Raw genomic sequence first — 123,606 nt, 5'->3', positions numbered from 1 at the left:
CAAAAAACAGAGAGAAAAGTACCATAAGCCGAATTATCCGTGGAGTTCTCCTCCTCTCCAAAGCAAACAGACCGGGTGATTAAAACCAGTAAAAACACTGAATAAAGGAGTTTTGTGCTAGAAATCAGTGTTTCTCCTATGCTGTTTGGCACATAGCAGACGAACAGTTATCCCACCACCTGCTAATGTGTGCTCACCTGTTTTCTGACCCAGCTTTTATTTACAGAAGGATAGAAATAAAGCAAAAAGCACATAATAGCCTAAATAGATACATATACAACTATAATAACAATAGAAGTAAAAATAGAAACTACAAAAGAGCAATTAAAGACAAAATTACAATGTAATTAATAGCAGCAGAGTCTGCAAGTTTAGTATATGTAAACTGTACACTAGACACAATAGACTCAGTGGCCACTTTATTAGGTACACTCTGCAAGTGCCAGGTGGGACCCCTTTGCCTTCAGAACTGCCTTGATTCTTGGTGGCATAGAGTCAACAAGGTGCTGGAAACATTCCTCAGAGATTTTGGTCCATATTGACATGATAGCATCACACAGTTGCTGCAGATTTGTCGGCTGCACATCCATGATGTGAATCTCCCATTCCACCACATCCCAAAGGTGCTCTATAGGATTGAGATCTGGTGACTGTGGAGGCCATTGGAGTACAGTGAACTCATTGTCATGTTCAAGAAACCAGTTTGAGATGATTTGAGCTTTGTGACATGGTGCGTTATCCTGCTGGAAGTAGCCATCAGAAGATGGGTACACTGTGGTCATAAAGGGATGGACACGGTCAGCAACAATACTCAGGCAGGCTGTGGTGTTTAAACCATGCTCAGTTGGTACTAAGGGACCCAAAGTGTGCCAAGAAAATATCCCCCACACCATTACACCACCACCACCACCAGCCTGAACCGTTGATACAAGGTAGGATGGATCCATGCTTTCATGTTGTTTACACCAAATTCTGACCCTACCATCTGAATGTGTACCTAATAAAGTGGCCGATGAGTGTACAAAGCTATAATAACAATAGAAGTAAAACAGAAACTAAAAAAGAGCAATTAAAGACATAATTGCAAGGTGATTAATAGCAGCAGAGTCTGCAAGTTTAGTATATGTAAACCAGATTAATATGAATAATATGATTAAGTTTAAGTAATGATACTTATCCATCAATCAATTTATTTGTCACATAAAATCCTAATTCTAGTAAGAGTAATCCCATCAGTTCCTTCAGTTTGTACATTTAAATTAAAAAAGACTGTAATAGTAAATACATATGTATGATTGGGCAGTTTTAGGCAGTGTCTTCATGTAGGATCCTTAGTGATTGTGTCATTAACACTGTACAGAATATAGTATAGCAAGTATAGTAGAGTATGAATTGAGTATTTGTAATAAATATAGTATGAAATATAACAAAGTGTATAAATCAATCCAACAAGCATTACAATCTGAAGTAAATTTATAGAAGTATTATTAGCGAAGCCAGCAGTGGAAGGAGTACTCTGATGTTTTACTTCAGTAAATGAAGCAGCACCACAGTGTAGAAAAACAAGGTAAAAGTATTCTATTCAAAATCTCACATAATTAAAAATACACAAGCATTACCATTAAAATATACCTAAAGTACTAACTCAGTGTGCAGAGTGGCCCATTTCAAAATAATATTCTACCAAAAATTACTGATGCATTCATGTGTAGGCTGAAAAAGGTGGGACTTAATCTATAAAAATACACCATCTTTTATCTGTTGGTTATATTTTGTATTCATAATCTCACTCTGCAAATTAACTAGACACAAAGACTTTAAAGTAAATGTAGTGGCATAAAAAAAGGTATGATATTTGTCTCTAAAAACACTGAGTGGAGAAGAAGTATAAAGTGGCAGAAAATTGAATTATTTAAGTAAAGTACACGTACCTCAAAACTGTACTTAAGTACTTCTTAAGTACCACATCAGAGCAAGACTTATAAAGTATCAAAAGTAAAAGTAGGCCTTATGCAGAAAAATAGAGCTCATAATCACTGCTGTATATACTGTTGTGTGTCTCAACCAATGCCTCACATTTTGTAAGGTCATCATATGTATTGTATTTGCAAAGTAACTGGTGATCGCAGCCATCAGAAATATAGTGGAGTAAATACAGAAACATACATACCTTCTGTCCGTATATTTCAATTACTGTGATATACTGTACATGTGATGATGCCTATTGATGTTGTTATTGACTAATATAAATAATAAAACTCGACCATAAGACATTTAACCTGAAGCAGATGTTTCAGATATTCCCACAGTTCTTGAACGCAGCAGCAGCCTTAAGACATGAAGTTGGTAAAAAGCAGTAAGCATCACACACCTGTGGGGAAGCATTAATGTCTTATGTAGCAGTTGTGACAGCACATACTTAATCAGCCTGGGTGGAGATGTTACAAAATGTCCAATAAATAAACTAAAGTACCTGCATGACAAACAATATTTAAATTTAACCCAATATTTCAACCCCATAGTGAAAAGAATGACAAATGAAAACATACTTTTTAAAAGGTGAAGATCAGAGCACCAAACTCCATTCATAATTCTTACAATTTAAAAGTTTCTTGCTTTTTGGTGTATTATTCAAACCTGTTAAAACACAACTTAAGATGATATTTTAAACAACAGAGGCTGCTCTTAATTTCAGCTTAAATCCATCACACCAAACAACATTTGTTTCAGTAATATTTTAACTTTTTGCTTGCTATTACCACAATCGTCTTGCACCTAAACACACCATAGGGGCCCTTCGGCAGCTGAGCACTAGCTACCTTGACAACCAGAAACCGACTTAATACATAGCAGAATATAGTATTTAAATGTAACTAAATATTGACGTGATGAATGAAAAGTAAAAGACATAAAAAAATACAGGCCATCAAGTGTCGTTAAAGTGTGTTTCAAGATTTCGAGTCATCAGAAAAAACACGCAGCAAAGCAGGTTGAAGGCTTCAAGTGTAAAGATTTAATTCCTCAGAGTGTATTCCACAGTAACAGAAACCTTTGTTGGTTTAGGAATGTGTTATTGCCAATACAAAAAGACAGTCATGACGCACATGAACACACCATGCAGGCATCCCACCAGTTCACAGAAATGGCTCGAGGTACTGGCACCGCTCCCACTGTAACTTTCCCCTCTCGCTAAGTGTGAACTTGTGCTGTAATGTGCATTTATGTTCAGCTCACTCCAGTGCAACACACAGCAGGATAATCCAAAATGACAGTGATGAAAGCCGCATGTTTCGTCCTCATGCTCGTTTTCTCCCCCATTATTTTCATAACTTTCCTACTTAGCCCGGTGTTTCTTATCCTGATGATTACATCTTATTTCTAGGCTACATTTCAGCTTTAAGCTCGTACGGTTTTCCTGATTTTGACATGTTCTTAATTGATCTGAGCCGCTCACGCCTTTCAGAGCACAATCTCCCAAATGGTTGAGAAACAGAAAGATATAATTCAAGTCAAACTGAAACAAAACAGCCAAAACACCTGAGCATAAAAGATGGAGCTAGGTTGGTACACAGCAGTGAATGTGAGATGGGTCTTGTGAAACTTGCAGATGAGGCGCAGTTTTACACAGCTGATCGCTTCTCTGTGGTTGTGATATGTAAAGCTTGATATTATGCAGGTGTAGGTGATGTTACATTCAGGCAAACTTGGAGATTGTTGGTCCTTCTGATGTTTATCCAAGATAAATCGTTCTACTCATCTTAATATCTATGGCAGCTTAAAGTAGTCAAAATTAAACTAATAAAAATATTATGAAATAAATGATATGAACAAATCTGAAATTAGAACCATTTAATTGTTAAATAGCCTAAAATATTTTTAAAACTCAATTTATCAAATGTCAATTGATTTGGCGTCTTTTCAAAATAAGAGTGTTTAATACAGGTTATTCTACTTTTTTTTTTTTTCTCAAAATGTTCTTTTTTTGCCTGAACTCTTTTGTTAAATAATGCAAAATTTCCCCCAAACCATATTTCATCACAATTTTTTTGTAAATGAAGTCAAACCAGGCACTAAAAATTATGTCATTGGCTGTTGCTTTGGTCTGAATGAGTCCACAGCCAATCACGTAGCTGTATCCGTCATGTCAAATTATTTGTGATAAACAGTGTGGCATTTTGAAATAATATTATCACTTGGAAAAACTTCATTTTTGATTTTTATTTTTTCATTTTTTTATTTTTAATTTATGAAAAGGACACTTAGGAAAAAACAGCTGGATTTAAATTAAAATTACCTGAAGTGCTGTATTAATGTCTGTAAATATTTTTTTTGATCATCATCTTATTTTTGTTAACGATTTTCATGTTAAAAATGCAAAAAAAAGGAATTTTTTTTTTTCAAAAAAATACCTTAAATGTTAACATGAAAAAAAAAACAGAATTTATTGATCACTATTAAATGTACATATTGGACTATTTTATAACTTTATGTTTCTTTATGGTGTTCATATTAATTTATTCAATTTTGACCACTTTGAGCTTCCGTACAAAGCTCGGAGTGTTCGTCAATGACATTTTTGTTGAATTAAATACCAAAGAAGGACCTTTGCTGAAAACAAGACACAATAAAATGCCCGCCAGTGATGAGTTTTGACCATGGGAAAACACTACGCCTTATCTGCAAGTATCATTTGACCTACAGTACAGAACAAAGAGTGGCAAAATGAAAAATAAAAAAAAAACTAATAAAACTATAAATGCACATCTTGTGTCACAAGTACGACACCTAATTTAAGCTACAGGACAATTATTTAAACATTTTGGTTGTGTCGATTTGGTCCTGAGAAACATCACAAATTCATCTTTTGCATTTGGCACCAATCACCCTGTCATGATTTACACACTAACAAAAAGTGCACGAGAAATACATTCGCCATTTGCTCATCAACTGTTTCTTTACAAAAGGCATGTTTTGGAGTTGGTTTAGAAGACGAGAAAATTCATCATCGACCACGTGTAAAAAGATGGAATAAAAACTAACCTAGCAGATTGCAACGAGTACAAAAAGGTGCAAAAGTCTTTCTTGAAATGCGTCTGTCTGTGTAGTTTCTATCAAGGAATTGTATTTCCAAAAGCACTAGTCTTATAATGTCTTCTCAAAAAGTCCACAAGAGGTAGTAGAAATGGCTCGTGTAAACAATAACCGCCATTTGGTGACACATGGTGGACACACACTCTACCCACTGTCTGAGTGCTCCAATTCAAAATCTGAAGAAGTCTGTCAAAAATCTGACCAGTGTCTTTTCTGTGTGTCCTTTATCTGTACACTGATACCATCTAGAGAGGCATTTGGTTGTGATAGTTACCCCATACTGTAATTTCTCCCAAAAATTAACAAAAAAAACCCAAATTAACGTGTTACACAAATTGTTACATTCCTGACTTGTGCGTTTATAGTCTTAAAAGTGTATCAAAATGACATTTCAGACCTGTGGTTGATAAAAGAGCAGCGCCTGAGAAAGAGAGAAACACCATTTCTCCTTGTCGTCATCTGAAACTATGAAATATGGCCGTTAACTCAGCCCCTGAAAAACTAAAATATTTGTGACACTGTTTCATTTGGCACAGTGGAATCAAATGAAGTCGTATGCAGACATGCCAGCTGGGTCTGTGAGCGTACTGTTTGATCTAGTCTGTTTGGTCGTTATGTTGTCAATTCAGACACTGAGCCTTGCACATGAGGGAAGAGAACTGAAAACAGAAGCTCAGTGACAAGCCGGTATACTGCAGAAGCTCAGTGTTAGTCGCTAGATGGCCATCTGGTACAAACTCTGGCCTCAGTCCTGGAGCAGGACGATATCAACATTATCATGGACGCCCTGCAAGAGCAACTCGCCCTCAAATTTGATGATCTTCTTTTTCTTGGCTGCCCTCAGGGTGCCCACCAGCGCCTCGAAGATGTTGGCACAACGGTCGTCATTGAATAAGATGCCAAATTTCACGGTCATCTGACCATCGGCATCTGAAACAAGAACGCAAAGCAGATTGATTGAGTTATTTTCAGATAGGACAGATCATAATCATAAAAGGCCCCGACACATATGACATCCCAAATACCTGCCTTGTGATGTACCTCACAATATTTACCTTACAATATTTACATGACTAAAGTTTTACTTGCAGCGTGTAAGACAGCTATTACCAGGCACTGGCTCAAGGTAAACCCCCCAAAACGGGAACACTGGCTAGAAACTGTCCAAGAAATTTTAGTGATGGAAAAGTTGACATATGTTTTGAAAGTTAAAGAGAATACATTTAAAAAGAACCGGAGAAAATGGAACATCTATATGAGACAAGACGCCATCTAAAAGAATCCCTAACTTGAAGACACTTATTTAAATACTGAAACCGCCCCAGAAAAACAATTATTGCTACTCTGGTGTTTGTCCTGCATTGTTTTATTTTGTGTCATTGTGTTTGTACTGTTGATCCATCTGAGAAAACTCAATAAGAAATGCAAATGAAAAAAAAAGAAGGCCCTGACAGACCAAGCCGACAGTCGGCCGTTGATCAGTGTTAGGCCGTCTGTGAGCGTCTGTCGCCCTAGTCAGTGTGCCGTTTCCCACACAGTTGCCTCTCGTCAGCCCTCGTCTACTTTTTTTTTTTGCCAAATTCAGCATGTTGAATCAGCGTTGATGACGGCGGAGCCAATTGGTGAAGGAACTCACTCTGATTGGCAGTTCAGCTTAGCGCACAAGAAGAGAAATGAAAGTGAGGAAAGTAAACAAAGAGCTAAAGTCAAGAGGGAGTGAGACCAAAACAAACTTGTTACATAAGGTAAGATGATTTCTCTTTAGCCACAGAGCTCTATAGCAGGAAAGTCTGGTGATGGTTTGTGGTGTTGTTCGCTGGTGCACAGTTTATATGCTCAGTTCTTTTAAAATTGGAATGTGTTGATAATGTGCTGAGTGGCTAACTACCATCGAGTTGGTCTTCCGTTTCCCCTTTTTGAATGACAAATACAGACCACTGCCATCTGCTGGTGTGGAGACTTATTTCCTCTCACGTAGGCACAGAACGTACATGCTGGTTGGCTGTCGGCTGTAGCCTTTGCGGTGTGTTCATGTGCAACTTTTTGGCTGAGACCAAGGCAATGTGGGGCAAAGTAACACTCAGCTTTTGTTGCCCCTAGTTCTTTGATGTCAGTTTGGTGTGTCTGGGCCTACAAAGTAATAATGCCTGGAGTGTTAAAGCATTATTTTACAACGTTCCCCCAGTGTTGACCTTTAAGTCACACCAGATAAGAGAGAATGAGAATTAAATCAAAATTAGCTGTTGTTGTTGTGTTACTTTGTTAAAGTGGTTTATTAACAGGTGAAACCAAATACATACAGTGTACAGCTCATTTTTAAATCTGCTTAACAGACTGAATTAGTGTTGATATTGGATTTTATTTTGGTGTAACCACTCGTAAACGTGGCTTTGGGACTTCTTACAACTAATTCATTCACCATTTAGACTACAAAATGTCGGAAAACAAAGGAAAAGGGTAATAACAATGTCCCGGCGCCCATGTTGATGTTTTCAAATTGCTTGTTTTGTCAGCTATGCCAAAATACTTGAAGATCAAACACACACAGAATCAAAGCATGGACTCACTTGGACTGCCAAGACGCTTGATCTCCTCCACCAGCAACTCGACTTCATGAGAGATATTCATTGTTGCTGGAAAAGAAAACACAATGAAAGCAAACATATTAAATATATTAACAAAAATTGACATCTTAACTTGAAATAAGTCTGCTTATTTTCTTTAAGGAACTGTGTGTAGCATTAAGTAGCACAGCATCTAGCAGTGAGGATGCAGATAGCAATGAGCTAAAACATCTCCCAGCTAAAATTCCTTCAGTGTTTATTGTTCAGGAGGTTTTTAATTGGAGCCAAATTATCCGCAGAGGTCTCTACCTCTCCAAAACAAACAGACCAGGTAATAAAAACCAGTAAAAACACAGAATAAAGCAGTTTAATGTGACAAATCAGTGCTTCACTGATGCTGTTTGGCTAGTCACTGAGCTAGCCCACAACCTTTTAAATGTGCTCACCTTTTTTCTCTGATAACTTCAGATCCAGACATTCAAGAGGTTTTTACCAGGAGCCGAATTATCCACAGTAGTCTCTTCCTCTCAAAAACAAACACACTTGGTGGTTTAAACCACTAACAACACTGAATAAATCGGTTTCATGCTTAAAATCCATGTTTTTCCAATGTTGTTTGGCTCGTCTCAGAGGAGCTGCTAACTAAGGTGGCTGACTGGAAAACACATAAGAGCCAGAGTTTGATGTGTTGGTTTTGACCTACTGTAGAAAGATAGCAATGTACCATGGTGGACTTTGTGGACGAGAACCCGCTCTCTATCCCTATGCAGATATAAACAGCTCATTCTGGGGTAATATAACATGTTAATTCTAATGTTCAGGTGATTATACACTCAAGAAAACATACTTATTATATTATATATCCTATCTGCCAATATATCCACACTAGACCTCTAAAGCATCAAACACACTGTGTGAGAGGGGAGCAATTATCCCTTTTACACGCCATTCTCTTGCAGGGAGAGCCCACCCAGCCAAAGTCCGTTCAAAATTATCATATTTTCATGTTCTGATGCTTCTAGGGAAAAGTTTATGCCTTTTAAACATATGATCTTTTCAATACAGGCCCATACTTTAATTCGGCATACACCTAATCCAGGAAGTAGCGTTTGTTTTTAATAAATCTTCAAGTTTTTTAACTGAAATGGGAACCTTGGACCAACAATGATTATGTGAATTTTTTTTTAATCACTAAAGTTAGTGCTGCTTGGTGATTTAATGCACGCCGAATTTTAAAGAAGAAAGTAGAAATTCAGAGAAAAATATTAACTTTTCTTTTGTCCCCCTTATTTGATTATCAGCAAGGCAATTTCATTTTTTTCCCTGAATAGTTTAATTGAGTTTGGGACTGGGATTTTTCTTTTGCAAGAAAACGGGTGATATGGCCATTAAGTGAATATAAATGCAATTTTAAGTTGTCAAAAATACACAAAAACTATTTTTAAAAAATGGTTTAACAGAAGAACTGAGTGCAGCACTGAGATTAACGTAACAAGCCTCAACACGAGCAGGGCGGACTGTGATCAATGCGGAAATGGGTGGATTAGCACTCCCAGCTAGCCATCACAGAGCGCAAACCCCGATTACTATTATTCATTTATACAGATATGCAGTCATTCTTGAGTGCGGGTTAATATTCACAACTCAAATATATCTTACACAACTTCAGACACAACAGGAAGTAATAAAATAAGCAGCAGATACGAGCTCGCCGGTAACGTTAGCTTCTAACGTTCAACAAATGATCCGTCAATGAGGAGGATGGAGGCGTTTCAGACTGCTACACGGATGCAATATGTAGCGGCAAGACGATGTAACAAAAGTCAACTCAAAACATTTTAAATATTAAGTTAAAGTGTGTATACTTACCGGTTTATTCGTCTTGAGTCTAATAAAATGATGGACGACTTTATGCTCAGCCTGCTCCGGTGGATAATGACGACGCGTTCATTGTCTGCTCGGACACTTCCATTGTGCTCTTGCTGCATCTAATTAGACTAGTTGTATCTAGTATGACGCGGAAAGCAAATTCATTGATGAATTACATGAGATGTGATGTGAGTCCAATAAGTGACCGTCTGCCAAAGCGAGGCATCACAAGGTGTCAAAACTTAGGATTTATTGTATAACTGCCACGGGTTATATTAGAAATCGAATTTCCTATGACCCCTAAAGGCACCGTTAAAGCTCATCTGACTTCGTCGTGACACAATGCATTACTTTCACGGCTCCTTATATGGCATGGAGGAGAGATGCCTGTCTCTAACCACTTACCTTTTCTAGTCCTCCTGAATGACAGAGGAAAGAGCCCACATGCAACTACAAAATAAAAACAGCTTTTTGTTATATTTCCTTCACACACCAGCTCCATCTATCACAGCTGTAAACATGCAGTCCAGGGCAGCTGGACAAAGCTGTGTATTTACTGTAGGGAAGCTGTCTTAAGACAAAATAAAACTCAAACATGTAGGAATTAATGGTATGTCTGTGCACAGGCCACAACAGCCCTTTTTATCTTCATCTCCATATTTATCATCTTCCTCTCCCACACCTCTTCCTTTCCATTCCCTCTCTTGCATCCCTTATCCACCTTTCTCCCACCTTCCTGTCATTTCCCTGTCTCCCTACACCACCTGCATGGCATTCCTGATTTAGTATCAGTGTCAAGTGGCATGATGAAGACCTTACGGCAGGACAAGGCAGCTTTATCACCTTAACATGCTATAGGGTCTGAGTGGTTTCAAGGCCTTGTCTTGAAGAGGATCCCTGTGTCACAAATGTAGTTTCAAGACCTTTTAGTTTCAGTTTTCTGCCTATATTGTGCATGTTCCAAAATGAATGCATTTAAAACCTCACCACACTGGAAAAATGTGCCAGGCAGTATTTTAATAAAGATAAACTCTTTGCTCAGAAGAAGGGAGGAACAGGGGTTAAAAGGGACCCAACAGCTCATGATTTTGTTGTATTTTTGTTATAGCTAAGTGTAAGTGATGAGTGTGTATGCTCTTTGTATGTGAAAACTGATAAATGACACACAATTTATGTTTTATTATCATATTATTTATCCCTGAAAAAGGAGAAAGCACTTGAGAGAGACAGAAAACACTCTGAAAGTCTAACCTCCTCTTTCCTGTCCTTATTCTCACTACAGTAAATTGTCCCGTCTGTATCATGGTATCAGTACAGCTTTTATTTTGAAATCACTAATCCGGGTCTCCGCAGGCCAAGCAAGCTCGCGCTGACTCGGACCGTAGCCCAGTGACGTCGCGAGACCGTCAAGCTAGCTCCGAGAAATAGGAGGAAAGACCGGAAGATTTTCACGTTTATTTTCAGAACAAAAGCGTAACGTGTGTGTTGGTTTTTGGAGAGTTTAGTATTTGTTGGATTTATGCCAGAGGATTTTGTGTCAAGGTTCTCTCAGGGGCTGCTGCAGAAATGTATTTAAAACCTTATACTGCAGGGAATTACATTTACTTTCGTGTTTATCTCCATTCAGGCCCATTTATACTATTCATAGTAAATATAATTAATCAGTTAAAGTTGTACATTTTGATGCTGTAATTCGTTGCTCTATTCAGTCTTGAACACATTAAAAACTCTCACGTGAAAGCTCAACATGAGATGTGCAGTTATTAGTATTTTGTGTATTCAGACAGACAAAGATTCTGACCTTCATTTTGGGCTATCCATTAATGTCAATGCAATCATGGCCAGATTAACCCCTCCAGAGAGTCCTGCATGGGGATCACATCTGATGTGGGTCCAGATTGACTCCCTGCGTGTGGTTCCCTCTACAAGACAGGTAGACAAGGCAGGTGAAAATGCATCACCTGTGAAAGAGACACAGGTAGACATGGTACACATTATAACATACTTCCAAATGATCAAATCAGCACATGCAACTTGCATAATGGATGTGGGGCATTTGGGGGCCCTAATAGTCTGGGCCCAGAGGCAATTGCCCACTTTGCCTACTTACACTCAAGCTGTGGAAAAAGAAATGCTTTGAAAATGTTGGTGCCGAGTAGTGATGGAATTACCATGTATTTCTTTGCCTGCTTGTATTTGTTTACAGAAACACTTGACTTATGTATAGACATATACATTACGTCATATATATTTACTGTAGTAGAAAACACGTTTACCTTTGTCGTCCCTGTTTTTAGCTGTTTGTCTTTTAAATCTCTGTTTCTACTGAAATCATTTATACTATTGAAACAGACGAAAACTGTTGTGAGATTTTTTTTGTATGTGTACACAGTGACAGACTCATACTGTCTGAGAGGCAGGGGTGAAACAATTAAAAGGGCAGCTACATGCAGTGGGGCACCAGTGTGCAGGAAGGCAGGGCAGCATATATGGCACTGCATCACATTTTTTGTTAGGTTTAAGGTCGCCCTAAAGGGCACTTCTTTATGTTTTCTCCACTGAGAGGGCATCCAAGAGAGCATTCCATCAAATTTTCTTAAAAAGGAAAGGCACCCTTGAGGGAACTTAATCATGTTTTCTATACTGCAAGGGCATCCCAGAAGGCACTTCATGATGTTTTTTCCACTGGAAAGACACCCTTAAGGGCACATCATCATGTTTTCTCCACTGGAGGGGCACCCAAAAGGGCAATTCATCACATTTTCTCTGCTAGAAGACACCCCAGAGGGCACTTCTTTACGTTTTCTCCACTGGAAGGGCACCCTAGGGGGAACTTCATCATATTTTTTCCACTGCTGGGCACCCAAGAGGGCACTTCATCACATTTTCTCTACTAGAAGAGCACCCTTGAAAGCACTTCATCACATTTTCTCTACTAGAAGGCACCCTGGAGGGCACCTCTTTACATTTTCTGCGCTGGAAGGACATCCTAGGGGGAACCTCATCATATTTTTTTCCACTGGATGGGCACCCAAGACGGTACGTCATCACATTTTCTCTACTAGAAGGCACCCTAGAGGGCACTTCTTTACGTTTTCTCCACTGGAGGGGCACCCTAAAGGATACTTTATGATGTTTTCTCAACTGGAAAGGCACCCTAGAGGGCACGTCATCACATTTTCTCTACTAGAAGGGCACCCTAAAGGGTACTTCATCATGTTTTCTTTACTAGAGGGGCATCATAGAAGGCACTTCATGACATTTTCCCCACTTGAAGGGCACCCTAGATGGCACTTCATCATATTCTTTCCACTGGATGGGCACCCAAGAGGGCACTCTATCACATTTTCTCTACTAGAGGGGCACCCTTGAAAGTACCCTAGGGGTGCATCACCATGTTTTCTCTACTACAAGAACACCCCAGAGGACAATCACGTTTTCTCTTTTAGAAAGGCACCTTAGAGGGAACCTCATCTTCTTTTCTCCACAAGAGGGACACCCTACAGGGCACTTAATGAGGTTTTCTCTACTAGAGGGGCACCCTAGAGGGCAATTCATTACATTTCTCCACTGGAAGGGCACCCAAGATGGCACTTTATCATGTTTTCTCTACTGGAAGGCATCCCGGAGGACTCTAGGCATCCTAGAAGGGACGTCATGACGTTTTCTCCACTGGAAAGGATCCCTTCGCGTTTTCCCCACTAGAAGGGCATCCTAGAGGGCACTTAATTATGCTTTCTCCACTGAAAGGGCACCCAAGTTCACCTGCTGGGACAATAAAAATGATTCTGATTCTGAAATGAACGTCAACGGGTGTTTTAATCTGAAAGTCCCACCGGAAGTGTTACTTGTACTCCGAGCTACTTGACACTGGTGGCAGGAATGGCGGCTAAGATTACTAGAGGAAGGAACCCAAAGACCATGAAACTTTACTTCTAACGGCCCCGCTGAGGAATTTGTCTCCAGCGAAACGCAGAAACACCACCCCATAACGGATATAACGGAGGAGAAGTGCTCCAACGCGAGATTATCGCGGCACACGTCCAGGCTGAGGAGGTGGACGCACTTTGCGACTTGCTAGTTAGCTTAACGTTAGAGCCACTGACTTTGATTCAAGGTAGCTGTTAGCTCGCTGTTGGCTACTTGGCTTGGCTGGCCCAACAAGTTAACTAAGTGATTAACTGTATGAAAGCATTTCTCATTTGAATATCCGAGTGGCGATCAGCCGTGTGTGTCCCCAGATAGTATTAGGGGTTTCCCACAGAGCGTGGGATCAGGCGACAACAAGTCGACACAGCGCGTTGAGAACATTATTCCTGCTAACCTAGCTAGTGCAGCAACGCTAGCTAAGTTGGGATCCTGAAGTCTCGCCCATTTTTTGGATCCTGCCCCAGCCATTGGCTAAAGGCTAATCAACAGCCAAGTCGTCTGGTTTTCAGGGTCGACTGGTACTACGATGGAAAGTCTAACGCTGACTGATGTCGAGCAGAAATATTACTCGGATTTGTTCGTTTACTGCGACACGGACAACACCAAAAAAGTGGCTTCCAATGGGAGAGTTCTTGACCTTTTCCGGGCGGCCCAGCTACCCAGCGAAGTTGTCCTGCAGGTAAGCTAGCCCTAGCCAGTGCCAGCTTTTGAACTGTTATCACCACACCGGGAGGGCGGCCATGACATGTAGCATTAATTATGGATATTTTACAAACTTGACTGGCTGTCAGAGCTGACCTGGCGTCCAGGTAGAGCTATAGTTAGCCTTGGTGGTTAGCAATGCTGCGCAGCAAAGGAGACACACCTTCTTCTGGCTAATGTTAGCCTTAGCCAAAGAGAGAGAGTGGGCTGCTAAGTCACCTAGTTTTTTTGACAATATATTCAGTAGTTTTCACTTTTACAACAAGTAGAAGGGGGGTACATTATAGAATTCACATGAGAGACAAACTACACCAGACTAAACAACAATAACAAACCCAAAACACTAGCTCAGCTTCAATCTCAGAGGTTACAATGATAATGTGCATTAAGAACAATCAAGAAAATGTCTGCAGCATAATGGCAGAGACACCAGACTCTGTGTAGCTCAGGTAGGCTTCCCACACTTGATAGAAATAGTCTGTTATTGTATGTTGTATACATGTAAGGTACTCTAATGACTAAAACAAACACCACTCTCTGCCAGCCTTAAACAGCTGGTACTTTATCATTAATCCACTTAATCCACATTCATTTTATTTCACCTTTATGTTATTTTCTAGCACCATAAGTAAGAATACAGTGCATATATTTTTGGTAAGCCCAGGATGTGAGACACAAGATCCATGGCCAGCTCCAAACCCAGTAGTTTTCCTTTTTCAGATAGCACATTGCACATTCTAATACACATTTGCAGCTTGCAGCATGACCTAACAAAATGAGTACCAACTTCTTCTTTGCATTTAAAGCACATGAGTGATAGAGCAGGGCTTAAATGATGGGGAACATATACATTCTGAGTAGTGTATTGCTTTGGTACGATTGCAGACTGAAAATGATGTAGCTGCTCCAGGCCAGTCACATAGCTAACCTTAGCTGAAGATTGTGGCTCAAATGAGCGTCTTATACATAAAACAGATGTTTATATGTGTGCTCTCCAAGTATCTTTCTGTGGGCATGTGTTGAACAGCACCCAGAGTAAATTATGTCCTCATCAGCCCTTTGCCTCAGATCACTGCTCACTCTTTCCTGTCTTCTCACTGCATTTAAATCTGTTATTTAGCTCGCCACTGGGTTGAGCTGACATGATGGAAATGCAGACTCAATGTCACAGTGGCTACTTGGTTTATAAAAGTTGTTACCTGACCTAAATATATATATATATATATATATATATCTGAGGAATCGTTCAAGCAGCCTTTGCACAGATGTTGTAAATAACCCACACATACATTTACTACTTGTCAGACTATCATTGTCACATTATGGTCACACCGAGCATGATGCCATCCACGCTGTCCCTGCTCTGTCTAACTGAGTTACAAGCAGCCAGCTCAACTGCAGCAGCTCCATTTTGTTGTGACTCCAGGTCTCAGTCGGCAGGCCAATATTTGCAGTTTGTGAGTCAGAATCCTTTTTCAAGGTCAACAAGGGGAGCTGTGTGGTGGAAGAATTAGGCAGTGTTGTAATCCTCCACTTTCAAAATGCACACTGTGGCGGCCAATGAGACACATGCGGCTACAGTGTCATGTTGTAACAGGCGGAGAAAAGTGACTGGTGCTTTGTATCCAGACATACTCAGAATATGTCCTTTGTCAGCAAGAAAGGGATCAGTCAGCTGTGGCGGGCTGTCGGTGTTGTTGCTCCCGGCACTGAGGGACTCAGCCTAATGTTATGAAGTTTAACTCCCCGGGTGTTAATCGCCCACAGGTTGCTGGTGTCCACAATTAATCACGTGACCACATTCATCATACTGCAGGCTCGCACAAAAAATGCATCTGTGACATTTTGTAGTTTCTTGCTATGAGCCCAAGCTACCATTCTGGACAAATCCTGCTCAGCATGACGTCAAGTTCAACAAAATATGTGATAATCAGGCTTATTAGTGGCGAGACCCTCTGAACATCTGCCAATGAGCTGATTAAAGGAGACTGTTGCTTGGGTTGTTTTTAGTGACAAAAGCAGGTAAACTACATCACATTAAAGGAGCAGTGTGTAGAATTTAGTAGCATCTAGTGATGAGGATTGCAGTTTGCAACCAGCTGAAACCTCTCCCGTGTGCCAGGCATGAACTCCAAGCTAGGATTCCTTCAGTGTTTTTTGGTTGCAGGGTTTTTACTGGGAGTCAAATTATCCACAGAGGTCTCTTCCTCTCCAAAACAAACAGATTAGGGGATTTAAACCGGTAATAACACTGAATGAAGTAGTTTCACGTTACAAATCAGGTATTTTCTTATGCTGTTTGTCTTGTGGCAGATGGGCTCCTAGCCCAGCACCTGCTAATGTGTGCTCACATTTTTCTCTGATAAATTAAGATCCAGACATTCAGCGGGTCGTTACCAGGAGCCGAATTATCCGCAGAGGTCTCTTCCTCTCCAAAACAAATGGACCTTGTGATTGAAACTGGTATAATCACTGAATAAAGCAGTTTTCCGTTACAAATCAGTGTTTTTCTGATGCTGTTTGGCTTCTTGTGGAGCGGCTGCTAACTATGGTGACTCATGAGAAAATGCGAATGGCCCTGTCTGTGGCCAGTGTTAAGTTTGTCCATTGTGGGCTATTGTAGAAACAGCGGTGCAGCATGGCGGACTCCATGGATGAGAACCGGCTCCCAATGTAGATATAAACAGCTCATTTTAAGGAAACGAAAACCCAATGATTGTAATTTTCAGGTAATTATACACATACTTATTATATTATAGCCCCCTAAATCCTACACACTGGACCCTTAGGTCATTATTTCGTACAATATATCAAGTGTCCACGGTGTTGCTTTTATTTTCCTGTTTAACTTCCATATCAGATTTTGTAAATTGTAACTTGTCAGAGGGAAGTCTTCTCTTCTTTCTAACGGTCAATATCAGAGTTTCTTATGAATACATTATTGTTAAGTGTTCCTTCTCGTCTTTGTGTGTGTGGGGGGGTTTAGATCACAGAGCTGTGTGGAGCCACTCGGCTGGGTCACTTCGGGCGGAGCCAGTTCTACATCGCTCTGAAGCTCATCGCCATCGCCCAGTCGGGTCTGCCGCTGAGGGTGGAAAGCCTCAACTCTGGTGAGTGTACCATTGTGTTTAACCATTGATCTTGCTTCAGAACCTCCCTTCACACAAAGAAGAACAGATTCCCATTCAGCACTGTCATGTGAAACATACAAGGTTCTCAGACAAGCGCCACTGGACTCAAAGCTTTGTGTGTATCTAGTTTGATCAAAGTCTTGTTATCAGTTTAGATGTAATGAATTTGAGGAGTTCATGGGGCAGGAAGTAAGGAGCAGTAGGGAAGACTTTAGAGTCCTGAAGAATGCAGTCTGTGTTTCTAACTGTGCAGATGATGGGTTTAATATAAAAAAGAAAAAGCTTTTTTTCCCATGGGTTTCTGTGTCAGCCATTATTGTTGATGGTTTGATTCCAGCCTCCTTCTGTCCACATGTCAAAGTGTCCTTGAGCAGAACACTGAACCCCAAACTGCTCATTATGTGTGTGGGGGGACAAAAATGTAATATAATTATGTATAAATGTAATATTAGCAATGATTTCATTCATTCTGCACTGTTGGTGGCAGTAGCACAATGTTTGTGTCATCAGATGCTTGACAACAAGATGCTGTTTCTCCTGGCTTTCTATTTATCTTTACTAAATAGAGTCTGTAGCCTAAGCCCCTGAGGGTTCAACTGCAAAATTGCTTTTGTCTGTTTGTCTTTGGCGTGACTCCTCTAACAAAAAAAAAAAAAAAAAACACAAGGGAAGATGTCACAGTCACCCGCCGCATGAAGCTACTCGTCTGACCTGAAATATTGCAACATGAAGTTGCTGAAATGATTTCATAATTTTATATAAATATAAGGAAGCACAGGGGCCACTTCCTCATAGCGAAATGGATGCAATGCACAGCATGATGCTTATTACATTTGGGGATTTTTGGACTTGGGAAACCTTTCTCTCTTATAAATAAGGCTGGCCGCCTGTCTCAGGAGGAGATGCAGTGAATCATGGATAGGATTTGCTGTGTGCTTGCTATAAGGCAGTCCATAGCACATATTGGTCCTGTGTTTTCTGCTACATGCATTCAGGCTTGTTGGGCAGCAACACATTAGATCTTTCAATTCAGTTGAAAGTCACAGCCTACAGTAAATTGTTTTGTCAGACCAACTGTCTAAAACCTAAAGACATTTGTTTTACTGTCACATGTGACAAAGACAAGCAGTAAATCCTCGTGTTTGAGGTGTTTGAACCAGCAAATATTTGAATGACTGAAATGGGTAATCAATTACCAGAACAGTTGGCAGTCAGTTTTTATTTTGATATCGGTTTTGGCATTCAAAATCTGGCACTGCAATGCTACACTTCCACTTGTTTATGGCTAATTTTGACAATCAAAGTATCTATTTGCACAATGCAGTGTATGACGTATATCTGTTTTACAAACTTCATGTTTGTTTACTTCCTGTCAGCACTACAGTAACGTAACCTTTGCTGTGACCTCAGTGATCACCGTGCTTTTTCATCCTTAAGTTAGTTACTTCTTTTCCGTTAGCTTTGTACATGTATGTACTGTTCGTTTTTGTATATAGCGTTATTGATCATTGTGATAATCACCTCAGTCTTTAAATAGTGAGGTTAGCCCGTTAGCTAGCCTAGCTGGCTACTAAATTGAAGCAAAGCACCATCAAGTTTAAGAAGAGGGTGGTCAGCTCTATGGAGCTTTACTGCTGGCTTTCGCAAGAAGGTGTATGTTAGTTTGGGCAGCTCTTCCAAGCACCATAGCGCCATAGTGACCTCACTATACTATACTAACACGAGCTGCGCTAGCTAGTCATTCAGTGTAGCACCCATGTTAGACCATTGCTTGTCCACCGTAGTAGGCACAGATAACACAGTGCAATCCACTGTGTGACGTCAAGTTGGCATTTTCCATACCAGTGGTTCCCAACTGGTCCAGTCCCAGGATCCAGATTTCTTTTTTAGTCACTACTTCAAGGTCCAAACAGTTTGACACATTCAGCGTCATACTTGTGTTTGGCCATATCGGCGAGCTAGTTTTTCTGTCTCTGTCACATAAATGTCTGTTAGTCACTCACTCTACAGCAGGAAACGGCACTTTGAAATGAAAGCTCTGAGCTGGAAATTTTTTACAAACTTGACATGGTTGCCAGTCACCTGCGGTCCATTCAGGATGAATCTGCAACCCACTTTTGGACTGTGACCCACCAGCTGGGAACCACTGCTCTTTACAACACATACCTCTTTTGTTACTCTCCCTGCTCAGTATGGCATAGTGAGGTTTTGGGGTACAGAGGCTGCTGCCAGAGAAGAGTTTTTGCCAAAGCACCTTGCGTTTCTGAGTCCGTGCTGCTATTTTGATATTGTTTTTTTGTTTTGTTTTGTTTTCATGCCTGTTTTATTAATTTCTGCTTGCTTATTTCATTCTTGTAAAGACTCATGAGAAGTGCTCAGCAAGGTAGAGGTAAATTGCATGCAATACAATACACAGTAATTGTCTCAGACAGTACGCATATTAACATTCAATGCATGTGTTATGTTGAGGAAGCAGCCCGACTCTTTCTGAAGTCGATACTCTCATACTGTTGTTGTCATTATACTGTTGTCACCCTCTTCACAAACACCAACAAACCACAGATGATTGCAAAAAGCTCATGCTTCTCCTCTAGGCATTCTGGGACATGTAGGGTTTCAGTAAGTGAAGCAGAATCAGATGAGGCAGGATGAAACAGATGAAATCCACAAAACATGACAGACTAATGATATCTGACAATTTCAGTCCGATGGAGAGTGTCTTCTCTCCTCAAGTTTAGTGCATTAAAGTGCTTGACAAATCAATATGAAACTAATCCCTCCCTCTAATCCTGTGAATGGATTCCTGTCTCACCAGTCAAAGACCTGCCGCTGCCCAGGTTCGTGGTGGGGAAGAATGAGGCAGAGGCGAGGCACGCAGCCCTGTACCAGGACACGGACAGCCAGGGGCTGTACCAAACCTCTGCCACCGCAGTAATGCCCAGACCTCCAGGCAGGGGGCTCCAGAACAAGAAGGGTCCGCCATCGTCCACTTCACTTCCTGCCCACGAGGTCATCCAGCCCCTGGCACCCAGCATAGAACCACAGGTCAGTAAATGTACTTATAATGACCTATCCCATGATATAAAAAGACATGTATGTGCATTGACAATAGATTTATAACTGTGTTAAAAATGGGCTTTATTGTTATTTATCTTGGAAACACACACATTTGTATTTCCTCCCCTGCAGTCACTAGAGATATGCCACTGGAATACTGTTGTCCTTTCCTGTGTCTTCTTCCTGTGCATGTTTGAGTAGTTCCAGCTCAAATTACTGCGTGACGTTTCCTGCTGCTGCCTGTGTGTTGGCTGTAACCAGCTGTGTGTAGCGTGTCAGTTACAGAGACCTCTAATCTAGTTGCAGCTATTGTGAAATGTTCATTCGCCGGTTGGTTGAACATCTTATATCTGTGAGCAGATAAAAAGCTCTGAAGCAGTCTTTATGGGCTCAGATGTGGCTCATGTGTTCATCTTGTGTTATACGAGATGGTATCTGCTGAAAGTTAATACCCATAACATTTGAAACCATGATAAGGCAGTAGTGACTGCACTTCTGCACACTTCGCTTCTGTTTCCTTGTTGTGTGTTTTTTTTCTACAGTTGTTAAAATGTTGACTGAATCTCTTTTTTTTTATCTCCACATCCATATTTCATGCCTGTGATTGTATTTGTATCTGTTACCAGCCTGAGCCAACGTCCCCGGTGGTCTCCCCTCACCAGTCCCCTCCCACCTCCCCTCACTCGTGGAGGAAACACAAGAGGCAGCCCAGTGGAGGGAACGCAGACAGGCAGCCGGTGGTGGCTCCAACTACAGCTGTGTGGACGCAGTTTAGAGAACCACAAGCAGGTAACATCCCATAACCCATTGCTGCTGAGGAGAAGTTTCTTTAACATGTGCCGTTTGTAGTAGAGCTTCAGTGATTAGTCGATCGGCAGCATGTTAAAGTATTTCACTGCTGGAAAGATCTTTTAATAAAACTGGGCTGTCCTTGCAGCAGAAAGACACAAGTACTTTTGAAATTGGTGCAACATGACCAGAGAAAATAAAGAAAAAGGGCTGTGGCATTTGCCTTTGCTTAAGAGGTATAGAACCTACAACCTGCGTCTCACTGGACCAATAAATACTCTTGCTAGTGGGTGAATTAATGCAAGTTCGAAAACAATATGGCTGCCAGCTGCTAACAAACACTTAGCTAAAATATGTTTCTGGAAACATTTGAGATAGGCAAAGCAGTAACAGAATCTTGGTTTATACTTTATCACTACTGCTTAGTTTTTTCAGGCTCGGAAACAGTTTGGCACCCACCTCCTGTTCACAAATTCTTGAATTACAGCTAAACAGGGCACTAAAATATTTTTCCTAGCACATTTTAGGTGAGAAATAGACAATGCAGTAACAGAATCTTGGTTTATATTTGATCAGCGCTGCTTAGTTTTACTGTTTGAACTGAGTTTGGTCTGAGATGTGTTGCTTTACTCTGTGGTGCAGACGTACAATCTGTAGTTCAAACAACAGCCTAAGAACCTGCGAAAAGAAGTTCGTTGTTAAACAAGCATAGGGATCTGGGTGCTGGTAAGATGGAGGGAAGTTTATCAAAGTTCATTCACACATACTTCCCACAGTATTATAATACAGAGCTGGTTGAAAATCAGGGAAGTATCTCTTTAATTTGCAAATATTCTGAGGTTGAATTTGAAATTAATTAATTTTAAAAATGCCAAGATACTCTGCTGTCAGTTTCTCAGATTTCATGCTTTTGTCTGTTTGATATCGTTGTGAACTGATGTTTGGGTTTTAGATTGTTGGTTAGACAAAACATAATATATGAAGAAGTCACCTTGGACTCTGAGAAACAGAGATGGACACTTTTCTGTATGTCCTGATCAATCATGAAAATAATCTGTAGATTAACTGATACTGAAAATAATTGACGGTAGTCGTAAATTAAAGTCAATAGGAAGAGGCCACAGGGTGAATGATAATGGCTTCTTTTTCTGGTGTATTTTCTAAAGCTAAAGTAGAAGTAATATTTTTATAGGAGAACCCAAAACAAGGTGGGGTGTCCTAATAGCTCATTTGGCCCTACATAGACTGAAACCTAGCAGCGGCTGAGGTTCAAGTCCGATCTGCAGCCCTTTGCCACACATCTTCCCCTCCTTCCTATCAAATAATAGGCCAAAAATCCAAAAAGATAATGTTTAAAAAAAGAACGCTTTCCAGCTATCATATTTGCTGACTGTAGCAAAGAGGGGCAGAGTTTCACTCTTTGTGGTCCACTGATGGTGACAACACCAAAGAAAATGTGACAGACTTGGCAGAAACTCTGGCTTTGGTCAGGACGAGTCAGTACGGAGCATATTGGTTGTGTTACTTCCTGATGTTTGCAGCTTGAACATAAATGGTGTTTGCTGAGAGCGGCAGTTACAGCAGTTAGTCATTAGAGGAACAAAGGAGACATCATGTGCTTCCATCAGCACAATATGTGGTGGAGATGTAGTTGAAAAGAATGGTATGAAAACGATCCTTTGTAGAGCTGCAAACTTTGATCACTTAGTCAATAGTTGCAGCCTTAAATGTTTCCTAAAAACATTTGCAGTATATTTATTTGTGTAGCATGGGATATGACTGAATGTTTTCTCTTCTCCTCCTCCCTGCAGGCCCAGTGCCCAGTGAAGGCATGTGGCCGTCCCACTCTCCCCCGCCTCCAGGTCAGGAAAGCTGGGTCAGTTTCACAGCAGACACCCCACCATCCAGCGCCATCCCAGGAATGCATCCCTCGTCAGTCCAGGTAGGGCAGTGCTACACATCGTCTCTGTCCCAATACGGGGGCTGGTCAGACGTACTCATTTTACCCTGATGAAGTATTATTTATTTATTTATTATTCTCTCTTTCTGGCCCTTATGCTATTTTTTTTTATTAAACAAAAAAGACAACCCCAACTTTTACATCACAGTAAAAATGGGGTCTGTGGTAATAAAGAAATCACAAAGACAGTCTCACATCTTGTTGAGGCAGGAGGCAATATATTAAATCATCAATATAAATTATTAGAATGACCAAAGAAACACAGTGACAGGCTGTGTTAATCAGGATGGTAAACTTCATCAACCTCTTTCATCAGATGAAAAGGCGCCACCAGACACTGCAAACATAACACGTAAGATATCTTTCTAACCACACTGGTGCGTCAAACATGAGCCAGCATTTTATATCAGTGCTTTATCTGCCTGCAACGCTCGAGTAAAACTCTGCAAGCAACTTGTGTGACATTGCTCGGGCAAAGAAAAAAACTTCAAAGGCCTCTGTACCCAGTGATTGTAGACAAACGTCATGCTGATATGTTTCATGTGTTTCTGTTAATGTTCCCTGTGGCTTCCTGTAGGAGAGCACAACGATACGAACGGTGGCCTCAGCAGCAATGACCAATGAGATCCAACGACAGTCCAGTGGCTACGATGATCCGTGGAAGATCACGGATGAGCAGAGACAGTATTATATTAACCAGTTCAAAACCATCCAGCCAGACCTCACTGGCTTCATACCTGGTAGGTTAAGCAGACACATATACACACACAAGACAGGACTTCCATTAGATAAAAAAATGTTTTAATCATCTGTTTTTTTTGTGTGTGTGTGTGTGTGTTCCAGGTTCAGCCGCAAAAGAATTCTTCACCAAATCAAAACTACCAATTTTAGAGTTGTCACATATTTGGTGAGTCGTCAGTATTCTGCTAATCACTTTCTCTGCTGTGTCATTGAATATTGTTGTGTGTAATGACCGATGTCTAATTTGTGTTCTGAAGGGAGCTGTCAGACTTCGATAAAGACGGGGCGCTGACCCTGGATGAGTTCTGCGCTGCCTTCCACCTGGTGGTGGCCAGGAAGAATGGCTACGACCTGCCTGAAAAGCTGCCTGAGAGCCTGATGCCAAAGCTGATTGACCTGGATGACTCAGCAGGTACGCAGCCTCTCTCTCTCTCTCTCTCTCGCTCTCTGTGTTGCTCCCTCTCCTAATTTCTCACCCTCAGGCCTCATGACAGCTGTGAGGTTACAGCACTGCAGTGGGCAATCACAGGAGTTGTAGTTCATTCATAGATTTAGTGGGGCAGTGTGTTTGTGCTGACAACAACAATCCACGTGTTTATTTAGCGTTACTTATTTAGCAAACAACTTGTTTATACATGTTGGATTCTGTCAGAACAGCAAAGAGACTAAATGCTTTGCAATCAGCATCATTGTTTTCTGTATTGTAAGATAATTGTGTTTTGAGTAGCAAGGCATTAGGCGGAATTGTTCATCTCTCTTGGGGTTTCAGATTCCATGTAAATCTTTTTAGCCATTGTTTTTCCTTATGCTAGGGTGAGGGTATACAATGACTATGCACAATATATTGATATATTTTCAAGCAAGATATAAATATAGACAACACCATTCATATCGATATAGGGTCAAGTTGCGTTACATAACGCATACCAGTGAGCATCTCCTCTCTCACACTCTCCGCACAGCTCCTCCCTACTCATTCACTCACAAGTTCTCCAGCAACACATTGTGCTGCTACTGTGTTTAATCTCTCTGTTAATTAGTCTACAGTGTGACATCGGTCTATATGTTGCAAGTGCTACGCTAAATCACGCTGTGAGATGAAGTTAGCGCAGTACACGTGCAACCCAGCACTGTAGATCATCGCGCGTTGCTGTTCTTCTTGGTTGCTGTAGTCTATTTTGTGACATGGAGACAGCGACAGATGTGTTTTTTTAATGCAGTGACAACACAGACGTGTCATTTACAAGATGTATATAAAGTGGACAAGGTGTCTCTTCCCTCCCTTGGCCTCTCTGTTGATGTTCTGTGCATAAATCAGATTAATAGCCTAAATAAATAAAAAGATTTAAATCATTTCCCAGCACTAGATTGATTTGAAAGGCCAACAGATGGAAAATGAGTTTTTAATTCCCCCCAGAAAGATTTTTAATTGTTTCAAACTACAGTATATTTAGGCCTACTTGATACTTCAATACTCATGTTATAGTTTTGTGTCCTGAGCTGCAAACCTTTAAACCTCTGTAGCTCCAGTGCTGCATATTTTCAAACAGGAATAAAATCCCTGTGTTTGCATTTTATTTTGATCGGTCTGTTTTTATAAAAGTGCTTTTGACATCTGAAAACATGTAGTCCATTTCATAGAAAATACAGAGATATATATATCGTGTATCGCCAGTCAGCCTATAAATACTGAGATATGAAATTTTGTCCATATTGCCCAGGAGGTAGTGGAACAGCAGCAAAAATGGATATGAATCATAATGTCAGCAAACTGACTGTCAGTTACACAGCAGCATCTGTCTTAACTTTGCTAATTAGGTAGCATTAGCCACGTTAAGCTAACAGTCATCAGTCACACCAGACCAATTTTAGCTTTTGCTGCAAACCACTGAGTGGACTGATTTGAGCATTTCGTCTCCTGGAAGTCACACACTTTAAAAATCCATACCAGATTTTTGGTCGATAATGTTTCCTCCCCCAAGTATAGTCATGAAATATTCAGAGTATTTTCTGTAGCTCTCTGAAGGAAGAAGCCAGTGTCCAGAATTAACTTTTTGACTTATTTTTTACCGGTCAAAATCATAAATTGCTGTTTTTTGTATGACATATAGCCTAAATTCATTTCAGTACATTTCATGGCAGTAATAAAGGTATTATGTTGAATTTAAACTCAAAGAAGAGGCCAGAGCAAGTTTTGGAGTAAAGCTATTTTAATATTTTGATCAATAGTTAATCAGTTCAAGCCTCAGTACAAATCAAGAGGTACTGATCTCAGAAGTTTACCAAAGTATTTGCTATTAAGTGTCGTTCAGGGTCAAAACATCAGAGTAAATTTTAAGGTTTTGTCGGACGTTTTATCATTTTAATCAACTTGAACCTGCTCATCATGCTCCTTAATCTCCATTGACATGTGGAAAAACACATCTGGTTGTATATATGTACACTTTGCTTATAAATGACATCAAAAGGCAGTTGAGACTCTGAGCGCAGTTTACATGGTTATTTTGGTACAAACACTTACCCACCAGCGTGGCGAATAGCCTTCTGAGAATTTCTCGTCACATGAAAACCTACCCACATCTCGCACTTGGCTGGTGTTAATTTCAAACCCTGAAAGAAACTTAAAGACACAATTCTCAAGATCATATTTTGCATTTTGTTGACCATCTGGACTCCTATTTGTGCCCATGGTTGTTGTTAAGGAGCCTGGCTAACCTGTGTCTAATATTGTTGTACTCAGAGGTCCCAGAGCAGACTGCTGATGTTGGATACTCGGGCTCCCCGGTGGAGGTCACCCCCAGCAAGTCTCCCTCCATGCCTTCACTCAACCAGGCCTGGCCAGAGATGAACCAGAGCAATGAGGTTCACAACACACACACACACACACACACACACAACACACACACGGCTACTTGGTGTATCTCCACACATACTGTGAGCTCCATGTCTGTTTGCTTCTGCTGTGTTTGCATTTGTACCATCATAATTAATTGCTCAGGGTTAATTAGGTGCTTTTTATTTTCTTCATCCATCCGTCATGATTTGATTGCCACTTCATTCTCTTCGTCATCAATCATAATTACTGATAATTCAGCACCTCTTCTCTCACTCTCCCGGACTGTGGTGGTAGCCTGCAGCCGCTCTGTACCAAAGTCTTGTTTTGTTTCCATGCCCGCCGACGATGTCACATCGCCACGTTGTCTGCCGATGGCTGATGGTGTCACGTGACGGTCGAGGCTGATGATGTAAATGTGTGATGTCACTGCACTGGCTGACTGACATGTTTTTTCTCACTGTCTGTCTGTCTCCTGCAGCAGTGGGAGACGTTTAGCGAGCGCTCCTCCAGCTCACAAACTCTGACCCAATTTGACTCTAACATTGCACCAGCTGACCCTGTAAGTCAATCACTTAGTATGCATGGTTTCACCATTAATGGACAGACATTAACCCTCTCTGGATCTCCATGAATTCTCTCTCAGTCTCAGCCTCTCTCTTTAAGTCTCCATTTCTCTGTCACTCTCTCTGTCACTCAGTCTTACTCTCTCTCTACATCTCTCCCTCCTCTCACACACTCTCTGTCTTTGCATGATGTTCTTTCAAAGTGCAGTCTGCTGCATCAGCAGTGGCCTGTGTGTGTGTGTGTGTGTGTGTGTGTGTGTTGTAATTTGGCTGGCTTAGCTTTTATTGGACATCACCTTTTTTTCTACAGTGACATCCACCTAGTGCATTTGCACATTGTGACAAATACATTTTTCCATATATGGTCATATGCTGTAAGTACTGTGTTGCCTTGTCATTTACTGTACAAGTATCCAGGTCGTTTTTTTTGCCCCTCTGGCAGATTTTTTTTTTTTTTACAGCAATAATTGGCTCACAAATGGCTCTGCACAATTAATCTGGTGTAAAGTGCACTATTGACTACCACAATATGCTGTATTGCAAGAGTGTGCATCTTTTTTAGATTGCTTTTGGGGGCTCTGAAATTCTGGGGAGAAATCCGAGCAAAGATTCACTGAGCAGAACCTGAACAATGATGTAAAACGTCTCGCTTAAATCGTTGGAACGGCAAATAAATGAGCTGTTTTACTGAAATATGACAGGTAGATGTTTTACTAAGAGGATGGAACATGCACAGAGATTCACACAGTCCTTTATATAACTTAAGTTTTTTACTTCATAATAAAATACTACTTTACAGCTTAAAGTCCTGCATTGAAAATGATGCTTGATTATAAGATAAGTTAAAACTTTCTTGATCCCACACTGGGGAAATTCATGGTTACAGCAGCTCAAATAGCACAGACAGAAAAGCAAGTTGAATGTCAATAAAGATATATATATAAGAATTAGAAAAATAAAAAGTACTAGATTCAGACACTTTACACTCAACACTTTTAACACTTGAAGTATTTATACTTGACGTATCAAAAGTAAAAACTGACATAATGCAGAAAAAAAAGCTCCTGCAAATCTGCAAATTGTTGTCATATGTTAATATCAGCTGCTGTCAACCTGTGGGTCATGACCCACTGGTGGGCCTCAGAGCCCCATCTAGTGGTCAGCGGAGGTACTGCCAAATGGTTAGACAATTAAAAATAGAACAAAAAGGGTCATTTACAAAGCTATTTTTTTTATTTCTCTAAACATGCTCAAGAATTCACACACATAAAAACCGTCAAATTAGATTGTGTAATATCAGTAACTGGTTATTTGAATATCACCACATGCTAATCACAACACATCATCAGATAGAGACAAACATGCGCTGCAGCTGTTAGCTAGCAAATGTCCCCTTAGTTTTGAAACAAACAAGTGACGTGGGAGACGACCCAGAGCCAGTGAAAGCTCCAAATGTGACCCTGAATACATTAAATTTGGATTCATAACAGCAAGCAGTGATGCTGAGCGAAAGCACAGTGTGTTGAATTTGGTGAAATACTGTCAAATGCGGAGCTAAAAAAAATTCTCATTTAATTGGGAAGGTGGTAGTTGGAATTTTTTAACAATCAAAAGTGGGCCTTAAGTTACAAAAGGTTGAAAATCCTTGTGTTATATCATTGGAGTATGATTACTGGTGCAAATGTTGCTGTTAGTTAGATAGTTGGGTAGTTCAGTCTATAATAATGCATCATATTTGTCTAAGATCATCGTAGGTTTTCCATTTAAAATCATAATCAGCTAAGTAAATAGCAACTTTAGAAAATTGTTGTAGAGTAAAGGTATGAAGTAGCATAAAATGGAAATACTCAAGTAAAGTACAGGTACCTCAAATGTGTATTAAAGTACAGTTTAAGTAAAGGGTAAATGTACAGTTACTTCATTACCATAGTCAATTTAATGAGAATATTCAGAAGAAAAAAAAATGAAAAATCAATATCATACATGTCTTTCATTGAAACAATGACAGTTGAAGCTGTTAGAAAGTCGAATTTTCAGTTTCTTTGGATTTGATACACAAAGCTGTTACGTCTCAAACCAGGTCCACTGACAGATGGATGCAAAGCCTGACAAAGTAAACTGACAACAAAGTGTTATAACGTGTCTCCTTCTGTGAAAGATGTCTGTCTCTCTCATTATATATCTATCTGTCTCACCTCCTGTCTCTTTTATCTGTCCCTCAGGACACGGCCATTGTCCACCCAGTCCCCATCCGGATGACACCCAGTAAGATCCACATGCAGGAGATGGAGCTGAAGAGGACTGGCAGTGGTGAGAAAACCTCTGGCCTCATGGCTGCATCATAGATTACAGCTGTATAAATATACATACAATCAGTTTGTGTCATTGTGTGTATGCAGAACCAAAAGTGCTGATATGTAAAATAAAATAAACCTGCATTAGAAGCTAACTAGCACATTTTGGAGATGTAAAGACACAAAGATGTGAATGGTTTTCACATGGTCGGCTCAGTAACGTCCTGTTGGCACATTCAGAACATGTCTACCACCCCAGAACATTGTGTCCCTCGCTAATTTTCCAGGGAGGGAAACCAAAGAGGCTGCCGTTTGTTATGAGTAAACAGAAACCAACGTCATTAAACATAATCAGTCTGGATTTTAGTCATAAACATACAGTGGAATTTTTCTATGGTCAGGCTTATTAGTTTTCCCCAAAACTGCCACTGCAGATATTTTGGGATGAAATTAGACCGTTAACTGTTTTCAGTTATTGTCGTCACCCTGTGTAATTGATGCAACACTTTTGCCCTTCCTGTTATTTCTCAAACTTTTAGACCACAACCACCCAACCAGTCCGCTGCTGGCTAAACCTCCCGAACTGTCTGAAGAAGCCAAATTACCTCCCTCCATGAAGTTTGTAGCCGCCAACACTGTAGGTGAGTAGCTGCTGTGTCAGAGGGTCCATGTTTAACAGAGAACTACACTGATTTATCATTGAATGCATTGTTGGCAGATTGGCGATGGAGAGTTTAAGAGAAAAACAGAGATATAGATGCAACTCAGCCACCGATAGTTGGGTCTAAGGTTCAGTTGTGTTGTGGTAGTTGGGACTAATGTAAGCTCAGGCAGAGATAATGATATGATAATATAACGACTATGTACTGAGTAAAATGTCTGTTAATTAGTCTACGGTGTGACATCGGTCTTTATGTTGCATGTGCTACGCTAAATCAGCCTGTGAGATGAATGAAATTACCGCAGTAGCACATGTGCAATCCATTGCTGCGCTGCCAGTTTGTGTGTGAGGTGGATCATAGCACGTTGCCGTTCTTCTTGGTAGTTAGGGCTGGCCGGTATGACAAAATTTTCATATCACTTTTTTTTTTTTTTTTTTTTTATCATAGAGGTTTCACGGTATTTGACGGTATTTTGCTCGGGTTCGGCCCACTTGACATGCTGCTGTGTTGTGCTATGGCCTATTCAAGTGCTGGAATTTGTTATTTACGTGACAACGCCTGAATGCAACACAGGCTCCACTCCATTAGTGCCGTACTCGGTTATAATTGTCTTGGACTCGGGTCGGTTTCAGTCAGGAAAATGTGTCCCAACCTGCATTCTAGTGCGCTCACCTGTGTGTGCAGGCACATGTGTCTGTGTCTGTGTCTGTGTCTGTGTCTGTGTGTGTGTGTGTGTGTGTGTGCGTGCATGCGTATCGGGGCGAAACTACGCCGTGCGCGATACAGAACTGTAAACACGCGACCATGTAGAGACAGAAATGACATGCCGTCATGTAAATAACATAAATAGCATAAGGCTATTTAGTTTGTTTCATAAAAGGACAAGGTATAGACCTGTTCTATAGGACTGGATATGAAGCGTCCGTAGCAGCAAATAATATAACCGTAGTTTATAAAGAGCTAAGACGAAAGAAAAAAAAAATCAGCAGCGGCGGTGATGAATATCATTTTTCATTTACATGTTGTGCAGCTGTATATTTTAAAACGGGGAATAAAATCCCTGTCTTTACATTTTATTTAGATCACAGTCTGTTTTTATAAAAGTGCTTGTGACATCTCAAATGTGGCTTTGACTTGCAACTAAATATATAGTCCATTTTGTAGAGAATTGCGAGGTATATTTGGTGTAGTCAGCCTGTAAATACTGAGATATGAATTTTCGTCTATATCGCCCAGTCCTAAAACTTCAAGTATTCATCTCCAACCAGTGCTGACTCAAGTGATATAAGTTGAATCAGTTGAACTCATGAGGTTTTGCTCAGCTCCCTCTGCAGCCATAAAAGGCCTAATATAACATTTTAACCATATGCAGGAGGTCTCCCCAAGACCTGTAAAACAGACTTTGATGTGTAAAATCAGTGGAAATCCCTTAAAGTTAGGCTCTATGCTATAATATGTAAGAAAAACTCTAAATATTTTTATCAGTTTGGCCAAAGTGATTAAATGTATTTATTTGCTGATCTTTTTGTGAACACATGGTAATTTGGATTTTTTTGCATTATAGGTCAGTAGGTTGATCAGATGTTTATGGGATACTTTTTTGTTTTGTTTTGTCTGTCATGAAGGTGATGGTTACAGCAGTTCAGACTCCTTCACCTCAGACCAGGAGCCAATCACAAGACAAAGGTCAGTGGCTTATTGACCTGTGATTTAATTTTGTATATGTTCTTTATTGTTGGGGGTTTTTGTCTTTTGTATCTATGTGTTTCTGTATCGTTGACCATCTTTCCTCTTGGATTAAGATCTGCTCTGATAAACTGCACTGTAGATAGATGGAGTATGAGTTAGTATCCTGAGAAGCATCAGTGTTTGTTGTTTTGTTCAGGTCTCAGTCGGGAACATCTCCCGAGGCTCTGAAGGTGGTAGCCCCCCCTCCACCTCCGCCTCGTCCCCACCCCTCTCACTCTCGATCCTCGTCTCTGGACATGAACCGCACCTTCGCTGCCGCAACTGCTGCAGGACAACCACAATCCTCTACAATAGCTTACCCGCCCGCTGTGCCTCCCCGACCGCTACCCACACAGGTACGACTGACTAACTCTCTAACTGCATCACAGCATCATAAATCCTGCAATAAGTTTGTTCTGACTATATAAACGCCTTCACCCTACTCCTCCATCTTCTCCCTCAGACGTCAGCACCACACACAGGGCATCGTGCGGAGGCAGAGGGTGTACCAGGAGGCGGCGCGGTGCTCACCGCCACCTCCCCCCAACAGATTCCCCAGCAACCCAATTTCGCTGACTTCAGTCAGTTTCAGGCCTTCGCTGCGTCTGAACAGCCTTCCAGCCTGCCAGAGGTCGACATGCACAGTGAGCCCGGACAGGTAGGTTGTTTTCTGGAGTGTTTGTGTCTCTGTTTCGAGAATTTCTTTTTTGTATCACATTTTAAATGTCTTTTTGGTCATGATCATCTTTTATGCATGAGAAAAATTACCAACAGGTGAAAGTTGTTAAGCAAAGATTCTCCTTCTGTCTGGTGTTCTGTTTCGGGTTCAGAGTTTGGCGTGTCATGTTTCTGACCATGTGAACTTTTTTGTGTTTACAGGTGGAGAAGACATCAGAGGGAGCCGGCCCTTTAAGAACAGTCAAAAGTGACGGCCAAGCAGATGAGAGAGTCACAGCTACTGTCAACTCTGTGAGTCAACACAGCGGAGTTATATCTGAAAAATGTAATGAAGGATCATGTCACTTTGTGTCCTTGGTGATTATTACTTATATATTTATACAATAAAAAAAAAAAAAATGCTGATCAGTTTCCAAGATCAAAATTTGACAACTGCTTGTTTAGTTGAAACCTAAAGATATTCAATATACTACCAGATAAAGTTAAGATAAGAGCAGTGGCTAGCATTGTCTACATCTACTAGATTTTAAGATGTATGGCATTTTTTCTGTCATGGCCAAATGCCCTGTCTCACAATGTTATCTAAGGTGAAAAGTGACATAAATTGTAACTATTTTTTTATGCCACTGATTGAATCAATGTTTTTGTTGGTTTTATTTTCCCATCAGGCCAAAGGTTCTGGGTCCGGTCCGCTAGCGCCTCCCCCAAAACCTGTGCGCCGAAGGTTGAAATCTGAAGACGAACTACGACCGGAGGACGAGCAACACGGCCCGCAGAAATCAAACGTCATAGCTGCTGTCCTGGCCACTCAGCCCTCCATCCCCAGGTAGGACACTCATGGGTTGTTAGGAGCTCTTGTTTAATCTGAAATGTAATTTTTCTTAACACATTTGAGTACAAATGTGCATGCTTGTGTGTTTCCAGGTCAGTAGGAAAGGACAAAAAGGCGATTCAAGCCTCAATCAGAAGAAACAAGGAGACGAACACAGTGTTGGCACGACTTAACAGTGAACTGCAGCAACAGCTGAAGGTACGCACGATTAAAATGTTTTCTCTCTGACTCTCTTTATCTCTGGCAAAACAAAAAGTCACTCCTAACTTCTCAACATTTCCCAGGACCTGCTTGAAGAGAGGATATCCCTGGAAGTCCAGCTGGAGCAGCTCAGACCTTTCTCTCATCTTTAACCAACATGAGGAGGAAAAACTCGGCTGTAGTTCATGCGAAGCAAAGCTGTGGTCCTCAGTGTGACTCCCCCTTCCCTCCATCCCTCCTTTCCTCCCTCCCTCCTCCTTCCACCATCTCAGCTTTCCCTGGAGGCTCTGACCTGCCGCAGGGTGCTCCGTTAAAACTCTTACGCTCGATCTCACACTTATTAATCATAAACCCAGAAGGACCTGAGAGCACAGTCTTACCAAGAGGAGGAGGTGACAGGAGCGTGCACCCGTGTGTGTGCGTGTGCGGGGGGTTTACAAACTGGCACTTTTCAATTTTCTCTGAAGAGAGGTGAGGATGACAGCGAACTGAGAAACGGTTAGGCGTGGCGGACGAGATTTTTTCCAACGACGAATGCCGTCTGAAGACAAACTGCTGGTGTCTGATTACTCTCGGAATGACTGAAGAAGAAAGGCGGAGTGTGTTTGTTATGTGTGTGTGACTGTTTATGTATTTGTGTTCCTGTTAAGTGACTCAACTTGAGGCAAGCACCGATAAGTTTATTCTGTCTGAGGGTACAGACTGTGCCGCACCAAACTCCTGTTAAAAAAAAGGCGAATTTAAATGAGCAGCTCAGTATTTTTTGGGGAAATAAGCTCCTTCACTTTCTTTGTTTGAGTTAGATGAGAAGCTCTACTTGACGTCCCTTAAGTAAAGAGATGGAGTCTGTGATTAGCTTAGCTTAGCATAATGAATGGAAGCGGGGGGAACAGTTAGCCTGGCTCTGTCCACGGTTCAAAATTTGTCTCGTTTGTTTTATCCATGCAAAAATGAAACAGTGAAACATCAATTTGTGATTAAGGGGGGAAGTTATATACTAAACTACTTCATCTAACTCTGAAGAAGAAAGTGTTCAGATGTATTTCCCTAAAAGTTTAACTATTCCTTTAATTGTCTGCTCACATCTTGGTGTACCGTCTTCTCTACTGCCTTCAAAACTGGACAACTGTGGAAGCTTTTCTGCTTTAAAGTCTTTCTACTGAACATTTGCCTCCTGAATGTCACCATTTCAAATATCTACATGAAAAACTAAGTCACAGAGACATGCTACTACACGATACAGGAACCAGTAATCTACGTCTGAGCGTAAAATTTGCCTTTTTTCAACTGGGGTTTGGTGTGGTCGGTCTCTCTGTAAAACATACTGTGCTATATCTGGACAGGACTTTGCTGTGTGTTTCTGTGAGGCCTTTAACGGCTAAATCATCACGGTGAAGGCTTTTATTTTTTTTTTTGACTCATCCTGTGACATGAATTCGGCCCACCTCTCTCTTCTAACTGCCCCTTGAAGTCTACACATATATATATGTGTGTGTGGTTGATGGCATGATGTGATGAATGAATGTCTTTTTCTTTATGTTACACAGTGTTTGGGGTTTGATGTGACTGAATGGTTTAACTTAATGCCAAATGACTGAACTATCACCGCTCTCTCACCTCTACTTGGGCTGTGTTTATTCTCAAGCGTAGCTGTGTGTCAGCATCTCAGCTTTCTTTGTCAGCGTCCTGTTCTCGGTTGCTGCGGTTATTTTGCGTCTGGACGGGACGCCGTTGAATCAAAAGCGGCATTCACTTCAAGGGTTTGGGATGTTCCAGCTGCTTGACTGCAGGAGGCGGCATTTATGAAGAATTGCGATCGGGGAGAAGTTTTCCTGTGATTTTTCCGATCGGCGTGCACAGATCCAAACTCACGGTGCAAATAGAGCAGGTTCAGATTCAGCTGTTTTCCAATCGGGCAGTCGGCACTATGCAAGTACGGGCGATACATCCTCACAGACCAACTATACTTAGCTGTTTGTACTATGATAGTAGCAACTGTGTGAACAGTATACTCTGGTTTTTGTATCGTAGATCTTCCAGAACACCATCTACTGTATGTTTGTGATTCATTTTGCCTTTATTTTTTTCTGGAGCTTCCCCCGCCCTGCTCCCTCCGGCTCCAGAGGGAAGTCCAGATCAGTGTTCTATCAGGGCACTTTCGCCCTAAATCTGCAAGATGCAACCCTTGCTGGGCGTAGATGAAGCTTAACAGGACTACAGATGGAGACCAGTCAACAGAATGGGAGACCTGAATGACCCAACTGCACTTTGAACTCAACCCCCACCCCACCGCAATCCACCTCCTTCTCTGTATTTCTTTTTGTATTTTTATTTGTTACATCCCTCGTTGCTTTCTTTTAACGTTGCATGTTCTTGTCTGTCACATGTATTTAAAAAAAAGAAGATGCTTTAAGAAGAAAGAAAAATAATGAACCACTCGAGTTTTATTTCTTCAGTACAACCTTGGAAACTGTAAGGGTGTTTTTTGTGCCAGTACCCTAAAATAATCCCGTCTTGTTTGGTTAGTTATTTTTTTATTTTTATGAATGTTTTGTCCCCGGAGCTTCCTGTGTGTGTTTCGCGAAGAATCTCTCTTCTTCTAAAGCCTTACTCCCCCTTCCCCGACTGGCGTTCAGGTTTCCATGGTGGCTGACTGACCTCTCTTCCTTGTCGTATCAAGGCTCGCCTTCTTTTTTCTGCTGTTGAGGACGATGATGTACTCGGTGTGTGTATGTGTGCGTGTGCGTGCGTGTGTGTGTGTTATATTGTCTCCAGGCCTGGAACTAATACCATTTAAAAGCCTATTAAAAACCTTGATGTGGGATTGATTTATGTTTGCTAGCACAATAGCTCCCCCGTTCATCCTGAAACCCAAAAGGCAATCCAGGCAGGCAGAAGCAATCACGAAAGTCTTTGATGGGATTTTGAATGCTATTTGCTCCCAGATCTGTGTTGTATATTGTATATGATACACACTTTTGGACTCATATGTAAATTTGCATTAATTGCTGACTAACAGCGAAAGAATATTCTATTTAATTCCTTCTCTCTTGGCTGTGGGATCCTAGATGTTTAACTGCATGGATGTACTGTATCTCTGCAGAGTCAACTAGCAGCTGTGTGATTTTTACACAAAAATAAAAACGGCACAATATTTTAAATGTGTGCTCCTTTACTGACTTCTTTATTGTTTGTTAAAAGGCCTTGAAAACAGGTTTTCGTACTTCCTTTAATAAGCGATGAAGTCCATCATGAACACAAGGACGTAGGTTTTAACAGTGGGATGGGAAGAAGGGGTTTGTGAATCCTCTTTATGTGCATCAAACACTTAATTTCCTGCATTCTGGTGGATGTTTCCGCAGCAGTTTGTGCCTTTTATGCATCCGTTTATGGTATAAGTGCCTTTAATTTTGACAAAACAAGTCGTCTGCTACCTAAATGTTTTTATTGTAGGGGATATGTCCCCTGCGTCCACCCTGAAATCTACACCTACACATGAACTCCATCTTGTGCGAAAGTCAGAACAATTTTTTAGATGTTTTACACAAGAGATTTCTTTGTGTGCTGTTCTGTCCCACTTATTTAAAGTGGACTGAATTATGTTGGAAAAAAGCAATATTTAATCAACAGTCATGATGAGGCAGATATGCTGAGGTTTTTTGCCTAGTTAGTCATTCATATTTAATGTAATGTAGAGATACTTAAAGGTAGGAGAAATAGCCAGACACTGGTTCTTTTTCAAGAAAATTCCAAAACATATTCTTGGTTTTTCTCCATGATATTTTACGAGCCTTTGGGGCTAAAAGAATTTTTTTTCAATACGTTAGTTTTGTTGGTGTGAAATATTTTAATATCTCCATTGTTTCTGTAACTGCTTATCCTGTAAGAGGTCGTGGGGGGGCTGGAGCCTATCCCAGCTGACACTTGGTGAGAGGTGGGGTACACCCTGGACAGGTCACCAGACTATCACAGGGCTGACACATAGAGACAGACAACCATTCACACCTATGGCCAATTTAGAGTCACCAATTAACCTGCATGTGTTTGGACTGTGGGAGGAAGCTGGAGTACCCTGAGAAAACCCACGCTGACACGGGGATAACATGTAAACGCGTCACAAAAGGGCTCCCCCACCCTGGGGACAGTGCTAACCACTGCACCACCGTGCTGCCTTTAATATCGCCAATAGAAAGTAATTGCTAAAATAAGAACAATCTGATATGTTTGTGTTATAAAATTACAGATTAATTGTGAAAAAAATTGATTGTGAAATAGCTAAAATTGAAACCAACAGTAGATCAAACCAGATCAAGGAAGAATACACCTTTTTCTCAGATAACATTTTGATATGTCAAAGTAGGAAAAGCACAGTAAATAATGAAGTTAATGATGGCTGAATTCCATTTAGCTGCTTTGAGTTCAGGTTCCTGGTATGTGCATATACATGCTCACTGTCACTCTCACTCAAACAGAGCAGAGCCATCGTTAGTGCTATTAGTCACAAATGTTGTTTTCCTACTATGATGCATCAAAATGTCTGCTGTGAAAAAGGTCTACAGGCATGAAAGGAAAGTGCTAAGAAACTAGCAGCAGCTGCAAATCATTCACTAAAACTTGTCTGATTATTATTAATCGAGTTCTAGAGAAATCTAAAGGAATCAAACAGGATGCACCTGAGCTCAGTCTGCAAAGATTTCAGGTTTTGATAACAAAAAACAAACTTAAAACCATGTTTTTGCCTTGTCATTATGGGTAATTGTGTGTGAATGAAAGTGAAAATAAAATACATCTCATATCACATCTATAATGCACAATAAAGTGTGTAAAAAGTCAAGGGATTTGAACACTTTCCAAGTCAATCCACATTTTGTCTCAGAAGTTATGTTTCGCCTGTTTCTATACTGACACCATCTGAGACCTCCCGAGCTCTCCCAAACTTAAAAGTATTTCTAAGTCACAAAAACTTTGTCAAATGTCTTTTCTTACTAAGATCACCATGGGAAAATTGCAAACTTTTACTTTTAAGAGTCCAAAATTTAAATTTCAGGCACACAGACATATTTTGATTCCACAAAAGGAAAAAAGTCCTCGTTTGACAAAGCAGCTGATATCTCTGAAATGCATAAATCAGCTTATGCCGCGCTTACACCAACTACTTTTCAAGAAATTTCACTGTTGTAGACACATTTTAATGTCATTTTTTAATGTCATACTTGTGTTGTGGAAAAGGAGAAGAAAGTTGTGGAGGGAACAAGAGTTGGTTTTTAATTGAGTGTGTGTCTGATTCACCAACCACAGCTTTTTATAGTGAAAGTCTTACTTTTTAAAATGGTTCATCTTCACATTCCTTTTCTCCCACTAAAATGTCACAGCTAACCAATGGAGGCTGGTATAGCAAGCTGAGGTGACAAAATCTATGAAAAAACAAAATGATATTGATGCCTAATTGACAAGAAGACTGTCGACATGTAACATATTTTATCTTGTGTTTCTAGAGTTATGTGTTATTGCAGACACCTAAGGAATTGTTAATATGTCATATTTCTCAAAGGGAGTTTGGCGTAATATCTTCCATCAGAAGCAGGATAGGAAATAATCTCAAAAGGAATCTAGTTGTCATCTCGCAAATAGTGACCCTGCATGATTCTGTGACTAAAAACTCACTTTGAATCCCACATTCAGACAAGCTGTCCCCAGACAAGCTGCTCACAATAGTCGTTTCTTTGTCTCATCAGAAATAAATCAGCTTCTTCTGATCTGTTTCGCCTACATCAGCAGAGTTCGTGCTGTGCTCAGAGGCTTCTCACAGGTGCCTCAACTCAGAGAACAGATAAAGTACGCAGGGTTAAGACATGAATTTGATCACTAAAATCAATTTCTTTTTTAAGAATTTTTTTGGCAGTTTGTGTTTATTGGACAGGACACATCCAAAGTGGGGGGGGGGAGCCTTTGTACATGGGGCATCTGCTCCAATAGTTGAGCTGATGGGTGCCCCACTAAAACCAGTTTCTGAAACTGTGAAGGTTAATTTATAAGCCAATCAAGTTTTCTTTCATATCGTACCGTTATCTCAAGAGCTGATTACATCAGACAAATAAAGATTTACTGCAGTGGGAGAGCATTTTAAGATCTTAGCTTAGGATCGGGCTGAGACAAGAGGAAGACTATTTCTTAGAAGCTGATTTCTCATATTGATGTTATTCTGAGCTCCGGAATGTTTAGGAGATAAAGGCTGGACAAATTAGAGATCGTATTATAACCTTTGCTTTCCTTTGGATCAACAGAAACACAAAGACACTGAGTGGGTTTGAGCAGGTTTTTATTGGATCTCTAAGTATTGCTTCATGGCTAGGCTGTTGTACAGAGGGGCCCAAAGCAATCCTGAACATAATCAATTCCTATTTCTCAACTTCAATCTCTCCAATCAGTGAGTTTAACACCAGCAAATCAACCACTTCAACCAACTCAGATAAGAGCTATCAGAGATCTGCAGAAGAGTGAATCGGGTCTTTAAAGTCACTGAAACAGCCTCAATTAACTCGCTCTAAACTTTTGTTTTCTACAAATCTTTAAACAAACCAGTTCTTTATTTCATTACACTGTGATGGAGGAAGTATCAGGTTTTATCTTCATGTGTTAAAAAAGCAGGGAAATAATAGTCAGTTACAACCATTCCGGCTTTTAATGGAAACTCAAGCGTAAATCATGTAAGTACAATGGCCCTTGACGTACGGCCGTAAATGTTGAAGGTACTATAGACACATGGAGGCCTGTTATCTACATCTACTGAGTATCTTCTCTCACAGCAGGACAAAGAGCTCTAATGTAACAATATAAATCTCTGAGCTTAAACTGAGTCGTTTGCAAAAGCAGGACTTAAAGAGGATTTACAACAGAATCAGTGTGTTGGCTTCAGGTTGTTTTTTTCCCCCAGGTTTGTTTATCATTGGGGTTTCGTCGGGTGAGTCCAGAACATTCACTTGTCAGCAGACAGAGCAGATGGGGACTTTGGGACTTTATTTGACCACACTGGAAAAACAAAGAGAAGGAGATCAGTGATTGTCAGTGATTATTCTAAATTCTATCATCCTTAGAAAGTTAATTTTCATTACATTCAATCCATCTACTGTTCCCTGTAAACTGAAGACAGAGAGGACAGCAGAGGACCAAAGAGCCCTGACAAGACAAGAGCTGAATATATCTTTGAAACGCTGCTGTTGTTCAGTGTTACAGTTCATTATTGACCTTGGAAACAATAGTTTAACCAAAAAAAGAACTCAAAGTGCAGTGACCTCTGTATCTGTATATATCTGTATCTCTATAGTGACAAAATCATTGTTTTAAGATGATCCGCTGTGGAAGACCACAAGTTGTGAAAAAAGTGATGGGTAAATCTAGTACGTTAACCTTAAATCATAACTTTGAAATCCCTGAAACTATTTCAAAAAAAGTGTCGAGGAAAATCCTGGCAGTTTCTTTATTTTCTTTGTGAGATTTCAGATCCTAAATTCAGGTCAAAGTTAACTAATAATTTACTTAATAAAAGCACAAGGCAAGGAGGAGGACTATAAAGTGGTGCAGGAATGAGTCAGCATTTTAGCACCACCGGTTGGTTCGTCTCAAAGTCAGTAGGTTTTCTTTAACGTGCAATTACATACCTGAAATGAGATCTGCCGTTAACACAAGCTTAAGAGACATTCACGTTTTGTTCTACGACATAAGATATGTCAGTAAACACCCCACATGTGAATTTTGAAGCTTTAAAGTGTCTTAAGAGGCAGTTGCTAACAAGTGGCTAAATGATATTACAGAACATCATAATGCCGAACTGCGCCGAACTCAGTGCTATAACCTTGTTGTGTTGAAGACGTTAAGTCATGCGACCATGGTGGAGTTGTTTTATAACCTAACATTAGTTTTTTTTTTACTTGTGGCGATTGCATTTAGGCATCAAAAATCATAAAAGTGGTGTTTACTTGTCAAGATTATTTTGCTAAACAAAATATGTAAGTATCATAAATGTTTGTTTGCTACAGAGCTTATTTTGCAAATATCCAAAATCCAATGGGAAAATCCCATAGGCTTTTGACGAGGGAACCAGAGTGATACTAACTTCCAGGCTGGCCCACAAATGCACATCATCCCTTCACCACTCTATTTGCCTTGGTCCAGACATTTTAACCAACTAAGTTCGAGTTGGCCGAAGATAAAGTGCAACGAGTTGACAATTCTGTCTGATATCAGGCAACCACTCTATTACCTTACATGTAAAAAAAATACTGAATTCAGAATTTGATTAGTCACTACATTGATCATAAAATCAAGTAAACTGTACAATGTTTCCCTCTGAAATGTTGTGGGGTAAAAGCAGAATCTAAAAGGGAATACTCAAGTAACGAACCATTACCTCATATATGTACTAATGACTGTACGTACTGTATAGTAACTCTGCTCGGTTACTTTTGTCCAATGTCATTATAGTTATCTAGAAAATGAGAAATGCCAGCAGCTCTGCAACTAAATTGTAGGTAACCTTAAGGGCATGTGGCAAGAACATACAAATGCTTAAAGAAATTGTTTCACCTTCTGAAAAATATAAGTTACGCGTGTGGTAAATAAGTGGCTACAGCCAGTAAGGTTAATTTATATTATATTAATTTAAATGGGGTTGTGTTTCCTGTGTTCACGAGAAAACACCGTATGAACGCCCTGCTCTTGTGCCATTCATGATATCATAAGAGGGAATACGAGCTCCTAGTTCTCAAGTTGTGACGTGTTTGCTGGCGTTTTCTGAAATGGAGGAGGCCATGAACGTAAGTTTTTCATGTATGGTAAGATAATGTAATTTTAGTTTAGAGTTTTTATTTGTAATTTTACAATGTGTGCAAGGAAAATGTCGATATTTCCAATGGCCTCATCTTTTTCCTGTCACTATGACTTTATAGTCCCTTACGTTAGCTTCTTAGCTTGCTAGATTGTTAGCCTCAGTGGCTTCTAGACAACGACAGTAACATCCATGTTGTCGCTGTCTAGCAGTGGTGCTCTCACGACAACCACTTTAACGTCAAGCATATGTACAGTGATTCGCATGTGGTTACCACAAGCTCACAATTTACGTTACATGTGAAGGCAGCGTTAGCATAAATACTGGAAACAAGGGAAACAGCTAGCCTGCATCTGTCTAATGGTAACATGCACTACGAGCCATTGCCAGGCAACCAGCGAGGATTCAAGAATGTTCGAACCCCCCGTAAAACAGCTAATTATTATTTTAACACTTAACCTTTTTATACGACTGAATTTTGTTAGCCATGGCCAGAACCAGGCTAGCTGTTTCACAGTTTCCAGTCTTTATGCTAAGCTAAGCTAAACTAAGCTAAGCTAAGCTAACTAGCTGCTGGCTGTAGCTTTATGCTAACCATACAGACATCAGAGTGGTATCAATCTTTTTATCTAACTCTTAGAAAGAAGAATACACATATATCCCCAAACTTCTCCCCTAAATTTGGTTAATATTTCCTCTTGCTCGACACTCACACACTGGTCTCCTTGTAGCGGTCCAGAGCCTCCTGGGCCACCACCTCAGAGAACTTGGGGTCAGTCCAGGGGATGTCGCCTGACACGGTGAAGTTCATGGCTGGACCATCAAAGAGCTGCACAGACACGTTTGTTTCTCCAGGCTTCTTCTCCTCACCTGGCTTCTCCTCAGTGTCCTTGCAGTTCACCTGCAGATCCGGGACAGTTGTAGTTTATTTTTTAGTTACATTACAAAGCCTATTCCTACAGCCCAACAGCACATGCTGTTGTATTACTTAACCCATTTTCTGTAGCAGCTTGATAGAAAGTCATATTACTAACATGAAATAAAAAAGCCCAGTCACCAGAAGAAAATAATGGCATTGAACGTTTCTGCAAACCGTGAGTATGTTACATTCGTTTCATACATATCAATGTTTCTAAAGCGTCTTTATCATCAGGAGGTGCAGGGGGATGGTGGATGGTATGTCACCTAGGTGAGATGCCTGCTAAGCTGCAGGCCACAGGTCGAAACCAACAAATAACAAAACTGTTATTTTTTTAACATAGCATTGCTGTGTTGCTTTTTTGGCTCCACATGTTAGTGTTTTGTAGCGACCTGTCTGTTTTTCTAGCAGGATAGTGCCACGAAAAGCAGTTGTTTTTTGCCAAGACATCGTTGCCTGTCCTGCCAGGATTGTGCCCCCAAAACTGGGTGGTTTAAGCCAAAATATGATCTTTGGTTTGAGTGGTTTGGATATTGTTCCCAAACCTAACCACACTTTAATGACAGTGTTGTTAAAACATAAAGATTAAATGTATCTGCTACATAATAAAGCCTTGTTTCCCCAGTGTTTTGGTTTTTGTCCATTTTTCTGCTTAGTATATAAAGTATGCCCCCTAGTGTTCAACGCCAGGAAATGCATCTCTTTATGGAAGGCTAGAAAAAGTTTTTCGCCATTAAATCTTTGTGAATAGATTGCGTGGAGCGGCACAGAGTGAATTTTGCACTTGAAAAAAATCTATAAACAGAGCTGTATTACATTCATCAGTCTATTAGCTAATTCATGTTTATGCTAACTCACTGTGACACAGTCTGCCACAAAGTTAATTTTTTTTCTTTTTTTCAAGGGGTTTCGCAAACACATTGTAGATCTCAGAGGTTCTCACTGGAATGAATGGACTTCCGGTTGACTTGCATACAATCATAGCTATGTGGAAACAAGGTGTGACGTCCACTGTATCTCTAAGCGCACAACGCCAACATTTTTTTCTGGTGTTTGGGTTTAATAAAAGCAGGCACTGGTAAAAGAACAATGTCACAAATTATAACGACTTATTGATATTGGCTACAAACTGGCCCCCCAGGTCTACGTACCATCTGAACCCGGAAGACGTCGCCCCTGGTGTTGTTCACCAGAGATGACACCCAGCCGAACTCTCTGTTGAGCATGTCCACGATGGAGGATGTGTTGAACATCTGCTCTTCGAACCTTTTCAGGAGGTTGTTGTACTGCTGAGTGAAGCGCTCTGCTATCGCCAGCGCGTCCTCCAGCTCCTTCTTCAGCGGGCCCTCCAGAGGTCTCTTCCCAGAGCAGTCTAATGGAGAAAGCATCATGGAGCTCCAGTAATGTTAGAGAAAGCACTTTAATAATCACGCTGGGATTATTTTCATTAGCAGAAGACGTATCTCATTCATTGCATGATTTTTTTATATTGAAGCAAAGATTTTAGGCTACAATGTTTATATCAACCGGCTGAAGCATCCCTTTGAATGTGAAGTCTCTGTATTTCCCAAACATCTCAGTACCTCACATGCAGATGATACGTTTATGATGTCAGAGGAACAAAACATCATCAACACAAAGGAAGAGATGACATGATTAAATCATCCTCATTTGAAGCTCTTCCTGTTTCCAGCATTATCATAAATCCTAATTGTGTTGCTCTAATAAAAACATCTGTGGTCCATCATTCAGGTCTCAACCTCCGGTTTCCTGCAGGAGGAGGCGGCATGAAAGGACACAGCTGGACCTCACTCCATCCACATAACCTTCTGAACCTTTTATTAGTTGTTTTATGACATTTAAACAGTTTATTTAATTATCAAGGATGTTATTGGTGTTCTATTTTTATTCAACATATGCAGCGTTGCTTATTATTTGTTTATTTTTGCAGCCTCTATGTTACACATCTTACACAGTCTATATCATGATGTCTATGATCATACCTTTCAGAATAAAATACTTCCTGAGGGTTATCTTACCAATATGCTGGATATCTTTGCATTTCTGACACTCGTCGCGGAACTTGAGGCAGCCAGCTGAGTTGCGACGAATCTCTCTGCAGGTCATCCTGCCGTTGCCAAAGGGTTTGGTGATGACCACGTCCTCGTTCACACTGCCGTCTGCAACCAGACACAAACGTGAAAATGTTTTTTGTAAATTCACAACCTCATATTCTTTGTAAGTTTAGATGTATGGTTTGAAACTTACTGAGGAACCATGAAAGATCGACTTGTTTGAACTCAAACTTTCATAATTTCTTATGATTTTATAGCCAGTCACATGACATTATACACATATGTATATATGTTTGAGGAGCCTGTTGCAGATGAGGGGAACTGATAGAGCAACAATATATCACTGTTTTTGATATTCTCTTAAAGCAGTGGTTCCCAACTGGTGGTTTGGGGTCCAAAAGTGGGTCACCAGTCCATTCTGAATAGACCCCTGACTCATGCCTCGCCTTTGAAAAACAGGTCAAGACACTAGTTCAAGCTTGTTTCTTGCAATTAAGAAGCATCTCTAAAATGAAATCTGTTATGTCCTTCTGTGATACAGAGAAGGTCATATGTGATGATTCTGTTTTAGTTTTGGTGTGTTCTCCCTTCTCCCATCCCTTTCTCTTTCTGGTCCTGTCAGGCTTGTGTGTGGAAGGGGGCGTGGCTAGCTCTTCCCACTGCAGCTGACGATGCACACCTGTTTCTACTCAGCTCATCAACCTGCCTACATATATCCGGTCCTCACTTCACCACTCTGCTAGATAATTCTGTCTGTGTTGGCAAGTGTACTCTTTTCCAGTGTTGCTTCTGTAGTGATTTCTTCCTTGTTTTTTTTTTTGTGTGCCCCGTGCGTTTTTGTGCTCACATGTTCTTTGTTGCCCTGTTTTCCATGTGCTCAGCCCTCGAGTCATCTCCTGAGATCTGATTTTACCATATATGACTGATTCTTATACTGGTGTTGATTTAGTTACTTAACTCGTTTTTCATGAAGTGTTTGAGATATTTTGTTAAAAAAGGATCTTTTAGACTCAATAAAAAACCACCTGCAAACCCTACAAAAGCTGAGACTGAGCAACAGTAAACAGGGCATCTGTAGTTTAGATTGAAGCAGAATAGGCACCCTCATTAGGACCTGCGTCTGGGTCGATGTCCATCATGGAGCCCATGGAGCCCATGGAGCTGAAGAAGTTCCTGCCCATGCCCATCATCGGGGAGAACATACTCTGGAAGTTGTGGAATGGATCGTGGAAGAGAGAGCGGATGCTTCTGCTGTGGCGGGTGTACGGCCCCAGGAAGCTGGGAAAGTAGAACGCTGGAGGGTTGTGGTGCACGTGATCGGCCACCTGAGACACACCGACAACACAGAGACACAGCCTGTTCGCTACTTTGTTCCTCAGTGAGTGTGCTGTTGTATCTATATCTGTGTATAATGAGTCAATAATATATTACTCTGAATTTAGAACATGTGATTGCGGTATGTGTTTTTCAGTGTATTCTACAGTGGCTGACTAAGGCAAGCGCGCTGCAAATAGACACACCATAAGCAAATAAAGAAACATCTCCACCAACTTGATGACACATTCGCAGCATTTATCAAAAAGGGCTGCAAGAAACTCTCAACACAAGGTTAACTGTTTCCTGAGGGCACTACGTAGTGATGCACACATTTATTGCTGCCATGGCTTTTGGCTTATGAAGTTGTTAAAGGTGGCTATCATCATCAGTGGTGTTGGTGTTAAAGTGGCTAACTTTAATATTATGATCCTGATTCACATATTATTACAGATCTTTTGTTAACCTAGCGTTAGCCTTTTGCTCATTATTAAATTGTCAGTTCAAATAATCTGATGAAAAACACACCACCAATTATGTAACACTGTAATAGGGGTTGGGCTACATAAAGTACTGGTAGGTTTTGCTAACATGGCTAATAAAACAAAATCACTTTGCCTAATTCACCTATCAGCAAACAATTACGTAACGATAGCTGGTCATCCTTAAATGACCTTATCTCCAATTGGAGGATACTAACACTAGTTCAATAACTTTGCCTGTGGTGCTATAAATTTGTTTTGTATTGGCAGGCTAAAGGCTAACTCCAGGTTAGCACAAGCAGCTACCTCCAGAGATGAAAGTACATACAAGTACACATAACTGCAGCAGCTACGTGACCCACCCTCTAGCTACGTGACCCGCCCACCTTAACCTACACATCAGCCCCCCTTACTCCTTAGCCCTAAAGTGGAAGTCCCAAAGAAATTGCCAAGCTATGACGTATTACGTTAAAAGAGAGGTGGTTAAGGGTAGGGTAAGGGTAGAGCCCTGTCTATTCTATGGCTCTAGGTAATGGGAAGGCTACATCCCGTAGCTAATGCTAAGTTAGCAATTAGCTAGCTATGAAGTATTACGTTAAAACAGAGGTGGTTAAGGTTATGATAAGGCTAAGGGTAAGAGTTACATCTTGTTACATATAAAGGGAACCACGTCTCCATGTATCATGAATTATAATGTGGATTATTGTGACATCTAGTCTCATACAGTGTAGTATTGTAGCACACTTCAGATAGCTGTCGCATTGGTGGGTTCGTTTTGTACTAGTGGTGGGCGCGGTTAATAGGGGCGTGTTGTGTACGCTACAGTCGGAATGTGTCTGCATCTGTACATGTCTCAAAAATAAAGTCAACACGAGATGCCAAAAAGCTGCAGTTCCTCTAATGGCCACTGGAGGCTGACTCCAGAAGCCAGTCAATCACCATAGATAGATCCCATGTTAAGATGCCCAACTTTACAGCACAACATGTTTACAGTTTTGGGCTCTGTGGCTAATTTACCCCTTCATAACAACTGTGCGAGGCGTGAATTTTTAAATAACTCACCCATTCACATTCTATTAAAGCTTAAAGTTACGCATTTGTTAGGGCAAAGCCTTTGAGTGACAGGCTGCGGTAGCTACAGCAGCTACATCCATTTCTTTGTACAATTTATGGGTTAACAGCAGTTGTATAATATCTGAATGGGGATCACAATGTTAGGCCAAAAAGACATATATTTTAGGTGACTGATAGCCAACTTCAGTAATTAATAAGCCAAAAACTATGGCAACAACAAGCCTGTCCCAGCTGTGTGCATCACTTTTTGGTGTCCCCTGGAAACAGTGTCCACTGTGTTGTTAACCTCTTGGACATCATCAGCAGGTACAGTACTACCTCCATACACTATATAGGCCTATGTATATATGAAGATATGTATCTCTGTGTCCAGTGTTTCCATCTGTGGTACCTTCATGCTGTCTGAAAATATGGTGTCCACACCGTCGGCCATCTCTGTGTATTTTTCCTCCAGGTTCTTGAACTCTTTGTTCTGACGCTGTCCCTCCTGCATCAGGTCGTCTATCTTCTCCCCGTTGATCCAGATGGAGAAGGGAGACGTCCTGTTTAGCATCTCCTCAAGCTGCATGTCAAAGGAGAACTTTTGATTTAAAATCAAATTGTACATAGCATATTTATATTTTGTTAGCCTTGTGTATATAATCTGGTATGAGTACATGTATGTAAATATGTGATAGTCTGACCTGACGTCCCACCATTCCGGATCCACTGCTGCATGTTCGGGAGTAATATTTAACACAGGTGTTCTTCAGACACGGCTTACACTCCTCCCACAGAGCCTTCATGGTCTCGTTGCAAACCTCCTCCTCCTGCTCCAGCTTGGACTCCATCTCCTGAGCAACACGCATCGCTTCCTGTCATGAAACAGAAACAAAGATTTCAAGAGACAAGCTCTTATTTTGGTGGGATCCATTGTGGTCACTGCGAGTTATTATTGTTGCATCATGCTTCTGAGGGATCAGATATCAGTAAGTGTGAGCATCTGTAGGTCAAAGTAAAATGATTATCAACAGGAAATTCTATAAAGTCTATAAAGATACATCTCATTCTGTCATCAGCGCTGATATCGGAGACGAATCATCAGATGTCTCTACCTCTTTCTTCTCCTTGGTTTTCTCCAGGTCGTCCAAAAACTTCTGGTGGTCCTCTGAAGACTTCTGCATCACGCTCTTCATCTCCTTCACTCCGTTAACGGCATTTTCGATCTGTTCATCCAGATACTTTTCTCCCTGGAGTGAGATCGCTGTAAAATAAAGAAACGTATCATATATTTACTGCAGGTGTGGATTTCTGTGACAGGCTCCTGAGAGTCTACACTCTTTGACCAAACTGAGGATTTAAGTAGATAGAAATATATGTGGGATATTTTTGTTCAATGCTTTTTTGTTTCATTTAATATTCTTTATAAGAAAAATCCTTTTATTTCTGTCTGCACCCTGTGATACTGCCACATCTCCTAATATCTATTTTAGACATTTTAACTGAAACATGAAGCAAATAACAAACATTTTAGAGCACTTAAGGGTAATTTATAGGGTACTTTTTAAATTTCAAATAAGCGTAAGTTATTTTCAGCAGGCTGAGTTGGTTTAAAGGACCAGTTCGCCAAAAAAATCATAATAAATTTTCCTTCTCATGTGATATTTAGTCATCCAAACACTGCAACTTAAGTTTTTAGTTTTGATATTTGTCACTGCGATTTCTGCTGCCACCGTGATGTAATGTAGACAAATGGTATTTCATTTGTGGTGTTTAAAGCATTAACAAAATACGTAGGAGCACATTTGCCAACCTTGAGACCTCAAAAATAGGGAGGATTTGGAAACCTAAGTCTAGTCAGAGACTTTGTTTCCTTCATTCTAGGGACTTTTAAAGATTCAAAATAAAATAATGAGCAAACAGCATCTGGATTTTTATGTTAAATACTTTTGATTTGGTTTACATTTTGGTTCATGACCATGGTTCTCCACCAGAGTACTGAGAGGAGAGGGTCCCACAGCCAGCTGTCCTCTCTGGCCCACTCACTCCTGAGTCCTGGTTGCCTAGACGAGGTGGAAAGGGAGGCTTGTGGTCTCTGGAAGACAACTGAGCACCCTGCCACGGTGGAAAAGGGCAAACCAGTTCCCCCGCAACCCTTGAGACACTCCTCAAACCCATTGATGGATTACAGAACGGGCCTACCAGGCTCGGGTCCAGGAGCCTGAAAGTTTGGGTGGGGCTCCTACGCCAGAACTTCTGCTTTAAGTCCCTGTTAACTTTGCATTTTCTTGTTGCATTATTAAAGGGCGTAGTTATTCATGTCAATGCTCCAAAAGTTCTACTGAAAAATGTTAAGAACAGCCTAAACATTCACTTTAAAGATGAACATAAGAAGTCATCTTGAAACATTTTAAGGACTGGATATATACTTCACATAATCAGCTGGCTGCACCATAAACAAAATTGTTCACGTCAGTGCCTCTGTGGCGTGATGACTGTTGTCTCATAATCTACCCTTCTTGGGTGTCCCATTGGACTTATGCACACGTGTCCAAGTACATGTCTCCATTTCCATGCCTCCCATTCATTAGTTGTGCAATGCATTTTCGTAGCACTGCATTGCATTTCAAGAGTTGGGGCATCCGCCTCTCATTTACATGAAGTTGAATCTAGCAACTTAATGCAAACCAGGGGCACCTGGTGCAACTCACTGCTTCTGAATACACCTGATAACCTTTTACACAAACTGATGTCGATCTAAAATGAAGACCAATTCAACAAATGCAAGGCTTTTTTCTGAGAGCCTGTGGTCATGTACCATAACACAGCTCAGAAGGTATTTACAGACAGCCCAACTTAGGTCGGCCGGGCATCCTGCTCCGCCCCTGGAAGGTCGGAGGTAGGAAACAGTAGATTTTTAAATTGTAGGGCTTATAGTGCCAGAAAGGTTGAGATAGCGAAAAGGAAAAAATGGTGTGAACATTTGTCATAAATCAGGAGAAATACAGGAGAACTGTGACCCTGGGATGACACCAGGAAAGGGCAATGAAAAATGGGAATCTCCTGGGAAAAAGGGGAAGATTGGCAAGGGCGCTTGTGAGTCCCAGTCACTTTATACTGTTTTTTACTAGAAAATAAAACAAAAACAAAAATGACAAATACACACAGTAAAAGTTAGTTTTGGATTTTGGGTGAACTGACCCTTTAAAGTTTTCTAATGCAGTGCAAAGAAACATACCGTTCAGATCGTCTTTTGATGGAGGAACAATGCAGTTGGCTGTAGCCAGAAAAAGAGCTACCATCGCCAGACACTTGGACCCCTTCTTCTTCATCATCATCATCATCATTAACATCCTCTCTGACTCTCACAGGGCCAGCAGGCAATGATGAAAAAAATCTGGGGGACAGAAAAAAAAAAACATCAGACATGAATGTACAGATTCAGTCTTGACTCCTGTCTGTCATGATGTTGTTGTAATGTCCCTGCATCTCCACTGGAGGGTGACATGAGCTGTACAGAACACAGACAGAGACCTACGCAGTAGAAAATAACAATCATTGCTCAGCAGTTTTGCACCCTTACACAGCAAAACATAAAAATAATACCACTGATCGACACTAATAAATAATTCAGATGCACGCCTGCTGAAAGGATCATTGTTCTCCTCTCTTGTTTCATTCACTAAAACCAGCAAGGGCATTATCACCAAACTGACCTCAGATCAGTGTTTCCTGTGACTTTGACAAACTGTGCATTATATAAAGGGAACAGCAGGCCCTTTCTCTGTTTACCCATTTTTTTCTTCTGACGTGTGCTTGGTCAGCTGCCTGCATATTCAACAATGACAGCTCCAACAGAGAGTGTCTGTAGCTCCTGATTTAGTTTTTTTTTTTCAGTTTTTATTCCCGTAACACACAAGAAAAACACAGAGGGCCAAAGTCATCAGACAGATGGACTGGCCCTCTCTCCTCTCTGTGCAGCTTTCCCCTGGCAGTATTCATATCTCTATGTGACGCCGCTGTGTTGATTATTTCTGCAGCCGGACATAATCCTCCCTTTTCCTGTAAATACACAGCGCAGCAGTCTAAATGCACCGATCTATCTGCCATTGTTGAACAAAGTAATGACATTATGTGAAGTTAGCTAGCCAGAGTGGGGAATGACCAACACTTAGCATAGGCTACATTGTACATTACACCCCATATGTGATTGTTAAATGTCTCATTCCAAAATCACGCTGCTAGTAATACCCTCTAGAATTTTCCAGATATAGAAACCTGGCTGCAGGGATTTGTTCCCATATAGCCACCAGAGCATTACAGAGGTCGGGCTCTGATGTTAGTCTGGCTCGCAGTCAGCTTTCCATTTCATCCCAAAGGTGTTGAATGGGGTTGAGGTCAGAGCTCTGTGCAGGACAGTCAAGGTCTTCTCAGGAAACCACTTCTTTTCAGACCTCACTCTGTCCACAGGGACACAAGGTGGGCTTAAAGGGTGGTGTTTTTAAAAAGCTAGACCCAATTTTCTGATGTTTTTGTGTCTAAGTGATTAATGGAGTCAACCATTTTTGAAACTGGTCCAGTGTTGAGTGAGACTACAATTGTAGGCAATTGTGCAACAACATCTTACGTCCATTAAAAGTGCTTGTTTTTGCCACTGACAGGCTCAAAAATTACACAAAGAATCCTACAGAGAATTGAAACATTTTGCTTTACCTTTACTTGTTTGTTATTGTGACAAAGTCTTGCTCAAGGAGAAGTCTCACAGGAGGTGACTTGCAGAAAGACAACAGTGGAAACATTAGTGGGAGATGGAGGGAGGAGTGCTGGGAAGAGATTGCTGCGTTGGAGTAAAGTGTAGCTCAGTGTTATCTAAAAGATTTTCAACGTCATGGCTGAATATGTAGCTGATTTTGTCAGTGTGGAAAAGAGATTTCACAGCAAGACTTCTCCTTGAGCGAGACTTGGTTACACATACTGACAACACACATCAGTTAAAGGTTAGGAAAAGGTTTAATTTCTCTGCAGGGTTCTTTCTGTAATGTTTTTGCCACTGACTGAGCCTGTCAGTGGCAAAAACAAACACATTGGGGTACCTAGCACACAGATCTGGTACTAAAAGGTGGGGCTGTGAACACTGCAGTCTGATTGGTCAATAGAGGACGGTCACTCTGCTCAGGGCTGAGTTGTGGCTGGTTTTGAGGCTCATGTAACCACTGTTCATACTGTGGAGAGTTTTATTAGTAGACTGTAACTATATATATTACTATATCTAATTCATCGGGCTGACTGCTCGTGACTTTTAAGGTGGAATGTTAACTTAATGTTACTAAGTGCATAAGTTGATGACGTGAATTCATCAACACACCTTATATTTCAATGTGACAACTCTGACCATTACTTAGTTTTCTCTCTTGGATGACATACACTTTTAGTAATGCGTGGATCCTCAAGAGTTTATGTATAGTGATTGAGATTTTTGATTAGATGAGACAAAAAGAAAAACATGAGAAAATAGGGTCCGGGTTTAAAAATAACAAGTTTCTCTTTAGCTGACTTTTTTAAGGCAAACCATCTCTAAACACATCACTGACATTGTATAAAGTTAAGTTGATATGGTGAACTTGTTAGCAAACAGCTAACAAGGCATCACCCGTCCTACCCTGCCTTACTCCAATTGGTTTACCCTGACATTCATACCCTAACTAATTTTACTCCTCCTGTTTAAACCAAACCAATTCAACCAATGAAGGCAACGAGTACTAGCCAATCACAGAGAGAGCAGGGTGTGCCATGCCTTCACTATCCTAGGAAAGGCAAATTCGCACCTCAGTAGCCTACACTGTAAAAAGAAATCATTTGTTTTAACCTAAAAAAGTTAGTGTCTAGGCTGCCTTAAATTTTTAAATTGACTGAATTTGAGAAGACACATTGAATTGTTACAAAATAGCCTCAACTTGTCTTCACAAATGCAGTAAACTTAAAAGTTTTCTGAGTTAAGTAAATAATTTTTTTTTTTTTAATTTACATTGTACACAGTGATTATCTGAGCCTTGAGACTGAACCAAAAAAACTTGTGGCCTGGAAAACAGAAACAATGAGCCGTAAGATGCTAAAACACTCTGTGGAGCTGAGGGGAACTGCAGTCAGGTGAGACTGTCTACACGAGCGACACCTTCCACACCACACAGCCATTTAATCAGTATAAAAACACTGATAATAGCAACTTAAAGTACAAATGGACCGTATAAGTGAAGTTATGGTAGGTCATTATATTCTCCAAGCTAAGAGGGCAATAAAAGCAGTAAAAGGTTGTTTGTTTACTATCTGAACTGTGTTTCTAAAAATACTATAAAAACATGAAATGTCCTGAAACCAAAATATCTTATGTAACTTGTTTTTTTCCGATTCATCTCCCTGCTCCGGGATGTGTGTGCAGTCACCTGCTCGCCCACCATCTCCTGTTCCTATGGAAACAAGTAGAGTACAGCGTGTTGTTTTTGCATCATATTTGGTCTAAAGCTGTCCATTAAACACTAAAAAGGTTTACAACTTTTTACATTAATGTTATACTTGGCCTCTTGACACACAATTTACCCACTTTTTCCCATGTTATCCCACACTATCTGACTATATCACGCATACAGTAGATTCAGTATCATCTTATTCAAACTTTCATTGAGGCTCTAAAATGTTTGTACATAGAGAGTCTGTGTTTTTAGGCTGCACCATCAAATACTGAACAATGGATTTTCTTACCTCTCAGATAAATCTAGTTGTATCTGTTATGAGTATTACACTGAGGATATATTCAGTGTACTGTGGTATAACCTTTTCGAATTTCTGAGCTTTAAATCTGCAGTGAAAAACAGAAAAAAAAAAAGAACTGGACGCCCACCTGGCAGCTAAAAAAAAAACGTCCCACTTTCTCCTCTCTATATGAGCTCATGAGTTTAACACATACAGTGCGGCAAACTGCAGCCACTAACACAATGAGGTCATTATCCATGTGACAATAAGCCTCTCGCTTTAATTACAGCACACCGCTTACTGGAAGGTTTGTAAACAGGGGCTGACTCTGACCACTGAGACCTTTTTTTTAATGAGAAAATATAAAAACATAATGAGTAAGGCTTGACGTACAGAGAGAGAGAGGAAAGAATGAGCAATGCTTTTAAAAAAACAGAGCCCGAGAGAGTAAGGTTTACAGAGAGAAAGTTAAAAAAATAAAAAAGGAAAAGGAGGAGAGAAAGGGGAAATAATTTACACGGCAGAGGTCGAGCTACGTTATTTGCTGAGTAGCAGCTGCAGGGATCCTGGTTACACAACTGAAAGAATGCAAAGCGACCAACCGTGCAGATGTTGCCTGTGAGGCCTTCTAGAGAGTTCAGCTACAGCTCCATGAAGTGAAATACACATTCATTTATATTGTTATATGGTAAATCATGGCCTTGTCTCCTATTGTTATACAGTATACATTTCTTAGCATTGTATTGGTACTGTATTGTGTGTGTATATCATACACACCGCACATATATATCCTCCTGAGACCCTGTGTCCTCATATAAGGACTTTACATTTTGGGTTTACTTGACCTTATACTTCATCCTACTTAACTTAGACCAGTTGTCCTCGTTCGTGAACACTTTTTTGACTCATCTAGCAGCCCTGGTGGAGCACTTAGAGGACAATAAAACTTGAATATCTAAAGAAGTAAAAGTCATAACAAGGTTTTCGTCTGTAAACATGCAGAAGTATAATTCGCACAATACACTAATCTATGTGAAAACAAGATGGCAGCCATCTCTGCCAAGTCAGTCTGCAGCCGATCCCGACACAAAAGTGGACAAGGTTCAAAACCTTTATGGTTGAAACTTGTTTATGTATGATTAATAAGCTTTGTAGTTTGATAAAGAACACAAATGTGACTAATTAAAGCAACAGTAACAAGCTGACACTGAGAAGTACTCGTTTGAGGACATTGGGACTTAATTATCATTGACAATGTTTAGTGTTTTATACGTTTTGGGTCCTACTGATCCCAAATAGCTAGGAGAAACTGAAAATGCATACCAAACAAAAGTTCGGGTCTCAGAAGGATATAACACTATGTACTTTCATATGAAGCTGAAATGGTTCGTTGATTACTTGCTAAAAATTGCAAAGATTTTGATAATCGGTTTATCCTTTTTAAGCCAAACTGCAAAAATGTCACCGGCTCCGGCTTCTGTTCCAGTTCCAGATATGAACGCTTGCCTGTTTTCTTGATAGTTTAACAATAATAAATGTAGTATCTTTGGGTCTGGGACTGTTGGTCGAACAAAACAAGCAATTTGAAGACACAACTCTGACCTCAGGAAACTTTACTCTAATAATTTACATTTTACAGACCAAACGATTAATCGGTTAATTGTGAAAATAATTGGCAGATTGATAACTGTTAGTTAACCACACATTAACATATTATTAAGAGTGTTATATTTCTTATTCATGCTTATCAGTTCATGCATAGTGTACTTGCATGACTGGATTTCTTGGCACAAATATTTGCAAACTAACTGATGTAGTCAGGTGTACTTCAATGTATGTATTGTTCTGTATATCGCCTTTTAATTGTAATTTCTCTTATTTTTTAAATTTGATTGAACGGTTATTTATGTTTTCTTACCTCTTGGCTCATGTCTGTGCTGCTGTAACATATAATTTTCCCTCCTGGTTGAGGTGAGCTGACATGTCTAAAACATCTGGTGCGGTAACATTACACATCAGCTGATAACTGCACATCACTGCTCCTGCTGATGCCTGTTATTATCACTATTCGGTAATTCCCCTCCTTGTGTCTCATTCTCTCTTTCAGAAGCTCAAACCTGCACAAACGACTTTCCCAATGCCCAAAAAACAGGGACCAACTAATCTGGATCATCTCGGCTCCATTTACAACAAATGGGACACTGTCACACACGGCCCTATTCTGGCCTCATTTCTGGTGTTTGGGGATTTCTGCACCCAGAGGATTCACCTGTCATGTGGCTATGGAGAAATTAGGGTCATCTCAAAGAAGAATATGTACAAAATTTTAAGAACTGTCAATGCTGTGAATAGCTATTTGTCAAAAATATGTAAATTTTGAACATTATAATATTTGAAATGCCAGAATTTTCTTTTAAAATCCTCTGTACCTGTGCTCAACTCTGCCAACAGCTCCTGGTCAAATAGCATGTCATAGCCTTTTTCTGTTTTACAGATAGTAGCCTGCTGTTACTGGGTGTGTCCAGTTTAAACCACATGATGTCATCTACCCTAATCCAGTTGTTTTGATCCAAAGATGGAGGTCACACCCATGAGTAAGCAATACAAACAACAGTCACCTTGTCAGCCACATAGTCTGCATAAAGAAAAACAACTGAAGGGACCAGATTTTAGAGACAAAATCAAGACACATTAAACAGCTGCATTAAAGTTAGATATGATGTCATTTTATAAGCAAAACCGGGAAAATGCAGTGCACCCTATTCTGTTCTAACTGATCATAATAACCCTAAAATTACAGCTTGCACATGAAGAGCCCGTTTTCCTCTGAGCATCACCGAGCTGCAGACTCTGCAAGAGAAAAAAACAAAACACAAAGGTCCCTGTGACTCACCTCTGTTTGTTTCTTGGGACTCCAGACCGTCTGAAGCTGCTCCAGTCTCTCTGCTGCTCGGTTTTATACCAGCGGATAACGGGGACGGTGCAGACATGTGATTCATTCTCCCCGCCGCTACCGTCAGGCTGCAGCAAAACAAAACTCAGCTTCCTGTTTTACCCTTCAAAATAAGTTGCTTGATATGAGGACGAAATATTCAGTTCCATAGAATACCAGCCTGTAAAAAAGCCTATTCTATTACAAGTAAAAGTCCTGCACTGAAATGTTATTTATGCCTTCATAAAAGTATTTAAGTGGAAAATTGGACTTGAATGGCGCCTGTGACTGATATCTCATGCTGCTAAATTATTTCTTCTTATATATTAATGTAAAGTCATTTGCTTCCATTTGAGTTGTAGTGATAAACTATTCTGTATTAAAAAGCAACTAATGATTATTTTCATCATGGATTCATCTGCTGATAATTTGCTACATGAAATGATTGATTGTTTGGTTTATAAAAATTCAGAAAATAACCTAATAAATGCCCAAAGTGACACCTTCACAAGTCTTTTTTTCCTCCAACAAATAATACAAACCTCAAAAGTAAAAAAAAAAACATAATTAGCAAATCCTCACATTTCAGATGCTAAAACTGTAAAATGATTGCCATTTTTACATGAAAAGTTGCTAAAGGATTATAAAAATAACTGCGTATTATAAATAAAATAAATTAAATGAATAAATGAAAAAGATTTCCCATAACACAAATATTAATTAAGGCTACAATAATAAAACACACCCCCATCTAAGTGATACGACTGAAATAACTGTTGAACTGCAAAAAAAGTTGCCAGTATTTATTATTCAATTGATCACATCATTGAAAAAGGGTATTTTAGTGATACCAAGAAATTCTGGATTAATGCATGGCATAAAAAAATCCTCGGTTGCTTTTGTTATTTGCCCTTATTTTACAATTTATGGTCAGTGACTGATAAAATAGTTTTAAAATGGTGTTCTAAAATGGCGCTCGGTCTGAGAGGCCTCTCAACGTCAAGTGCCGCTAGTGTGGGGAAAACACCATTGCACATGCGCGTGGTTTACAGCCGTTGGTGCGTCTTTAAAGAAGATACCACTCAATTATATGGATTATTTTCTACAGCAATACATCTTATAAATCTGTCTTTCGAAGAAAAACCGTGGTTTAAACCCCCCAGTGTCCTCCAGCGACGGAATATTGTTACAAACCAGACCGCTGGTAAAAATAATCGGATTTCAAAATGGCTAACGTTAATTGCTAACGTTAACGTTAGCTTGCCAGAGAAGATGCGGTGTCTGCGACGCCTGTGTGAATTGTTCAGACGTAGGCCTACATGGTAAAGAACAGACTCTCAGGATGTAAAACATGTTTCTGAGAGGATTACTGAAAATGGAAGCAGAAGGACGCCATGATTAAAATGGACAAACATACATGAACTGACAGTGTACAGTGTCGAGCTGTTTGAAAGCTTACAGAGGAGTACAGGTAAGTGATGAGTCAGATTATCACCTGAATTTAACTGTGTGAGAAATGTGAAATAACGTAATATGTGAAATAGTGACACTTTCTGTTTTCACAGCTGTTCAAAGTAACATGTTACCCACCTTTTTTTTCCACGTGAAAACACCACTGCACAAACTATTCTTGTCTTTGGATAGCCTACGTTTTCTGCCTGACTTTCACTGAGGCTGCATATCTTATATTTATAATTTTTGACTGCCATCCTTAATATAACACCAGTAATTTCCCAATGACTAATCGTTTTTTATGTGTACCACTCCTGAAGAACTTCTTATTTTACTCGGTGGGCTTTTATTTTGGCGTCTTCCTGTCATCACGGTGTGTGGCTGTATCTGACTTGACGCTCCTGAGCCTGAGGAATTTCCAGAAGTTTTGTAATTTATTGGCAGCAGCACTCCGAGCTGCAGAGCAGGGAGACAAACATTTGATTCACCCTCACTATGACTCAACATTTACTAATACCTTCACTTTCATGCTTCTTTATCTGCTTAATACCAAATCAGATCTTAGGTTTATGGACTGCTTAACACACAAATATGTAATATGGGCTTATAAAACAAGTTACTGGAAGAATTCATTAAATGTATCACAACATAGTTCCTATATTGACACCATCTATCTGGCAAAGCCTTAAGAATAGCAATAATAGTAATATTTAATTTACCTTTATGCCAGACTGTGCATGTGCATACATTTTAAAATATAGTGAAAATGATATTCAGACTGAATTCTTTACAAAATCCTAGGCCAAAAATAATGAAAAACCTGAAAAACTATACTATAATTTCAACCATTTAAAGCTCTGGTAGGCATATTTTTTTGTTTTGATTTGCTTTGTGTGTTTCATTTGTCAAAAATCCCATAATAACCTTGCAGGATGTTGTTATTGAGGTGGTCGGAGGACAAAGGACTTATGCACCCCTTCTTAGCTCTGTTTTCAGGCTTCAGAAAAAATAGGCCATGATGGGAGATTGTGTCCTATCACAGGTTATTTTAGGGAGAGGGTGTTCCTATTGGCTGTTCTCCAAATACAGATGCAAAAGCAGGTCCCTTTAGACAGTGAAAGCCTTATTCAATGGTGGGAAAAGGTGATTTTCTGGCACTGGCAACTACTGGGTACACTGCAAAGCAACCCCATTTTTGCATTTTTGAGGTGAGAGAAAATGTTGTAGTTAGTTAGTTCATTCTTCTGCTAACTGGAGCCAAAGGTTCACAGCTGCAGCTAATTCAAGTTTATGTAGCTAGCTAGTGCATTGAATCACAGAATGTCCTCTATAAGGGCTGTACTGACACCTTCAGTGAGCATGTGTAGCAACTCAAAGCCAGAGCAAACCTCAGCGCTGGGGGTCTGATCCCGGACTGCCCCAACTCCCCACCGGATCAGCAAACTTTCTGTTGCTGCCGTTACACAGGTTAGACCTGGCCCTGCTGCAGGCCATCGGCCTGCTGTGACCCCTTGGCACTGGGGTTTGTGCTGTTTGAATTACAGTCTCTACAGCTGTGAAAGGGCCATCACTGGAACTGCAGTCCGTAGCAGCTTGGGGTGAGGCAGAGGCACCCTGTGGTGGGCTAGCTAGCTGATTCTTGTCTCATTTGTGGTCAGCTAAAGTGAAAAAGTGCGTGGCAAGGAGGGGCTGAGAGAATGTACTACATACAGCTCTATAATGAAATAAGATTTTGCCCATTTTAAATGGTTATAAGAAAGGAAAATCAATAATCGGCGGTTGCTGTTGATATTATGACAGGGTGCCACAATAATCAATGTACGGGAAGCACTGATAACTGTTCCTGAATGAGGTGTGTGCACATGCCTGTGCTCATCTGGATGAAGGGGCTGAAGATGGAGAGAGCTACAGGAGAAAGGTGTGTATTGATATTCTGCCAACCAGAGCTCTGTTCCCTTCATCCTTTCTTGTGTCTGGACACACAGTCAGACATTCAGGATTTTTTAAAATTAACATTTTAACATGTTAACATTTTCATTTCAGCATTTGTATTTGAGAGGTTTTAGAGACTCCAGAGACCTTTTTTCACAGAACACGTCATACCACTAAAAGCACAGTTGTTATTATAAACGAAGGCTCTTAGTGTCCCAGTAAACCGGCGTCAATTAGTCATGCACACCACCAGAACCCTGGAACTGGGACGCCTAAATCTTTATCTTTAGCAAGCTTTATTGTTATTAATTATACCTGTGCTTTTCCTACTTTTACAAGTCAAAATCACTGCAAAAAACATTTGTTTCTGTAGTAAAACTGCACACCAGTGTGAACAGAAGTGTGTGGGAGTTACTGCAGAACTGTCTTGGGAGTCATTATCTACTTTTATTGTTCCCCTAAAAAAACCTTCAACAAAGCAAAGCGTCAGTGTTTAGTTAATTAAACCTCATCTCAGATTGTTTTCACTGATAATCTGCGTGCACTAACATGAACTGTAATTTTCCGTAAGTGTGAGGAGGCTGTTGGGAATTCATAATGGCAAACGGAGGTGCACAAAGAGGTCAAAACATAGACATGCACACAAAAACACACAACAGATGAGGAGTGTGTCATCTGAGGGATGGATATTCCAGTAAATCACACACGTTTATACACTCATACGCATTCCTTAGGTCTGTGTCAACACATGTTTGGACAAACGCTCTGGTATGTGCATTATATTATATGGTGGTACTTTAATGACTTAGACTTTTAAACTCACATTTTTAATAGTGTCAGGCTTTTGCGAGATTAAAAAAAAAGATAACAGACAGCAAGTTTTGGCTGCTTTGTGCAGATTAAATTTTTTTGTTAAAGTCTACTGTTTTGAACCACCAAGGAGAACTTTATTCTTAGCCTCATAGCTTGGAGGGTAGACAAACAGTAAAATTATAATGTCATATACAAACAAATCATACTTGATTTCTAAAGTAATGACCAAATATTACAGGTGGAGTTATTATAAGCTTCAGTAATTCCAATCACAACAGCTCCTTTTATAAGCGTCAGACAGTTTAATGTGCATAGAGTTCTTCCTGAGACAAAAATATACACCAGATTACATGTAATATTCATTTACATGCAGCACCCTGCACTTAGAGCACATACAGCATCCCAAATATGCCCTCCAGGGAAGATTAAAGTGGAATTGATCATCCACATTTTCAAAAATCAAATAAAGGAGCTCAGTCTGTGAATCTGGCTGAAGCCTTGTTCTTTGCTGCCTGCAGCTGAAACATGTCCACACAGACTTAATCAATTACTAACTTCTGAGTCAGCTAGAGTGTTTCTTTTTTTGTTTTCTTTTTTAGTGAGGGATGTGGCTCTTGTACCTAAGTGCAAAAGCCAAATGTGACACTAGGTGGCAGGAGCTCCATGCTTTTGCAGTGAATTCTCCTCCATATCCTAACACTGCATATATTACATATTTTACTGGTTGTTTTCAACTACATGTTCAGTATTTATTTTCCTACCCTGCACTTTTATTTGCTTTTAATTCTCTGGAAAGAATTCAGTCCAAATATAACTATGTGTAAATATTCTACTAATGTCGTTTTTCCTTGCTGTTGACAACATGTCTGTGTTGTTCCTCAGCCACAAGTCACTTAGAGTCTGTTTACAGCGTCTCACTGCATTTAAATAAATCATCCAAAGTGACCAAAACATCTGTGTAAAGATACTGAGGATGGAGAGAACACTGGAATTATAAATGTCAGTGACACACTTTGAAAAAATGTCCTCCATGGTCCAATATGGACCCCACTAGGGCTGCACGATTAATCATAACAAAATTGTGATCTCGATTCATATGCATATGCGATCTAATTTTTCAATGACGACGATTCTGACGGCCCCACCCATGCCAGGAGTCGGGACATCATCTGCATGAAAACAAGCACTCCCAACGACGCAACGTTATACTAAGTGATGCAGAGCGACAGCCAGCCGGCAGTTTGGAAAGCAGGCAGACGGGGGGAAACACACTGCTAACTGTAGCCTCAGTCTGTGCCTCATACAGATCTGCTGGTAAAGTTAACTTAGCGTTAGCAAGCGTGATAAAAGACGGCAGAGAGGTTACTGCTATGCTAAAGCTTTACAAGCTATTCAGGGCTGCTGACAATAACGTTAACATGACAAACAGCAAGGCTACGGCTAACACGTTAATGTACTGACGCTCCTCAGACAGACAGACACACACACACACACACCCACACACACACATCCCAGACAGCCTCTCAGTCCTTAGCCGCTAACGTTAGCTCATGTACAACACAGGTACCACACAAAAACTTTTACAAAGGGTCATAATGTGCTTCTAGTGACTGTCAAATCGCCAGCGAAAGATGTTTACACTGCGGACAAAGAGAACAGCTGCCTGCTCTCATGGGACAAAGATCCTCTGAGAAGAAAGACGGTTCACTCTGCTCTGCCGCCAGGAACAAAGTGGGAGGCAAAGATCCTCTCTGAGGAAGAGGGCTCACTTTGCTGCAGGGTTCACCAAAACATTTTTTTTTTCTTTTAATAAATTGAACACACATTAAAGAACATACAAGCCCTATAGAGAATTAATGCATATAATACAATACAATAAACATTATCAAATTAAATGAAGGAAGAGGATTTTTTTAAAGGCAAATAAAATATTGGGGATTTATGTAAAAATATACATAGAGACATATAAATAATTATATAATTAAAGATATATAGGCTATGTTCGGTGAATACTCCTGTCAAATGCATGGTGTTGAAACGTTTAATTTTGACTTAATTCCAGGCCTGGAATACCTACCTCAGAAAAATGTTGTTCAACATTGATATTATTGTTAAAATTGTTCAAAAGCTGTAAGAGAAGACAAGAGACTAAAGTTTATTGTTTTTACGGTCAGTGTCAGGCTGTCAGCTGCATTTAAGCTAAAACAGGAGTGTTCCCTCTCTGCTGACCAGAGTTTATGTGACTTGTGTCTCTTGTATCAGGCACAATCATAGGTTTTGTTATTTAATGATATTTTTTTATTATTTATTTATAATTTTTGTTACTTTTCCTTTTGTATCAGGAAATAAGCACAATATATCTTTATGTTGAAAAAAATCGTGAGAGAATCATGATCTCAATTATAAGCCAAAAAATCGTGATTCTCATTTTTTCCAGAATCGTGCAGCCCTAGACCCCACGTGTGAAATTCCAGCCAGCCATCCCTCATTTAACAGCAGCTTGATTGTTGGCATAACAACAGCTTTAATCTAGATAATCTATTAAACAAAGTTCCTCTCCATTCAAAACACCGCATGGAAATGTAACAGCATTTGAATCACAATGACCGTGTGGTGAGGAGTGACAAGAGCCAGATGTTCATTTCAAGTGTTCCTATCACATTACATCGTTTTATTTGTTCCTGTTTTGCCTCTCTTACTGTCTTGGGTTCTGGAGATTGATTTGCTTCACAACATACTCCGGATGGAGCTTCATCAAACCAAGATGGACATTGTTGCAAAAGAGTAAATTGCTGTCAGACAGCCTTGCGGAAGATGGTATTCTTAGAGCATCTTGCAGTGTTTATCCTTTATGTTGATTTATAGCCACGCTGAACTCACTCTTGCACTCTCAGCTGGAAGATTCCTGAAAGACGCTCCTCGTCACAGACATGCAAAACATTTTTTTTTTTTTTTTTGCTAATTTTGAGACATTGGTACTGTATAGTAACTGGTATCAATTACCAAGACAAGAATGTAGCTACAGGATATTTCTGATAAACAGTTCTGGACAAAACATGTAAGATTTTTTTCTTTTTAGTCAGCAGATTAGATGATGACTGAGCAAGAGCCTCGCCTGGATCAACATACTGAAGAAATAAAATGTTTGTGGCATTTGTTTTCAAGGCAACTGTGGAATAATGGGTCCACTGTTGGGTATGGTGCGGCATTGTGGTGCAGTAATTGCTAATGTTGTTGTCTCACAACAATAGGGTTCTAGGTTCGAATCCGCAGGCCAGCTTGGGCCATTCTGTGTGGAGTTTGTTCTCCCTGTCTTAGCGTGGGTCTTCCATCTACCTCTCCCAGTTCAAAGATATGCACGTTAGGTTAATTGGTGATTTTGAATTGCTCGTAGGTGTGAGCGTGATTGGCTTTCTGTCCCTATGGCCCTGTTTATACCTGGTATTGACATGCCTCTTGGGTGATCCAGTCACAAGTGGACAGTGATAAATGCAAGTGTAAACGACCACCAAGGTGCATTATGATCCGATCAGTCAGCATTCATTTGACCACGTATCTTTTGGAGTGTACATGCTAATGCATCATGATGCGTCCCCAGCGTGATAGTTGTTTTAGTGACAGCGTGTTCATACTCTTTAACTCATCCATTTTACTTTGAGTTTGATGACGCGTTGCAGTACCCTCCATCGTTTTGCCACGTTGAAGGAGACGCATTAAATTCTGTTGAGACTGTTATCTCCATGTGTACCGACAAAACTGCCAACATGGCTTGTGAGCAAGCTAGTGACCATGTTAGCGAGCAGCCAGCAAGAGTGCGGACTAGGGGTGGGAATCTTTGGGCACCTCACGATTCGATTACGATTACGATTCAGGGGCTACGATTCAATTATAAATTGATTATTGATGCATCTTTAATTTATGTATATTGATGCACTTTTTCACAACACGCATTTCTTTTTGTCTCACTGAATAAGCATTCAACACTTGCAATTTTTAAAAACAGTGCATTTGTAATAAGAAAGAGTTGAATTCATTTCCATTATATTTTATTAAACATATAAATGGAAATGCTTGCAAACTGGAAAGTTACAACTTCGTTGTACGGAACCAAAGGTAACAACAGGTATCTTAAATCACAAGATAAAATGTGCAGTTAGAGTAACAAATGATTCGGAGGCAACAGACGTCCACGCATCACATGTAACTGCGTTCCTACCTGCCTTCAACAGTGAGGCCATGACTTCTGTTTTGGTTTGATGGTAGAGTGTCGGGATGGCTGTGTCGGTAAAATAGCATCGGGATGGGATGGTGTATCTGGGCTCCAGTGTATGCAGCAGTGCTCGAAATCCCTGATTTTCCACGATAGAATAAGGACGCAAATCCTTGGCAATAAATGCCGCGATGGCCTTCGTAATTCGCTTCGCCTTTTCCGATGAGGGTGGCAGCTTTCTAATTGCTTCCTCGATTGTTCTCTGGTCGGTAGCGCCACTAGTTGCCGCAGCAACAACAGCCTGCCGTCTCCCTGACTCCTCGGTCAGGTGGAATCGAGTTACATGGCTTCTCATGTTTGTTGTGTTGCCAAAGTATTTTATTTTAGCACGACACAGCTTACATATAACGTGGCTCTTGTCCAGTTCGCTTCCGCCGTCAACGTTGTAGAAGTCGAAGTATTTCCACACATCTGCTTTTAAATTAGAAGAAGCTGTTCAGCTCTCACGGCGAGGTGGGTAGCGGTCAGCCATGTTTGTTTTCCTCTGTGCGCATGTCGGCGTGTCTGCTCCAGGTGCGCATCCCAAAGTGTCCCGGAGATGACACGTACCGTGCTTCTTAGTTCCGCATTATTTAGAACCTTCTGTATTACTCTAATTAACAGATTTAAATAATCGAAATTTGGACGTTTGTGAATCGATTCAGATTTGTTCACGTCCGAATCGCAATGCGTCTAAGAATCGGAAATTTCCCCCACCCCTAGTGCAGATGTAGGCTAGTAACTGTGCACGGGGCCCTTAAACCTTCTTGTGTAAGTGAAGTAGGCAGTAACAACATCTGAACACAAGTGGTCACCTGGGGATACAGACAAAGTTGTGAACGGCGATGTGTCTCGGCTGTCCACTTGTGTTAGGGTCACCGAAATGCATGTTAATAGCAGGTGTAATAAGGCTCTCTGTGTCAGCCCTATGTTAGTCTGGCAACTTGCTACTTACCAGACGTAAGCTGGGATTGGCTCCAGCCCCCCTTGACTCTGTAAAGGATAAGTGGTTATGGGTAGATTGATGTTAAGATGGTCAGTTTCTTCTGATGTTAGTGGTGATGTTAACTAGTATAACTAGATAAAGTCACTGCACTTTTTAATCAGCAGGTAAAGGTTATCTATGTGCTTGCATGGTGCAGCTTTGTGTTTCTGAGATGTTCTTTTTCAATTAAATTTTTGTACACCAGATGTTAAAACAAAATATACTTTATACATACCAAGTTTTCCCCTTGTACTTTCTGGCATTTTTCTTGAAGTGTTTGCCCTTCACTTGCATTGCCTAAAGTTGCTGATCTGGAAATATTCCCCAACATGTTCCAAAGAGAAAATATTTAACCAGAGAAACAGCACACTTGGAAGAAGGAGCATCAAATAGCTTTTTTTTCTTTTTGAGAAATGTGGTCCTAATTTGAAGAAACAGTACAAAAAAAAAAAAATCAAGTCACAAGTCCTCAAAAGCCAGCTGCAAGTCTCACTGACTATTAAAACTACACAATCTGTGAGCTGTGTAGCAGATGTATTTTGTGGCTAAGTGTAAATGGGGTCTCTGTTGCTGTCTTTACTCTTTGTCTTTTACTCTTCTGGTATTTTACTGGGTCAGAACTTGAGATTTGAATGTTTTTGCTTTTATAAGAGTCCACTGATTTAGCATTGCACTCCAACACTGTTGGCTCCATGAACCAGAGATATAGTCTCTTTTATTCCACACAATTTTCTTTCATGTCAAAACCTGGCGCCAATATTACCCACAATGCAACTCAACTAAGATTTGAGTGTGTTATGCTAGTAGAAGCTAATGTTGCCTTGCTAGCCTCAAGCAGAGCTGAGGAGTGGGCTACAGAGATCTGGTAAGCTCATTCTTTCTAACTTCTCTCTAACTCTAAATTTTAGTGACAGTGCACATGTTTGGGAAGTGCTGAGCAGACAAATGGGTACATGACACTTGGAAACTGATGTTTTGGTAAACACTCACCAGCCACTTTATTAGGTACACCTTGCTAGTACTCGGTTGGACGCATTTGCCTTCGGGACTGCCTTGATTCTTGGTGGCATAGATTCAACAAGGTGCTAGAAACATTCCTCAGAGATGTTGGTCCATATTGACATGATAGCATCACACAGTTGCTGCAGATTGTCCTATAATGCGAATCTCCCATTCCACCACATCCCAAAGGTGCTCTATTGGATTCAGATCTGGTGACTGTGGAGGCCATTGGAGGCCATTGGAGTACATTGAACTCTGTCATGTTCAGGAAACCAGTTTGAGATGATTTGAGCTTTGTGACATGGTGCGTTATCCTGCTGGAAGTAGCCATCAGAAGATGGGTACACTGTGGTCATAAAGGGATGGACACGGTCAGCAACAATACTCAGGTAGGCTGTGGTGTTTGAACCATGCTCAGTTGGTACTAAGGGACCCAAAGTGTGCCAAGAATCCCCTACACCATTACACCACCAGCACCACCAGCCTGAACCGTTGATATAAGGTAGGATGGATCCATGCTTTCATGTTGTTTACACCAAACTCTGACCCTACCATCTGAATGTTGCAGCAGAAATCCAGACTCATCAGACCAGGCAATGTTTTTCTAATCTTCTATTGTCCAGTTTTGGTGAGCCTGTGTGAAGTGTAGCCTCAGTTTCCTGTTGTTAGCTGACAGGAGTGGTACCCGATGTGGTCTTCTGCTGCTGTAGCCCATCTGCTTCAAGGTTCCACGTGTTGTTGGTTCAGAGATGGTCTTCTGCATACCTTGGATGTAACGAGTGGTTATTTGAGTTACTGTTGCCTTTCTGTCATCTTGAACCAGTCTGGCCATTCTCCTCTGACCTCTGGCATCAACAAGGCATTTTCACACCCAGAGAACTGCTGCTCACTGGATATTTTCTTTATCTCGGACCATCCTCTGTAAACCCTAGAGATGGTTGTGTGTGAAAATCCCAGTGGATCAGCAGTTTCTGATCCGTCTGGTTCTAACAATGATGCCATGTTCAAAATCACCTAAATCCCCATTCTGAAGCTCGGTTTGAACTTCAGCAGGTTGTCTTGACCATGTCTACATGCCTAAATGCGTTAACGAGCAGTTGAACAGGTGTATCTAATAAAATGGCCAGTGAGTGAAGTCTGCTATTGTGAAATGCAGCACCTTTTGCTCAGATTCATCAAGAATTTCCCCTGGTTTTGGATTTGTTGTCATGTGGGGGCATGTAAGAAAAACAACGTTTTGAAACTGAAATACGAATGATCTTTTTTATGGGTGAAGTATTCCTTTAATTCTCCACAGGTCTTAAGCTCTGGCTCTGGCAGTACCACTTATGAGAGATAAAGGGAACCAACCATGGACTAGTATTTCCTTTGTTTCCGTAGTTACCAGTCAGCAGCTTATGTAAGTTGAGTTTTATCATCACACAGGCCAACAGTGCGCATGTGGAGCTAAAGCATTCTGGCCTCGAGGATTGTTCAGTTTGTGTTGCTCGATGTTGACAGTTCACCAGCCGCAGATCCAGTGTGACTAAACTAATTATCTGTTACGTGATCCATTGCAAACTTGTGTTTTGCTCCACCTTGTCAGTGTGTGTGTGTGTGGGTGCATCCCATGCCAAGCTGCTCCAGTGTTAAATTGGCCAACTAAGGAATAGAAACCATGTAGCTTTCCGGGTAATCCTCAACCAGTGGCAAGGATTTCAACATTTCAACGCACGCATGCAGAGAGAGAGAGCTTTGACTGAGCTGCTCCACTGGCTTCTAACACAAAACATAATTATCACCAGGCTTAATTGGTCTCACTGGTGGTACCGAACAACTCGTGGCTGACAGGCCGCAGATGAACTTCAAACATGTGGACGATTCTGGTATCAATTTAGGGGAAATTGGGTTTCTGTGTGCATGCGTGAGTATGAGTGTGTCGGAATGTGCATGAACCGAGCTGATTAAGACACTTAACGCTCTAATCAAAGGCTGCTGGCTTCGTAATCAAAATCCAGCTGACTGATGTTGGTCATTAAATTACCTCATGGAATCTTAATTTTTTACAAACTGTAGCATTTTAAGCAAACTAAAAGATGGGAAAGCGAGGCATGTGACTTCAAAGCCATTCAGGGATGTAGAAGTAATCAGCAAAAAGGCATTATTCACGCTGATTACAGCTGAGATGGAGACATAACGCAGAACAAGCTGGCAGTGCGGAAATCTCATGATAAGTGCATCTACAGTAATTATCAGTGCAAGGAATGTCCTTTTGTGGCTATGAAGTGTTTATCTAAATAGTTGCTCTTGATTAGTTGACCATTTGTTGCCCTTATCCTGCCCTTTGTCATGTTGGCCATTTGCCTGATGAACACCGAGTAGGACTGGAAGTTGCAGAAGCCAAATGTAAAGCTATTAATATTAACTCCACCTTTAACAGCTGCAACATCAAAATGATAACATTACAATAAGGTCTCACTGATTACAATCCAATAATGTAATAAATATTATTCTTTGAAAGGCCCTTCTCCATAGTAAGTACTTTTACTTTGGCACTTTAGGTATATTTTGATGTTAATACCTTTGTACTTCTTCCACCACTGCTTAAAGCTGGGGTAGGCAAACATCTGGAAAAAGTAGAAATACAGAGTAGGCAGCAGCTTAAGAGATGGACCTTCGGTTGTAGCATCTTAAAATCAGCCAGCACAAACCCTCCCAGTGGGACCTGTACTTGCTACTGCTGGCCACCAGCTTGTATACAATGTTAATACCGTATTTTTCCAAATAGTAGCCTGGGCGTTTATTTCACAAAATCGATTTTGACCCCAGGCGTTTAAAAGAACCAGGCGGCTATTTGCTCAAGGCCTTTATTTCTTTTTGCAGCGACCTGCACCAGGCCATTATTTGGTTACAGTTCCTGTCCAGTATGTTTTTTAGTGCAAAAATACTGTATAATGTAGGGGTGAGTTCGTGTACAAAAATCTCTAAACATTAAGAGTGGGTCATTTTTTTCGTGTACACGTGTACGCAAGTTTCACCGCTGGGTGGTGCTATTGTATTATACAAGTAAAGCCCCAGTTATCCGAATACCAACCAAACGGGCCATTTAACCAACAGTTACAGGCCGCCACACCGAAATACCGCCATTCCGATGGTGCAGGTCAAGGCGATCACGGATATTTGATGTGGGAAAGATGTAGCCAGATGTATTACCTGTTTTAGATATGTGGCTGTCTGTCCGTCCGTCCGTCCGTCCGTCGCACGAGTCATGTGCACCACTTCACCACCGACCCGTGCGTAAAAGCGCAAACAGTCCCTCAAGGAGGGACAGCCATGAGGCAATGAATGAGGAAATAATCGCCCGGGCGTTTAATCGGACCGGCGTTTAATACGCAAAATGGGGTCAAACCCCCGGCGACTATTAGGTGCCCGGCGGCTATTTGCCACCGGGCGACTATTTGGAAATATATGGTAGTTCAACAAAATAAAATGATCACAAATTACACATTTAAATAGCTCCCAAATAAGGCTGCCACATTATCGACTAATCTGTCGATTATTTCTTCGATTAGTCGACTAATCATTTCATCGAAAAATGTGTTCAAATGTTGAAAAATGTCGGTCTGTCTTGCCCAAACCCCAAAATTATGTCATCTAATGTCTTGTTTCATACTCACGCCAAAGGGTTTTAGTTCACTGTCACGGGAGAGTGTGTAAAGCTGCCAATATCTGAACGTAAGAAGCTGCAGTAAGAGTATTTTGGGGCACTTTTATAGTACTTTTCTATGAAAAATGACTCAAACCGATTAGTCGACTACTAAAATAGTCACCGATTATTTTAATAGTCGATTAGTCTTCAAAATAGCCACCCTTTGCTCTGATTACTGCTTTGCACACTCTTGGCATTCTCTCGATGAGCTTCAAGAGGTAGTCACCTGAAATGGTTTCCACTTCACAGGTGTGCCTTATCAGGGTTAATTAGTGGAATTTCTTGCTTTATCAATGGGGTTGGGACCATCAGTTGTATTGTGCAGAAGTCAGGTTAATACACAGCCGACAGCCCTATTGGACAACTGTTAAAATTCATATTATGGCAAGAACCAATCAGCTAACTAAAGAAAAACGAGTGGCCATCATTACTTTAAGAAATGAAGGTCAGTCAGTCCGGAAAATTGCAAAAACTTTAAATGTTTCCCCAAGTGGAGTCGCAAAAACCATCAAGCGCTACAACGAAACTGGCACACATGAGGACCGACCCAGGAAAGGAAGACCAAGAGTCACCTCTGCTTCTGAGGATAAGTTCATCCGAGTCACCAGCCTCAGAAATCGCAAGTTAACAGCAGCTCAGATCAGAGACCAGATGAATGCCACACAGAGTTCTAGCAGCAGACCCATCTCTAGAACAACTGTTAAGAGGAGACTACGCGAATCAGGCCTTCATGGTCAAATAGCTGCTAGGAAACCACTGCTAAGGAGAGGCAACAAGCAGAAGAGATTTGTTTGGGCCAAGAAACACAAGGAATGGACATTAGATCAGTGGAAATCTGTGCTTTGGTCTGATGAGTCCAAATTTGAGATCTTTGGTTCCAACCGCCGTGTCTTTGTGAGACGCAGAAAAGGTGAACGGATGGATTCCACATGCCTGGTTCCCACTGTGAAGCATGGAGGAGGAGGTGTGATGGTGTGGGGGTGTTTTGCTGGTGACACTGTTGGGGATTTATTCAAAATTGAAGGCACACTGAACCAGCATGGCTACCACAGCATCCTGCAGTGACATGCCATCCCATCCGGTTTGCGTTTAGTTGGACGATCATTTATTTTTCAACAGGACAATGACCCCAAACACACCTCCAGGCTGTGTAAGGGCTATTTGACCAAGAAGGAGAGTGATGGAGTGCTGCGGCAGATGACCTGGCCTCCACAGTCACCGGACCTGAACCCAATCGAGATGGTTTGGGGTGAGCTGGACCGCAGAGTGAAGGCAAAGGGGCCAACAAGTGCTAAACACCTCTGGGAACTCCTTCAAGACTGTTGGAAAACCATTTCAGGTGACTACCTCTTGAAGCTTATTGAGAGAATGCCAAGAGTGTGCAAAGCAGTAATCAGAGCAAAGGGTGGCTATTTTGAAGAAACTAGAATATAAAACATGTTTTCAGTTATTTCACCTTTTTTTGTTAAGTACATAACTCCACATGTGTTCATTCATAGTTTTAATGCCTTCAGTGAGAATCTACAATGTAAATAGTCATGAAAATAAAGAAAACGCATTGAATGAGAAGGTGTGTCCAAACATTTGGCCTGTACTGTATATATAAACCAACAGTTGTTTTCCTTCTTTTTTAGCAAAATCCTAAATGATTGAGTTGGTTTTTTTCCACCAGGATCTTTATGCTCCACCATTTCTCATGAAGCATGTAGGTTTATATCACAAAAGATTTACAAAAGGTTTAATCACTTGATGACTCCCATGTGTGCACAGCAAGACTGCTGCCAGAGGAGCCGCTGAACGAGTTTCCTCTGCAGAGAGAATAACTAGCTAAAAGAGTGAGAAGACCGGGCCTGTTCATACATTTTGGAAGCTGAGGTCAAATCAATAATAATTTTGCTTTCCATGCTTGTTGTTGCCATGGGTAACAGTATGACGTCAATATGTCAACAAGCTAAAAAAAAAATTGTAGTTTTTTGATGATGATATTAAAAAATATACCGGTATCATAATGAATGCGATGATATGGCACAGCCCTAGAGGGGAGTCGAGGCTGTCCGGTTCCCCGGAGCTGGGGTTTGTGCTGGCTGGATTTGGGTTGCTGCTGCTGCTGACTGGGAGTCCCTGTCTCTCATCTCCTCCTGGTGAGGTGGTCTTTAGCGGTGGGTTGTGAGGCAGAGGACGCGCTGTGATTCGAGGCTCTAGATAAGTTTAGGTTCATAAACTTGTGGCTGCAGCTGTGAGCTTCGGTTACCAGAATGCTAACTATTATCACCATTTTTGTCCAATCCTTGAAACCCTTCACTGATATTGACACATTTTATTTCGTTTATTGTCAGACTCTCATTTAAACTCTCTTTGTTGTAAGTCTGTGTTCCTTTTTCTGGGTTGCTTTACAGTGTAGACAAGTAAGTTGCTGGTGCTGGAATAGCAACTTTCTTTGCAGGATTCTCTGCCATTAAATCAGTCTTTCGAGGAAAGGACGTCAAAAAGCTTCTGAATTTGTGCAACAGCCAATAGGAACGCCCTCTCTGGAATAACCTATGATTGGCCAAAGTGTCCTGTCACAGGCAGTTTTTCTGAAGCCTGAAAACAGAGCGGAGAAGAAGTCCAGAAGTCCAGTGTTTCCTCTGTCCACTTCAAAAGCAACATGCTGAAAGTTTATAATGGGATTTTTGCCCGGTGATTCCAAAATGAAAAAGCTCACCCTATTTTTAAGTCTCTGAAAATACACAGCGCCAGAGTTGTGTTCACATTCAGCCCATCTTCCTACTTTGCAGTATATGTATTTAAGTTCCATAGTGAGTACAGGAGAGGAAAGAAAGGAGCTGAAAGTCCACAGTGCCAGACAGTCACTGGGAGCTGCCCAGTCAGCTGGATGGCCGGATGTGTGTGTTGGTGAGAGAAATACACCTGCTGTTTAGCCATAGACACTGGTAGTCGAGGTTAGCGGGAGCAAGCTGAGAGCTGCTGCCAGATAGGGATTATAGCTTTGACATGTGTGTGAGTGTGTGTGTGTGTGTGTGTGTGTGTGTGTGTGTGAGAGAGTGTGTAGGTGTGTGTTCACAGAAACTATTTTCCTGTCACGCAGGCCAAGGCCACAGATATTCAAGGTGCTCATACCACAATGTTCAAACATTTGTTAGCAATTAGCCTCGGCCACAAAACTGACTTTCAACAAAACACATGGACCCTCCCTCTCCCTCCCTTTTTATTTTTTTTTTCATCCTGTCCCTTTCCCAGTCCCTCCCTCATTTTCCAGTTTCTTTGTTCCCCTCCCATCTCTCTCTCTCTCTCTCTCTCTCTCTCTCTCCCTGTCTTTCTTACCACCCTTGTCCTTTCTCTTCATCCCCTTTTGCTCCATTTCCTCCCTCCCTCTCTGAAGTTGCACATGGTTTCTGTCTGAGAAGGTTTAGTTTCCTCAGGCCCTGGATGGGAGAGGGATGATGCCAGAGAGCTTCAAGCAAACACACATGTTCCAAAATTAAGATGAGCCTTGACCCGTTTCCTTCAGCATTGAAAGACTTGCAAGAATATCTGAGATAATCTAGAAATCAGACAGTTTTTTAGATTGAAAAGGTGCCTTTTTCTTGCTCAAATGGAATAACATCCAGTGTGGCTGAATCCGAAAGTGCTTGCTTGTTGTTCATCAAGTTTTTAAATATGTGGAAGTAAGACTTTTTGGGACTTTTGGGCTTGATCTGTCTTTGGAAAACTGGGAAATGTTTCACGAATGAGCTTGCTGGCACCTCAAAGGTACATTGCTGACTGGCTTTGTTATTCCTGGACTCTTGCTTTGTGGGGAAAAAAAGGTGAAGAGGATTGCAATATCACCACCATCAAGTTGGGCATCAGCAAACTAGACCACAAGTTGTTTGTGAAGGATTCTCAGAGGGAGGAATCATGAAAGGTAATGTCTCAGAATTCTTCCGTGTTGTTATAATGTGTTAATGAAGCACCTATACAGTCTCCTACTACATCACTCTGTAGTCATGGAAAGAAAACATTCTTTACTGATGCCTGGGTGCATTTGCTAGTGTGAAAAACACTTAAAAATGTAAACAGGAACAGTATCTGTCATTGTGGCATACAGGCAGGCACCTGCACAGGGCACCAGCGACCACATATGCTTCTCATCTGCTGTGAAACTTGGCAGTGTGGATCCTGAGAAAGTGCCGGTTTGTTGTTGTTGGACATGAGACTTTGATCAGTCAGCTTTAAATCTCTATATGTGTGTGTGGGTGTGTGTGTGTGCGCGCGCACCACAGTCCTGTTTCATAAAACATAAAATGTTCCCTGGCCCTGCCAATCTGCTGCAGATTGACTTAATATCCCCCTTTAGAAGAGGGCGAGTGAAAGCATAACATCTGAATTTGAGCTTTTTCACAACATGCCATGAAAGGAGAGCTGCCACCGTCTTTGAAGAGGGCTGGGGCTTTTACATGGTTCCCAGACATACAGTATGAGAAGTGAGAGGCTGACAGAGATGGAAGGATACAGTGGGAAAGAGGAGATAAGAGAGGGGGAGTGAGAGGGGGCAGGAATGAAACCCACATGTGGGATAGCAGCTTGAAAAATGATGTTGAGTGTTGACATATTCATTACCGACAGTAATTGGCATATGATGGACTTGTTCCTGTATTTATTGTTGTTGTTAACTGAAATCTATCTGTATTCTTTCCTCTTTTAAAACTTGGCGTCTCTTACCTTGGACTTTGTTTTGATGGCGTTTCGGTATCAGTGGTGGTGCTGTTTCATTGACCACTTGCGATAAAATCCTCATCCAAACATTATAGCTTAGCAACCGTACCTTTTGGTTAGTTTACACTCCAATAACTCCAGTTCAGCCGACGTTAGCATTTCAATTGTTTAGTCATCATCCTAGGCGCCATTTCTCTTTCATTACAAACCTTTTACATTAATGTAAAAGGTTTGTAATGAAATAACATTCTGGTCTTATATTTTTTCTTATTGTAATTATATAGTTATTGGCTCTATACTGCAATAAAAGAACTGCTGTTCTTCTAGGTAATGTTGGCTGACATGGATCAGCAACTGGTGAGGTTGCTTAGCCTCAGATGATAATTAAGATCCCTTTTGCATGGTACTCATTTTAAAATAAGTCAGCTGACAACAAAAAAGTCAGCTAAAGACTGTTTTCTAACTAATGCAAAGAGTTAGGTACGTTAGATGGATTAGCTAGCTAGGTACAGCCAAAACAATTTCCCAGCAACGGTTGTCATTTTAGCCAGGAGAGTAGACGGTTACCAACTGGAAATGAGAAGCTGCTTTTGGCTTCCTCTACTGGAAATCAAGGAAAAAGTACTCCAGTGAATTGGTGCCATGCCATTGTTCCGATGGCCCAAAATTTTAAAGCTCAATTAGTCCGGAAATTGCCCCATTAGACCAAAAGCCCAATTCTCTGACACCCCATTATCTCCAAAACAAATGGCTATGCTCCAAAGAGACATTTCTCCGAAAATACACACTCCCTGCAGTCAGTGTTAGTTTGCCAGCTGTGTTTGAGACTCTGAAATAATGTACAAATGTAACATATCCGTAGTTTACAGAAACAGACAATGCTTCTTTGGTTTGATTTTTCTTATTGCAGGGAGTGGGTATTCGTAGAAACTGGACTAGCGTTTGTTTTTGGAATGATAGGCTGTCAGAGAAATGGTCTTTCCATTCAATAGAACATTTTCAGGACTTCGGATTTCACTGCACATAGCAACTTCTCAGATTATCCACTGTTTTTTGTTTTTATGTTTTTTTAATTTTCAATCTTCTGCTGGAAGAAAAACAATATACAGCCACCTAGTGGTATCATAAGTAGGACACTGCATTTCATGAAGGCCCTGCAGTGTGGTTTTGGAAGCAAAAAGTGAGAACACCACACTCAGAGCTCCTGGTGTGCTGTGGGTGTTTCATTGAGGTTAATTAGTTAATTACTTTCAGGTTAGTGCAGTGACATACTGTCTTGGTCTTGATTATATATAATGAAAACCAGGTATTACAAAGTAAAGGTTTTTACAAAGTGAAGCTGTTTGTAATTGTTTTATTCCAGTCTGTGGTACAAAATTGCAAAACATGTATCCAGGTGCCAGTTATTGCATTAGTTATCAGTGTACAAAAATTCAATTGCTCAATATGGTTTTAGTTTTTTTGTGTGATGTGGGGTCTAAGTTTTTAGTGTCACGTTTTTTCCCTTAGAGCTGGGAGTGTGTATAGAGTGGTGCAGGGATGATGTTTATTTGTTGGCTAACCAGGAAGTTAGCGTCATCCTGGTTCCCTTGACAAACAGCTAAAGGGATTTTTCCATTGGATTTTAGATTATTGCAGAAATGCAACTCTGTGGCAAACAAAAGTTTATGATACTTGCATGTTTTGTTCAGCAAGATCATCTTCACAAATTAACACCACTTTTATGACTTCTGAAGTGCAAATGCAATCGCCGGAAGTAAAAAAAACAAACAAACAAACTAATAATAGGCTATAAACGAACTACACCACGGTTACATGACTTCAGCCTCTCCATCACAACAAAACATGTAAAAGCTTAAAAATTAATCAATGGAGGGTATTAACTGATTTATGTTGTAGAGCAAAAAGTGAAAGTCTCTGAAGCTTGTGTTAACCACAGACCTTATTTTAGGCAGCTAAAAAAAAAAAAAAAAAAAAACATTCAAAACACCCACTGACTTCGAGACAAGGGATCTGGGAGTGCTAAAATGCTGACTCATTTTTAGAACTCGTGCCTGCACCACTGTATCATAGTAGGATTTTAATTTTTCACGAGTGCCTGAAGGAAATCAAGAAAAGCGTACAAGTAAAGACAAAAGAAATTAAATCAAACTAAAATTCAAGTAAGCACACTGTGTCCACTCCTGTCGAGTCTCGAGAAAAGAAGCTACCATGAAGTACAAGACGATACAGCACATTAACTCCTGAGAACATATACAGTACTCTGCACAGCCAAACAGCACAGGAGGTCTGTTAATGTGGTTTCCAGTCTTGCTGAGAGTAGGTCCAACCCTGCCCGACCAGAACCAAACATGCTGCCTCATACATTCCTAACAGGGCTGGAGGGGAGGGGGGGAGTCAGAGGAGGTGAGGCAGGTGTATGGCTGGCAAAGGAGAAGGAAAGAGTGAGGGAAGGGGAGAAAAGAAAGGGGGTACAGAAAGAGAGATTTTCTTGTTTTCAATTCCATTTTTGTTGTGGCAGCGTTATGAATTTACAGTCAAAGCATCTTGAATTTGGTTTGAAAGGAGAACAAGGAAAAAGTCATATTGACTTGTTCTTTCTGTAGCCAGTTTGCCCTTTTTCATTTATTTTTGCTTGCTTTGATTAATTGTCTGAAATGTTTCTGCTGGACTTATTCCTGTTTTTACACCAACACTAGTAGCAGACACATAAACATATTGAATATACAGCAACTGGATACTTAATTAGGAAGGCAGTGGTGTTGGTTAGTAGTAACAGCTGTTAATTTATTCTAGTTAACTTACTTTTATTCACAGGCAATGCTGTTTATGTAACTTTTATACTGATAAGGCCAAAGGTATGGAAAGTCCTGTTCATATATCTCTGTGTACTTTTGGTTTGGTTTCTCTTAATTCCAGTTAAGCTGAAGTGTTGATGCTACAGCATACAATGGTTTCTCAGAAAATTTTCTGCTTCTAACTTTGTGTTAACAGTTTTTCTGTCAACAAAACAAATACCCCACACACAAACACCATGATATGGCCAGTAGTAATTTGTAAATTCATTGCTAACTTTGAAGTGATTTACCAGATCAGGTTGCACCATGAAAACTTTAGTTTTGATACAGTTGGTATTTGTAGGAATGCCCAAAAATATCAAGTCCTTTTACAACAATGGGGAAAGTAAAGCATTTGCTACCATGCTGAAGAGTAAGAGTTACTGTGTGGCTTTTTTGCATGTCAAACAAACTTAAAACCCCAGAGTTAGAGGGTATTTTTTAATCCGGACTCTATTTTCCTATGTTTTTGTGTCTATGTGACTGATTAGATCAACATGTTTTAAATTGGTCCAGTATAGAGCAGGGGCAGAAGCCAGGCTGCAACAAAAACACCCAGGGCATGTTTGTACCATCAATTAAAAGTGCTTATTTTTGCCACTGAGAGGCTCCAATTGTTTATTTAGGTGTCTGACAACACCGTTGAAAGGTTCCCTACAGAGATAGACCTTTCTTGTAAAAGAGTAGGATCTTTTTTGTCAAACAGCCCCAAAATTGCTTTCGTCAAACCCACCAAATTCCATTTAAATAAACAGTAATTTTATCATCATTAAGCACTCTTCATTCAGAGTTGACAGACACTAAATAAGACTCACAAAAAACTTCTTGGTTAGTCTTTCCACTTTTCTACCAATTACCAATTGTGGTTTGGTTGTAATAAACCCCTTAATTCACCCAGTAGGATGTAAGAATATGCGGGCTCTATACAAGCTTAAATTACACTTTATTTAAATGGAGTTTGGTAGGGCTTGGCGATGGCAATTTCAGGGCTGTTTCAGGTTAAACAGAAAGGATGTAACCCTCTATCCAAACAGTGTTAGATTGTTAGCCACTGGTAGTTTTTTAGGTTCCAAATCTCAGTGTTGAGTAAAGTTAGTGCTACTATAGTGTCTCCAAATGAGCATGGTATTCTGATGGTAGGGTAAGTTTAATCAACCATATCTATGATAAATATAGTAGTTAGGGGTGTAACAGTACACAGAAATCTCAGTTCGGTACGTACCTCGGTACACAAGTCACGGTTCGGTTTTTTTCGGTACAGTGATGAAAAAAATAGACAACTATTAAATATCTTTTACCTATTGGTAACCTTATTAAAACATACCACCACAGCAGTTAACTCTTTTTACACAATTTTTGAATGAAACAAATATATATAAAATCCTGCTTTTTCACATTATTTGAATGAAAATAGAAATATAAAAGTGAAAAATAAAATCCTGCTGTTTTTTTAACTCATTTTTTGAATGAAAAATATAAATATACATTTTTGCTTTAACAGTTTTACTCAATTAAAATTAAAAGTATAGTGCGGCTGATCAGCCTAAAAGCCTGCTCAGATTCAGTTTTACTAGGAACTTACTTAGCTTCCCCACTTTGTTAAAGTGCAGTAAACAAAACATGCTTATATCTAAAGTGCAGCTTAAACAATTTTACTCAACTCCAATGGCGTTGATTATTTCTTTAGCGCGATGGTCAGGGAAACGCTCTTTCTTTTTAAACGACGACGATATCGTAGTTTGCACCAGATTGCTTTTTCTAGTCGTGCCGGTTAATGTTCAAACTCGGGTGGTGTCGCTTTAGATGTGTTAGCATGTTAGACGTGTTTCCAAGTACATAGCCGACCGCTGTTCTGCAGTGTCGGCACACTGCTTTTGTCTTGTCCACTTGTTTCCATCTTCGTATTTTACCCTGAAACCAAAGTGTTCCCAAACGGAGGACTTAAGGTTTGCGGGTGGGTCTCCAGGTTTGTCAGGCTCACTTGCCATGTTGTCAAAATGCGAGAATGCGCTGCGCAAAGTGAAAGCGGAGATTTACTGCACTCAAATTCAAAATACTGCCGCGAGTCATGTCCGCCCCCCCCCCCCCCCTCCCCTACAGATTCGAGGTTGCTGGACAGTGGCCCGTGAGATCAGTATGTTATATGAACATTATTCCTTAGTCTCTGTGACATATTAGGAGGATTTTATGACTATTTGCTTTAGATTTCTTACATATAGCTCCTTTAAGATTCATTTGTGAAAATTTTCCCGGATTACATAAATAAGCAGAATTTTCACCCATTACCTCGTTAGTTTAAACAGGTAATATATATTAGATAGCTAGCTAACGTTTGTTTTTTAGGTTGGTTCTGTTTGCTAATAGTTATACATGGCAGTTAGCGGGTGTACATTTGTAGTGACAGTCAGTTACAACTAACTTAACATAGTTTGTGTGGTGCAGCCACTTTTGATTCACCCATGTAAATATACAACCCAATCAACAGAGAAAAGGTTGGCCTGGTACATTCCTGCAAACCAAGGATACGTTACATTTATATGTTATTATGTAGCAGATACACTGAAACTTTCAGCAACATTGTGGTTAAGGCATGGTTAGGTATGAGCACAAAACTGCTTTGTCATGGTCAGGAAAAGATCATATTTGGGCTTAAAATACCCAGTTTTGGTGGCACAATCACTGCTGTAGAAGCCGCTGATGTCTTGGTAAAAATCAATCACCTTTCGAGACACTATCCTGGTAAGAAGCACAGTGATTTCATGATTAAATAAAAACAAACAAAAAAACAAACAACTTGTCATAGCACTATCCCCAATGGATGAAAAACACCCATGTTTAATGGCTAAAAAGTGGCTTGAAACACAGCATTGACTCACTATAACAACCAGCTTTGTTGTTTGTTGGTCTCAGTCGTATGCAGCTTGGCAGGCATCTCACCTCAGTGTCACAGCATCCCCTGCTCCTCCCAATGACAAAGTCAGCTCATTAGTCACTTTAGAAACACTGATATGGTACGTATGAAACACACAAATATAACCTATTTGTGATCTGCACAAGCATACAATGCCAACATTTTCTTCTGGTGACTAAGCTGAGATATCCCTATTAGTAAACACTAATGTTATAACTAGACGAAATTTGAATTTGCCAACAGCTGAGGCAGCTGGCTTGAGGTCTGTCCAAATTGGATTGAGCAAGAACTTGATCGTTAACCACAATCTCAACTCAGGTGTCTTTACTTTATTTTGGAAAGCTTTTCTTATTCTAATCTTCATTATATCTCTGGAAAATTCCTGTAAGTGATCATGTGAAATTTGAGGGCAAGTAAGAAAATGGAGAAAGGCCCGCAAATAAACCATTAGGAAAATATTGTACACGCCCTTTGGCCTTGAAGCCCTGTAAACCTAACCAGGCTTGTCTCCGTGTCTCAGCCTGGCTGTCCAAAGTGGTTTTACTCCTGAGAAAACATGATGCATTTATGGGATCGTGACTCTGAAAATCTCCCGTTTCACTGGCAAACCACAATAAAAGAACATTTCCTTGTAATGGCTCGTCCATAACTTGAGCGTTGCAGTCTGCAGCAACACATACCAGGCGTTTATAGTTTTGCGAGGAGACCACACATTCCAGTCAGAGGGCACCTAAATGGCTTGGATGTCAACAGAGGTTTGGAGAGGGACTCATTTGGCTTTATGAGTTGTGGTCAAGACCTCCGCTCTGATCTGGAACAGGGCCCATCTCGGGACTCCTGGTTCCACTTAAGGCTGGGACTTGCTGAGGTTCTTGAGGGGGATTTTCTGGTCAAAGTAACTTAAATGAATTAATGAAAGAAAGGAACTTCAAAAAGCATGGCATGTTGAATCTGTGCAACTTTATGTATAGAGGGCATGCCCATTTGCATGTTAAATCGGATCAGGGAGTGATGTGGTGAGGTTAAAGGACATTCAGGGCATGTAACTCACCAAGGATAACATTTTGCACAATCTCCTGGCACAATTTAAATCCAGAGGGGGAATGAGGTGAGGGACAGGGTGGGGAAGGGGTTTGGAAAGTCCAGAACCCCCTGAGAAGAACCACCACAGAGGAACCACAAACACGAAGTAGTTCGGATGGTTAGCTGACTCAAGTACAGGCCTGGCGCTGCGTTCGCAAACACCAAAGGTCCTATGGTGAAAGAGGACGGAGGAAGGAGGGCGGACTGACTCCATGTGGGTGAAGAACAACATCCTGATATTTTCATTTTGATGTTTTTTTTTTAAACTTCATCAGGCTTATCTTTTAGTCCTGCTTTCACTTGCAACCCTGTGGGTAAATCTGTACTTGATACTGTACATGTATCTATATGGAACTGATTAGAAACTATCCTAAATGTTTAGAAAAGCTCTGTAAACCTGTAAAATTTTCATTGGTGTGGTGGCTGGTTTACCATACACCATCTGAACCAGCAACATAGAGTCTGTATCCTGACTGAAACTACAACAAGCTCCTACCGTAATATTTTCTTCAGGCATTTCGAGCTTTCGTCTGTGAGCTGATCATCTTTTTGTGGAGCTGTCAGGCCTCATGCAATAACATTTTTGTATTCACTGTAACTTCTTTAATTCTGTAAGTTTTGCTCACACAAGGGTTGTCTAATTCATTGAACTCTTTTAACTGCATAAACTTATCAGAAATTACAAGTTTCAGTCTGATGAATGCCACCTGCTCAGATGTGCATTCGGGAGATGCGCATTCCCAGGATTTTATCATTAACACAATTGACAGCCCTGAAATTGCCAAATAAGGCTACCTGCTACACTCATGGCAACATTACGAGGAAGGACAATAGATGCTGTCTTCCATTTACCTTCAAAGTGGGAGCTGGTAATGGCGTAACACCCAAGCTGATCGTATTCCAGTACAACAAGATGAAAAACCAAGATGACCACCACCAGGAAAATCTATGTTGTCATGCCAAACCGACATCAAAGAACTAGTAGCAAAAAAAGGCTGACCGCTGCACAAAAATTTGTGCTTCACATAGGTTGTTTGTTTGCTTTCCCCACTTCTGTTTCTCTTCTCATGCGTTGAGCTGAACTAACCAATCCAGCACTAATTCAGCATGCATGATCGGTTTAAAAAGAGCCAACTAGTGTGACAGACGCGCACCAATGGCCCAACATTGACAGTGGGCCAACCATCAGCTTGGTGTGTTAGGGCCCTTAGCCATTGTTAGCAATGTCAGTTAATAGCAATGCATTACGCTGTATTTTTGCATGCAAACACTGTGGCAACATGTCCACAGCTAGAAGTTGGACAGTATTGTATATATGACAGATTTAATGAGACACAGCTAAGGAAGCAGTAATAAGTAATAACATATTGCTACAGATTTCACTTACTGCTGATGGGCAGAGCAGCCATCTTTTTGGCTAGCCATTTTGAGGTCAGGGTTGGTGAGGTTCTTTTGATTTTAAGTCAGAAATGTAACTTCAGGGAGAGTCCCAGCTGAAATTTCCCACTGGGAAATTCTAAATTCCCAGTTCAAATGGAGCGCAGAGAGTCTGAGTGAACTCTCAAACATGCAGTGATACATGATCTGAGTGATGGATGACGTGTTTGTGTCTTGTTCTGCTTTGTGACCTTGATTTGATAGTGCTGAAATGATCTCTGTGAGACCAAAACGTTGCTCTGTTAAATTAAAAATAAGTACAGCGTGCAGATGTTTCATCTGATTTTTGCAAGCAGTTTCAGGAAGGAGAACGATCACATATGGGTGTGATGTTAGGGTGTCTACATACATGGATTGTAGTTCTTATTTCACCAATACAACATTTAAAAGTATTGTTGTATTTCAGTTCAGTGATCTTGACCTGTGCAGAGCCGCTTTTAAAGTTAGGTATAAAACCAAAGACCCAGGTGTCAAAATAGCCGTGATGTAATTAATCACAAAAAGTATTCTTGGCAGAATTTGGAAACATGGTCATTTTCCTGACCGTGTTGTACTTTTATTGAATTATCCACAGTTCAGTACTAAATCCTTTGGAAGAACTCTTGGAAATGTTTAGTTTTGTTAAACACATTTTTTTCAAGCCTTTCCTGGAAATACACATCCTTACAGTATATTTACTTATTGTCACAGCGTAAGTACATGCTTGCTCGGCTCTCAGTGTGTGTTTAAACTGCAACCAAGGTTTTCCATCCTCAGTGTGCCTCACTGTCTGGATAAACAGCCAGCGACACATGTCTGGTTCGGTCTTTTTCTGCAGAACACAAAGCCGCAAATAATCCATTCAATTCATTTTATAGTTTCAGTTGCATTACAGGTTTTTCCATAGAATGTATTTCTGAATTTGATCCAGACAAAGCTTTAATATTGTCACAGATGTTGTGCATTTTACTGGTAAATTGTTAGTTGTTAAATTCTTTATGCTACAGCATTTGGTCCCACATAATACATATTCAGATATGTTGTTTTTTTGTAAGCAGTGCATCTCAGAATGAACATCCCCCAAGTCCTTATTTAAACTCTAACATTGTCATAGCATTGTCACATCATAAAACAGATTTATTTTAACAATTTTGGAGGTTACAAACAAATGTCATCTCGAAATATCAAAGTGGACTGAGACCTTGTTGCGAGGGTGGTCTTGAATGATCCGATCCCACTCAGTTACAGGAAAGTGAAGTGCGTTACCTGTTAAACACGTCATAAAGGGTTTTTACAGATGCTTTGCTGCACCAAATTTTGAACCAAGTATAGCAAGCAAATGTAAATTTTAAAGAGACAGAGCGCGTCCACTGACTGAGACTAAAGTAAATAGAGTTTCCAGTAGTTTCAATGTTTTGCCATAGCCTGACTGCATAGGTGTGACCTTGGAGGGGCCGTGTTGTCCTGCTGTCACATCAGCTCAGTTCTGCTCTGTGAGTGTTGGACAGGTCGACTTCCTCACTAACGAGACAGACGGGAGGGTTTTTTTCCACAGAGAGTGCAGGGAAAACATAAGGAGAGAGAAGAGAAGAGGGAGGGAGGTGAAGGAGGAGAAACATGACCAGGGAGCAGATATTTGAGGGTGGATACTGATGGAGATATTTTGGAATTTTAGCTTCCAATAGCAAATAATGTGCCAACATTTAGACATTTCAATCTGACCATTTTCATGCCACAGAAGTCCAAAAAATGACAAAAATTCAGTTTCTCACCAGACGTATTTTAATCAGGGTGGGAAAGTCTCTGAAACAGGATTAAGACCATATGGGACGTGAAAACTCTCCACTGAAACCCAGATTAATGATGGTATCTGATGCTGCTATTAACCTCACCATACTCCCACTACTTGTACCACTCTCTCTACTAATACTGCCTTCAGATTGAAGTCGTAGGTTTGATTTTGGGTGCTTTGCCTACATTGTTATGTTTCTAATAACACTTGACTGACTTGATATCAGCAAACTGGGTTATGAATCAGTGGGTGCATTTACATGGACAAGAATAACCCATCAATGAGGCTTATCCTGATCATGATCATTTTCAGAATATGTTGTTTAAATAAATGTTTGGGTAGTGTCACCTCCAAGGCTCTGTACATCAGCGCAGAGAAATGGGATTGTTCATATTCCCCCATTATATAAAAAATGCTAGTAATGCGGTTACTGATTATTGCGGTCTGTTTGCTCAGGCACTGTGATGTTTACAAGAACGAATCGATGATAGGAGATGGGAGCAACAGGAAATATTGAACACAACACTGTACATTTACTTCCACTTTACAACTTAACAAATTTCAGCCAACAGCTGTCTGCTCTGAATGCATCCACATCTCTTTCTGTCTCTGTCTCTCTCTCAACCACGCACACCACATAATTACCACTCACCTGACGTTTTGCCTAAAAGCAGCTACGTCACTCTTATAACACTATTCTCCACTCCAGTGCCAGCCTGTCACTGTCACTATGTAGGACAGGGGAGCAGTGGATGACAATCCGCAGCCTCTTTTATTACTGAAAGATAAAACTCATGTTTCTTCACGACTCCAGAGCTGAGACGCTGTCGCTGCCATCATTTATTTGTATTTCTGCTGAGTCACTCTGCTGAAAGAACACCTGAGCAGGTAGTTGGCGGCTCTCAATAACCATTATAAGGTGTTTATTTCATTTGGAGTCCCTCAGATACATATTTTGGTTTCTTGTAAGTGGGATAAGGGCTTATCTGGGATTCTGAAAACAGGATATGGTGTTTACATGCACAAAGACATCAACAGGATACTCCAAAAACACAATCATATACGGGTTAAGGCCTTTGCACACTGAATAAATTTTTTTCATCATCGATTTTCTGCATTTTTCGCATCCGTCAGAACCTTTTAGGGACATTTGATTTGGCGGTGGCACACAGCAGCGGCAAGACAGAGGAACGGGGCACACAGAATAATTTCATAGCTCAGATAGCTCACTTTCAGGAAGTCAGATAGTGATATTCAGGTGGATGATGGTGACGAACCACACACAGAATGTGGAGACAGAGAGGGAGGACAGCTCCACCCTGTCATGTAGCTGTGGTGCCAAACTAAAGACAGACAGGGAGGGAGTGGTGATGGCCAGATAGGTAACTCCAGTGGAGAGGCAGAGGAGGAAATGCACCTTTTAATTTTGTCATGTATTGCCAATTTTCACAAAGAATAGAACAATAAAACGCATCAGAATCAGTGTGCAAGACTTAAAAAAGAAACATTCGAAAAACATGGACTTAGTGTGCAGACCTTTATTCGTGTCCATGTAAACACACTCAGAATAACCTTGAAAGAGTTTGTGCAGCTCAGCCTTTGTCTCGTCCCTGTGTTTGTGTATATGTGTGTGTTTTAGTAACTGCAGAGCAACAATTTATCTGTTATCTGTTTAGTTATCTGAACTTTCTGTCAAAAAATATTGTGTGGACATGTAACATTTTGTCCTTCTCACTTTCTATCTTTTAAGTCCTTGTTTTCTCTCCTCATGTCCCTCTGTCCTTCTTCTATCATTATGTCAGCGTCAGTGTTTTGTGACTCAGATCTGACCTCAGCTGTTCCACCGGTGGCTGACATAAACATCCACGTCATTCAGGCGTTTGCAGGCCAAGTGTACTTTTCTCTATCAAAACTTCACTGACACTGTTTTTTGAGATAATGTCATGTGTTTTCTTTATTTGGTTTAAGCCAAATTTAAACAAAAAGTTCATTTGTGGGAAACCTAACATTTAGATTCTCAAGTTTCATCCGTGTTTGTCACCACCTATCCCATAATACTACATGCAGACTGTTATTTGCTTCTCAAAGACTGAATACAAATAAGCTATTCTGCCTTTGAATTCATTACGAATATACAATTTTAAGTCAAATATTTGTCTTGTGTAGAAATGCCAAGTACACATGGAATTATACATTTTCTATCTGATAAAAAACATACTTTTTTATGACAAATTATGTTTTTGACACTTAGATATTCATCAGAAATTGTGTGCAACTACTCCTGGTTTTATTCTCTTCCCTAGCCATTTTTCTCCTTCTCATTCCCTATGAGAGGCCAGACCTCTCCTCATGTTGAGCTGATTATGTGGTTAACCACAGATATTGATCCACAGCAGACATTTTGGTTTCAGAAATTATTTTGCAACATTTTATATTGGCTTGAGAAATGGAATAAAAGTGAATAACTTGAGATCCTTTTACAACTCAAAATGAACTGTAAACTAGTAAGTCCAGGTTTACAGTTACACAACACATTGAAAGGACCAGAGTTGGGTTTCACAGTGGCAGTGACAGACAACAAAAGTCAGGCTTTGGCTCTTTAAAAGTTTGTAGCTCAGTGTTTATGCGGAGGACGGCAGATTTATTCAGCTCGGATATGGAATAAATCCAACTGATTCAAACCCACTGACTCTGTTTCTTCTCAAACCATTGTATGCTTTCTGTGTTCCAATATTTAGCTGCATTTTCACCAAAAATGGTGAGAGACATCTGAGAGAATATGATTGGATGTCAGTAGTCAGCTGGTAGCCAAGCAGCCAATGGATAAGCAGCTGATACCAACAGTAGTGTAATGAAGTAATAATACTTTGGTATTTTTTGAAAGTATCTAAACTTTACTTAAGTTTTTGTATTTCTGTCAATTTTTACTTTTACTCCACTACATTTTTTACATGAAATGTATACTTTTACTCCATTAGATTTCCCCTAAACATCTTGGTTAATTACTACAAATTAGGGAAGAAAGGGAGGAGGAAGGGACATACAGACAAATGAAGGAATGGGAGGGAAGGAAAAACTGGGTTTTGTTGAGTTCTGGAAAAAAGAACTTGTTTTGTGTATCATCAAAAATTCTGACCACTAGTTTTTACTTTTTCTTTCAATACATAAGTGCATTTAATATCAGAAAATTACTTTTGATACTTTTACTCAAGTGCGGCTTTCATGTACTTTATCCATCTTGCTGCATTCACATGCTCCCAGGAGGGTCCCATTGTCTGCGTTGGGAAGTCGTTCTTCTGACTTTGTTGTGGTCATGAGCTTTAAGTCCTAATGTGGAAACAACGTGGATGCTACATAGATGATGTGTTGTATTTTATTGCACAGTGTTTAAACAACAGGTTGATAACAGTTTGAAGCTTTATATTAGAGACTGACTTTGTCCCAGACTTGTTGCTGCACCAGTACATCCCCTGAAACTATACCATATTTCAATCAGGAGAGACAAAAGAATGAAATAAAAAAAATAATATTTAATACAAAATATGAGTGAACAGATTAACAGATGATTTATGCTGGTTAAGATTTAACAGAATTCTTTGGCGCTTGGACACTAGCAGGAGATATTTTGTGATTGAGGGACATCTGAGCAGCAGCAGGATAAATCCCCCAATGGAGTCCAGACACTGGTGGTGGTGGTGGTGGTGGTGGTGGCTGATGACTCTGAGGCTGATGGCTGCTGAGGCTGATGAGGCTAATGAATCTGTAAAGACTAGGTGGTGATGGGGAGGTGGAGGGCGCACACAACGGCAGCAACAAAGAACCATATTTAAAATGAGGAGCAGTAAGATGATAGACTGACAGAGAAGGTGTGTCGCTGTGCTATTGGTTGATTGTGAATCAGATGATGAGTCAATTGACCTACCCAAACAATGACACCTAGAGATAGTGATTGAGCATAGGTGCAAGGAGTGAATGGCAGGGTGAGAAACAAACTTACAGCCTGAGCATGGAAAGTATTGTCTTCCTGACTGAACTTTTACTAGAGCTTCATTACAATAAAATTACATATGGGCAAAATATTGACATGCAATATATGAATTAATAAAAGGTTTATCACCATAAACTGAACTTTAACTTTCGTCTGCCACGTTTCTCATTATATGACTTCAGCTCGGAAACTCGTGTACCAAAATTTTTGCTGACTTTCTGAGTTGTTGTTCCGACCTGAGGGGGCATCCACGTACATTTTCCCAGTCGGAAACTCATTTTTCCGATTGTTCTGACACCACATGAATGCAGGGTAAGCTCCATTTGCTTTCAACAGGGAAATATCTTGAAACCTTTCACAGCCACCTTCTAGCTTACAGGTGGACTCGCAACATATATTTTTCATGGAATACTCCCTTAGATTACATCAGATCTGTCTAGACTCAGTCAACACATTTTCCACATTTCCACAATCAGAGGCGTGTGCTCATTTTCAGGTGCAGCACTGCTGTAAGTCTGCAGTAGCATGTGTGACCACATACTTTACATTATACAGCAGTGTTTCCGCAGTCTGACACTGTTTGCTTTAAGGCCAACTCCTTTGGCAGTATCAACACAGCACCATGGCAGGGTGTCCAACTGTCTCTCTTCAGCTACTCCCCAATCTGCCAAACCTCTTTTTCCCTGTTTTTGAGTGTATATAAATGTGTTCCCAACCATTTTCTTCAGAAAAAGCCTCCCGTGCTGCTCCTTTGAGTGTTTTGGCTTCCTCAACATTGAATTCTTACAAGGTGTGGGGTTCGGTACCAATTTGGGTGGTGTACAGTTAATGACGTGTTGTATAAAGTCAGTTGCTGTTTCACACAGTTATGAAAACATGACGTTAAATGCATTCATCTTGTGTGGTTTATTAGGCCCTCTGGTTATATTCTGTGGACGTCATGCTTTTCATTTCAGTCCTTTCCAGCAAAGAGTGTGTGATGACAACCTCCTCAGACACACAATACTCCCATCAGATTCAGCACACAAAACCAACTGTTCTCATACTTTACACCACTGTGGGGCTGTTTTCTCCTGAGTGAGCAGAGAAAACATTTGAGCAGGACAAAAACCTTCCTATGTATTGTGCTGAGATAGCAGCCCCACACTGGATATGCTCAGTAGTATACAGGGTCTTCAGGGGAAGGCTTTTGGGGGACTGTGAGGCAGCTGGTTTTTCTGATTTATGACAGGAGTAATAAAACTTGTTGGTGGCTCCAGCAAAATTGGTTTCAGTCAGCTAAATGTCTGTTCTGTTTCTATCTTTCTTTCCTTTTTAGCAGACAATTATGGTGGATATGAGAACCAGCTTTTCAAAGGTAATGATCACAGTTTTCTATTGTCTGAGAAACAAATGTTTTTTATATGTAATTGTCACATCACCACATGATAAATATGTTACAGACAATATGGAATCTAATGTTAGTTGTTGCTGCCCTTACTTGATCTTATAAGATTCACATTAGCCCCTTTTACTGCCCGTTCAAGGTGGGAATATTGCACCGTTATGCCACCTCGCCATTCTGTATATAAGGTACAGTTGCGAATATGGGGGACAGAATGATCTCACCTTTAAGCAGCCATGGGAGGTAGTAACAGCTCTGGAACTATGTCTGTATAAACAGGACAGCCTGCAAGACAGGATCATGGGCGGCACAGGTGTGACATTTTGACAATGTGTTATGCGTGTTACTCACCCTCGGAGATTTAAAAAGTAGCTGCTAGCAGTTAGCAGCTAACTGAAAAAAGAAGCACAGTGGCCATAAATGTCTGCAAATCTGGAAAACAATGAGGTCTGGGAGCTCCTTACCCTTCGAGCAGAGCTGTAGGAGGTAAATGACACGTTAATGTCATGGTTGTTGTTTAGAAAGCACTGCTGATGCATTTGTTTTATGTCACACTAGAGGCTAACTCTATTAACTTAAATGTCATACCTGTCATGCCTCTTTTGATTTCACAAAGCTGCGATGCAGTCTATAACCACACACTGGAGCAGAGTGACGCCACCGTCAAGTGGCTCTGTGTAAAAATGCAAAGGAGGCATAAAGAAGGGACTTTGTAATGACTCAGTAGTGTGATCTCTGTGCAAAAAGGGCTCGATAAATTTCAGAGAAAAATACGAGGCTGAAGCTCTCTTTGAAGGGTATTCTATTATATACTAAAGGAATACATTGACATGTGTGAGACATTTATAAGCTGTCTTTACAAGAGTAGCATGAGATAACTGACACCACTCTCATGTCTGCGCGTTAACGATGGACCTAGAGCCAGAAGGAAATTAGCTTAGCTTAGCATTAAGACCTAGCATTGAAATATCCACCCAGTAGTGCCTCTATGTGTACATCTTGACATCTTGTATCTTGTTTGTTGAAACTGTGCACAAACAGAAATACAAAAATGGTCAATTTCTGGTATTAGAGGGAGACCAGGCAAGCTATTTCCAACCTTTATGCTAAGCTAAGCTAATTACCTCCTCACTTTAGCTTCATATTAAAGGGACATATATGAAAGAGAATATAACTCTCGGCAAGAGACCATACTTTTTTCAGCCAGGTCTGTGTCATTGAGCTGTAGAGAGTGTGTGCAGATGAACGGGTCCGCCAGCCAAAATCCACTTGATGACACAAAATGACAGATTTTGCGTCACCCAATAGATTTTTTCTCATTGCAAAGGCGGGGAGTTTTTGTCCCTGCCAGCACAGAGAGCACCTTTACACAGTTCATCTGCACACACTCCCCATACCTCGGTGACACAGACCTGGTTGAAAATTAGCAAAGTAGCCCTCCTTTAAATAAAAAAAAGTTTCAGTGATCTACATTAATGTGACTCCCTTTTAGATTTTTGTTTGTTTTACCTTTTTTTTCCACCACGTTAACTAATCAGAATGACACCACAATGAACACTACAAATATTAAAGTTTGTATATTCAGTGATTTCTTCATTTGGTCAGTAGTAGAGCATAATGTTTTCAAATTGTCATGTTTACATTTTTCCTTGTCTTGTTTTTCAGAGGAGGATTTCACTGGAGAGGAGGAAATGCCTACATTTAGAGGTGAAGGCCACACACGCGTGCACGCGCGTGCACACACACACACACACACACGTCCAGCAACAACAAATAATGTAATCTGCATCATGGGTTTTTTCACCAGGGACATACTGTGTATACATATGCCATGTGTGTATATGCATGGCTTAAGCGTAAATGTCTGACTCTGCTCTACAGAGTTTCACTCTTTTTATGTGTTTTTACATTTGCCATGATAAGAATACTCCATTACATTTAAGAAGGAACTTTTTAATGAACGTGATCATCTGATAAAATATGCTGTATAGATGAAACTCGACCAACACAGTAAGATTTAGCCTCACTTCAGCCGTTTAGCCAGACAGCATTAAAATGATCTGATATAGAAAGCTGAAACGATAAATCAGTAAGTCAGTTGACAGAAAAAGAATCAGCAACTGTTTTGATAATTAATTAATTGTTTAAGTCATTTTAAAAGAAAAAGGCTCAGACATTTTCTAAGTCTTGTATGATCACAAACTAAATAACTTTTGGTTTTGAGCTGTTAGTTGGAAAACAGGCAATTTGTAGACATCAGCTTGAGCTTTGGGAAATTGTGATGACATTATATAGACTAAACTATTAATTTGGTCAATCAAGATAATATTTACATCCTACTTATGACACTTATAGTACATTTATTTTTATTATATTGCAGAATATTTTTATTGTATGTACTGCTTTTTACCCAAGTATAAGATTTGTATACTCCTACCACTGGTTTTATTAATCTCCAAACAGCCAAAACTGATAGAGATTTTGTAATTTTTTACAAAGTTGAATAATCAAATCAAATGTAGTCTAACATTTTTGTTTCTATTTCTGTGTCATGGTGACTCATTGTCCCTCCAGGTCGCAGCAGAGGAGGCTGTATGAGGTGCCAGCAGAGCCACTCTCTCCAGCTGGCTGTCAAAGTCCTCTATGGATTTGTTGCGTTCCTCATCATTACTGTGGCAGTGCTGGCGGCACTGGGTGAGCTTTTTTTTAACAATTAAGTTGCAATGAATGAATCATGTCAAGTTAAAGTCTCTAAGCCAAAAAATACCCCATATATTATCTCTATACTCCCCCACGGAGACATTAATCTCTCAGGTTGGATGTGGTCAACAGCTCGGTGATTAATTAGGCCTATCCACTGATTAATGCTGACACTTTGCTCGAGGCTTTTCATGGGAAAAGATCAGGCTCTACTTTCCTATGTATGTGTGTGTCTTAATAAAACTCAGTCCATTTAACTCCCATAGATCAAGTGAATGTGATCCCGGGCCCCGTGTGCCATGTTTTAGCTGACAGCTGCTCAGCACCAACAGATGCTTTTCACATTAACATCACATTTTATTGGGTATGAAGGCCGTAAATCTTCCATCTTTTACTACTGTTCAGGGATCTCAGGAGTAGAGAGAGAGAGAAAGTAGGGCGTAGTGAGAGTGATGTAAAATCCCACAACACTCGAACCAGCTCATATTCAGGTACAGAAGCATAATAAAACATTATTTAATCACACATGTGCTGGAAACATGTAGACATACTGTACATGCTCACTTAAGTTTGTGTTTTGCCACCAGCACTAGGTGTCAGTTAAACAGTCTGTTGCCATAGCAACCACTGCTGGCGGCATTCCATAGCAGCACCTGTCGCATCTTATACCACCAGGAAAGCATAGGGTCGGCTGCTGGGTGCAACTCTTATGCCAACTATGAAGGGCACAGAGGCAGGTTGTGCCTGATGTTGCTGAGCAAGCGTAACCTATTTACCAGAAATCCCAAATTCGGAGTTTTTCTTCTGGGTTTTGTTTTTTTAAGTGCATGTGCCAGGTTGTAAAGCTCTGGGTGGCCCTGCACTAAAACATCCATGGATACTGTAGACTGATATGTACGGAAGAAAGGAAAGATATCTGCCAGCTGTGATTGGTTGGTCCTTGTCCCACGACATGTGGTGCACATTGCTGTGTTCCAAAAGTTGAACTTTGTTTATTTCAGAGTGCAGCTGTTGCACCCTGAAGAAAAAGGCACTTGGGAATGCTTGTGTGCTGCGATGGTGTTGCTCTTGCTTTTGGGCACACCTTCCACACGTCTGCAGACACCAGTGGATTTGAGGGTGCCAAACATGCGGAATGTGTCCACTCTGTGTATCATTGTTACATTGTGAGATATGCAGATATTGACAGGAATCTTTTATCCACTCCTGAATGTCCTTGTTGCATAGTTACTTCACTTTCAATAGCTGTATACTGTTGTTTGTAATTTTAGATGTTAAAATGTTTATCTGCGATCAGTTTACTGCAATCCAAGCCAGCCTTGCACTAAAGCCAGGCTCAGACTACAGGAGTTTGGGGCAGATTTATCCTCGATTCACCCTTCCCAACAGTCTGAGGACAAATCTGGTGTGGGACCTTGGCCTCGCAAACTGCTCGCAGACTCATTGGGGCCGCTGGATAATTCCAAACATGTTTGATATTTAGGATTAGAATCTGGATGATTATGATTATGTCAGTATGGAGCAGCTGACCATGTTGCCAAGTCATTCTCCCATCCAGACTAGTTTGGCCTTCTGCTTTTGTTTTTCTCAGTGCAAAGCTTTATCAACACTACAGCAAGTTGTGGCACCTTGTCAGTCTCTGGTTTGTTTACATCTGCCTCCCACGTAAGGGTTGTGCATTTTAGCTCCCTCTGGAGGATATAATATTCCAGTTATTTGTTTGGGGTTTTAAAAAATCTATTAATCTATATTTTTATTTACGATTATTATATCCAAAAATGTGCTATTGATAAATATCAGTCAAAAAAAGGATAGTTAAGCACTTTGTGGTAAAGTTTGTTGTAAACATTACCAGTAAGAGGTATCCACTGGTTTACACAGCATTTTTTGTTAGTTATACTACCAGTAATATTGAAAACAAATGCATCATAGCGCCAGAAGGGTTTAATTGATACCAGCTATTGGATGCTGTCAAATATTAGAAAAACAGGAAGTGTTTTGTTGCTAAGTCAAATGTCTGTGTGAAGATGGGAAATCACCCTGCATGTCAGTGGAGAATTTCAGCATCCTGTGGACAAGAACAATATTGTGGGGAAACATAATAATCAATTGGTAAATGTCAACATTTTTATGTAGGACACTGAGCATCAGCAAAGACAATTGAGTATCCAGAGACAAACAAAACATGCACACCACATACACAAATCGCTGCTCTTTTATGATGCTTTACACACAGAAACTGTGCTTGGTTTATGTTTGTATCAACTTCCAGCACAGCTGTATGACACCAAAGCCCTGGAAACTTAAGTATAAACAGAAAAGATATTTCACTTGGCTGCAGTTCCTAGCTGTGCATGTGCACAAGGAAAAAAAAGAAACAAATAACCTTTGATTTTTTTTTGTTCTCTGTCGAACATCTGTTTTATAAAAAACAAATTCTGCACCAAAAATCTGTTGAGTAACAAACGTGGAATGAAGTAACACATTTTCTGAGCTTGAGAGGAGGATTGTTGGAGTGAAATGCATTTTCCTAAGCCGTCACGTCCAGTGCATTAAAAAACAAATACTGCTGGAAAAGCATTCGAAGAAATCTGTGTTTACATTGTTTAAGCATTGTTGCACAGAATTCAGCTAAAGCCAGGAGCCATGTTCAGCATCACTGTCACAGCAGCTAATACAGCAGAGCAGGTGGTATGTGCAGATCGCATGTGGAAGCATTTATATATGCAAACACATTATGGAACAGATCATTAATACCTTGGGTCCGGCCCTAGGATGCTAACACACACTATACAAACTTACACTCTCACAAGTGTGCACTTGTACATACAAAACCTCGTGCTCATTAAGTTGTTGTTGCTCTCTTGGGAAATATGTTGGGAGAGCAGGACCTGGCCAGCTGGCTGACCCATCATTCATCAGTGTTTTGGTTATATTTGTTAGCTAATGAAAACTTTACGTGTTTTGTTATCAGGGCTTAAATTACAACTTCCTGTTTTCACTCCTTTAAATACTTCCTATATCCTGTTAACACCAAAGTACTGCTGATGTTAATCATTTTTGTATTTACTCCGTCAGAGGTCAGAACCATCTGCCATGGTTACTTTCAAGGTTATATTTTTAAAGCTAATGAGTTAATTTCGCATTTAATTACACTGACTTTCACAAAACAAACAGAAATCCTGAACTTGGTAATAACAGTGTAATTTTATAACCTTTGAACATTCATATTTAATCAACTGTGTCTCCAGTGTTCAGGAAGGTTGACAGCCTGTCTGAGGAGGAGTCTGTCTACCACAAGAAGATCACCAGTGTTCAGCAAGGAATAGAAGGTAAAGTAAGGCGTGTTGCTGCCAAACACTTTTGGCATAGTACCATTACAAACAGTACGTAACCCGCTCAAACATGTACCTAAACCCTAGATCTGTTTAGTGTTACCACCACAGACAGTACTCTGAACGTGGGCGGGGTTGTTGTTACACTCTGCTTCATTCAGCTCTTGCCATATTTCCTGTTTGCCAGAGATGCAGAAAAACATCTGCTCCTTGCTGATCGGCACAGGAACAGGGTTGCACACTGACGTTAAACTAAAAAAGAACAGGCTAGTGTGGGTAGTTTCTGTCGTAATCAGTGGGATATTTAAAATTGGCATGTTTTTGCATTGAGTCCATGAAGAGCAAGAGTGACGATTCACTATTGACCAATCAATGGACTGCAGGGTTTCTAGCTCCGTCTTTTGGTATCAGTTTAGTGTGCTCGGTATCTTGACAGAGGGGTTATGGGAAAAAATGGTACAGAATGGAGTGGTTCTATTGGTACCATCCACAACTTCTGACAATTGAACTGCAAAAATAATTGTAACGTGTAACAAAGTGAACTGAACTGAACACGACTGCTTGGTGGAAACGAGGCTTTGGGTGGCCTCCTAGACCCTAAACATAATGGGTAAACAAAAGCAATGGAAACTCTCTTATGCACACAGAAAACATAGAATTCTTTTAGGTTTCTTTGAGTAAAAACTTATGAGAAAAAAAAACCAATTGCTTCCCTACTGACATACATTATACATTCTTAAAAAACTGTTCAGAAGCTCCCTAAACGGATTCATTTGCAGCAGTAAAAGAGCCAAAAATTGCGGTTTTCTTGTACTACAAAGAATATTTTTTTGTGTAGATCCCTCAGATTGTTCATTGTTCAGAAGTTCATGCTTGACATCGCAAAACGAACTCATTACAAGGTCTATTTTGTAGCTACTCTGGAGTTTTGCTTATTTGTCATGGGAACTTGTAATGTAGATGTTTAAGATTTCTAATTCTGTCAGGGCAGCCGAAGGACTTCTTGTTCACATTGGCTAAAACAATTTGATTTGACACTTAAGGTCCTTTTAGTAAGTGTTTAGAAGACTTAATTACCTTTACTGATTTAGTGTCTTCTGTTCCAATCTGCCGAGGAAGATGATACGAACCTGAACAGCCACTGCTTGGACTTTTTGAACTACATAGACCCAGCATATCTTCGCTGCTGGGAGGAAACCTCAACTATATATTTCATCGCTTTTATTTTATTTTTTCCATAAATAAATGCTATGTTGGTTTTACAAATATTCACCCAATAAGAAATATCAGAAAGAGCTTGTGACTAAAGCTCCACTCAATCCTAAAACTCAGCAAAACCTCATAGCTCTACCCTGCTTCCATTGAATGAAGTGCCACAATAGAGCATCATTGGTGTTGCATAGTAAAACGGTAATGTTGTCTGACTTCTAATTAAAGAACTGGTTGTTTTGGGATTTGTGCATGCTGAATTCAGATTGCTACAACCACCACTGATAGTCCATCACCAGAGCTTCTGCCCGCTGTTCTTTCAGTGAGTACTCTTCAAGTTGCAGGGAGTGAGGTGGAGGGGTTGTGTATTGTATTGAATGACAGAAAAAACTGAGCACACACGTAGCTACAATGAATGCAACCTGTAAGTTGATGATAATGTAATGCAGTGCACTTACTGCAGATGCAGCCGATCTAATCAATAGCAGGCAACACACGTGTCTCTACCTTTGCTGATCAGTAACCTCATAACTCCTTTGGGCTTTTTTTAATGAAGCATTGATGATATATTGACACATGCAAGTGTCAGACTTTGACTACACAGGGTTCAGTTATTATAAAAACACCCCTTTTTTTATTTTCTGAAAAGTAACATTTTTGGACACACAAGGTTTCCTCCTGGCAGCAACAATATGTACCAGGTGTTTTAAGGTCCTTCATGAAGTGTGAAGCAACACGGATGATTAACTGTGATGTCAGGGGAGCTTAAAAGATCTTTTTCTCCCTCACACATATGGTTACCAGAAGCTTTTATATTTATCATATACAGACATCTAGAATGTTTTTCTCTCCCGTCTCACTGTCTTTCTATCTTTGTCTGGCCCCTCTTTTTCTCTCTCTGACTCCATCTATCAGATCTGAGCTCCACCTCCAACTGTTCAGGCTGTCTGGATGTGACTCTGTACAGCGAGGAGATCAGTAGGCTGAAGAAAGAGTTTGAAGACATCCAGAGAATGATACTAGGACAGGAGCAGGTACTGTGTAGTGATCACAAGCTCTAAGAAACAGAGGGGACTTCTACAAGTCACCTTGTTTTGTGAAACCAAAAGTCCAAAACCTGAAGTTACTTACAATGCCTCTAAGCTGGTGATAGCTGTATCCAAGGGCATTGTGTCTGTCCATTCGTCCCATTCTCATATCTCAAGAACACCTTGAAGGAATTTTTTCAAATTTGGCACAAACATCCATTTGGACTCAAGGATGAACTGGTAAGATTTTGATGGTCAAATGTCTCTGTGACCTTACATCTGTCTCATTTTTGTGAATGGGATATCTCAAGCACACTTTGAGGCTTTTTTTTGTTTTGTTTTTTTTTTCAAATTTGGCACAAACATCCACTTGGACTCAAGAATGAAAATATGACATTTTGGTGGTCAAGGTCACTGTGACCTTACATCTGTCTCATTCTTGTGAACTGGATAGCTCAAGAACGCCTTGAGGGGAATTTTTTCAAATTTGGCACAAATGTCCACTTCAGTTCAAGCATGATCCGATTACACTTTGGTGGCCAAAGGTCAAGGTCACTGTGACCTTGTCCCTATTATTGTGAACACAATATTTCAAACACATTGAGGGTATTCCTTTAAATTTGGCACAGACATCTTTTGAGATTCAGGATTGAACTGATTAAACTATAGTGGTTAAAGGTCAAGGTCACCGTGACCTCACCAAGCACTTTTTTCAGCCATACCTCACAAAATTTCACACAAATGGGTCTAATGGGATACAATGATAAAGTGAAGACATTTTATATCCAAAGGTCAAAGGTCAACTTCAATGTGACATCATAATTTACTGAAAAAATACTTAACAGCCTATGACGCCATTCATTTCTGATCACAGCCTCTTCCTCTTTGACCCCTGTCCCCCTCCAGGTCCTGGACCAGGCCTCCCAGACCCAGGGCACCATCAAGGCCACCACCACCCGACTGACACGTGACATGCAGAACCACCTCATGTCAATCAAACTCCTCAACCAGTCGCTGGAAAGATACCTGGATCGGGTGGAGGGCTGGAAGGACGTGATCGAGGAAACTGAAGAGAAAATGAAGAAAATGGTGGACGATCAGTACGACATCAAAGCTACAGCTCAGCAGGTTAACACGACGGTGGCACTCAGGTGAATAAAAGAGATGCAAGGAAGAGATACGGAGTATTTGATTGCTTGGAAAAAAAAAAGTTTTCCTTATAGAGTCTATTTTAAGTCTCCTTTTGTCACTAAAGCTGTAAGGGAAGCTGTAGTGGCAGTTATCATTTTATGAAGACGGTTTCATCTCGTCTTCTACAGTATTTGTATGTTTATCAACCCCATACTAGATTATCATCTTGCCTTGTTAGCTACATGTACACATGTTGATGACCTCTTAGTGAACTGACCAAGTGGGAACTATAATCAGTGGCTGACAGACAGCAAGAAGCCAGATTAATCTTTCTGACAAGCAAATCAATATTTATGAGGGCAGAGTCGGTATAAATGATAACTGAGATCCGTTTGAAAAAGGCACAGCTGGAACTTATAATGCTGATTCAAACCTACTGTAGAATATGACTGATGTAGTTTATCATCCATCTTCTTTTCTGATTTTGAAATACATACATTTCAATGGGCTGATTTTTTTGTGCACAAGATTTATACTCATGAAAAACTTAAATAATATATCTAGTTAACGCAGTGATTTAACAAAATATATACTCATACACTTTTCGGCTTCTTCTATAGTTTGTAAAAAGTAAACTAGCATTGCACCTCACATGTCTTATGCTCCCCTCTTCTCTCCAGTACACTGTGGATAGATGCACTGCAGAGGAAAGCAGACGAGGAGACTCTGGTGCTCCAGAAGTTGACCAGCGACTGGCAGAACTACAGCCGAGTTCTGAGCACCCTCAAGTCCAACACGAGCAGCACCACGCAAACGGTGCGCTTCCTCCAGAACAACATAGTGGCAGATCACCAGAGGATCGCCATGTCCACTGAGGTGTACTATGACCTCACCCAGCAGGTGTGTGTGTATAACTTTTACTAACAAACAGAACAGCTGTGATTGGAGGGCTTTTAATGTGAAAGTGTAGGTTAAATTATGGCGACTGGACATAGATGGGGGAAAAAAAGGTTGATGAAAGAGGTAATAATATGAAGTCAATTTTCTCAATAAGAACAATAAAACGCATCAGACTTTGTGTGGTGTCTGTGTGTAAACGTTTTTATCAGGTGACAGATTTTAAAAACGCATATGAAAAATGCAAGCTTAGTGACCAAAGGCCTTTAGATGATAGGTACCGATATGTTAATGAGGATACTCACACATAACAAAAGTACAACATTAGCTGTGTTCGAAATCACTCTCTATCATGGATATAGTGTACTATATAGTGTGTTCGCCATTTTGTAGTGTTGTTCGAATTCTCCGCGGTTAATTTCATTCACTATATAATGGACTATAAAATACCCACAATGCACAGCAAATGTGAGTGAACAAACGATGTACCCTACATTTTACTCCCGTATACCACAACGCAATGCGGTCGTCTTTTGCCAGAGGAGAAGAAGAAAGGCGCAACAAGCCAATAGTTTGCTTATATTAGCTAGCATGTTAGCTTAGATTTTTTTTAGGCTAATTACCAGTTGACGTCGGCGAATCAACAAAAGGCGCCTTAAACGCCTAAGATACGTTTGCCTTCGCCTCCGTCTTTGCCCGAGGAGCAGGACTTGGGTCAGCAGCATCCAAACAATCACCGGAATCATTATTTTAATACACAAAAAGAAAAGAAACGAATAGGATGCTAGCCGGTAACGTTAGCTCACAAGCTAACAATAGCCACTTAGCTCATGCGAGCCAGGTAGCTTGTAGCTCGTGCACTATCGTGGGCTATTACAGCTCACAATGCAGACACACAACTGTAGCTGACAAAACCAAACGTCCACACCATTGACATTTCAGCAATTTATTGACAAAAAGTACAACCACCATACAGTTCGTTCATCCTCAAAGCGCCGGTTTGTTTACATGATGCTCGGCGTGTCCACTGCATCACAGGAGTATGCGGCACAGCTACTGACGCAACGACGTTCAGAAAATTTCAGTAAGTGTCCGAAATCTCGTTCAGTCGTTCCCCATGTAGTGCACTATATAGTAAACACGAAACAGGGAATAGTGAGTGAGTGAGTGAGTGGACGGTTTCGAACACATCTCCTATGTCTGTATTTTCCCCAGGTGATGAACCTGCAGATGCAGCTTGACAATGCGACGTCCTTCATGGATGAACACGAGGAAAACATGCATGACCTTCACTACCATTCCAGGTAACACGTGTACTACTACAAATGAGAGGACACTGTGCTGACTCACATAAATTCCCTGGAGGTGAACTGTAACCTTTCATGCCTGATCCCTACCCTTACCCTCAACTTGACTTGAGTCAAATTCTAACCGCAACCCTAAAAACAACTTATAAAAGATGACTAACTTTGTGGGGATCAGTTTTTTGTCTCAGATGGGAGTCCCCATTTGTGACATTGTGAACCCACAATGCAATAAGTAGATGACACACACATACCCACTCTCAACATGCACACACACAAAGAAAGAGTATTTTCATTCAGGAAAAGTAAAAACTGACACTGCAACTGTCCTCAACCTCATCCTCTTCAGGTACTATGAGAACCGGACAGGTGAGCGCTTCTCTGCATTGGATGGTCGCCTGAACTCCATCTCGATGGAGATTGACACAATCTCCTCCAGCATCAACGCCACTGTCAGCCACGTCCAGAGCATGTACAAGTACATCAACATCGAGAGCTCGTCCTGCCAGAGTCGCATGGGCAGACACACAGAAGATCTACAGGTAGTAAAACACGAAAGAATTTGTTCTTCTTGCTTATATATCTATCACACAAAAAGCATATATGGCCTATATATATGTCCTCGTTCAGACTGCCAGCCCATATCTGTTTTTTTGCAATTCTAATCAGATTTCCATACTTGCGTCTCAGTCTGGAATCTGGTGGCTCAAATTGGATTTCGAAGTGTCTTTTGTAAATTGTCACTGTATCGCTGAAGTAGGGCTTTTCCAGCTAAGCTGCGGGTGCATCTCAACCCCAGGCATTGAATTGTACTAATGAGAAACATCTGACATACTGGACACTTTAGAAATTAACTCTGGGGTTGATGACATTGTATACGACCCAACGTTACTAACCCTAAGATCCCTGGAGCGCTGCATTAAAAGACTTACCTCATTTTGTCCAGAGGCTCACATGAGCAGAGAGCAGCTCCAAAGAGGGCTCCTGTGCAATGGTGTCCCTTCCAGAAGTTTTGCAATCCAGCCTGAATATTTTCTGTGATCAATTATCCATTTTTGCGTGTTAAAAATGTTGTTTGCCTCCCTTTGTCATGCTTTAGTGCTGGAAAGCTGTGTCATCAGCATAGCTATGTAGTCACGTCATTACCATAACAATCAGATAGGTTGGTGCAAATAACAGATCTGATTTGAGAGGCAAATCTGATCTGCCTGCAGTCTGAATGTAGTTTTAGGTGTCATCCTGCATCCAACATTAGACTTGCACTCTGTGTCTAACTGCCTGTTAGTGTATTTAATTCATGGCCATGTGTGTGATTGGTTGTCATTTTTATGATCCTCAATGTAAAGTTTTGTCTGATGCTACTGCAGTTATGATGTTTAAGAACAAAATGGTAAAAAGTTAGTTATAACTAGTGAGCATCTTTAATTTCTTTGTAAAAACTGTTTGCACATCTGCTTAATATTATTGAGAGTGCTACTAACCATGCTTCCATTAAGCTGTCAAGCGAATTGTAAGCAAACTTTTGAAATGTGTCAAAAAAGAAATGCAGATTGGACGTATTTCCATCAAGTGATTTGGAGCAAATAAACTAGGCTACACAAAGCATAGTTTTGTCTAAAGCTAATGACAGCTAATATTGGCCATGTTTTATGCGGTCCAGAGATGAAAACTTAATTAATGCACTGATTCTAATGCACAGAAAGACACTGACAACAGAAAAAGCTGATCAGATCACTAACAATATCAACATTTGGTGCCACATATTGATTTTTTATTTTTGGAGCTGGACCATTCATTAGGAGTGCTACTGGAATATATACATATATACTAGGGCCGTAACGGTACTTGTATTTGTGTCAAACCGTTCGGTACGCGACTTTCGGTTCGGCACGACCCTGTACCGAATTGTTGGGCGCAGGATATTATTTTATTTTATTTTGTTTTATTTTAATTCCGTTTTTGCGAGCCGAACCATTTAAAATATCTAGTTCCCCGACGGACATAATTGAGTGACGGACCGAGTCCCGTAAATCTCTGCTTTCACTTTGTGCAGCGCATTCTCGCATTTTGACAACATGGCAAGTGAGCCTGACGAACCTGGAGACCCACCCGCAAACCTTAAGTCCTCCGTTTGGGAACACTTTGGTTTCAGGGTAAAATACAAAGATGGAAATAAACAAGTTGACAAGACAAAAGCAGTGTGCCGACACTGCAGAACAGCGGTCGGGTATGTACTTGGAAACACGTCTAACATGCTAACGTATCTAAAGCGACACCACCCGAGTTTGAACGTCAACCGGCACGACTAGAAAAAGCAATCTGGTGCAAACTACGATATCGTCGTCGTTTAAAAAGAAAGAGCGTTTCCCTGACCATCGCGCTAAAGAAATAATCAACGCCATTGGAGTTGAGTAAAATTGTTTAAGCTGCACTTTAGATATAAGCATGTTTTGTTTACTGCACTTTAACAAAGTGGGAAAGCTAAGTAAGTTTCTAGTAAAACTGAATCTGAGCAGGCTTTAAAGCTGACCAGCTGCACTATACTTTTAATTTTAATTGAGTAAAACTGTTTAAGCAGAAATGTATATTTATATTTTTCATTCAAAAAATGTGTTAAAAAAAACAGCAGGATTTTATTTTTCACTTTTATATTTCTATTTTCATTCAAACAATGTGAAAAAGCAGGATTTTATATATATTTGTTTCATTCAAAAATTGTGTAAAAAGAGTTAACTGCTGTGGTGGTATGTTTTAATAAGGTTACCAATAAGTAAAAGATATTTAATAGTTGTCTATTTTTTTCATTACTATACCGAAAAAAACCGAACCGTGACTTGTGTACCGAGGTACGTACCGAACCGAGATTTTTGTGTACCGTTACACCCCTAATATATACTATTCGGTTATTCCTAGCACCACACTCTCAAACCACCGATTGTACTCAGGGCACAGATGGTGCAATAAAAGTGAAACCGTTCATTGACGTTCACTGATTCTCAAAATTTGCTTTCACTTGCCTCTGCAGCAGCTGCTCCTCTTATCTATTGATCTGATCAGCTGTGATTAGATAGACTGCTCAGTTATCTACCATACTAATCAAACTCCACAATGTGCTGCTGAGGAAAAATAAACAAATCAAGAGCTCCACCTGCACTGCGTTCACAGACCTGCAGAAACCTCCGAATTTAGGCAGGAGACACATAGATTCTAATTTCTTTCTACTTTCTTTATCCTCATGTCCTCCTTCTCCTCTCTTTGTGTAGAACCTGAACAACACTGTCTTGTTACTCCTCCACTTGGCCGACACACTGAGACAGCAAAACATGTTACTGAATGTTCGACTGGATGTGGACATCAGGAACCTGTCTATGGTGATGGAGGAGATGAAGCTTGTGGATGTTCACCATATCCAGCTTATAAAGAACTTCACCATACTAAAAGGTACATTAGATGTTTAATATTATATTTTATATTCATATTATTTTACTCTTTATTTCTTTAACTTAACCCCCTGTACTCTCTCAACAGGTGCACCTGGACCACCAGGGCCGAAAGGGAACCGTGGCGAGACCGGCTCAAAAGGACCACAGGGACTGACTGGGAGCAAAGGTGACCGAGGCCCCATTGGAGTCCGTGGAACTGTTGGAGAGAAGGGTGCCTCTGGGCCCAGAGGACCCACAGGTGAATCAGGCCCCACTGGCAATAGGGGGACAGTAGGCGTCAAAGGAGCTAAAGGGGCTCTTGGCCCACCAGGACCACGTGGTGAGAAGGGTGAGAAAGGTGATAATGGCCTTCCAGGTTTGGAAGGCCCTCCAGGACCCTCAGGGAATCCAGGGATCCAGGGTCAGGCAGGACTGCCGGGCATCATTGGGCCAGCAGGACCAAGGGGAAAACCAGGGCCAGTAGGGCCACCTGGACCACCAGGAACCCCTGGACCTCCAGGGTCGCCGTATGCCATGACCGAATCAACACCTGGCAGCGGACCGTGACACCTGCTACTGACTCGAAGAGACAGTAGAAAGATGGACGAAGATGTAGACTCAGAGGTGATTTGTCTGGTACGAAGGTTCTTGACTGATGAAAGGATTGGAGACAGGATAATCCATTTCTGTGGGATTATGTACGACATTTGAGATTTTTATCTTTATGAACAAATGCAACAAATCAGAGTTGAGATGGGGCTTTAAAGGAGGCTTCCTCTTGATGTTATGACACAGCCACATGAAAGGTCTAGAAAGTAAAAAACAGAACTGGACTGATGGTCTGAGGTGGAAAAGAAGGGTTCTTAAGGTCAGAAATGGACTGTGTTTGGACAGACTTTGAATTTCATTGAAGAAAACTGCCATCATACAACAAATGGGTCTCATCACTACTTCTGATGAGTGTTTCCTTGTCCTCCAAAGCCAAAGAAAACCCAAAGACAACAATCTCCATCCATATATGATGACAGTATGAGATTTTACCAGAATTAAAAACTTGTCTTGTGTGACGAGATTATTGGGAATAGAAAACATATTGAAGCTGAGGTCTTGCCTAGTTGAATGTACTGGAAGCAAAGAAAATGTTTGAGGTTATTGTCAAGCCACCAAAACCTCCCGAGGCATAATAAATAGGAGAGCTGTTAACCACAGATTTGGACTAAAGTAGTGGTGTTTCCCGTTCAGACTACTCAAAGATTTGCAATCCCATGCACTAGTATATGGGCACAGAAAAAAATATCTCTTTGTGTTTTTACATTGTGTATGTATCGAATCATCGTTTATTGATGGATGGCACTTTGGTGTCTCTTAAAGTGCAAAGTTGAAGTCAGTTTGTTTATCTTATGGCATTTCAGAGCAGGTACTCTGAAGGATTTTTGGTACGGGCAAAACTTTTATGGTCTGTGTTTGAAGAAGTTGCAGAATTTATGGCCTCTGAATTTGGGCTCTGATGATCTTTGTTTTACATGGTATGCAACATTTGCCTCTATTGTTGCTAGAAGGAATGAAGAAAGTAACTTTCTTGTTGAGTCCTGTTGACACGTTTATGAGAACATTTTGGGAAATACACTCATTTCTTTTCTTTCTATGAGTTTGACGAGAAAATATATCAATCAATTTATTTGTCATTTTAAATCATATTAATACAATTTTAGTGAAATGTATTGTCAGTTTCTACAATTTGTGCATTTAAAACAGTGTTATAACAATAATTATATGTCTATGGGAGGGGTGTCTTAGGCAGGGTCTTAATTTAGGAACCTTGTGGTCATTTAACCTTCTGGCCTGGTTTCTGACCTCAACAGGGAGAAAAGGCTGTAATCGGAGTGGTTGGGATCTTTAATGAGGCTTATTTTTGCAGCGCCTGCTGTAAACATCCTTACAAACTAGGTGTAGAGCGGTGCCTCTATAGTGTGTTCAGTGGAGCGTTGCAGGGCCTTGTAGTCCTCTTTGGTGCTATTTTCGCACCAGGCAGTGATGTTCCCCGCCAAGATGCTCTTGGTGGTGCAGGAGTAGAAATTCCTCAGTATTTAAGGAGATACTTGGAATTTCCTCAGGCATCTAAGATAAAACAGTCTCTGGCTCTCAGCAATGTGGACGCCAAGGTACTTAAAGCTATCCTCCCTCTCCACTGAGGACTCACCCGCTGATATAAAGAAGGGCGTAACACCCTCCCTGCTTCTTCCCAAAGTCCACTATCATCTCCTTCGTTCTGCTAACATTCAGGAGTAGGTTGTTGTCTTGACACCAGCAGATCAGGTCCTCTACTTGTGTCACGTTGGCCTTTTCAGTGTTATCTTTGATCAGGCCAACTACAGCTGTGTCATCAGCAAATGTGATGATGGTGCTGGAGTCAAAGTGGCTACACAGTCGTGTGTGTACAGGGAGTACAGCAGGGGGCTCAAAACGCAGCCCTGGGGTGCTCCGGTGTTAAGGATGAGGGTGGATGAGTTGTGTCTGCCCACTCTCACTACCTGGGATCTGCCTGTCAGGAGGTGGAAGATTCACATGTACAGTGAGGTGTTTAATCCCAGCTCCTTGAGCTTTGTGGCCAGCCTGGAGGGAACTATGGTTTGAACGCTAAACTGTAGTGAATGAACAGCAATCTCGCAGAGCTCCCTTTCTTTTACAGGTGAGATAGGTTGGTCTGGAGGATGTGCGCTATGGTGTCTTCTGTAGATCGGTTGAGACGATAAGCAAACTGTAGTGGGCCCGGTGTGCTGGTTAGTGAGGACCAGATGCAATCCTTAACCAGCCGACCAAAGCACCTCATCACTACAAAGGTGAGTGTCACAGGGCGGTAGTCATTTTCTTGGGCACAGGAATGATGGTGGACTTCTTGAAGCATGTTGGTATGGCAGACTGAGCAAGGTTGAGACAGGTTGAGAATCATTGTAAACACCAACGTTAGTTGATACCACTCTGATGTCTGTGCGTGGAGCTGGAGCCAGGAGGTGATTAGCCTGGCTTAGCATACAGACTGGAAGCAGGGGTAAAGAGGAACCTTGTTCTTTTAATCTAAACACAAATAAAATTGTAAAATGGTCTATATATGATTAAGGGGAGTGACTGACTGTAGCTGTTTCCTACAGGTTACAATTTTTACATTAACCTAAGCTAATTGACTCTGGCCCCGGCACTTTTCTCATTTAACCTTTGAAAGAAAGAAAAGCATATTTCACAATATGTTGAACCAATTTTTTTAGGATATATGAAGGCTAGGAATGTCACAAAACTCATTTAACACACAAATGAATGATAATGTTTAACATGTCACGTAATAAAAAGAAAAACCAAGTTGCAGCTCTGCAACAGGAGTGTCACATTTGCCTCAGTTTCTACTATTAACACTGATAGCAGAGTAATGACTCATAAGAGTGTTTGGGTCTTATGATACACACATAAATAACCTTTTTATATCACTGAAAATACGTCTTACAAAAAAAGGAAATGTGCTATTTTTGTAAACCTGTGTGTTGTAATGAAATGCGACTGGATTGCATCGAACTTCAATAAAGCTTTTTTTAATGGACTGGTTGTTGTAAGTGTCCCGCTGTACTTGCAGAGCAGAGTGCTATTGTTGCCCTGTGAGGGGAAGGGAGCGACCATTAATACAAAACAGATGTCAAACCCCTCCCGTTAGATTTTTGAGGTTTCAATTGGTTTGTCTAGATTTAGCCTGTTGTTTTAACATAGGTACTCCACCATACAATAAATGTGACCAAGAATAAACTTTTTGCAGCTTATAGTAGGGTACAAATGTCCAAAAGTCAGTGTTAATGTGATAAAATAATACGTTCACTAAGCCCAAAATCGCCTGTTTTATGCTTCATAAAGGCATTTATCCTCTTAAAAATACTTCTCCGAATATTTTAACGTGACAATCAGTCAACATTAATGTCTGAAACAGGCGTATGTGGGTGTGTTATTGTAGAAAAACAGCTGATAACCTCTCTGCAGCAGGCGGCCCTGATCTCCTGCTGACTCATATTTTCACATTTCTCTCTCCTTCTCAGTGCTGGAACATGACAGGCCTTGCGGGATGTTAGGAACCTGATCCGCAACAAAAACTTCCTTCAAGAATCCACCCAAATCCCTTATTCCTGCAGTCCTCATAAGTGTTACTTATGAGCATGGAACATTTGCTCTAAATCACTCACTGTTTTCACCTCCGAAACTTGAGGCAAGAGTGTCAAATTGCTGCTGTTTCTGATCTGTGAAGGAGGAAAATGTGGCTGGTATAAAATCCAGGATTAGACTCGTATAGGTCTGAATATCTGAATGTTTTCTTCACGTGTCAGGCGTTATTCAAACCAGGGTTCCTGCAGATCCTTAAAAAGTATTAAAAGATGTTGAATTCATTAATCTAAATATAAGGCCTTAAATGGTATTAAAATGCCTTGAATCAATCTATCAAAAGTCTTTAAAATGCTCAGACGTGGGAAGTATGATTTTATTCTTTTTTGACCAATTGCCAATAAAACTTCCCACTATCGCCAGGTATTTCACGGTTCTGTTTTGCCCTTGTCTCTGCCACATGACAAAAAAAATTCCTGTTTTACTCTGCGTGAGTTTTGGCTTTCTCAGGAGAATATCTATGTGTGCACTATTATTAGACAACTATTAGCATGCAGAACTATTCTGCAGCAACAACAGTAGCCTCCCAAATGCTGTTCAAAGAGGTGTATCGTCTTCCCTCACTGTAAATCTCACATTTGAGAAGGGCCCACAAGTTCTCAATAGGGTTTAGGTCAGGTGAGGAAGGGGGCCATGTCATTATTCTGTCATCTTTAAGGCCTTTGCTGGCGAGGCACGCTGTGGAGAAGTTGGATGCATGTGTTGGAGCATTGTCCTGCATAAAAGTCATGGCCTTCTTGAATGATGTAGACATTTTCCTGTACCACTGTTGAAAGTAAGTATCTTCTAAAAACTGGCATCTTCAACCAGAGAAGGTCCAACTAGCTCATTCTTAATAATAGTAATTATTTCCGTATTTTCTGCGCTGTCTCTCTTAGATGCTAACTTTATATAAAGCCCCAATCTCACCTGAGCACTGTGGGGGTACACACCCATAAATATCCTGAGCACAGAAAATAAGAAAATACAAGCACATGCAGAGTCTCTGCAGAAAAATACACCACCCAGACTTCTAGATGATCATAAGTGATGATTTAGAGGGATCACCTCTGTGTGAATCTATACATTGTTTTGGTCTTTTAGGAAAATCCTGCACAGTATATCTTAACGCTGTAGAAACCCTGTCAAACGAACCAGCACCATTTCTCTGTTTGTGGCGAGCGAGACCTCCTGCAGACAAACTATTCCCACATGTGGAGCCATAAATCACCACTGTTCCTAAACTGTTGGACAGGGCACAGTATAACAGATGTCACCACATGCAGCCACAGAAGACACACGCTGAGAAAGCAAAGGGACTGAGAGGAGAATGGAAGAAACAGAGAGAAGAGAGGGACTGTATATTCACTAAAACCACACACATGACAAGTGACTGACAAAGCATTGTTAAGTCATTGTGATTCATCTGCCCTTAATATGCATGTTGGTCATCTGTCTGTAGAAAGCTATAGAAACTTATATTTGACCTGAAGCACAGGAAGTAATTTGAAAGTTAGCGATATGTGTTTATATCACAAATTTTCCTGTGTTTATTAGAGGGTAATTCAGGGCTGGACTGGGACAAAAAATCGGCCCGGGCATTTTGAGCCTAGTCCGGCCCACCAGGTATTGATGGAAAGACAATGAAGCCTATGAATGAAAACAAACTTTCTTGTGACACCGCTTGTACACTGTCTTGTTGGTGTATATGTACTTGTCTAATAAATTTAAACCTACACCATCCTCCCAGTCCCATTATTCTATACAATACTTACTTAGAGGAACCCAAAAGGCTGCTTGGTCTAGTGAACCTCCTGAACAATGAACAACGTATAATGGGATCCTGAAAATTGGACAGTGAGGAATAGAGGTGAGACATGATCATTGATGAATATTAAAATGAATAAATGACAGATTTAGTAATATTTTCATAGACTGTGTACTCACCACATCAATAAACAGCACAGCAACACATAATACTTCCTCAAACATGGCAACCTTTAAAACGTGAAGGGATATTTTAAATTGAATGGAAACATGCCCACGATAAAAACAAAATACAGGTAATTATTGTCCACAAGAGTTTGCTGTTACATGTCAGTAAAAAAAACAATAAGATAAAAACACAACTTATCTAGAATAAAGAGGATATTTATGTATAAAAGACAAATACATTTAAGTAGTTACTTTTAACTCCAAGCCACTTTTCTGTTAATGAGCAGCATCACATCTCCTGGCAAATCCTAATTTGATTCAATTTAAATTATATCTGCAAGTGTAGAGGGTTTATGATGAATACTAGCCTTATCATTTGGTTTTACATGAACATTTTTGCTCTGTTGAGCTTTAGCTGTTTCAGAGTAAAGAATTACTGCATAGTGCACTTATACCAATTAATAGACATTGAAATATTTTACTGCCTAACTAATAAAGACTATACTTAACTAACTAAATGAATAAAATAAAGTTACTGAAGCACTAAGATCACTATCACTAGTATAACATCATAGAAACAGCCCAGCAGTAGAGAAACCCCGTCATGCTGCTCAACAGCCAGATAAATTGTTAAATGGCCTACACATAACTATGCTGTGTTAAGAGTTAGCAAGCACAACGAAGATAAACTATCAACCAAACTTGATTCATATCTGACCCAGGTAGACTGCTGTTCATCACTTCTTACCTGAAGTTCAAATTCCCCTCCAGTCGCACCGACGGTGCCGTCGTCATATAATGCGGCGGCCGCGGGTCTCCTCCTCCTGCCTCCCCTTCACCTCATTACCTGCTGCGGCTGCTTTGGATGCCAGTGCGGGTGCGGTCACTGATGCTGCCGCTGAAGAAGCTCCGCCACAGCCAGCAAACATCTGTTATTTTAACACATTTGGCAGCATCTTCCTAAAGGGCTTGTCTCTTTTTCTCTCTTATTTTTTCCGCACCGCCTTTGAGTTTCTTCTCAATTTTGTCAGTCTCCTCTCTCTCTAGTCTGTATGATTGATTGACTGGCAGCCGAGGCCCAAGTGGGAGGGGGCATCGGCCCTCGGCTGTAATTGGTCCAGCCCAGAATCAATCATGACTAATGGGCCGATCTACCAGTTTTGTGTACCAATAGGTATCATGACATGACTAAAAAAACTGCTGCTAACACATTGTGATGAATTTGGGTGTTCTGACATCATTTAAGATAAAGACTCCAAATAAGTGTTGCTCAGTTTCTACATGATGGACCAAGTGTCATGTGGCAGAAATATTGGATAGTATACTTATGTGTTTGTACCTGGTTTGCTAGGACCATCTATTGCATGATTAAGAGTGTGATTTTATTTATTTATTTATTATGTTATTTATTGCATGTTTTAGTGTGTACAGTTTAAACCAGGCATGTATTTTACAGCACTTTCTGCTTTCCACTCTGAAAAACTCTAATTACTAATCCTCTGCACCTGCACCAGTTTCAGTCCTGAGCACATGCTCTGCTCTTTCTTTTGCTGGAGGGGAGCATCTCTGCCTATTAAAGCTGGGGTATGCTATATTAATTCATATTTGAAATCAAATGGTCTGCAAGGACAGTAGACGTCTGCACCTCCACTTAGCTCTGTTTCCAGACTTTAGAAAGTCTAGGCCGTGACAGGAGACTTCCGCCAATCACGGGTTATTTCCTGTTGCCTGTTCTACAAATGCAGATGCTCGTGCACGTCCCTTCAGTGTGTAGATTAAGGCTGGGGCACTGGGTCTGCACCATTACTATGCCTGCATACGCCAGTGGTGCACACCATCTGTTATTGTTGCCGGCACGTCCACCGGATCCATCGCTAAGTTTCAACGGTGAGACCGGTTTTTAGTCACCACGACTACATAGCTCCTGCAAACACAAACTCAAGTCATGGGAGACTGATAAGACAATAACCCGATGAATGTCATTCAGGCTGGCATGAAATCATATTACGAACAGTACTGTCTGTGGAGTGGAAACGCAAGGATAGGAAATGTATGAAATGTAGAGTGATGGAGCCCGTGCAACATGCTTCAGTGCCAGCTGAGCCCACAACAAACAAAGTTATAGGAAGAAGTGGCCAAAATGGGAGTTGAGACTTAGTCTTTAAGAACTCTGGAACAGAAGAGCAATAATAAATAAAAAGTAGAAACTACATTGTAAAAGTTGTTACCCTAATTAGAATGATATCTGGATATAAATGGGTAGCAGATGAGGAGGAATTAATAGACATAAATAGGGCATTGATGAGATCAGCAATCGACAGGTGTTTATTTAAGAGGCAGCAGCCAAATCTCTCCTAATTAAAATAAACGTACCATAAAACAATGGCCTGGAACTTAGTATTGGTGCAATGAGGTCAACTCCAACTCATGCTGTGCTGGTAGAATCAGGAGAAATCCCAGTAGAGCTCAGAGGGGATAAACTTTCATTAGCTCACTGGATTTGTCTTAAAGGATGTGGGGATGAAAACACCACTAAAAGTGTCATAAAAGAATGCTGGGAGTAAAATAAATTTGAGGGAATGGTTTTGGATGGAATATAAAAGATAAATCAGAAAAATATTATATAAAAAAAAGCATTTTAATTCCCCTACTCCAATAAGCAATGTTCCCCCATGGCTATTTCCTAAAGCTAAAGCTAATGCTGATGTTTGATTTTTGTTGGGTGCCCACACATGTAGGGTTAAAGGGGAATTCATTTGCAGGCAGGCTAGCTGAAAGGTGACGCAACATGAGACATATAATAGACACTTCATTTGGAAAAGGGGAGGGTTGTTGTGGGAGTTCAACTCAGGACCCAAATGCAAACACAACCAGGAAAGAGGGAATGGTTAAAGGCACCTGAAGAAGGAGCTGAAGACTTGTATGAAATGATGGTGGAGGTGGGCTAGGAATGGCAAGGCATAGCAGGCAGATTAGCTGAAGGCAGAGCAGTCCAAATCTGGAGGCAGGAGATGAGAATGAGGCTGGATGTGGCGGATTATAGTTTAGGCTAGCGTGGTGAACCCGAGACACAGAACACAGTGTGAATTGGTGTCCAGAAGTACAAAAAAACAACCCCAAAGTGTGAAAAAACTAGAAGTTGGCAGTGATGACTGAACGATCTGGCAGAGTGTGGATGTCTGAGCCAGGGTTTCTACACCGCGGTGGCTTGATTGTAGATGAGGTTCAGGTGTGCAGGTTCAGCAGCTGCTGGCACTCAGGAGGATTGGCAGGAGGAGGGAACCAGAAGGCCAGGCCCGGCCAACACGCAGAGACAGACTGAAAACAAACATGAGACACTAGAAAGGGGGAACGGAAAGCTGAAACCCTAACAGAGGTAGAACACTAATCAAAAAGAAAATATCAGGACTTTGGCAGAAAAGATGGGATAGGGGCAGTAAGAGCAGAACATACTATGAGGTACAGAAGACAGTTAAGAGCACAGAGTGTCAAAGGAAGCAGTAGCAGAGAGGACGTAGTTATATCCAGCTTAAGGTTTGATCATACTGGCTTGGTGCCTGGCATTCACGTGAGTGCCACCAGACATGATCCACCCACTTAAACACCAGTGCAGACCAGCACCCCCCTGGTTACTTGGTCTGCAAGAGTGTTCAGGTGGGTGGAGTGTGTCAAGTAGCATCCACATGCATGCCAGGACCCAAAGTTTCCCAGCAGAACAATGCACTGTAACAAGGTGATTCACTTCGCCTGTCAGTGATTTTAATGTTATGGCTGATTACAACAGAGGGTATGAGAGGCAGGACAAGGATGGAATTTAGGTGGGATACTAGGAACAAATGCAGAGGAGGTGTGAGAACTCAGAGGGGTGTAATACATTTCCTAATAAACACTCTTGGTTGAATAGAATATACTTTTACTTTTTTTATTTATTTATTTTTTTCATTCCTATTGAATATACAGTCAGGTCCATAATTATTTGGACAATGATACAGTTGTCGTCATTTTGGCTCTGTACACCACCACAATGGGTTTTAAATGAAACAATGAATACCTGCTTAAAGTGCAGACTCTCAGCTTTCATTTAAGGCTTTTTTCAAAAATGTAGTATGAACCGTGTAGGAATGACAACCATTTCTTCACACAGTCCCCCGACTTTAAGGGCTCATAAGTATTTGGACAAACTAACATAATCATCAATTAAACAGTCAGTTTTAATACTTGGTTGCAAATCCTTTACAGTCAATGACTGCCTGAAGTATTGGACACATAGGCATCACCAGATGCTGGGTTTCTTCCCTGGTGATGCTCTGCCAGCCCTTTACTGCAGCCGTCTGCACTTCCTGCTTGTGTTTTGGGTGTTTTGCCCTCAGTTTTGGCTTCAGCAAGAGAAACGCATGCTCAGTTGGATTCAGGTCAGATGATATGACTTGGCCATTGCAGAACATTCCACTTCTTTGCCTTAAAAATGTCTTTGGTTGCTTTTGCAGTATGCTTCAGGTCAATGTCCAACTGCACTGTGAAGCATCGTCCAATGAGTTTTGAAGCATTTGGTTGAATCTGAGCAGGTAATGGTGCCCCAAACACTTCAGCTTTCATCCTGCTGCTCTTGTAAGCAAGACAAGACTTCACTAGAATAAATACAGAGGGTTTATCACAAGATGCAAACCATTGGTTAGCCTTAAAAATGGAAGGCCAGATTAGAGTTTGTCAAAAACCATCTAAAAAGCCTGTACAGTTGTGGAACAGCATACTATGGACAGATAAAACAAAGATCAACTACCAGAATGATGGGAAGACAAGAGAAGGAAGAAGGAAAGGAACTGCTCATGATCCAAAGCACACCACCTCATCAGTGAAGCATGGTGGAGGTACTGTTAAGTCATGGCCATGTATGGCTGCCAGTGGAACTGGTTCTCTTGTATTTATTGATGATGTGACTGCTGACAAGAGCAGCAGGATGGAAGCTGAAGTGTTTGGGGCACCATTATCTGCTCAGATTCAACCAAATGCTTCAAAACTCATTGGACGATGCTTCACAGTGCAGTTGGACAATGACCTGAAGCATACTGCAAAAGCAACCAAAGACATTTTTAAGGCAAAGAAGTGGAATGTTCTGCAATGGCCAAGTCATATCATCTGACCTGAATCCAATTGAGCATGCGTTTCTCTTGCTGAAGCCAAAACTGAGGGCAAAACACCCAAAACACAAGCAGGAAGTGCAGACAGCTACAGTAACGGGCTGGCAGAGCATCACCAGGGAAGAAACCCAGCATCTGATGATGCCTATGTGTCCAACACTTCAGGCAGTCATTGACTGTAAAGGATTTACAACCAAGTATTAAAACTGACTGTTTAATTGATGATTATGTTAGTTTGTCCAAATACTTATGAGCCCTTAAAGTTGGGGGACTGTGTGAAGAAATGGTTGTAATTCCTACACGGTTCATACTACATTTTTGAAAAAAGCCTTAAATGAAAGCTGAGAGTCTGCACTTTAAGCAGGTATTCATTGTTTCATTAAAAACCCATTGTGGTGGTGTACAGAGCCAAAATGACGACAACTGTATCATTGTCCAAATAATTATGGACCTGACTGTATACAAGATACTGTTTTGCGTACTCCGGTACGGTAGGTGGCGATATGCACCTAAAAGTTACATCCGCCAAAAAAAACATCGACGAAGAAGAAAAAGTAGTTTCTCCGGATGAAAACTTGACTCAATGGCGAATACTCCTGCAGGGAAAATTGCTATCCCAGCCCTGGCGACAACTGCTTACACTGCCAAACAACCCAAAAAGAGAAAGACGGACCTGTCTAAAAGACAGTCAAAGAGAGAGTCTGACAATAAACGAAATAAAACTCGAGTTAATCTCGGAGAAGCGTTTCAGAGGTGGAGAGAACTTCGCGACAGGATGGGCTTCAAACTGGATTCACAGCTCGCAGTTTTCCTCATCGACTGGTAAGTTAACAGATAAGCTACAAACTTCATTTACCTGTAGTATCGAGAGTTAATGTAGTGGTTTGTGAGGTTGTGTGTTTGGTAGCGATAGTATGAAAGCAGGTCGGGCTATTTGAATGTTGCTAACAGTTAGCCTTCCGCCAACTATAAAGAAAGCCTCACAGTTGCAGCAAATTAAAGTTAATTAGTCACAGTATGTCATGTGAAGGGGATTTACGGGACCACAAGTTGGCAAAGACATCAGAGGAGAATCACAGTTTCACTGAAGACACATTGCTAGGCAACAGCTTGACTCCATGTTTACTTCCTGTCAGCTGACGTCACTAACACACGGAAGATATTCCAACAGGAAGAAGAATGATAATGTTATCAAGGTTGAAAGGGTCTGTAATGAGTGTTGGGGAAGCAAAATCATAGCTCTGAAAGGTACCAGCTATTTCACACTGGAGGAAGAAGGGAGGAATCTAGTTTGGTTAACTAGATACTTTTTTTTTAAAGATAATTTGGCCAAACTACTTTGTAAAGATAAATAAAATTGGCAGTCTACATGTGATCAAAATAATATAACTATTATATATATAACTATAGCAGAGCATATAAAAGCTGTCTTTCCCAGCACAGTTTGTGCACGAGGAACAGACAACAAAACTAAATCTTGACTATAGCTACAGTCAGATTTATGTTCAGTTAAAGTACAAATGTACAAAGGGAGTTTACCCACTATGGCATTGTAATTGAACAAATACCAGTGATTGAGCCTACAAAATATCAAAGCTGGCCAACCAGCCCTGGAATAAAACACACACAATGATGAGTGAGGGATTTACAATTTGTAACAAATCTCAGTGCACTATGATATGCAGTATCTAACATGTGCAAACACTGTGCAGATGTGTTTATGTACAACAAAATACCATAATCCAGAACATGTAAAAACGTAGCAGCAACCAGTCTTTTTCTGGCCTCAAAGGAAAAACAGGACTTGTTTCTGAAATAAAACCTGAACTTCACACTTAAGTTATTGTGTCAGAATTATTGTTTAACATAATTTTTGTGTTATACATTTCATCATAATCTTTTATTAACATTCATCTCCCTGTTAGTGATTGTTTAATGTTATCCTGTAAAGCACCTTGTAAAGTGTTTTTGAACATGAGCCCTCTGAATGAATCATCAGTCATCTTTCGGACGTTTAATAATAATGATAATGATCGAGATTTTACAGAGACAGCGGTTCGCAGAAATGTAATTAATAGTACGGATGCTACAAATCACCACAACCATGTGTAATTACAGCTGTCCTTGCAAAGTTTTAGAACCTCGCCGTCAGTAAAATGGCTCTTTCTTTACTGTTTTTCTCACAAGTATGTGCAAAGGCATTTTTACATTCATTTATGGCAAACTGTGGGTGTGGAAATGAGGCTTGTGCACATGTGCCCAGTGCCAGACTGATTGTGATTTATAAAACAGAATCTGGGTGTGCGCATGGTGTTATAAATCTGACACATAAGCAAGAATTCTTATGCTTATTTTTGCCTTTGAGTTTTAGTCATGAATCTACACAGAGTATTATGTATCTGGCCCCTGGTTTTTCAACAATATTCAAACTTGAACAACTAGCTCAAACTCTTCCCACAACAGTCACCCGCACCACCAGTGGAAGTGTTAGTTTCACACACAGTCACAACCTGTGCAAACCATCTATGTTAATCTCAGCCTATGATGTCTTCATTTGTTATTAATGCTTTATTTTATTATGCAGTGGTTAGCATTGTCGCCTCACAGCAAGACAGTTCCTGGTTCGATCCCAGGAGGGAGCCCTTCTGTGCAGAGTTTGAATGCTCTCCCTGTGTCAGCGTGGGTTTTCTCTGGGTACTCCGGCTTCCTCCCACAGTCCAAAGACATGCAGGTTAACTGGTGACTCTAAATTGTCCATAGGTGTGAATGTGAGTGTGAATGGTGAATGTCTGTCTCTATGTGTCAGCCTTGTGATAGTCTGGTGACCTGTCCAAGGTGTCCCACGCCTCTCACCCAATATCAGCTGGGATAGGCTCCAGCCCCCGAGACCTCCAACAGTATAAGTGGTCACAGAAAATGAATGAATGAACTTTATCTTATATCCCTTTGCTATGATATGTGTTATCAAAATCTATAGTGATATTGTGAGTATGTGTGTTGCAGTTATGAGAAGACGAGGCTAAAATCTACACCACAGAAGGTTGGATACGTTGCCAGACTGCCAGACCCAGCAGCATCTATCATTCTGGCTGAATCTCTCTGATAGGTGAGTCCAACTCTTTACGTGTGAAACCAATGGTGCAGGTGGAGGGGATTAGTAGTTAGAGCTCCTCAGAGTCAAAGGCAGAAAACTCGAAGAGGCTGTAAAATACATGCCTGGTTAAAACTGTACACTCCATAAACTATTATATTTCTGCCTTATGACATAAGCAACAACTTCAGAGGGCCTGTGTAATATATGGGCTGTGGGTTTGGCAGCTTGTTGCAGAGCTTACTGAAGTGGCAAAAAAAAAATGTATGAATGCAGCTCTAACAGTGAAAATGTGTGAGCTGATGATTGACAAAGCTAAAAGGAAAGCTGTAGTAATACAAGCTTTCCACATCTCAAGTATAAAATTGAAGCTCCAGTTAGGTAATCTTGATAGTTCCTGTGGGGGTTACATACATGAGTGTTTCATTCATCTTTTCAGAGTGCCTTTTCCAGCCTCTGCACCATCCAGACTCTATCAGTTACAACAACACGCAGTGATTCGTGTTTCAGATTGTCAGCCCGCCATCAAACTGAGGTTCACTTGAGTAACATGGGAAAAGGGGGCTGGGGATCCAAGGCCTGTTTAAGTTGGCAGGAATCACTTGTTAATTTTGGTTTGCTGTGCACACCGCATACTTACTCACAAGGTATATTTGGGAACTTTAAAATTGCCGGGGGTCACTGGAAGGGGATTTTTAGAGGAGCTTAATGATTGTTGTTTTCTGCTAACTATAGTTGCTTGGCATCTCCAGTCATTGCCAGAAAATGTTTGTCAAGATGAAATCCGCTAGTGTGGCATCTTTTTGGTGACTCAGGAAAGCAGCAGTGTTTTTATCGTGGGATTTGTAAAGGTTTAATCAACCTGAGCGTAGTATAATTACTGTGAAACGACAGCAGTGAATGAAGTTAAAACATGAAAATCTCCAATATAGACTCAGAGAACGAGAGTCAAAGGAAGTGAAGTGAGAAGTGTGGGCACGGTATGCTATAGCTGTGGTGAAAAACACCAGGCCGAGCCAGCATAAACCCCAAGGCCACATGTGCACTCTGGAACCTCTGCCAGCTCCGACTTTTCCCAGGTGGAATATATTTCACCGCTTCATAGATGTGTAATTTTCTCGCCCCAGAGGCTTAGCAACAGGCTGAAAACTCTAACTTCACAATTTATTTTTCTGAGAGTCATTAATGATCAGGATATAACACCTCTCTCCCTCTTTCCACATGAACACTTAAAGCCTGATTGGCTGTGAAGTGGATTGAGTAGCTGTGATGTAGTGTAATGGAGTAATGGTTTGCTGCCCAACGCAGCACACAGCACCGGTGCTTTCTGCTGACTCAGTGATGTGATGTTGTGCCTGTACATGGCTGGGTTTCTGCACGTAACTAGTAATCCTGTTTTATCTAATCAAAGGAGATCTATACCGCGCTTGGATGGTATCAGGGTATTAAGGTATACCAGGGTATTAGAATGAAGTAAGGTTTCCTCTATGTGTGGTAATCTGAGCTTCTCTGTTTTTTGTTGTGATAGACAGTCTGACTGCATGTGCATGTTAGTGCATGTGTGCCCCTGTGTGTGTATCTCATCGGCTAGCTAATCACTACTGTTCTGCACTGTGTACATACGGTTATAATGCCATCCTGACTCACACTGGTGGAACGGTGTCATCACGGAGGCGTAGCACTCACCCTCCCGTGCCCTTCTAGGTCAGCTGAGTTAACACTGTTGACCTGTTAGCGCTGTTGCCATTATTAGCGCTGTTCCTGCTGTTAGAAACATTAGCTGCTAGCCGTCAGCTCAGCCACCTCCATGTTGAGAGCTGTGTGCAGATCTAAATCACGCATACGCTTTGAATATCATATTGAGCTACTATTTCATTGCAGGAGGGTTTTTTTTGCCTATGTTGGTCACAAAAACACTGGCTAATCACAGAATTCACCTGAATGGTTTTACTGTTTAAATGCTGTACAGTCTGATTAATGTCGTTGTAAATGAGAACTGATGGATACTGAAATTTAACTCGATATATATTAATAGCTGA

General features: G+C 40.6%; 4 protein-coding genes and 1 long non-coding RNA gene across 7 annotated transcripts in view; 3 read left to right on the top strand and 2 right to left on the bottom strand.

The window, feature by feature from the left end:
• Positions 1-2,990: 2,990 nt before the first annotated feature.
• On the bottom strand, positions 2,991-9,670 carry abracl (ABRA C-terminal like). The gene is made up of 3 exons (XM_033649371.2): positions 9,525-9,670; positions 7,659-7,724; positions 2,991-6,021 (listed from the first exon to the last, which is right to left on the bottom strand). The coding sequence occupies exons 2-3, from the start codon at positions 7,717-7,719 to the stop codon at positions 5,837-5,839; spliced, it is 246 nt and encodes an 81-aa protein (XP_033505262.1). The 5' UTR covers positions 7,720-7,724; positions 9,525-9,670; the 3' UTR covers positions 2,991-5,836.
• Positions 9,671-13,373: 3,703 nt separating this feature from the next.
• reps1 (RALBP1 associated Eps domain containing 1) lies at positions 13,374-33,922 on the top strand. Of its 2 annotated transcripts, XM_033648659.2 has the most exons (19): positions 13,374-14,133; positions 17,143-17,266; positions 20,103-20,332; positions 20,971-21,133; positions 22,945-23,075; positions 23,671-23,833; positions 23,937-24,000; positions 24,092-24,246; positions 26,575-26,696; positions 27,149-27,229; positions 29,456-29,543; positions 30,067-30,168; positions 31,815-31,875; positions 32,075-32,273; positions 32,381-32,575; positions 32,797-32,886; positions 33,264-33,421; positions 33,520-33,625; positions 33,712-33,922. In XM_033648659.2, exons 1-19 carry the CDS (start codon positions 13,981-13,983, stop codon positions 33,778-33,780), a joined length of 2,454 nt encoding a protein of 817 aa, XP_033504550.2. In that variant the 5' UTR covers positions 13,374-13,980; the 3' UTR covers positions 33,781-33,922. The 2 variants fall into 2 exon arrangements, with proteins under 2 accessions (XP_033504550.2, XP_033504551.2); XM_033648660.2 differs by lacking the exon at positions 27,149-27,229 and having other exon boundaries at positions 13,375-14,133.
• A 6,008-nt stretch (positions 33,923-39,930) lies between these two features.
• Positions 39,931-58,090, bottom strand: clu (clusterin). 2 transcript variants are annotated; one of them, XM_033649434.2, is made up of 10 exons: positions 57,936-58,090; positions 51,534-51,692; positions 49,411-49,559; positions 49,000-49,170; positions 48,708-48,878; positions 46,549-46,771; positions 45,411-45,551; positions 44,523-44,743; positions 43,166-43,353; positions 39,931-40,657 (listed from the first exon to the last, which is right to left on the bottom strand). In XM_033649434.2, exons 2-10 carry the CDS (start codon positions 51,646-51,648, stop codon positions 40,645-40,647), a joined length of 1,392 nt encoding a protein of 463 aa, XP_033505325.1. In that variant the 5' UTR covers positions 51,649-51,692; positions 57,936-58,090; the 3' UTR covers positions 39,931-40,644. The 2 variants fall into 2 exon arrangements, with proteins under 2 accessions (XP_033505325.1, XP_033505326.1); XM_033649435.2 differs by having other exon boundaries at positions 46,561-46,771; positions 57,936-58,067.
• A 17,363-nt stretch (positions 58,091-75,453) lies between these two features.
• Positions 75,454-110,819, top strand: scara3 (scavenger receptor class A, member 3). The gene is made up of 12 exons (XM_033649427.2): positions 75,454-76,002; positions 92,139-92,177; positions 93,870-93,911; positions 94,779-94,898; positions 98,156-98,236; positions 100,364-100,482; positions 101,383-101,627; positions 102,288-102,507; positions 103,720-103,808; positions 104,158-104,350; positions 107,072-107,249; positions 107,337-110,819. The coding sequence occupies exons 1-12, from the start codon at positions 75,996-75,998 to the stop codon at positions 107,795-107,797; spliced, it is 1,794 nt and encodes a 597-aa protein (XP_033505318.1). The 5' UTR covers positions 75,454-75,995; the 3' UTR covers positions 107,798-110,819.
• An 8,206-nt stretch (positions 110,820-119,025) lies between these two features.
• LOC117270525 (uncharacterized) overlaps positions 119,026-123,606 on the top strand; it is a 7,936-nt gene continuing 3,355 nt past the window's right edge. The window contains exons 1-2 of the long non-coding RNA XR_004502813.2: positions 119,026-119,298; positions 121,480-121,582. This is a non-coding gene — a long non-coding RNA (uncharacterized LOC117270525). The remainder of the gene's footprint in view (positions 119,299-121,479; positions 121,583-123,606) is intronic.

The sequence above is a fragment of the Epinephelus lanceolatus genome, chromosome 13 (genome assembly GCF_041903045.1).
Source record: "Epinephelus lanceolatus isolate andai-2023 chromosome 13, ASM4190304v1, whole genome shotgun sequence".
NCBI classification, from domain to species: domain Eukaryota; kingdom Metazoa; phylum Chordata; class Actinopteri; order Perciformes; family Serranidae; genus Epinephelus; species Epinephelus lanceolatus.
Note: the sequence above shows the minus strand (reverse complement) of the source record. Positions and strands in the feature narration are given on the sequence as shown.

Excerpts from the sequence above, each read along its gene's own strand:
- abracl (XM_033649371.2), bottom strand. The coding sequence starts at position 7,719 with ATGAATATCTCTCATGAAGTCGAGTTGCTGGTGGAGGAGATCAAGCGT. Across the intron at positions 6,022-7,658 it reads CAAGCGTCTTGGCAGTCCAA|ATGCCGATGGTCAGATGACC; the intron begins GTGAGTCCATGC and ends TTCTTGTTTCAG.
- reps1 (XM_033648659.2), top strand. The coding sequence starts at position 13,981 with ATGGAAAGTCTAACGCTGACTGATGTCGAGCAGAAATATTACTCGGAT. Across the intron at positions 21,134-22,944 it reads GTTTAGAGAACCACAAGCAG|GCCCAGTGCCCAGTGAAGGC; the intron begins GTAACATCCCAT and ends TCCTCCCTGCAG. Across the intron at positions 30,169-31,814 it reads TGTAGCCGCCAACACTGTAG|GTGATGGTTACAGCAGTTCA; the intron begins GTGAGTAGCTGC and ends TCTGTCATGAAG.
- clu (XM_033649434.2), bottom strand. The coding sequence starts at position 51,648 with ATGTTAATGATGATGATGATGATGAAGAAGAAGGGGTCCAAGTGTCTG. Across the intron at positions 48,879-48,999 it reads CCGGAATGGTGGGACGTCAG|CTTGAGGAGATGCTAAACAG; the intron begins GTCAGACTATCA and ends TTTGACATGCAG. Across the intron at positions 46,772-48,707 it reads TATTTTCAGACAGCATGAAG|GTGGCCGATCACGTGCACCA; the intron begins GTACCACAGATG and ends GGTGTGTCTCAG.
- scara3 (XM_033649427.2), top strand. Across the intron at positions 101,628-102,287 it reads AACACGACGGTGGCACTCAG|TACACTGTGGATAGATGCAC; the intron begins GTGAATAAAAGA and ends TCTTCTCTCCAG. Across the intron at positions 104,351-107,071 it reads GACACACAGAAGATCTACAG|AACCTGAACAACACTGTCTT; the intron begins GTAGTAAAACAC and ends CTCTTTGTGTAG.